At 40.4% G+C, this 124,013-nt stretch overlaps 10 protein-coding genes and 1 long non-coding RNA gene across 15 annotated transcripts; 10 read left to right on the forward strand and 1 right to left on the reverse strand.

The window, feature by feature from the left end:
• Positions 1-2,513: 2,513 nt before the first annotated feature.
• Positions 2,514-4,196, forward strand: LOC147307722 (tripartite motif-containing protein 16-like). The gene has a single exon (XM_086273119.1). It carries the CDS (start codon positions 2,529-2,531, stop codon positions 4,194-4,196), a length of 1,668 nt encoding a protein of 555 aa, XP_086129245.1. The 5' UTR covers positions 2,514-2,528.
• Positions 4,197-6,872: 2,676 nt separating this feature from the next.
• LOC147307723 (zinc finger MYM-type protein 1-like) lies at positions 6,873-11,359 on the forward strand. Of its 2 annotated transcripts, XM_086273104.1 has the most exons (3): positions 6,874-7,230; positions 7,783-7,884; positions 9,461-11,359. In XM_086273104.1, exon 3 carries the CDS (start codon positions 9,548-9,550, stop codon positions 10,526-10,528), a length of 981 nt encoding a protein of 326 aa, XP_086129230.1. In that variant the 5' UTR covers positions 6,874-7,230; positions 7,783-7,884; positions 9,461-9,547; the 3' UTR covers positions 10,529-11,359. The 2 variants fall into 2 exon arrangements, with proteins under 2 accessions (XP_086129229.1, XP_086129230.1); XM_086273103.1 differs by having other exon boundaries at positions 6,873-7,230; positions 7,783-11,359.
• Positions 11,360-14,625: 3,266 nt separating this feature from the next.
• Positions 14,626-16,455, forward strand: LOC147307724 (uncharacterized). Its single transcript, XM_086273172.1, has 2 exons — positions 14,626-14,941; positions 15,428-16,455. Exons 1-2 carry the CDS (start codon positions 14,695-14,697, stop codon positions 15,970-15,972), a joined length of 792 nt encoding a protein of 263 aa, XP_086129298.1. The 5' UTR covers positions 14,626-14,694; the 3' UTR covers positions 15,973-16,455.
• A 6,507-nt stretch (positions 16,456-22,962) lies between these two features.
• Positions 22,963-24,639, forward strand: LOC147307725 (tripartite motif-containing protein 16-like). Of its 2 annotated transcripts, XM_086272986.1 has the most exons (2): positions 22,963-23,303; positions 23,475-24,639. In XM_086272986.1, exons 1-2 carry the CDS (start codon positions 22,963-22,965, stop codon positions 24,637-24,639), a joined length of 1,506 nt encoding a protein of 501 aa, XP_086129112.1. The 2 variants fall into 2 exon arrangements, with proteins under 2 accessions (XP_086129112.1, XP_086129111.1); XM_086272985.1 differs by having other exon boundaries at positions 22,963-24,639.
• Positions 24,640-27,431: 2,792 nt separating this feature from the next.
• LOC147307726 (uncharacterized) lies at positions 27,432-35,399 on the forward strand. The gene is made up of 2 exons (XM_086273158.1): positions 27,432-27,687; positions 34,136-35,399. Exons 1-2 carry the CDS (start codon positions 27,438-27,440, stop codon positions 34,930-34,932), a joined length of 1,047 nt encoding a protein of 348 aa, XP_086129284.1. The 5' UTR covers positions 27,432-27,437; the 3' UTR covers positions 34,933-35,399.
• A 7,944-nt stretch (positions 35,400-43,343) lies between these two features.
• On the forward strand, positions 43,344-44,313 carry LOC147307727 (uncharacterized). Its single transcript, XM_086273133.1, has one exon. The coding sequence runs from the start codon at positions 43,344-43,346 to the stop codon at positions 44,130-44,132; it is 789 nt and encodes a 262-aa protein (XP_086129259.1). The 3' UTR covers positions 44,133-44,313.
• A 13,465-nt stretch (positions 44,314-57,778) lies between these two features.
• LOC147307728 (E3 ubiquitin/ISG15 ligase TRIM25-like) lies at positions 57,779-59,575 on the forward strand. Of its 2 annotated transcripts, XM_086273000.1 has the most exons (2): positions 57,789-58,691; positions 59,393-59,575. In XM_086273000.1, the coding sequence occupies exons 1-2, from the start codon at positions 57,888-57,890 to the stop codon at positions 59,447-59,449; spliced, it is 861 nt and encodes a 286-aa protein (XP_086129126.1). In that variant the 5' UTR covers positions 57,789-57,887; the 3' UTR covers positions 59,450-59,575. The 2 variants fall into 2 exon arrangements, with proteins under 2 accessions (XP_086129125.1, XP_086129126.1); XM_086272999.1 differs by having other exon boundaries at positions 57,779-59,575.
• A 2,611-nt stretch (positions 59,576-62,186) lies between these two features.
• LOC147307729 (zinc finger MYM-type protein 1-like) lies at positions 62,187-66,700 on the forward strand. Of its 2 annotated transcripts, XM_086273126.1 has the most exons (3): positions 62,187-62,599; positions 63,138-63,239; positions 64,815-66,700. In XM_086273126.1, exon 3 carries the CDS (start codon positions 64,902-64,904, stop codon positions 65,880-65,882), a length of 981 nt encoding a protein of 326 aa, XP_086129252.1. In that variant the 5' UTR covers positions 62,187-62,599; positions 63,138-63,239; positions 64,815-64,901; the 3' UTR covers positions 65,883-66,700. The 2 variants fall into 2 exon arrangements, with proteins under 2 accessions (XP_086129252.1, XP_086129251.1); XM_086273125.1 differs by having other exon boundaries at positions 62,187-63,239.
• Positions 66,701-71,116: 4,416 nt separating this feature from the next.
• LOC147307730 (uncharacterized) lies at positions 71,117-77,427 on the forward strand. Its single transcript, XM_086273173.1, has 2 exons — positions 71,117-72,188; positions 72,675-77,427. Exons 1-2 carry the CDS (start codon positions 71,942-71,944, stop codon positions 73,217-73,219), a joined length of 792 nt encoding a protein of 263 aa, XP_086129299.1. The 5' UTR covers positions 71,117-71,941; the 3' UTR covers positions 73,220-77,427.
• Positions 77,428-90,622: 13,195 nt separating this feature from the next.
• Positions 90,623-93,962, reverse strand: LOC147307731 (uncharacterized). Its single transcript, XR_015126215.1, has 3 exons — positions 93,746-93,962; positions 92,016-92,171; positions 90,623-91,591 (listed from the first exon to the last, which is right to left on the reverse strand). It is a non-coding gene; the product is annotated as an uncharacterized LOC147307731 (long non-coding RNA).
• An 8,005-nt stretch (positions 93,963-101,967) lies between these two features.
• On the forward strand, positions 101,968-103,677 carry LOC147307732 (tripartite motif-containing protein 16-like). Its single transcript, XM_086273111.1, has one exon. The coding sequence runs from the start codon at positions 102,007-102,009 to the stop codon at positions 103,675-103,677; it is 1,671 nt and encodes a 556-aa protein (XP_086129237.1). The 5' UTR covers positions 101,968-102,006.
• The last annotated feature ends 20,336 nt before the right edge of the window (positions 103,678-124,013 follow it).

Here is a 124,013-nt window from a genome sequence, read left to right on the forward strand (position 1 = left end):
TAAATGCTGTTACTGTAACCTGTATGTTTGTAGTTATTTTCATAATATAGGATAGATCACAGCCATTTAGAAATATAGCATCATATGATAAATATGAAAAAATAATGAAAATGAAATATTATTACACATTAGAGTGAACTTGGACTAAAAATAACTCTATAAAGTGAAATCATATTACTCTAAACAGTGTGAATAACCCTCAGTGTTAAATATTTTTACACATTTTGTTGTTAATTTTGACACTAAACTGAGTAGAATTAACACTAAAAAGTTAACACTGGCCATAGAGTAAATTTTACCCTAATTTTGAGTGGGACCAAATGTTATCTGAAACAGAGTTAAAATCAACTCTCTAAGTGTAAAATTGACAGTTTTTTACTGTGTGGCCTCATATCAAATGTGAAGGCAGAATGAGTCTACGTTTGACGTTTGTTTATATCTAATCTTCCTTTTCAAACATTTAAACAGCAGCGAGTCTGCAGCTGAGGGAACACAAACTCAAATTGTCGGAACAGGTTTGCTCGTTTCTTGGATTCATTTGGTGATTTATTAAATGTATAACTGTTATTCTAATCTGCTGCTGGGTCTCTTACACTTTTCTTTATGCTGTATATTTTCACGTCTCTGGAATAGTTGGCAGTTAGTCAGCTGGGAAACTCTGCATATCGTGGATATGCTGACCTCGCTCCGTGGTGTACAGGGCCGTTTACCCTCATGATTAATATTCACAATAAAAATATTAGCCGAACATCATGAAGTCTGTATGTGTTTCATAGTGTCGAACAACCTTTGTACAGTTAAAGCCAGCAGTTACTACATGACAGAAACACCAACGTTATCTCTTTTATGCGTTTATACACAGGTCACGCTGATTACTGAACAAAAACCCAAAGATCAGATGTTAAACAGATTTATTTGCTCTCTCTCCTCCTTAAACATGTTTTTAATGTTAGTTATAATTCAGAATTGGCGACTGAAACACGTAGGACACATAAGAACATCAGGAAATAAAACACCGATAAATATAACCTCAGTAAAAGAAGTCAGCGGGGGTTACTACAGCTGTGTACCGGGGCCTGCGCTTTGTCGGTGGGATTGCTTGCGAGGCGAGCGGGTCTATCCCACGCTTTGCCGTGAGACTGGGCAGACGTCTCCGAAATCATCGAAGCACTTTTGCAAAGAGGCTGTATCTTGACAAACCGACCAGACACATGAAGATTAAACCACTACATTCTCGGCTAAAAAAATATTAAAACGGTATTTGGTGACACACAAACAGGGTTTTTCAAAGTTCAGTTCTGTTAGCTTCCACATGCCGGTTGTTGTGTGCTAGAAACAATGGCCACCAGGCCTAAGCAATGGTTTTGACTTGATCAGCGTTAACCCCGCCCCCTGAGTTTGATGGGTGAGGCTGACAGATAAAATTATTTCAAGATGAGAGCCAGGCGCCAGGACTGCCAAAATGAAATAACTACATATATCATTAAATAATTAATTAAATGTGTCAATAATTAATTAATTAAATGTGTGTTGGCCCTGCGACAGACTGGCGACCTGTCCAGGGTGTACCCCGCCTCTCGCCCTATGACAGCTGGGATAGGCTCCAGCGCCCCCCGCGACCCTGAAAAGGATAAGCGGAAGCGAATGGATGGATGGATGGATGGAATAATTAATTAAAATGTGAAATACATAAATAATTAATTAAACGTGTCAATAATTAATTAATTACATGTGTCATAACTATTTATTTAATTAATTAATTCCAATTTTAATTAATTATTGCCACATTTAATTCATTATTTAATGGTGTATTTAATTAATTCATTATGGCAGTCCTGGCGCTCCATAGGCACCGGCGCCAGAGGTGAGGTTGAATACAAAGACCGTCCTCTGGACACCGTATAACATGCCCGATCCCAAGGCCCTATATGTATGTGTTATGAGAGTGTGAGTAATGTGGATGTCTAGGTTGTGGAATAAAATCAGTCTGCTGATAAAACAGTGAGCACAGTGAGAAGATCTTCACTGAGCTGATCCATCTCATCTCATAAAATTGAGGCACAGGTGACCAGGAGGGGACAGAGGGGGAACGACCTTTTATTGCTTTTTTCTACAACAATTTCTTAGTTCAGCTGCAGTATTTGATATCCTGTAATGACTAAAATGATAATTTAAACAAATTTACATAAAAAGATTGTCTTTTAAATGTTAAGGTTATTTAACAACTTTAAAGGCTGAGCAGTGCTATTTTTAAATGAAAAACTCACAGGCTCACATGTTCCAGGATTGAATTAGTGTCTGATAACCCTCCCTCTTCCTGCTCTCTAACTCAGCACCTCCTCTCTGTCCACATGTTCCCTTGTTCCCTCCCCTTCTGATCTGCAGTTTGAAGATGGGTGCAACCAACATGTGGTGACGTATAAGAGCTGACAGATCCCATTCGCTACAGAAACCTATGTTGTTTAGATCAGAGCAGTTTCAGTTCTGAGGAAGTGAAACTCACACAGTCACTGACACTGTTGGGTGAAATGGCGCAGAAAAGTGTTCAGCTGGACCGAGAAACCTTCTCTTGTTCGATCTGTTTGGATCTACTGAAGGATCCGGTGGCTATTCCCTGTGGACACAGCTACTGCATGAAGTGTATTGAAAGCTTCTGGGATGAAGAGGAAAAGAAGAAAATCTACAGCTGCCCTCAGTGCAGACAGACCTTCACAGCGAGGCCTGTCCTGGTGAAAAACACCATGTTAGCAGTTTTAGTGGAGGAGCTGAAGAAGACTGGACTCCAAGCTGCTCCTGCTGATCACTGCTATGCTGGACCTGAAGATGTGGCCTGTGATGTCTGCACTGGAAGAAAAATGAAAGCCTTCAAGTCCTGTTTAGTCTGTCTGGCATCTTACTGTGAGAAACACCTTCAGCCTCATTATGATGTGGCTCCATTAAAGAAACACAAGCTGGTGGAGCCCTCCAAGAAGCTCCAGGAGAACATCTGCTCTCGTCATGATGAGGTGATGAAGATGTTCTGCCGTACTGATCAGCAGAGTATCTGTTATCTCTGCTCTGTGGATGAACATAAAGGCCACGACACAGTCTCAGCTGCAGCAGAAAGGACTGAGAGGCAGAGAGAGCTGGAGGTGAGTCGACAAAACATCCAGCAGAGAATCCAGGACAGAGAGAAAGATGTGAAGCTGCTTCAACAGGAGGTGGAGGCCATCAATCAGTCTGCTGATCAAACAGTGGAGCACAGTGAGAAGATCTTCACTGAGCTGATCCATCTCATCCAGAAAAGAAGCTCTGATGTGAAGCAGCAGATCAGATCCCAGCAGGAAACTGAAGTGAGTCGAGTCAAAGAGCTTGAGGAGAAGCTGGAGCAGGAGATCACTGAGCTGAAGAGGAAAGATGCTGAGCTGAAGCAGCTCTCACACACAGAGGATCACATCCAGTTTCTACACAACTACCCCTCACTGTCAGCACTCAGTGAGTCTACAGACTCATCCAGCATCAATATCCGTCCTCTGAGCTACTTTGAGGATGTGACAGCAGCTGTGTCAGAGGTCAGAGATAAACTACAGGACATTCTGAGAGAGGAACGGACAAACATCTCACTGACAGTCACTGAAGTGGATGTTTCACTGTCACAACCAGAGCCAAAGACCAGAGCTGGATTCTTAAAATATTCATGTGAAATCACACTGGATCCAAACACAGCAAACAAACATCTGTTATTATCAGAGGGGAACAGAAAAGCAACATGTATGAATCAACAACAGTCTTATTCTGATCATCCAGACCGATTCACTGGATGGCAGCAGGTCCTGAGTAGAGAGAGTCTGACTGGACGTTGTTACTGGGAGGTGGAGTGGAGAGGGGGAGTTTATGTAGCAGTCGCATACAAGAATATCAGCAGAAAAGGAAGGGGTAATGAATGTGGATTTGGATATAATGACAAATCTTGGTCATTATATTGTAACAAAAACAGTTTTACATTTTCGTACAACAACATTGAAACTCCTGTCTCAGGTCCTCGTTCCTCCAGAGTAGGAGTGTACCTGGATCACAGAGCAGGTATTTTGTCCTTCTACAGCGTCTCTGAAACCATGACTCTCCTCCACAGAGTCCAGACCACATTCACTCAGCCGCTCTATGCTGGACTGTTGGTTTACTCTTATGGAGCGGCTGAGTTGATTAAAGTGAAATAGACTGAAGTCTTTCATATTGTTGTAAGTTTAAATCTGTATTTTAGTTCCCTTTTAGTTTCTCTCCATCATTATTGTGGTATTTATGTGCTGCACATAAATCAGATGTCAGTCAAACATTATGGGCAGTACCTCGACATCTTCAACATGTTGTCTTGATGTTTTTACGTTTTATAGGTGGAGCTCTTTCCTGTGTCTGTTCAGCCATGGAGACTATCAATGCTTATGGATATTTTTATTTGAAAAATTTCTCCACATGACAACATAAACTTCTCTATCTTCTAAATGTTTACTGAATATTTTTCTTAGGTATTTGTATGTTGTTGTTTCTCTTCACTGATCTTAACAGAGAAGTCTACAGACCTTCCTTTATCACACAGATTTTATTCTCATTTGTACATTTATAAAGAAAACAATTAATTACAGAGCAATAAGAAATTTTAAGAAAGTGCACTATATCATAATTTATAGTAAAGTGTATTAAAGCATCGTTAGTTAGTCACTTATTTAGTTTGGAGCTGTATCATCTGACACTGTAGAAACATTTCCTCCAGCTTCAGCACAGAATGTTAAAAACAGAACTATTAATGAGAACAAACAGTAGGAACACAGTATCAGCAAACATCATGGCTTAAAATGGAGAGTAAAAATCTAAAAAGAAATAAACAAATTAGTAAAAAGGATTTCCTGTTGACATGTTATTGGTCCTATCTTGTCTGCAGCACCTCCAGGATGCTTCTTATATGTTTCTGGTTATTTTTGCACCAATTTTAGTTTTTGTCAGTAGGAAGTTCAAGTTCAACTCAGTGTGTTTGTTTGTTTTTTTCAAACTGATACCTGACCTTGAACACCAAACATCTGTCAATAAAGCAATGATATAAAATGCTTATATTAGTACTGAAAAACTGCATATCCACTTTACAAATATAAATAATGATATAAATCCACAGCTGAACTGGAGGAGCAGCTGATCTAGTTCACTCATGTGTTTCTGGACTAAGAGTTGGAGCAAATACCTTATGATTCAGTGATGTTTGTTTTTGTTCAATATTTTGTAGATCCAAGAGTGAGTTTGACTCATGATGATGATGTTCCGAATTAAACAAAGTTGGTCACAAATTCTTCAAAGCTGTTTATTAAGAATATATTCACTTGGACTCATGAGACAGGCTTGTGATCCAAGGGAGCCATCAACTGGACAATTACTGACATGACAACAAAAAAGCTAAGTACAGAGGGGGGGACAGAGGTGAAAATACTTGCTTTAAAGGATTGTAATGTTTCCTTTTAAAATAAGTCTCTAAGGTCAGACAAAGGGACAGAAACTCATAGCTTTCTACCAGCCCAATGACAAAACTATAAGTTGTTTTTTAACATCTACTTTTTCATCTATTTGGCAGTCACAGTGAAAAGTATAAACATTGGCACGCTTTGTCTTGTGATTCTGCTGTTCGTAAAAAATGACCATGCGCAAAGTACCAGACTTTAAGGCTTTGACTTGATGCCAATGGCCTGAGGAGGACAGTATTACCCTTGGACATGTGTAGTCTGCCGTCTACTCAATAGAAGAAGAAGAAGCGCGGAAATGGCACAACTGTCTTCAGTTTCTGGGAGAGTTTAACAATGAGAGACTGATGATGCAGAAGAAATCTCCGTGGTTAAAAACATTAAAAACAGTCGTCCAGGATGATGAGATCCGCCACTGGCTCAGACTGCTGTATATCAGCCGGAGACCCGAGATGAAGTCACGCAGCAGGTATGTAAAACTGTGATGTTCTCAATGAACTAACACAGGAACGATCTGAGCTCAGTCTGTAAGCTAACAGGCTAAAATCAGAGAGCAGCTAATCAAACAAGTGCGTCCGTTTTTTTTAAAGGTCAACTTTTAACAATAGACTTTCATGAGACACATCAAAACCAAACAGGAAGGGAAAGCTTCGGTTTTCTGCACTGTGCCACAGTTCGCTGTCTGCTTCGGTTCACGACGCCTCACTCCGGGGCTACAGACAGTTCTCTGCCGCCTGTGGTGCTCCTCACCTCCGTCTGCACCCACAGACTTCCCGAGGTGGAGGCAGGCCGGCAGGGACTTTGAGAGATGGGCTTTACTTTTAAAAATAGCCCTTAATCAGGGTCTAACTCACTAAAAGATGGCCACATGTCTCTCTCCAACTTAATCTCTTTCTTTTAAGTAATTGTTTTTCATTGAAATGAAATGAATTGTTCAATAAAATGATTACATTTATAATTGAATTCAAGTTAAATGAATCAAGGTGATTTTGACTTTGCTAGTTAACAGGAAGAGAAACAAACTTACACAGGATAAAATGAAATTTGGACCCAGCAGAAAAAGTCAGATCACAGACAAACAGAAACATTCCTCTTTGGCTAAAATAAAATGCAGATTATTGCTCATCTGCAGTTTTAATCATGGTGAATAATTTATGATTCAGCCAAGTAAGATTCTTCTGTGTGGAGGTTTTTCCCCTGTCAAAAGGCATTGACCATTACCTTCATCTAAACATGGAATTTAAGTCATGTAGTTGCCGTTGTTTGTTTTTAAAGAGGTCATAATATTTTTGTGATGGTAGAAATTTATCTTCAAAGTAATAGTCTGAGCCACTGGCTCAGACTGCTGTATATCAGCCGGAGACCCGAGATGAAGTCACGCAGCAGCAGGGACGTGCAGAGGGGGGAGGGGGCGGAGGGTGCTTGAGCACCCGCCCCTTTCCTCCAGGATGCCTCAAGTGCCCCTTTCTTGTGTTTTTTTTTTTTTTTTTTAAATGTGTATCTGCGTATGGAGTCCTGCCTTTGCCCCTCAACAATAAAATGTAACTATTAATCTCAATTTTGCTAAATAAAAGGATCTGGCTTGCATCAGTCACATGACTACCATTAACCAATGGTTGCCCTTGAGAACAGAGCGCGCTCGTTAAGAGCCAGGTACGAGCTCGCAAAGTGCACGCGCATTTTCTGCAAGCTAGGTGGTGCGGAGCTGGAGGAGGCAAATTAATTGGAAGGTGCTGACTGCAACAAAACAGTAAGTAGGGTGTACAGCTCACATTATAGTCTATAGCAACAAATAAATTGAAATAAATGAGCCTGCTGTTTGTGCAACAGCGCGACAAACATTACATGTCCTTTTATTAACTGCATAAGTAGTGGTGGTCATTAACTGCTAGCTAACTGGGTAAGGGTGTTACAAGGGGGTCTGTAGCTCTGTCCACAGTCTTAGGGAACATGTTTTGTTTTAAAGTAAGTTACAGGACTTTTCCCTTCTTTTCTGGAGGGTTTTTATTTCACTAAAAACGATGTAATATGGATATCCACATAATTATGGATTATTATATTTATGATATTCACCCCCCCCCCCCCCCCCACACACACACACACACACACACTTGTTTTTGAAGAAAATATATTAAGTAACAGATGATATTAGGTTTATATTTCAAATGAGATAAAATGCTGATTTTAGAGTAGTAAAATTATTGTATCTCTACAGTTTGAACATTTAATAAGCACAGCATGTGTGTGTTTTATGTGTATAGATTTTTAAAAATTATTACTAATAATATAACAAATATTCCAGAAATGCCTCGTAAGGAGAGGAGGAAGAAACAGCTACAAAAGGAGCTGTGTGAGGCTGCTAAAGGCAGTGGATCCCTCACCAGCTGGATTAAAAAGAGCACAGGTAACAATAACACATGTACCAGTTGTTGCATTGTAGAGGTATTCAAGGATAAAAACAGTAATTAAAGCAGTTGCAATGTTTTGGTTCTATAACATTTTCTATCATTACTTTATCACGGACTAGGTGCAAAAGTTGTTAAGTGTAGATAATTAAATAATAGATTGTTGTTCTCAGATAAACAGCAAGTGGAGGGTGATAGTTCAGATGAGGAGATGGAAGGAGGAAGTGAGGCAAAGACTGAGTCACAGGCAGAGCCTAGAGATAATGTAGAGGAAAGGACAAGCCAGGAGAAAGAGCCTGGAGTGAGAAAGTCAGAGAGTGAGTCAGAGGCCAGAGAGGAGGAGAGTGAAGCTAGTGAAGCCATAGAGAGGACATTCTCAAACCTACTTGGACTTGCACACCCAACTGATCCTGCCCATGTCCTACAATTCCACATACAGTATGATGAGGCCTTTATTCAAATGTGTGATAATATTGGACCCTGCCAACCAGTACTGTCATCATATCCAAAGAATGAAGAGGGACGATCATTTCAAAAGAAGTGGTATGAGAAAAATCCATGGCTAGAGTATTCTCCAAGTGCTGATGCCATGTTTTGTTTCAGCTGCCGTCTTTTCTTAAATGATGAAAAGTACACAAGTCGCAAAACCTGGAAAACGGAAGGGTTCAGTCGGTGGAGAAGGGCTTTAGAAAGGATTAAAGAGCACAGTGCATCAGAGTCTCACATGTGTGGTATGGTGAGGTGGAACTCATTTAAAAAAAAAACCTTGGAGGCAGCTTTTGAAGTAGCTGACCAAGTGTCACAAGCTGCAAAAGATAAAGAAAGAGAGAGAAACAGAGAAATTTTGTCTCGTTTCATAGACATCACTCTTTACTTGGCAAGACAGGGTATGCCTTTCAGGGGAGATGATGAGACCTTGTCAAGCCAAAATCGAGGAAATTTCTTGGAGTTAGTTGAGTTGTTCAGCAAGTATGACAGTGTAATTAAATTACACATTGATGCCATAAAAGAGCGACAGGGACCTGGAAAAAGACCTCTCGTCTTGCTCCTCTCAAACAGAAGTCAGAACGACATAATTAAAGCTTTGGCCACATCAGTAAGACGTGTCATCCAAGCAGAAATTCAAGAATGTGAAACCTTTTGTGTCATGATGGATGAAACCACAGATGTGTCGCACACAGAGCAGGTTTCCTTTGTTGTCAGATATGTGCACAACATGGAAATCAAGGAGCGCTTCCTTCAGGTGTGTAATGTGGAGTCAACAACTGGAGATGCTCTTGAAAAGCTACTAATCGCTCTACTGAAAGAAAATAATCTGAAGATTGACAACATCCGGGTTCAAGGTTATGATGGGGCTGCAAACATGAGCGGGCGCTTTAAAGGACTTCAGTCAAGAATACAAAAAAAAATCCAAAGGCCTTATATGTCCACTGTCAGGCACACTGCCTTAATCTGGTTTTAGTAGAGAGCGCAAAGTCAAACATGTGTTTTGTCAGCTTTTTCAACCTAATCGAAAAGCTTTACACTTTTGTGGCAAATTCATCTAAACGACACTCTGCATTTATTAAAATGCAGGAGAAGTTGTACCCCGAGCAGTGCCCACTGGAGCTGCAGAAGCTGTCAGACACTAGGTGGGCCTGCAGAGAAGCTGCCCTCAAGACAATGAGGAAGATCCTCCCAGCTGTCATGCAGTTTCTGGAGGAAATACTACAGCAAGATCCTCCAGACTCTTCAGCAGGTGATGCAAAGATCCTTCTCAAAAGCATCAATTTTGAATTCATCCTGTGTCTGGAGATCACCTGTCCCATCTTCCAAGTGACTGCTACTGCATCTGATGCATTGCAGAAGACAGATATTGACCTGGCTGCAGCATACAAGATTGTTGATGGTGTTTTGCAGAGCCTGGACCACATCAGAACAGAGGAAGAGTTTGAGAAAATTTATGAACAGGCTAGAGAGAAGGCTGCATCAGTGGGCCTGGACCCCCCATCTGAGGTCCCTGGACAAGCTCGGAGGAGGAAATTGCCAGCAAAGTTTAAGTTTGCTGCCACAACAGCTACTGCTGATGACCATGCTTTCACAACTCCCCAAGAATACTACCGTGTTAAAGTGTTCTATGTTTTTGTTGACACAATGACACAGGAGCTTCTGAGACGCTTTAAAGGAGGAGATAATTCCACATGGGAAATCTTGAATGCCTTACATACCCTGACAGTCCCAGAGAACTGGAAAATAATCTCAACAGAGGCACACCAAGCTGTGAAGAAACTCTGCCAGTTCTATGACATTGAGGAGGAAGACAAATTACAGACAGAACTTAAGGTCTTTCATGCTTCATACTCGTGCCCCCCACCAGTCAGTGTGGCATCCATTCTTTCAGTGGTCAAAGAAAACAATGCACACCTGATCTTCCCCAACATGACTGAGCTGCTGAAGACATATGGAACACTCCCAGTGTCCACAGCAACTGTTGAGCGTTCTTTCTCAAAACTAAAACTAGTTAAAAACAAACTTCGTAACCTTTGCTCAGAGGAGAGGTTGTCAGACCTTCTTTTATTGGCAGTTGAAAAGGATGTTCCAGTCAGCCACAGTGAGGTCATTGACATTTTTCGGGACATGGCAAACAGAAAGTTATTGTTATAATTTGGGACAGGACATGAAGAGCATCTTATTCCTTCCTGCTCTTTCCAAAACATACCCTGTGTTGTTTTTGTTTTCTGATTAACACAATGTTTGATTCATCCTCCTATTGGTTTATTTTTTTACTGTTGTATTTTAATATTTGAAAGAAAGAAAGAAAGAAAGAAAGAAAGAAGATTTTACAGTTCTACAATCTAATCCCTCCCATGTAAAGTTGATGCTGTGATGTTTAAAAGGTGCTAACAGGACACCAACACTGTATGTATAGATTTTTTTAATACATTCTCACACTACCATGACCCCTGTCTTTTGTACTACTAATATCCTGGTTTCAGTTTATTTCCCAGTTTTTTAAATCTGTTGCCTTATGGTTCCAAGCGCTGTCACCAATCTTTTTACATTTTATTTTTTATCTCAAAGCACTTGTTTAATCAGCTACCTATGGCTTTTTTAATATGTACAGTCTCAAAACAACACAGCCCTGCCCTCCAGCACTATCAGCAGCAGGAACAGCAGTAATCCCTCAACAGCAACATTGTACGCCATCAGGTAAAACAAAGGCCACATTTGCTTTGCATTGTCCACACCTGATGACAGTCATATAGAACGATGCAATTCCATATTAGATTCATCATGAATGTGAGTTGTCGTTATTCAGCCTGTTCTATCTGCCCCTTTTTTAACTTTGAGCACCCGCCCATTTAAACCTCTCTGCACGTCCCTGCGTAGCAGGTATGTAAAACTGTGATGTTCTCAATGAACTAACACAGGAACGATCTGAGCTCAGTCTGTAAGCTAACAGGCTAAAATCAGAGAGCAGCTAATCAAACAAGTGCGTCCGTTTTTTTTAAAGGTCAACTTTTAACAATAGACTTTCATGAGACACATCAAAACCAAACAGGGAGGGAAAGCTTCGGTTTTCTGCACTGTGCCACAGTTCGCTGTCTGCTTCGGTTCACGACGCCTCACTCCGGGGCTACAGACAGTTCTCTGCCGCCTGTGGTGCTCCTCACCTCCGTCTGCACCCACAGACTTCCCGAGGTGGAGGCAGGCCGGCAGGGACTTTGAGAGATGGGCTTTACTTTTAAAAATACCCCTTAATCAGGGTCTAACTCACTAAAAGATGGCCACATGTCTCTCTCCAACTTAATCTCTTTCTTTTAAGTAATTGTTTTTCATTGAAATGAAATTAATTGTTCAATAAAATGATTACATTTATAATTGAATTCAAGTTAAATGAATCAAGGTGATTTTGACTTTGCTAGTTAACAGGAAGAGAAACAAACTTACACAGGATAAAATGAAATTTGGAGCCAGCAGAAAAAGTCAGATCACAGACAAACAGAAACATTCCTCTTTGGCTAAAATAAAATGCAGATTATTGCTCATCTGCAGTTTTAATCATGGTGAATAATTTATGATTCAGCCAAGTAAGATTCTTCTGTGTGGAGGTTTTTCCCCTGTCAAAAGGCATTGACCATTACCTTCATCTAAACATGGAATTTAAGTCATGTAGTTGCCGTTGTTTGTTTTTAAAGAGGTCATAATATTTTTGTGATGGTAGAAATTTATCTTCAAAGTAATAGTTATAAAGTGAATTAATAAGACTTTCCAACAAAGAGAGGGAGTCACATGGTGCTTCTGAAACATTTGTACAAACCTCTCTCACATATGTGAGCAACATGCTCACAGTGTACAGCCCTGCTGACTGAGGCTGCACCTTTACCTGTCTAATCTTTTTCTTTTTACTTTGTTCCTCAAGTCCCACATCAACATGAAGTGTAAGGAGGAGGAAGATCTGGCTGGCCAGCAGGTCTGGAAGCAGGAGAGGAACTTCAATCTGGACCAGGAGGACACAGATCCCCCACAGATCAAAGAGGAACAGGAGGAACTCTGCATCAGTCAAGAGGGAGAACAGCTTGTAGTGAAACACGAGGATGAAGGCATCGTCGTCTGGAGCGGGGAAGAGCGGCTCAGACAGCTGCGTAACATCTGGAAACCTGAGAAAGATTTACAGACCAGCGGTAAAACTGTAATCGCTTTTCTGAAGTGTTAACATTAATATTAAACCTACAGTTTGTATCAGTCAGATCTATTTAATGTGTATTCGTGAAAACATGACAGGGAGTTTTAAATGGACTGGTTCTTATATAGCGCTTTTCTACTCAATCTTGAGCACTCAAAGCGCTTTACAAAACTTGTGCATTCACCCACTCACTCCCATTCGCACAAGCACATTTTTCTTAGTGCTTTCTACCAACATTCAGACACACATTCCACAGATCAAAGAGCAACTTGAGGCAACTTGGAGTTAGTATCTTGCCCAAGGATATTTGAAATGCAGACTAGGTGAAGCCGGGAATCGAACCGATCAGTAGATGATCTGCTCTACCGCCTGAGCTACAGCCACCCCCAATAGTGAAGATTATTTTGAAAAATATCAAGATGTAGATCAGTTTCGAGATCAACTCCAAAATAGATCATCAGTCAGTCAGTAATAAGTGAGTTCTTTTTTGTTTGAAAGGTTTTTTTTACTCTTAATGTTGCTGAAAAATGTCAGAACTCAAGTTCTCATTTGCATCAGAGTGCACAAATAACTTCATTTTTACACACTTTTAATTTCACCTGCAAATGTGAGCAACATGCCCTCATTACAGACTTTAACTAAAACTTTATCTTCTCAGAAGTGTTTTTCTATAATTACATTTTTTTTATTGTTCGTTTAGAAGCAATAGTGGAGAGACCGGCTGACTGCTGCAGAAGAAATCTGCTCTGAGGTTAACAGAACGTCTGATCGTCCAGTATGAGATCAACCTTCAGCAGAGACTGCTGGATATCAGCCGGAAACCCGAGATAAAGTTACGCATAACAGGTAAAACTGCGATGGTCTCAGTGGACTAACACAAGAATACAACTCATGTAGGACCTGATCAGAGCTCAGCTTGTAGGCTAACATACTGAAATCAGGGAGCGGCTAATCACACAAGTGCGTCTCTTTTTTACGGTGAACTTTTAGCATTAAACAAACCTTGAGACCGAGAGAAAGTGCCTTTATAGAAGATTTATTTAGAAGATTAAGATAAAGGAGGCAGGGAGGGAAAGCTTCTGTTTTCTGCACTGTGCCACAGTTCGCTGTCTGCTTCGGCTCTCTGACCCTCACTCCGGGGCTACAGACAGTCCTCTGCCGCCTGTGGTGCTCCTCACGTCCGTCTGCACCCACAGGCTTCCCGAGGTGGAGGCAGGCCGGCAGGGACTTTGAGAGATGGGCTTTACTTTCAAAAATACCCCTTAATCAGGGTCTAACCCTACAAGACCATCGTGCCTCCCCCACCATCCTCACCTCATGTTAAAATGTATATTTTTCAACTGAATTATATTTGGGTTCAAGAAAATGATGAAGTTTTTAAAATAACTTTGTAATGTTCTAATAAACAGTCTTAACTCGAACTAAATCAGCTCAAATCTCACAGATGTCAGTGTTATTCACAAAGCATGGAAACATAGTTGTTAGTTTTGAATGCAGCCACAGCAGGCAAACTATGGCTGCATGCTCCAAAGAACAGGAGCACAGTAACTGAACACACTCTTAGCACACTTACATCTGATTTTGGGAACAGTTAACAGATCTGAACCTGATGACCTGAGAGGTTTAACTGGGTCAAAGGTCGAGAGCCAATTGAGAACTGTCCAGTTAAACCAACTAAATGATGAAACCTTTGATTTAAAATGTCATGATCAACAGTATCAAAGGCAGCAATGAGATCAAATAGAACTAAGACTGAAACTCTGAGTCCCTAATAATCTTCAGATCACTGATGACTTTAGTTGGGTTGATTCTGTGCAATGACTGGCTGTGAAACCTGACTGGTACTTATCTGCTATGGCACTGTGAGATTTTCAGTTTAATCTACAACAATGACAAACATTTACTTGCAGCGTGAAGCTGGCAGCAGCTACCTGAATGATTTGTACTCTGAACTTTCCTAATAAGAGTATCAGAGCTCGAGAGTAACTTACACTTTCATTTTTCACATTTGTACAGTTTAAATTTCACTCACATATGAGGACATGCTCAGAGTGGACTATATTTGCTCAGATGTGTTTTCCTGTCATCACATTATTAACCTTTTTCCTCAGTGACCCTTTGTTCCTCAAGATCTCCCCCTAACATGAAGTGTGAGGAAGAGGAGGGCCTGTATGACCAGCAGGTCTCCAACCAGGAGAGGAACTCCAGTCTGGACCAGGAGGGCCCAGATCCTCCACAGATCAAAGAGGAAGAGGAGGAACTCTGCATCAGCGATGACGTAGAAAAGATTGTACTCAAACAGGAGGATGAAGGCCTCATCTGGACTGAAGAAGAGCAGCTCAGACAGCTGGATAACATCTGGAAACCTGAAATGAACTTACACAGCAGGGGTATGTAAAACCGTAATGGTCTTACCTAAAAATTAATATGACTTTAATTCATTCAATAAAGATATTTTGGAAACACATCAGAGTTCTTCAAGGCCAGTGTTTAAATAAACTCAGCTGATTGTTAGTCGAGGTTTTCTGAGAGCTTCGCTGCTTTTTATCCCCATATTTTAATCCTACTTTTAAATTTCCCCTTCTGTCTGATGTTTGTCTTATCATTTACATAAACATCTTTCCAACAGTAATTGGTGGACAAACTGTGATTGGTGCATAGAAATTTACTAACGTGTTAGAAGTGAGTGCATGAAATCTTATTTTAACAGTTTCCAGGTCTGGGTAAATGATATGATGATATTTCGGATGATATTTTGATTAAACTCTGTTGTAGAGTTGGAAATGGACAGCTGTAGACACCACTGCCGAGTAGTCATTCTTGTTATACTTCTATATTTATCTAAGACAAGTAATTTTGTCCATTTGTCACCTCAGCTTTCCCACAACAGCATGAATGTGAGGAGGAACTGGTTTTTGGGGACCAGGAGAGAAACTTCAGCCTCGACCAGGAGGATCCGGAGCTTCCACACATAAAAGAGGAAGAGGAGGAACCTTGCACCAGTCAGGACGTAGATCAGCTTGTAGTGAAGCAGGAGACTGAAGGCATTATTATCTTCATGGTGGCTCCTACTTATGAGGAAAGTGAGCCAGAGCTGGACAGTGAACATCTCCTTTCTTCCAGCTCTCCTGAACCAGAGAGCAGAGATCAGCAAGACAACTTTCCTGTGTCAGAGAGTCAGCGTAAAACTGACACAAGTAAAAAGTTTGTGAAATGTGAGATTTGTGGAAAAACCTTTGAGTACAGATCCAAACTAACGAGACATATGAGGGTTCACACAGGTGAGAAGCCACATTCTTGCAGCACCTGCGGAAAAAGATTCAGCCTGATGATAAACTTGAAAACTCACATGAGAATCCACACAGGTGAAAAGCTTCATTCAGAGGATACAGTTACAAAGACACATGAGGATTCACACTAGTTAAAAGTGGGAGAACTGTCAGATGAAGCAGTCCACTGAGAAGCCAGATCAGAGCAGATCAGATGACCTCCTTCCTTAAAAAACTCTGTATTGTTTATTGTATGTAGGGGTGGGAGATATAGCCTCAAAATAATATTTCAAGAAACTTACATTTAAAAAAAATAATGTACATTTTATCAGCTCGGCAGGCAGCAGCATTTATATGTGTAAGTAAATGATGGATTTTCCATCTTTCTCTTCCAGTGAGCTGCTGTCACTGATGACAGCTTAGCTAATTCAAAGTGTGAAAATGTGGCCACCTCAAGGTGCTTGATATTGTAAGGTAAAGACCCAACAATAATACAATGAAAACAGAGAAAACCCAAACAGTCATATGACCCCCTATTAGCAAGCGTTTTGGCGACAGTGGGAAGGAAAAACTCCTTTTTAACAGGAAGAAACCTCCAGCAGAACCAGGCTCAGGGAGGGACCCCCATCTGCAACAAGGAGAGTTTTAAGTCTAATCTTAAAAGCTGAAGGCTCTGCCTCCCATTCTACCTTTAAATACTCTATGAACAACATTATAGTGCAATGTTAGTGACACGGCATACATGAAATATGAGCACATAAGTATCCTCAGGGGTGTTTTTCCTGGAAGTTTTAAGAAAAGTGTATTACAAGTGCTTACACGCTTAATATCCAAAATAACCTTGTAATGCGGAGCCTGCACAATTCTGTCATATAAGCAGAGGTGGAAAGTAACGAATTACATTTACTTGCGTTACTGTAATTGAGTAGTTTTTTTGTGTATTTGTACTTTTTAAAGTCATTTTTCAAGTCTGTAATTTTACTTTTACTTAAGTATATTTTTTAAAAAGTATTGTAGTTCGCTACGTTTTCAATCACACCCGTTACTGAGTAAATTAAAAAAAACCATTGCACTTCGGAAATACTGCAGGGAATGATGGGTAGTAGAACAAATTGGCGCTAAGGTCACGTTAAAGATGGAGTCTGACATCGGTGTTATGGATCCAGTGAAAAAAGAAGCCCCGTCGAATTCTGCTGACCCTGAACTCGAAGAAACGGATGTGAACCCCTGGCCGTATTTAAGGGACCATTTCGGCTTCAAGTGCAAGAAAGGCAACAGCTTTATTATGCAGTGTAAGCTGTGTTTGCCCAGAGAGACCGAGTTAGCAGCTTTTAAAAATTCCACATCAAACCTGCGCAAGCATGTGGAGGTAAGTTAAATACAACTCGTACCGTTATGGTAGCAAAAAGGCTGTGTTCAAATTAATCACATTAAGTTAAGACATCTGTGAAGAACACAGATAACGTTGGTTGGTACTAGCAACTTGCTGTAATCGGGCACGTTGTTGTCCACGCAACTTACATTTTTTTTACTGGGTTGGTAAATTGCCAAAAGAAAATGTGTTTACCTACGTTTTTCCTGTTTGTTAATAATAAGAATTTATTTAAAAAAAGAGTTAAATTAAAGACAGAAGCGGCTACTTTCTTACTTAACCCACATATGTTCACACTGCAGGCAAAAGAATAACAGAGCGCTCACTTACCTTAGATTAGTCAAAGACAGCTGACTTCTGTTACTTGTTAATTAGCACTTGCAACCTCCCGTTAACTAGCCTGTTACTGTCCAATAAAAAAAACCCCACGAGGTATATTGGTATAATTTACCAGCGGTAGCTATGTAATGCATTGATGTCTTATTAGGGACATCAAAAAACTTTCTCTCAAACTTAACACTGGCCTGCCTGCCTCAGCTGCCTTCGAGCGTCTCTTTAGCTGTGCTGGACTACTGTTCACTGCAAAGTGAGCAAGGATGAACTCTACTAACTCTGAAAATCAACTGCTCCTCAAAATTAACAGGAAGTTCAGAGAGTAACACTCTAGGATGGATACAAAGGAACTTTAATCTAGAGGTACAGTAGGGCAGGGCCAAGTTTAAAAAATTCAAAAACATTTTTAAAGCAGCTGCCGTTCAGTTCAGTACTTGTTCTCTTATTTGACAGTTTAGAACACATTCTCATGTGAAAGAATGATATGGTTTTGTATTGAAAACACTGTGATACCTGACGGTTTGGTTTGGTTGATTGGTTTGGTGACCATTATCCATTTTCATGTATAGACTTGCAGTTTAACTGCCACTGCACTTTAATTTGTAAAGTTTTTCTTTTCACTAAAAAAGAACTACTTTGAGATTTATATCCCACTGTCCTTTTTTGCACTACTCAGAAGCGGCTGTCCTCCTGCTGACAGAAAAGTAACTATGTAACTTTTACTCTGAGTACATTTTAAATGAGCTACTTTTTACTTTTACTTGAGTACATTTTTAGACAGGTAATTTTACTTGTACTTGAGTAAAATTTCAGCAAAGTAATAGTACTTTTACTTGAGTAAAATATTTTAGTACTCTTTCCACCTCTGCATATAAGGAAAAGAAATTCTACCTGGTTTGTTTCATCTTGGGTCGAGCTTTTTAACCTCCTGCTTTTCCACCGTGTAGCACATCAGTAATTTCCATCCACTGACTGCTCTTGCTGTTATATGAAATGTAACTCGCGAGCAGTGTTGGTCAAGTTACTTGAAAAAAGTAATCAGTAACTAATTACTGATTACTCCCCCAAAAAAGTAATCCCGTTACTTTACTGATTACTTATTTTCAAAAGTAATTAATTACTTAGTTACTTAGTTACTTAGTTACTTTTTAAAAACACGATTTACAACCTGAAGAGGTGATAAAGTGATAGATCTTTCAGCCCAATTCTACTTTTTCTACATAATCCATCATACAAAATGTAATCAAATGGAAAAGTCTTTTTTAACTTGTTTTATCAGTTTTAATCTTTTAACTTTATGCATCAAGCAAAACATTTAATTATATGCAACATTCTCTGACTTGAATAAATTAGTTTAACATTTAAACCTATTTTCTACACATTCCAGCACATAAAATAAAATATTTTTTGTGTTTTCACTCACTCTTTCAAACAGATGCAAGTAAAACACAGCAGAAAATAAATAAAGTCAAAGACTCAGCGGTCCTTTTGCTCTATTTTCACCTGTAAAGCAGGAGCAGGGTAGGCGGAGGGTTACCCTGGTGTAGGTGTGCTGCGGTCAGTTGAAGAATCCGCGCGAGTGTCTCTGTGAGTTTCCCATCACGTCGTAGCTACTCGGTGCTTGCTCGGAAGTTTAGGGGTTTTTTTCGCTGTAAAAAGAAGTTTTCTTCCCACGCACGATGGACGCTAATGTTTTTGTCACTTTTTATGGAATCAAACTCAAAGTAAGGTCAGTACTTCCACACTTTAAACGCTGCACGCTCATACTCTCTCCCGCACTCGATATATTATCCATTGTTGATCTGCACACAGCTGCTGTCACCAACGTCGCACTTGCTTACGTCACTGTCATGAGACATTCTCGCAAAAAAAATCACGGTTTTAGTAACGCAGTAACGCAGCGTTCCTACGGGAAAGTAACGGTAATCTAATTACCGATTTTGCAATAGTAATCCCTTACTTTACTCGTTACTTGAAAAAAGTAATCAGATTACAGTAACGCGTTACAAGTAACGCGTTACTGCCCATCTCTGCTCGCGAGTGCTCCAGTGATGCATGGTTGAATCATTTGTTTACCTTTGGGTCGCACATCACTGCTGCTAGTATCTCCTGCTCACGTGCCTTCACAGCCCGGTTGTACTCAAGTGTGTTTTTGCTTAAAGTGTTGTAACAGGTTTGCTTTTTTCACTTTCAGTGGGAAAAGTTTTCTTGCATATTTTGCGAACATTCAGCTACCAAACTGTGACTGGAGCCCGACATATGGCTCTGGCTGTGAGACATGACTGGGGTTGACTCATTGGGGTGAATGCAAACACATGATGTTCCTCTAAACACACTTTTTTGTAAACATTTATACCAGTATTATTGCAGATCATATGATATGTCACAGCCCTAATTCTGTTTGTTGCATATTCCATTAAAACCTGTAATGAAGATGAAACACGTATTTACATTCATTTGATGTGATATTTGTATCGTGTTGAGCTGTGGAGGTGACAAAAAAGTTGCTGAGATGTTTTATTTTTTTGTTTAGTGGAGAGGTTTTACTCCACAGAGTCAAAGCTGGAAAGAAACACACATGAGACCAAACATTTTGTGATTTAATCTTGATTTTCATGAAGACTGAATTTCAGCATGTGCTCATCCTGTTGATTCGTATGTTGGTGTTGGTTATGTGTCTTAAAAGTGAAATAAAGATTTCTTTAAAACTTCTTGTGGCTATTTTTTTAAGGCACAATCTTTACAACATGAAACAACGTCTGTGAAGCACATTTTGTACAGTGGGCAGGGAGACTTGCCCATCACTGTGGTGGTGGGGTGGATGAGATTTGCCTGCGGTCACTTAAGGCTCTGTATGTTGTGGGTCTGTCCTGGTTGTCCTGCTCAAACATTGTATGGAAGTTGAGGTCAGTGCCTTCAGACCGGCCAACTATGGTGGTAATCATGGTCCCCTGTTTTATGAAGGGAGTGTAGAGGGTATGTTTGCACTTCAGGCCTCCCTAGGAAGGTCTATATCTGTAGTCACTTTCACTGTTTTCTTATTGCTGTTTCAAATTGTTGTTTCTGTTTGTAGCCTTTTTATTGAAGGATTTTGGTTTATATTATTAATATGTGCATTTGTTGTTATTAATAATATTTGCTTCACTCTCCATTTGATGTGTTTTTGGTATGTTATACTTTTAATTGTTCTATGATTATGTTTATGTGTGGTTTATAATTATATTTAAGTTCTGGGTTTTTTTATGAATAAAAGTGACTTAACTTGTCAGAGATATGAGACTTTGGGCATTTCCCCTTCTGTCTTATTCTCAGTGTCTTGTCTCCATGTTTATTTACCTCTGTGTTGCTATCTTTGTGTCTCTGTCTCTTTCTCTTCCCCTGTTCAGTGGGATTTAAGACTTCCAACAAATAATTTCAAAGGGTCAATTAAATTTTAATAAAACCATTTTACTCAACACTGCACTCGAATTTTAGCATTTTTTTTTACTCAGTCATAAAAAGATTCATCTTAAAATATGTTTTAGATACATTTTTATTACTTTTTTCTTTCTTTCTTTTCTTGTTGTTGTCCCGTTTCGTTTTTTAGCCATCAGAATTATTGTCTGAAGGCCAAAAAAGATGCCCAACTAACTTAATTTACCAAATGGACCATCACGGCCTTGCCATATTGGTCCATTTGATCAACCTTTGTTATTATTTATTTATTTTAATTTATTTTCAGTTGTTACAGATAGGACAGACATGACTGGGGGATAGGAAGGAAGGAAGGAAGGAAGGAAGAAAAGGGGAAGAGGGACAGTGAGAAAGGGCACTTAAAAAATATCTCCCAGGTCACCTGTTGAGAGAAGAAAATAAGAGAAAACAAGCAAAAAAGAGAGCAACATAATAACACAACACCATTGCAATAATCTAGCTAAGTGTAAATAACAGTAAATATTAAATACTGAATGTGATTGTGCAGCACGCAAGATTGACATCGCATAATGTGGTTTGAGGTAGCAGCCAAGAAAGGTGTAGCTTGTGTGTGTGAACACCTGTGTGGATGAGTGCTCGTCTATTCAAAAGGCTTCTCCATGTAACGATCTGCTGGTGTGGGGAGCCACAGCCCCGTCCCCCAGGGCATGAAGCAGGCATGGAGGAGATCCAGGCCCCAGACATCCAGAGGCCCCCAGAGTGCGAGCGCCCAAAGAGGACCACCGGAGGGGCAACTGTGCCACCTTCCTGGGAAGAGCTGAGGAGAACCCCAGATGAGGGGTCACCCAACAGCCACAGAGCAGAAGCCAGAGGGGGCGGCAGTGACGTACACGCGGGCTCTGCCGGCAGTCAGCTGTGCCAGAGTGAATCGAGCCCCCGCAAGGGGCCCGACCGAGCCACAGGCACCAGGCCCCACCAAGCAGCCGTACCGGGGAGTGAGCTGGTACAGACCTGAGCGTCCAGCCCTGGACACCAAGAACGCACCGATGTCTGAGGGCATCAGCCACCAGCAGGGAGTGTGGTGAGGGGAAATAAGCCTCCATACCTTGGAGGGCCTGAGATGTTCCAAGGGGGTGGAGTGTAAGACCCGAGCTGACATATAGACACAGACGAATAGGCGCACACAGACCTAAACATGCATTCCCACCCTCATGCACACATATACAAATACTCGGCGCTCATCCAACCTGGATACAGACACAAATGGACACTGTACATGTACTGTACAGCACGGCCCCTCCTGAGAACCCTCAATGTCTACATGCATTTAAAACTGAGAGGTGGGCACCGGCGCCAGAGGTGAGGTTGAATACAAAGACTGTCCTCTGGACACCGTATAACATGCCCGATCCCAAGGCCCTATATGTATGTGTTATGAGAGTGTGAGTAATGTGGATGTCTAGGTTGTGGAATAAAATCAGTCTGCTGATAAAACAGTGAGCACAGTGAGAAGATCTTCACTGAGCTGATCCATCTCATCTCATAAAATTGAGGCACAGGTGACCAGGAGGGGACAGAGGGGGAACGACCTTTTATTGCTTTTTTCTACAACAATTTCTTAGTTCAGCTGCAGTATTTGATATCCTGTAATGACTAAAATGATAATTTAAACTAATTTACATAAAAAGATTGTCTTTTAAATGTTAAGGTTATTTAACAACTTTAAAGGCTGAGCAGTGCTATTTTTAAATGAAAAACTCACAGGCTCACATGTTCCAGGATTGAATTAGTGTCTGATAACCCTCCCTCTTCCTGCTCTCTAACTCAGCACCTCCTCTCTGTCCACATGTTCCCTTGTTCCCTCCCCTTCTGATCTGCAGTTTGAAGATGGGTGCAACCAACATGTGGTGACGTATAAGAGCTGACAGATCCCATTCGCTACAGAAACCTATGTTGTTTAGATCAGAGCAGTTTCAGTTCTGAGGAAGTGAAACTCACACAGTCACTGACACTGTTGGGTGAAATGGCGCAGAAAAGTGTTCAGCTGGACCGAGAAACCTTCTCTTGTTCGATCTGTTTGGATCTACTGAAGAATCCGGTGGCTCTTCCCTGTGGACACAGCTACTGCATGAAGTGTATTGAAAGCTTCTGGGATGAAGAGGAAAAGAAGAAAATCTACAGCTGCCCTCAGTGCAGACAGACTTTCACAGCGAGGCCTGTCCTGGTGAAAAACACCATGTTAGCAGTTTTAGTGGAGGAGCTGAAGAAGACTGGACTCCAAGCTGCTCCTGCTGATCACTGCTATGTTGGACCTGAAGATGTGGCCTGTGATTTCTGCACTGGAAGAAAAATGAAAGCCTTCAAGTCCTGTTTAGTCTGTCTGGCATCTTACTGTGAGAAACACCTTCAGACTCATTATGATTCACCTACATTCAAGAAACACAAGCTGGTGGAGCCCTCCAAGAAGCTCCAGGAGAACATCTGCTCTCGTCATGATGAGGTGATGAAGATGTTCTGCCGTACTAATCAGCAGAGTATCTGTTATCTCTGCCCTGTGGATGAACATAAAGGCCACGACACAGTCTCAGCTGCAGCAGAAAGGACTGAGAGGCAGAGAGAGCTGGAGGTGAGTCGACAAAACATCCAGCAGAGAATCCAGGACAGAGAGAAAGATGTGAAGCTGCTTCAACAGGAGGTGGAGGCCATCAATCAGTCTGCTGATCAAACAGTGGAGCACAGTGAGAAGATCTTCACTGAGCTGATCCATCTCATCCAGAAAAGAAGCTCTGATGTGAAGCAGCAGATCAGATCCCAGCAGGAAACTGAAGTGAGTCGAGTCAAAGAGCTTCAGGAGAAGCTGGAGCAGGAGATCACTGAGCTGAAGAGGAAAGATGCTGAGCTGAAGCAGCTCTCACACACAGAGGATCACATCCAGTTTCTACACAACTACCCCTCACTGTCAGCACTCAGTGAGTCTACAGACTCATCCAGCATCAATATCCGTCCTCTGAGCTACTTTGAGGATGTGACAGCAGCTGTGTCAGAGGTCAGAGATAAACTACAGGACATTCTGAGAGAGGAACGGACAAACATCTCACTGACAGTCACTGAAGTGGATGTTTCACTGTCACAACCAGAGCCAAAGACCAGAGCTGGATTCTTAAAATATTCATGTGAAATCACACTGGATCCAAACACAGCAAACACATGGCTGTTATTATCAGAGGGGAACAGAAAAGCAACATTTATGAATCAACACCAGTCTTATTCTGATCATCCAGACAAATTTGATGGATGGGGGTTTCAGGTCCTGAGTAGAGAGAGTCTGACTGGACGTTGTTACTGGGAGGTGGAGAGGAGAGCGGCAGGAGTTGATGTAGCAGTCGCATACAAGAATATCAGCAGAAAAGGAGGTGATGAATGTTTATTTGGACATAATGACAAATCTTGGTCATTAAATTGTAACAACAAAAGTTTTACATTTTGGTACAACAACATTGAAACTCCTGTCTCAGGTCCTCGTTCCTCCAGAGTAGGAGTGTACCTGGATCACAGAGCAGGTATTTTGTCCTTCTACAGCGTCTCTGAAACCATGACTCTCCTCCACAGAGTCCAGACCACATTCACTCAGCCGCTCTATGCTGGACTGAGGCTTTACTATGATTATGGAGCCACTGCTGAGTTGATTAAAGTGAAATAGACTGAAGTCTTTCATATTGTTGTAAGTTTAAATCTGTATTTTAGTTCCCTTTTAGTTTCTCTCCATCATTATTGTGGTATTTATGTGCTGCACATAAATCAGATGTCAGTCAAACATTATGGGCAGTACCTCGACATCTTCAACATGTTGTCTTGATGTTTTTACGTTTTATAGGTGGAGCTCTTTCCTGTGTCTGTTCAGCCATGGAGACTATCAATGCTTATGGATATTTTTATTTGAAAAATTTCTCCACATGACAACATAAACTTCTCTATCTTCTAAATGTTTACTGAATATTTTTCTTAGGTATTTGTATGTTGTTGTTTCTCTTCACTGATCTTAACAGAGAAGTCTACAGACCTTCCTTTATCACACAGATTTTATTCTCATTTGTACATTTATAAAGAAAACAATTAATTACAGAGCAATAAGAAATTTTAAGAAAGTGCACTATATCATAATTTATAGTAAAGTGTATTAAAGCATCGTTAGTTAGTCACTTATTTAGTTTGGAGCTGTATCATCTGACACTGTAGAAACATTTCCTCCAGCTTCAGCACAGAATGTTAAAAACAGAACTATTAATGAGAACAAACAGTAGGAACACAGTATCAGCAAACATCATGGCTTAAAATGGAGAGTAAAAATCTAAAAAGAAATAAACAAATTAGTAAAAAGGATTTCCTGTTGACATGTTATTGGTCCTATCTTGTCTGCAGCACCTCCAGGATGCTTCTTATATGTTTCTGGTTATTTTTGCACCAATTTTAGTTTTTGTCAGTAGGAAGTTCAAGTTCAACTCAGTGTGTTTGTTTGTTTTTTTTTTCAAACTGATGCCTGACCTTGAACACCAAACATCTGTCAATAAAGCAATGATATAAAATGCTTATATTAGTACTGAAAAACTGCATATCCACTTTACAAATATAAATAATGATATAAATCCACAGCTGAACTGGAGGAGCAGCTGATCTAGTTCACTCATGTGTTTCTGGACTAAGAGTTGGAGCAAATACCTTATGATTCAGTGATGTTTGTTTTTGTTCAATATTTTGTAGATCCAAGAGTGAGTTTGACTCATGATGATGATGTTCCGAATTAAACAAAGTTGGTCACAAATTCTTCAAAGCTGTTTATTAAGAATATATTCACTTGGACTCATGAGACAGGCTTGTGATCCAAGGGAGCCATCAACTGGACAATTACTGACATGACAACAAAAAAGCTAAGTACAGAGGGGGGAACAGAGGTGAAAATACTTGCTTTAAAGGATTGTAATGTTTCCTTTTAAAATAAGTCTCTAAGGTCAGACAAAGGGACAGAAACTCATAGCTTTCTACCAGCCCAATGACAAAACTATAAGTTGTTTTTTAACATCTACTTTTTCATCTATTTGGCAGTCACAGTGAAAAGTATAAACATTGGCACGCTTTGTCTTGTGATTCTGCTGTTCGTAAAAAATGACCATGCGCAAAGTACCAGACTTTAAGGCTTTGACTTGATGCCAATGGCCTGAGGAGGACAGTATTACCCTTGGACATGTGTAGTCTGCCGTCTACTCAATAGAAGAAGAAGAAGCGCGGAAATGGCACAACTGTCTTCAGTTTCTGGGAGAGTTTAACAATGAGAGACTGATGATGCAGAAGAAATCTCCGTGGTTAAAAACATTAAAAACAGTCGTCCAGGATGATGAGATCCGCCACTGGCTCAGACTGCTGTATATCAGCCGGAGACCCGAGATGAAGTCACGCAGCAGGTATGTAAAACTGTGATGTTCTCAATGAACTAACACAGGAACGATCTGAGCTCAGTCTGTAAGCTAACAGGCTAAAATCAGAGAGCAGCTAATCAAACAAGTGCGTCCGTTTTTTTTAAAGGTCAACTTTTAACAATAGACTTTCATGAGACACATCAAAACCAAACAGGGAGGGAAAGCTTCGGTTTTCTGCACTGTGCCACAGTTCGCTGTCTGCTTCGGTTCACGACGCCTCACTCCGGGGCTACAGACAGTTCTCTGCCGCCTGTGGTGCTCCTCACCTCCGTCTGCACCCACAGACTTCCCGAGGTGGAGGCAGGCCGGCAGGGACTTTGAGAGATGGGCTTTACTTTTAAAAATACCCCTTAATCAGGGTCTAACTCACTAAAAGATGGCCACATGTCTCTCTCCAACTTAATCTCTTTCTTTTAAGTAATTGTTTTTCATTGAAATGAAATTAATTGTTCAATAAAATGATTACATTTATAATTGAATTAAAGTTAAATGAATCAAGGTGATTTTGACTTTGCTAGTTAACAGGAAGAGAAACAAACTTACACAGGATAAAATGAAATTTGGAGCCAGCAGAAAAAGTCAGATCACAGACAAACAGAAACATTCCTCTTTGGCTAAAATAAAATGCAGATTATTGCTCATCTGCAGTTTTAATCATGGTGAATAATTTATGATTCAGCCAAGTAAGATTCTTCTGTGTGGAGGTTTTTCCCCTGTCAAAAGGCATTGACCATTACCTTCATCTAAACATGGAATTTAAGTCATGTAGTTGCCGTTGTTTGTTTTTAAAGAGGTCATAATATTTTTGTGATGGTAGAAATTTATCTTCAAAGTAATAGTTATAAAGTGAATTAATAAGACTTTCCAACAAAGAGAGGGAGTCACATGGTGCTTCTGAAACATTTGTACAAACCTCTCTCACATATGTGAGCAACATGCTCACAGTGTACAGCCCTGCTGACTGAGGCTGCACCTTTACCTGTCTAATCTTTTTCTTTTTACTTTGTTCCTCAAGTCCCACATCAACATGAAGTGTAAGGAGGAGGAAGATCTGGCTGGCCAGCAGGTCTGGAAGCAGGAGAGGAACTTCAATCTGGACCAGGAGGACACAGATCCCCCACAGATCAAAGAGGAACAGGAGGAACTCTGCATCAGTCAAGAGGGAGAACAGCTTGTAGTGAAACACGAGGATGAAGGCATCGTCGTCTGGAGCGGGGAAGAGCGGCTCAGACAGCTGCATAACATCTGGAAACCTGAGAAAGATTTACAGACCAGCGGTAAAACTGTAATCGCTTTTCTGAAGTGTTAACATTAATATTAAACCTACAGTTTGTATCAGTCAGATCTATTTAAGGGAGATTGGTTATGGCGTCCACCTGAGTGGCAGTGAGACTTCGAGCTCCGACCTCAACGTCCTTTGCCTACGCCCAACAGCGGTTAAAATCCAATCTTTTAGCGGCTGCCTCACCGACTTAAGCTTCTGTTCTGATCTAAACAACCAAGATGCCGACCAAACATAGGTCCAAGCCTAAAACAGCCGGAAAGGATGGATCAGACGATGACCCTAACAACGAACCTGAAACCGAGAAAATGGAAGGCGCTAGTGCTAGTGCTCAACAGACCGAGGCGAGTGTTTTGGCCGCAATTCAGTCGTTGAAAGTACATTTCACTGCTCAACTGCAAGAAGTTAAAATATCAAACCAAGAAATAAAAGAGGCGATTGGAGTGTTTTCGGAGAGGCTCACCTCCGCAGAAACTCGCATCAGTAAAGTTGAAGACGACGTCTCTTCCCTCGTAAGTAAAGAGACTTCCCTTCATAAGAAAATTCAGGAACTACAGTTAAAGGTGGACGACCTCGAAAATAGAAGCCGGAGATCTAATCTGAGACTCGTCGGATTGACTGAGAATACTGAACAAGGAGAAATTACAATATTCTTGCAAACTTTCTTAATTGATGTTTTGGGACGAGACGCGCTCCCATCCCCACCTATCATTGAACGAGCACACAGACTACAAGGGCGAAATACTCCAAATGGCCCACCCCGTGTGATCATCATGTAATTTTTGAATTATCAAGACAAGATGAGGGTGATGAGAGCGGCACGTCTGAAGGGAAAAATAACGCACAACGGACATCACATTATGTTTTTTCCTGATCTGTCAACGGAAGTCCAGAAACAACGGAAACAATACAACCAGGTAAAACAACAACTCCGTGAAATGCATATAAACTTCGGACTGATCTTTCCAGCAAAAATGAGGATTCTCCACCATGACAACAGGCTCCTCTTCCACACACCAGCGGAGGTGGAAGATTTCATGCGAAAAGTCCGGCAACAAAACGAGGGATAAACTTCACGCCCACTCAGAAACGCTACATCAAATATATGCAACTCTGATGAACAACTCCAAACCGGACATATAACGGCTGCTGGTGTACAGGTATGATATAGATGGCCTTAGGTATGCTATGTCTAAATCTTTTCATTCAGTTACATTTGTATGGCCACTTCTTTAGTTAATACGGTCGGACCTAAGTTTGTAACTTCAATCATGAGGACGCTCTATCAGCTCCTTCACACGGATCTGATGCATAACCAATCCGCTATGACTTTGGGGGGGAAGGTTTTGAGATCTACACCGATGGAAGATCTCTGGGTTGTTTTTTTTCTTTTGTTTTCTGGTTTATAAGAGATTGTTTTTAAAGTGCAGTGCTCTTGAAATAACAACTTGTGAGTCTCGACAGGAGAGACGAGATGTAGTCAAACCCAGATTACTAAAGGTACAAACTGTATGAGTAGTTATTCAAATATTGATCTAATTTCCTGGAATGTAAGAGGCCTTAGAAAATATATTAAACTGAAAAGAGTAATGGATAGAATAAAACAATATCACCCAAAGATAGTCTTCATTCAAGAAACACACTTACTCGTGAATGAAACTGACCGGATAAGGAGGAGATGGCCAGGTCAGGTTTTCTTTAGCCACTTCTCAACACATGCTAGAGGAGTGGCAACACTCATTCATAAATCAGTACCCATGTGTATTAAAAAAAACCATATTGGACCCCGCAGGGAGATTCATTATTCTACAATGCTCCGTGCTGAATCAAGATTTAATATTAGTTAATGTATATGGCCCCAATATTGACGACTCCAACTTTTATAATAATCTATTTCTCTCTATTACAGACCTTCACGGTGAGATAATTGTTGGGGGGGACTTTAATTGTACCCTAGAGCCCAGGCTTGATAGATCATCAGGCTTAGACTCTTCCCATCCAAAATCTAGACAAGTCATACAACACTTTATGTTTGAATTGAATCTTAAAGATATATGGAGATTAAAAAATCCAACAGGGAGAGAATATTCTTGCTACTCAGCCAGTCATAATAGCCGCAGTCGCATAGATTATTTTCTTATCTCAAACTTTCTTATCTCCAGAATTAACAGCTGCTCATATAAAAGTGTGCTTATATCTGACCACTCAATAACCACGCTTAACTTCTCAGTCACAGCAGCTTTTAGACGTAACCCTATTTGGCGTTTAAGACCACACTGGCTGCACAATCAAAATATTTTGGAATATGTAGGCAAAAATATTGATGACTATTTCTACTTCAACAAATCCGAAACTACAGCCTCAGTAAGATGGGAAGCTTTTAAGGTCTTTATTCGTGGACAGATGATAGGCTACACCAAAAACAAAGCAAATAAAAACTATACTGAGATGTTGGACCTCGAAGGTCAAATAAAAGAAGTGGAACTTGAGATAAACCTGAATGACTCTAAAGAAAACCAACAAAAACTTTTAAGATTAAGAGCAAAATACGATAAATTAACTACTGAGAAAGCCTCAGCCGGACTATTTAGACTGAGACAGACCTACTATGACCAAGGGGAAAAGGCAGGAAAACTTTTGGCATGGCGTATAAAAACGCTACTGAACGAACAAACAATAAATGAAATTAGAACTGCAGACGAAAATATCACAGATCCTCATAGAATAAGTGAACTCTTTGAACACTACTATTCACAACTATATACTTCAACAGGAGATACGACTCGAGAATCACTAGAATCCTTCTTTGACTCAATAAGTACCCCTTTACTTTCTGAAGAAGCCCGATGCGAATTAGACTCTCAGTTATCGATGAATGAACTCTCCAATGCAATCGATAAATTAAAAATGGGAAAAACTCCCGGCCCAGATGGAATTCCACTAGACCTTTTCAAAATATTTAAAGATAAATTAATATTCCCTCTGTACGACATGCTGGTGGAAAGCTATGATTCAAAAGAGCTTCCCCCCTCCTTGCGAAATGCACTTATAACGGTATTCCCTAAGCCTGGGAAACCGCCTACAAAATGTGAATCTTATAGACCAATTTCACTAATAAACTCTGATGCCAAGATAATAAGCAAAGTACTGGCAAACAGACTTGAACGGTACCTTCATCTTCTTGTTGATAATGACCAAAATGGGTTTGTAAAAGGCCGACAAACGCAGCATGGGATTCGCAGAGTACTGAATGTACTTTACACAAACTCAGAACAACTAGACATGGCTCTGCTTTCCTTAGACGCAGAAAAAGCTTTCGATAGGGTCGAACATAATTATCTCTATAAGGTACTATCTCAATTCGGCTTTGGCAATTACTTCATGACCTGGGTTAAAATATTATATAATAAACCCATAGCCTCAGTTAGAACCAACAATATTATATCTAGACCATTCTATCTAGGTAGAGGTACACGTCAAGGCTGTCCCCTCTCACCTCTTCTTTTCGTCCTAGCAATAGAACCACTGGCTATTGCGATAAGGAACAACCAAAACATCTCTGGCATTAGAACAAATAATATTGAGTCTAAAATTGGATTATTTGCAGATGATATTATTTTAATGCTGTCTAAATTAAAGAGTTCAATTCCTCAGCTACTTAAAACAATTAACTTCTTTGGCAATATCTCCGGTTATAAAATTAATGAATCCAAATCGGCCATCCTCTTTTTTAATCATTCTGAAAGAACTAAACCACCTATTCAAACAACGTTTCAAATTGCCAGAGACAGTCTCACTTATCTAGGTATAAAAATCACTCCAAAAATTAACGCAAATTATTCTCCTACTATCAACTCTGTTGTTGGCTTAATCAATAGATGGTCTATGCTACCAATCTCGATGATTGGACGTGTAAATATTCTCAAAATGAACATCCTTCCAAAATTTCTATATCTCTTCCGAGTCATTCCTCTCAACCCTCCAGATGACTTCTTCACAAAGACAAAAACAATATTCAGTAAATTCATTTGGAATAACAGACGAGCTAGACTGCGTCTTTCGCTACTATATCTTCCGTATGACAGAGGAGGTCTCTGTGTTCCAAACCTCAAATGGTACTACTGGGCTGCCCAACTCTCTGCGGCCTCATGCTGGTTCTCAACAACTACCCTACCCTGGGTAAATTTAGAAAGGTCAAGTACTACCCCCTTACCACTCAGCACTTATCTGTACTCTGCAAAATATAAAGATCTGATGAAAGATACATCAAACCTCTTTGTTAAAAATACTATTCGTGTGCGGTTCGAGGCACTCGAGTTTAAAAATGAAATGCCAGCACTATCCCAATTCTCACCTATCTGGGGCAATAAGGCCTTTAAACCCGGTTGGAAAGATTTGGGCTTTAAAATATGGGCCGACAGAGGCCTGTGCAAAGTTGCAGATCTATTTGACAAGGACACCTTAATATGTTTCAATGGCTTGACTCAGAAATTTGACATTCCAACCAAACATTTCTTTAAATTTCTTCAAATCAGAAGCTTCATTTCAAAAACTCAAAAATCTCTAACACCGCCCACCCTAAACTCATTAGAGGATATAGCAATAAACCATCAGCTGAAGAAGGGTTTAATTTCTCGCTTCTACAATAACCTTAGAGACGGCTCTCAAATATCCTCAGAAAAAGAAAGACGCGCATGGTGTCAAGACTTAGAGTGTAGTATAACTACAGAGGAATGGCAAAAAGCTTGCTTGAAAGCTCAAACACAATCTATAAACACTCAATTTAAACTAATCCAGTACAAATGGTTAATGAGAACATATATTACCCCAACATTATTAAATAAATTTGACCCCAAAACTCCGGACATATGTGTTAAATGTGGGGAAAAGGGCACACTGATGCACTGCCTATGGGAATGCTCAGAAATTCAAAAGTTTTGGAAGGAAGTTTTAGAAATAATTGCACATATTACAAGTGTCAAATTGGATCCATGTCCTAAATTATGCATCCTAGGAATTTTCCCCGCTGAAATCCAGCTGAGCAAAGCTAACCAAAAAACCACAACCTTCTGCCTGCTACAGGCGAAATACAGTATAGCCAAATCATGGAGATCCACTAGTAGACCACACGTGAGAATTTGGTTATCGACATTGTCAAAAACCCTTGCTCTGGAGAAACTTACGTCTATGATAAAGGGTAAACATGCTTCCTTCAAAAAAATGTGGGGAAATTTTTTGTTATTTTTGGAAGGTGAGGAAATGATCGATAATGTACAGAAATGATTCTATCTATTTAACCTGTATGGAGAAGTAACGTCACAGCTGCTAAAGAAAACCTGGGGAACCTGCGATTGCTGGTCTGCTAAATAGAAGGACAGGAGAAGGGACGTGAAATTAAATGGATTGGAAACGGAAGAGGACGCAGCTTATCATTGCAACCACTAATCTGGATGCCTCTCTAACTAACATGATATCCTTGGATTAAACTTCAGCCCGAAACCCTGGAATGTTATACTTGCTTGATTTTTTTTCTCTCTGGAGCACTATCTGTAAACCTTTGCTTCAGGGTCTTTTTTTTTTTTCTTTTTTTTTTTTTTCTTTTGTTGTTGGGGGGTTATTTTGGGTTGCATATATTTTTCTGAAATAATATATGAATGATTTTCATGGGAGAGTATATATAATATATCTCTGTGTCCTCCTAACATTAATCATTTACGATGTACATAAATCATTATTATATACTCAGTTTTTTGGTTTTTTTTGGTTGATGGAAAAGTAATAAAGAATAAAATTTTAAAAAAAGTCAGATCTATTTAATGTGTATTCGTGAAAACATGACAGGGAGTTTTAAATGGACTGGTTCTTATATAGCGCTTTTCTACTCAATCTTGAGCACTCAAAGCGCTTTACAAAACTTGTGCATTCACCCACTCACTCCCATTCGCACAAGCACATTTTTCTTAGTGCTTTCTACCAACATTCAGACACACATTCCACAGATCAAAGAGCAACTTGAGGCAACTTGGAGTTAGTATCTTGCCCAAGGATATTTGAAATGCAGACTAGGTGAAGCCGGGAATCGAACCGATCAGTAGATGATCTGCTCTACCGCCTGAGCTACAGCCACCCCCAATAGTGAAGATTATTTTGAAAAATATCAAGATGTAGATCAGTTTCGAGATCAACTCCAAAATAGATCATCAGTCAGTCAGTAATAAGTGAGTTCTTTTTTGTTTGAAAGGTTTTTTTTACTCTTAATGTTGCTGAAAAATGTCAGAACTCAAGTTCTCATTTGCATCAGAGTGCACAAATAACTTCATTTTTACACACTTTTAATTTCACCTGCAAATGTGAGCAACATGCCCTCATTACAGACTTTAACTAAAACTTTATCTTCTCAGAAGTGTTTTTCTATAATTACATTTTTTTTATTGTTCGTTTAGACCTCCACCAGCAAACTGCCTGTAAGGAGGAGGAGTTTGTCGCCAATCAGCAGGAGAGGAACTCAAGTCTGGACCAGGAGGACCCAGATCCTCCACAGATTAAAGAGGAACAGGAGGAACTCTGCACCAGTCAGGAGCTGGAGGAGATTGTACTGAAGCAGGAGATCAATAGTTTTATGGTGACTTCTAGTTTTGAGGAAAGTGACCTCAGTGAATCAGAACCAAACGATGACCAGCTCCTTGCTCTTAACTTTCCTGAACCAGAGCTTGAGGAACAGGAAGAAAACCAGCATGTGGACTCGGGATCAACTAGAAATGCGGAGCTGAAGAAAAGGAGACGTCACAAAAACCGAACAGATAAGTCTCGGAGTGAAACTGATACAAGTAAAAAATCTGTAAGCTGTGACACTTGTGGAAAAACTTTTCAGTGTAAATCCAACCTGACGAGACACATGAGAGTTCACACAAGTGAGAAGCCACATTCTTGTAGCACCTGTGGGAAAAGATTCATTTGGAAATCAGGATTGGAAACTCACGTAAGGATCCACACAGGCGAGAAGCCATATTTTTGCATCACCTGTGGGAAAAGATTTAATAAGAAATCCGGATTTGAAAGTCACGTGAGAATCCACACAGGCGAGAAGCCGTATTTCTGTAGCACATGTGGGAAAAGATTTGGTAAGAAATCAGGACTAGAAACTCATTTGAGAATCCACACCGGTGAGAAAGCGTATTCTTGCAACGTCTGTAGGAAAGAGTTTAGAGACTTGTCGACTATGAAAAGTCACAGAAGGTGAGAAACCATATATTTGTAGCTCCTGTGGGGAAAGATTCAGTTGGAAATCAGGACTGAATTTTCATCTAAGGATCCACCTGAGTGACAAACCAAATCACTGCAGCACCCGAGGTAGAAAATGACCTCATGCTCCAAGTCACGGTACATTTCCTGTCCACAGCAGTGAAGGGCACTCTATGTTGTTTGTTCCAGCCCTGACTTTATGTTTCTCTAAGTTTGATATTTTTTTTATTGGTCTTTAAAGGTGACACAAATATTTATTGAACATGGATGCTCTTTTAATATTTACCACAGAAACTTGTATTTCTTCTTCAGTATAGAAGAAAACAAACATGAAAATGAGTTTTTCATCACTTGTTCCTTGTAACAACCATGATGTGATTCCTTTTTATCAGCCAATAAATAAGTTTTGATACACAGGACTAAAGATTTAAAAAAAGTTCAAGACAAGTATACAATTTTTATTTAAATATTTTTTCTTTGTGATTTATGTTAATGAAGGTTATACTTCAGTATGGCTTTGACCTGGTTGTCCTGGTTCTTCTTAGCAACATGTTGCAAGATTTGATTAAAATGTTTGTGACTAATTTTGTGTATTGTGTAATCCCTGCTAAATAAAAGCAGTTAAATGTGCTATATTGGCTCATGATAAGTGTTTATATCATTTTGCCTAAATGCAAGTAAACTCAATGTTTGCCAACTCTGTGTGTGCAGTTTGCTTCATAAGTACAGTAACAGAACTTAAACTACATGGAGCCTATTTTATTTTTTATTTTTTATTTATCTTTATTTATTTCAGACATAATAAAACAAACAATAAAAAAAACAATATATACTCATCTACATGTATTTTCATTTACGGATACGAATATATGTGTAGATATACTCACACACACATTTGTACAGACAAACAAGAAAGAATTATAATAAAATAAAACACATTCATCTAACATGAGATAACAGTCGTTTGGTCTGAAAAGGAGTAGGAAGAAGTATGCACATACTTATTAACCCCTACCCCTGCTCAACATCTTATTAATCCCACATATTTACCTAATTCTTCTCATCGTATACTCCACACAATACACAAGAAACTTATATCAACAAGGCTGGCACGATATTTATAATTTAAATACGAGTTGATATATTTATACATACAATGGGTGATTGTCTTCTTCAATATCATATCCTTCCAAAAGTAATTTTCGAAGTGTCTTTATGAACTTGCCAATTCCTGAGCATTGCTGTAATTCTGCAGTAAAGCTATTCCACAGTTTTACTCCATAAATAGTTACACAAAAGGTTTTAACATTTGACCGTGCTTTAAGTATCTTCAGATTCAACTTACCCCTTAGTTCATAATCTCCTTCTCTGTCATAGAACATCCTCTGTATATTTCCTGGTAACATATTGTATCTAGCTTTATACATAATTTTTGCCGTTTTGTATTCTATAAGATCCATAAACTTCAATATTTTTAATTTCAAAAACATGGTGTTAGTATGGTCTCTATATCCAGCTTTACTAATCATCCTGATTGCTTTTTTTTTAATTTTACATATTGGTTGAAGTGAAGTTTTATATGTGTTTCCCCAAATTTCCGCACAGTATTCCAAATATGGCAATATAAGTGAACAGTAAAGTACCCGGAGTGATTTGGAAGGCAAAAAAATTTAACTTTACTCAGTATGGAGACACTTCTTGACAGTTTAGCTTGTAAATACTTTATATTTACAAGCTCGTCCCAGTGGCCCCCAGGATTACAGGCCCGTGGCACTGACCTCCCACATCATGAAGACCCTGGAAAGGCTCATCCTGGACCAGCTGCGACCCATAGTAAGACCACATCTGGATCCCCTTCAGTTCGCTTATCAGCCTCGTCTCGGAACAGAGGACGCCATCATCTACCTGCTCAATCGTGTCTACACCCATCTGGACCAGCCGGCGAGCACTGTGAGGGTCATGTTTTTTGACTTTTCCAGTGCTTTCAACACCATCAGGCCGACCCTCCTGGGTGATAAGGTAGCAGCGATGCAGGTGGATGCTTCTCTGGTGTCCTGGATTGTTGATTACCTGACAGGAAGACCACAATATGTACGTCTCCCACAGTGTGTGTCTGACAAGGTGATTAGCAACACAGGGGCACCACAGGGGACTGTCCTCTCCCCCTTCCTCTTCACCCTCTACACCACAGACTTCAGCCACTGCACAGAGACCTGCCATCTTCAGAAGTTTTCTGATGACTCTGCGGTGGTTGGATGCATCAGCAGGGATGATGAGACAGAGTACCGGGCTGTGGTCGACTCCTTTGTCACGTGGTGTGAGCAGAATCATCTGCAGCTCAACGTGGCAAAGACCAAGGAACTGATCGTGGACTTCAGGAAGACCAGGAAACACTTGACCCCTGTTTCAATCCAGGGGGTCAGTGTTGACATTGTGGAGGACTATAAATACCTTGGAGTACACATTGACAATAAACTGGACTGGGCTAAAAACACCACAGCACTTTACAGGAAGGGCCAGAGTCGTCTCTATTTTTTGAGGCGACTGAGGTCCTTCAACATCTGCCAGAAAATGCTGAGGATTTTCTATGAGTCTGTGGTGGCCAGTGCGATCCTCTATGCTGTTGCATGCTGGGGGAGCAGGCTGAGGGTCGCAGATGCCAACAGACTTAATAAACTGATCCGTAAGGCCAGCAATGTTGTGGGGATGGAGCTGGACTCCCTCAAAGTGGTGTCGGAGAGGCGGATGCTGTCCAAGATAAAGACAATGTTGGATAACACCTCCCACCCATTCCATGACATGTTGGTCAGTCACAGGAGCTCGTTCAGTGAGAGACTGAGATTACCGAAAAGCACCACTGAACGACACAGGAAATCATTCCTGCCTGTGGCCATCTCCCTGTACAACGCATCCACTTAACACACTGTTTGCTGCTACAACTACACATGTTTCTTTTCCAAATATTTATTTATAAGTGACTTATGTATGTATGTATGTATGTATATATATGTATATATTGTACTATTCTTAGTTAGTGTATTGTCTGTCTTGTCTTAATGTTGGTTTAAAATGGAGCACTGTAACAAAAAATAATTTCCCCCAGGGATCAATAAAGTATTCTGATTCTGATTCTGATTCTGATATGAGGTTTCCAGCAGATTTTGTTATCTATTATCACACCCAGAAATTTTGTATCCGAAACTTGCTCTAATTCGACATTATTTACTAATAACTTTGCTTCGGCATCTTTTTTATAATTTCCGAATAACATAAATGTCGTTTTTTCCAAATTTAATGATAACTTATTTCTATCAAACCATGTTTTCAGTTTAATCATTTCTTGTGTGACAATTTCCAAAAGCTGCTGTAAGTTCTCTCCAGCACAAAAATATTTGTATCATCTGCAAATAAAATAAACTGTAATATATCTGATGTTCTACATATGTCATTGATATAGAGGATAAACAGCTTTGGTCCCAATACTGACCCCTGCGGAACTCCACAAACAATGTCCATACACTCTGATTGATGTTCCCCAATTTTCACAAATTGCTGCCTGTCTCTCAAATAACTCTTTACCCACTCTAACACCACTCCTCTAATGCCATAATACTCCAATTTATCGAGTAATATTTCATGATTAATTGTATCAAAAGCTTTTTTTAGGTCGATGAATATACTAGCTGTACATTGTCTTTTATCTATATTGTTAGTGATATTTTCGATCAATTCTATTAATGCCAATGATGTTGATCTATTTGATCTGAAACCATACTGACTATCCGTTATTATTTTGTGTTTGTCTATGAATTTGTCGAGTCTATTAATAAAATTTTTTTCCAGTATTTTTGAAAATTGAGAAAGTAGAGAGACAGGCCTATAGTTTGTGAATTGGTGTTTATCACCATTTTTGTACAATGGTGTTACTTTAGCTATTTTCATTTGTGTCGGGAATGTACCAGTTTGTATGGACAAATTGCAGATATGTGTTAAGGGTTTGGAAATGCCCTCTATCACCTTCTTGACTATTTCCATATCTATGTCGTCAGAGTCTGTAGAGTTTTTTGTTTGTAATTTCCCAACAATATCAATGATTTCCTTTTCTTCTACTGCCTTTAAGAACATTGAATGAGGATTTCGATCAATGAATCTGGTTTCTTTCTCTACCGAATCTGTCATATCAGGAATTGTTTCAGCCAAGTCTGGCCCAACACTTACAAAGAATTTGTTGAGATCATTTACCACATCGCTCATATTAGTAATGTTTCTATCATTATTTGTGAAATACGAAGGATAGTCTGACTGTCCAGAGCCCTTTTTAATGATAGTATTTAATGTTTTCCAAATCCCTTTAGTATTATTTTTATTCATAATCAATAATTTCTCATAGTATTCCTTTTTACATGACCTCAAAATACTCGTTAATTTATTTTTATATTTCTTATATTTATTTTCAGCTTCTGTACTTCGGTTCATTATAAATTCTCTGTATAAGGTATTTTTCTTCTTACATGCATTTTGCAATCCTTTTGTAATCCATGGGCATTCTGCATATTTTTGTTTTTTACTGTATTTCCTTACTGGGCAATGACTATTATATAACAGTTTAAATTTTCCTAAAAAAATCTCATAAGCTTTATCAACATTTTTTCCCTATACAGCGTCTCCCATTCTTGCTTGAGCAAATCATTTTTAAATACATTTATTGACTCTTCTGTTCTCATTCGTTTGTATTTTACTATATTTTCCTGTGTAACCTTCCTATAATTTTTATTATACACTACAAAAACAGGTAGGTGATCACTGACATCATTTATTAAAAGACCACTTATGGATCTATTTTCTATTTCATTTGTAAATATATTGTCTATTGAGGTTGCCGATTGTGCTGTGATCCTGCTGGGTTTAGTGATCATTGGACAAAGTCTCAAGCTATACATTGTATTAATAAACTCCTCTGCCATTTTCTGTTTGCTTGGATTTAATAGATCTATGTTAAAATCCCCACAAATGAACATGACTTTTTGGTTTGTCCTAGTGAATGTTTTATCTACCCACTCCTTAAAAATTTCAGTATTTGAACCTGGTGTTCTATATATACAGCTTACAATGACATTTTTCTCTTTTCCCATACTAATTTCTATTGTTACACACGCTAATATATTATCTACCGCCATCGACATTTTTTCTACCATCTTGTATTTTAAATTTTTGTCCACAAACAAGGCCACACCACCGCCATTCTTATTCTTTCTATTTATAAGATTTAATTCATATCCATCTATTACAAAGTCCCCACCTTTCTCTTTATTAATCCATGTCTCAGATACTGCAATCACACTGAATGGATGTGCAAATTTGCTTAAATATTCTCTTATTTTATGAAAATTTGCATATAAACTTCTACTGTTAAAGTGAATTATAGATATTTTACCGTCCACCTTGACAGTTTTGTTGAATTGATCATCATTATGATAATAGCAGGTATTTTTGATGTTAAAAAAGTTCAGTTCTGGATCAATGTCCTGCTCTGCTCTGTGTGTTTTGTATTCCTTATTTGCTGGTGTATTTATCTCCTGATTAGCAATCCTTTGTGATAACGATGTATAGATCCCAGATAATGAGTTACTTGATTGTTCCATCCTTAAATGTGTTACGCTTTTAGCTTTCGTTGTTATCTTCTATTACCTGCTTGGATGACTGTAGATTGTTAGCCCAGCTCCTTGTCTTTGTAGTTATATTACTTGTTAATGTTTTCCAGATCCTGCATGCATTTGATGACCAACACTTTAGCTTCTTCCGGTGTGCCGTTAAGCTTAATAAATATTTTACAGTTTGTAGTCCAGGTATTCTGAATTTTGATTTTTTGATTACATATTTTGATTACATCATTACAGTTGTAGATATTATTCATAGTTCATATTTCACAGTGTGCTGCAATCTTCTCCACAGACCTGCATTGCTCTCTGTTCAGACCCGTCATCTTCAAGATGTCCACTAGATGTCGTCAGAGTTCCCCCACTTTCCTCATCTATTGTGTTGCCATTACCTGAGCCTGCTTAAAACCTACAGTCCTTTACATATGGGTTCATTCAGGGTCATGTTTAGTGGGCAGGTTTAGTGCGATGAAGGAAACTCGTTTTCTTTAACTTTACCTCTCAGTAAGTAACTGGAGTAACAGACTCACTGATTCCTCCCCACCTGCTGGACATGAACCAGCTGACTGACACTTGTTTTCATTTTCTCATTCATAAAGTTGCTACCAGTTCAATTCATTTATATTTATATATAGTGCCAAAAAACAACAGTTGCCTCAAGGTGCTTTATATTGTAAGGTAAAGAATGTAAAAACCTCCACAATTGAACAAGCTGAAAAGAGCAAATGCTTGGCAGCAGTGGCAGAAACAGGCTTTCTGTTGTAATCACTGTAAAACACTAATCACTGGTCAGTCATTTGTTCTACAAATTCTACATTTGGATTTCTGATTATTATTTCTGGCTGATTTTCATTAGATCGACCTGAGTAGGGCAGCGACAGATGTGTGCGGTCCAGAAGTAGAAGAAGAAGAAAGAGGAGAGCAGAAATGATGACATTCTAGGCTCGCTTTTCACCTTTGATGTACTCTTAGCAGGAAGACTTTGGTTTGGTGATGTGTTAGAGATAATTTAGTGGTTGAAGCTACTGTGGACTGACCAGATCTGCCATCAGCTCAGAGTGCTGGATATCACCGCAAACCTGAGACAAAGTCATACAGAACAGGTGTGTAAAACTGTGATGGTGTCAGTGAAATAACACTGACTCATGCAGGACTCTGATAAAAACTCAGCTTGTGGGCTAACAAACTAAAATCAAAGAATGCTTTGATTTTAGTTTGTTAATTTGATTTTAGTCTGAAAAAAGGACAAGTGACGGACAAGGTAAGCGACTCATGTTGTAACTGACGTCAGACGCCGGAGATTGTTGGCGGAAAATTAAAGCAAATGGTAGTTTAGATTTGAACAAATTCATTTAAGCTTCAGTAGGGGAGACCGGGGATAGTTGTAACATTTTTGACATTTCTGTCTGTAAATTGGAGCTCTTTTAAGGTAGTGGATTCAAAATGTAATGCAAAGTATTTACATGTCTCTGCTATTAAATAGTGCAGCTATTTTCTCTGCAGCACAATTACTCATTGCATGGTATGGTCTCAAACACGAAGAGTGAAATGTTACAATTAACCCCCTAGTCTGGGTTAGTTGTAACATATCCTGGGGTGAAATGTAACACAATGAAATAAGGGTACTAACAAAACATTAACATGTAATCTTTGTTTATTCAACACATGAATGCACTTAGAGCCATTTATGTAATTATGTGTGTGTGTGACAGAATGCAGAAATCCAGCTTTTGAACATATTCCAACCCCCCAAAAAAGACAAATTATGGAATTTTCTGCAACTGAATATTTCATTAATTTTGGTTGGTCTTCCTTGAGTTTGGCCTCATTGGCTCAGTGGGCATTATAACCGACAACTCTTGCACCAATTTTGAACATAACAATGAAGCTGAAAAAATGTAGTTGTTCACCAGCATCGCAATTCCATTACTTTTTATCATGGCTTACCTTGGTGTGGTTTGCAAAGTGCTTCAGAAAGATGAGGAAATCTGTTTCTTGCACCCATCCTGATTTATTTCCACTACCAGTACTTCCTACTGGTCCATCTCTGACACAGTGGTCTGCATAATGTATGTGTGGGAACACAAACAGTGGAGGAATTGTGTTGCCAATGGCATTAACCGCATATACAAAAGCGACCAGTGAACCTCTCTCTGCTGATGTCGTTGCCCCAACTTGTTTAATATAAGTTAAAGTAAAAGTGTGGTAAGTTGTAACATCTGCATTATTGTTACAACTGACCCAGACTGTTGCTGTTACAACTGACCCAGACTCCTATAGCCATGAACTAGCTAACATTACAGCCAACGGCTAAAACATTAGCACTAAAGACTTACACAGAATATATCCCCATAGACATACAAATAACATAATTTAAGTTTGATGAGTTTAACTGCAAAGCAGATAATGCTATTAGAAACTGAAATAAAGTAGAAAAACTTACTTTTTTTGATGTTAAATTGTCTGTGTTTGACAAAATGTGCTGATTTTTCACATGTGATAGCAGAACTGAATTGGGCATGCACAGGATGAGTCACATCATTTGAAACTTAGCCTTGATTGGAGAAATTGGAAGTGTTACAACTGACCCACGTTACAACTATCCCCGGTCTCCCCCTATTACCAAATACACTTATCAATTGTCTTATAACTAACAATATTTGTCTAAATAATCTCCAACACCCTGGAGAACAACGGGGAGAGTTTAGAGACTCTCCAAGATTATATTGATCAGTGCTTTCAGGATCTCGTGATGAAGAAGGCCCAGTGTGCAGCTTCCCCGGCCAAAGCTGAGACGCCGTCGTCGAAAAGACAACGCCCGGCAGATTCCCCCGGCTCAACATCGCCAGCCGGCAAAGATATTGCCGACATACTGGAGTCAATCGACAAGCGATTGTCCAGTTTCGACGCAAGGCTGTCCTTGGTGGAGATTCTTCACCGAGAATTTAAATGCTTGCGAGAATCCCTGGAGTACAGCCAGCAGCAGGTGGAAACGCTTGCTGCTGAAAATGCCACGCTAAGGGAGTCGGTGAAATGTCTCACAGAAAATGTTACCCAGCTCAATAGAGAAAATAAAAAAATAAAAGAAACAGTTATCGATCTACAAGCTCGTAGCATGCGTGATAATCTGGTATTTTCTGGTATTCCAGAAGCCGCTGGAGAGGACGCGGAGACCACGGTAAAAAGCTTCATCAAAATCCACCTGAAGCTGCCGGAGGACACTGTGAAGAACATCGTCTTCGATCGGGTACATCGCCTCGGCCCCATTCGGGCTACGGCCGGGAGACCACGTCCTATCGTGGCCAAATTCGGCCACTTCAAACAAAAACAACAGGTGAAAAGCCGCGGCAGGGAATTAAAAGGAACGGACTTCAGCGTGAACGACCAGTTCCCCAAAGAGATCTTGGAACGACGCAGGGTCCTCTTTCCAATCCGACGCGGCTTCATCCAGAAGGGCTCCCGCGCTGTCATCGCTGTGGACCGGCTGTACGTGGACGGACAGCTCCACCGCGACCCCAACATCACTCCGTGGCTGTATTAACCTCACACCAGATAAGAATCAGCTACACCATTTCCCTATCCACTCACACTAACTTGCATTAACATCTGTTTAACTTACTAGTATCAAATCGCATCTTAAAGTGTGATTTCATAGCAGAATTAACACCGTCACTCTCCGTCAGTGATTTAATTGGAATGTTTACGTTTTGTTTTTTGTTTTTTTCTTCTCGTTTTTTTCTCTCTCTCTTTTCCCCCTCTTGCTTTTATGCTGCTCACCCCTGTCCTTGGTTTCTTTCTTTATTCCTTTCACTGCCTCGATCACCTGCTTCGACACTCATCCACAAACAACACCCTTTATTTCGACACATACACACCATGCGCTCAACGGCAGCACATTTACTTCAGTCAGACAGCGCACACAGTCGTTTAGGATACACACACTTAAGCCAAGCCTACTTATATTAGTAACTATGCAAACACATAGTCAGACTCAGGGAGCATCTCGCCACACATTTTTTCTCTCTCTCCTTCTTTTTATTTATGAACAAGTGACGTATTCTCTCCACCTGTCTAAGCGACGCACACAGCATACATCCCTATACACAAACATCTATGGGTACACTGAGGTTCATTACATGGAATATAAATGGAGCTGGCTCCAGAGAAAAGAGGTTAAAAATATTTAACCAACTCAAAAAACTACAGGCAGATGTTGTCCTTTTACAAGAGATCCACAGACCTCTTAGAGGTTCGAACGAACTTAAAACACCTGAGTTTCCTAATATGTTCTCAGCTTGTTATAATTCTAGACAAAGGGGAGTAGCAATTTTAATACATAAAAATATTAATTTCACAGTACTCGATACAGTTATAGATCCAGAGGGCAGATTCTTAATCATTAAACTATCTATACTTGATAAAAAGCTATGTATTGCAAGTGTATATGGTCCAAATGTTGATGATCCCTCATTCTTTCACGGTTTTTTCAGTGCACTCTCTTAACACTTAGATGGCACACTTGTTCTTGGAGGCGACCTCAACCTTGGACTAAATGAAGACATGGATAGGCTCAATACAGCGGGAACTCAGCGTAATTGGCAGTCCACAAATATAATCAAACAGTATATGAGCGACTTTGGTCTTTGCGATGCATGGCGCTCCCTTCACCCCACCAGTAAGGAATATACTTTTTTCTCACATGTCCATCACTCCTACTCTCATCTGGATTATTTTTTGGTCAGCAGCTCACTGCTGAGTGACATTTCAGACACTGAGATTCACCCTATAGCTGTCAGCGATCATGCTCCTGTATCTTTAAAACTAATGCACAAGAATAATACTACGCCAAGTAAAAACTGGAGATTTAATACATCACTACTTAAAGATGAAGACTTTATTAAATATTTTAAAAAAGAGTGGACTTCATATTTAGACTATAATGACACTCCCGAAACATCAGCTTCTGTTCTATGGGAAGCAGGGAAAGCTGTGATGAGAGGTAAAATAATTTCTTTCTCATCACATAAAAAGAAAAAAGAAAACAAAAATATTCAGGAATTAGAAAAAAACATCAAATCACTAGAAGAAGCCTACGCGTCCCACCAAGATCAGGAAACATTGAACAAAATACGCAAAACAAAACTAGAATTAAATGAGATAATTGATAAAAAAACAAAATTCTTAGTACAAAGACTACGCTTACAAAATTATGAACATGGTAATAAATCCGGTCAATTTCTAGCAAACCAGCTAAAAATAAATAAAGAAAAAACAACTATATGTGCTGTTCAAGATTCATCTGGGAACACAATATATGAACCGATACAAATAAACAACATTTTCAGGGATTTCTATAACACGTTGTATTCACCACAAATAAACCCATCTAAAAAAGAAATTGATCAGTTTTTGGACAACATAACTCTTCCAAAATTATTAGACACTCAAGCAATGGCACTGGATTCACCACTGACACCAGGTGAACTCCAGGAAGCCCTGATAAGTATGCCCAATAATAAGGCTCCAGGTCCAGACGGCTTTCCTGCAGAATTCTACAAAGAATTCTGGTCGATTCTAGCACCAGTTTTCTACAGAACGTTGTTGGAAATCAAAGAAAAGGGCAGACTTTCATCAAATATGAATTCTGCAAACATTAATCTCCTGCTAAAACCAGGCAAAGACCCTGTATATCCCTCAAGCTATCATCCAATATCCCTTATAAATGTAGACCTTAAAATAATCTGCAAAGCTCTCTCAAAGAGACTGGAGAAAATAACCCCCCTCTTAATTCATCCTGACCAAACTGGTTTCATAAAAGGTAGGCACTCATCAACAAATACACGTAGATTACTTAATTTGATAGACTACTCATACAGTAAAAACCTAGAAACTACAATATTCTCTTTAGACGCAGAAAAAGCATTTGACAGAGTTAACTGGAAATTTCTATTTGCAACTTTACACAAATTTGGTTTTGGATCCTCTTTCATAAACTGGTTAAAAATATTATATAATTCCCCAACAGCTTGTGTCAGAACAAATGACCAGACATCCTCCAGCTTCTGTCTCTTGAGGGGCACCAGGCAGGGATGCCCACTCTCCCCTTCACTGTTTGCAATTTTTATTGAACCACTAGCAGCAGCAATTAGACAGAATTCAGTAATTAAGGGCATAAAATGCAAGAACATGGAACATAAAATCAGCCTTTATGCGGATGATGTGTTACTCTTTCTCCAAAATTCACAAACCAATATCTCTGGGGTGATTGAATTGATAAACTCTTTTGCAAGAATATCAGATTACTCAATTAACTGGTCAAAATCTACAGTCCTACCGATTAATTGCTCCCTCCATAATTCCTCTTCAACACCACTGCAATCGGGAAATATAAAATATTTAGGTATTAATGTTTCTCCCAAGCTTGCAGATCTAACTAAATTAAACCACATCCCACTTTTAAAGAAGGTAGAAGGTGATCTGGCTAGGTGGAAATGTCTACCCATATCACTCATGGGAAGGGTTGCCGCTATAAAAATGATGGTCTTACCAAAAATAAATGATTTATTCTCAATGATCCCAACTAAACCGCCACAAGATTGGTTCAGATCTCTAGATTCATGTATGTCCAAATTGCTTTGGAAAAATAAACCCCCACGTATAAGCTTAAAAACACTACAAAAGACCAAGGATAAAGGAGGATTAGAACTACCTAACTTTCAGCACTACTTCTTAGCCAACAGGCTTCAGTTTATCTCAGGATGGCTAAAACATACTCTCTTAGATGAACCTTGGCTAGATGTAGAACAAGCACTTTGCAATAATCTAGAGATTTCAGATCTACCATTTATCAGCTCAAACATCCAACGACATGAATGCTTTAAAAGCGTCAACATCAGCTCTTCTCTGACAGCATGGTGGGAGTTTCTAAAATTCACGGAGTCTTCATTAATCCCATGCAAACGTACACCTATCTGGAACAACCCTGACATATTACAAAACAATAATATGATAAACTTTTCAGATTGGAGTGGTAAAGGAATCAAATATTTAGAACATATACTAGAAGGAACAGAATTTATTTCATTTGACGGACTAGTTACACAATATGGGATCAACAAGAAAAGATTTTTAGAATATCAACAAATTAAATCCATAGTAAAAAAGAAATTTAAACCGGGTCAAGTTGAACTACAAACACCACCAAATGTGGTTCAATTTCTTACTCTTAAAACCCCCAAATTACTTTCCAAAATATACAGAATGCTTTCTAAAACAGATGAATCAATATCACTTCCTATTGCAAAATGGGAAGCGGATTTATCAGCTAACTTAGACCAAAACTTCTGGTCTCAGACTTGCTTACAAACCTTTCATCTAATCAGAAATCCCAGTCTTCAATTAATTCAATACAAAATATTACATAGAGTGCACTATACAGGTCATCGGATGTTCAAGCAGGGGCGGAGCGTGGGGGAGGCTTACTGGGCTTAAGCCCGGGTTGTTTTGTCAGAAGCCCGGGGTCTTTTGGAGTGTAATTTTTTCATAGTTAGATGCCTGGCTGACAACTGTATAAAACAAAAAGTACACACAATATTCGAAGCACATAGTGCACACTGTGGGAATTTACGACTGTGCGTGAATCCCCCCTGATATTGGTATGATCCGAGCTCAGGCACTAAGCGACTGAGCGAGGGGGCGGGGCAGCTGCTGCCTGTGAGTGCGCTGTTGGAGAAACGGAGCCAGCCATACTAAGGAGAGCTTAAGTTTGAGCAGGTACCAAAGCAAATCCTTCGTACCGTACAAATAATGTAAATATGACGGTGAATCACGAAAGATTGATATTGTAGCCAGATGGGCTACTCGCCTTCCATTGTTTTTCTTCTCTCATTCTCTCGCTCTCTCGCTCGCTCTACCACCCTCGCTCTCTTTCCACTGCACTCGCTCCTTGTATCAGGTGATCGGGTTAATTGGGAACCCACCTGCACATTGATTGCAGGGTGGCGCTAGCCTGTATAAAGCTAAGCCGATGTCTTGTTGGATTAATTCCTCCCGAGCTTCTGGTACGATACAGCAGTAAATGCTGGCGTACTGCGACGGACTGATCAGCAAGAGCCGATTATACGACAGCTACAGCGCAGCAGTCTGTTTAATTCTGCCATTGCGGAGAGAGGTGTTCGTGGTATCTCCACCAATGAGAGTATAGTGCCTCCGGTCCTGGGGGTTCACTGCTGTACTCACCTCTCCATGGTAAATTGTCCAACCTAAATTGGAAGAGTGGACTGCCTTCTCAGTTGCTGTTGTGAACTCCTCCTTGGTGGAGTCTGCTGTCTTGTCTTGTTTTGTCTTATCTTGTTTTTATTAAGTAGGCTTACCTTTTTTTGGGTTCGCCTGGTGTTCTATTTTACCCTGGACTGTTGCTCGTACCCACACTTCTGTGATCGGGCTGAAGTGATTCTCTGCCCGAGTGTCGTGCTGGGACTCTAAATCGCCTGGGTGGCCGGTCTCAGCCGGTGGGGAGCCAGACCAGCCTACGCCTGAGAATAATTATTACCAGCACGAGTGGTAGTTTGACCCGTGGGGAATAAGCCTTTCCCGTGTGTGTGTGTGTGTGTGTGTGTGTGTGTGTGTGTGTGTGATTTCTTTTATTAAAGTTATTAAAGTGTGTTTTAGTCTTTTTATGATTTGTAGCGAGCCTGACGCTCAGTGTCCTTTTATTCTTTTAACATACTTTTCTGTGTTTTATTTCAGTGAAGGAGGACGAGCCAGTGGCCCTGGGACCTCAGGTGGTGGGTCGTTTTCACACTTTCTTTTGTACAGCACTGGGTGGTCTGCAGTGATTCTTTTGGTGTGATTTTCTTTTGGTTCCACGGCTGCTGGTAAGTCCAAGTTCCACGATTGTTTATTTTTACTGTAGGACACTGTCAATAATGATGCTACATCTTGACTTTTAATATTTTATTTATAAAATATTATTTATAATATTTTATTTATTTCTATAAATAAAACTGTTTTAATATTGGAAGCCAACCTGCCTCAGTGTGCATCCTTGAATCTGTGCGGTCTTCTTTTATTCCTTTTATTTATTTTTCTTAAATATATTTCCTGGGGGTGTAATTCCCCTAGGTGGCGTTGTCAAGTTTATTTATTTTGTTCATAACCCCGCCGACCACTTGGTCACAATATCAAACTGATCACTTGACCAATATTACGTTACTTGCTCTTCAAGTGAATCAACAAATGGCGAAATGAAAAGCCGAACAAATGCTATTTTTTTTAGAGAGTCTTAGCTTACGTGTGTTTATTTCATATTTTCAGTTCTTACCCTCCCCGACTAAATCGGTTTCAGTTATGTACTGAAATATAAGAATGGACATTAGAGGCTTCTTTCAAAGAAAAAACTCAGGTAAATGTTATTTTATATATTATGCTTTGTATGTTGTTCAGTATATTTCTATGCAAAACAAGAGGGATTTCAGTACACAGCAGGATATTCACATTTGTAACCAGATATTTACATACACTTTAGGGAGAAAACATAAAACATTTTTACTGTACAACATCAATTTAGAGTAAACTTTTGTTTTAGATAAATATTGAAATATCTTTTGAATTAGTTAAATGTCAGAATAAAGAGAGACAGAGCTGTCTATTTTTTATCACTTTGATCAAATTTAGGAGTACATGTACACTAAGTTTATTGTTAATTAATAAGAAACTGCAGACGATTCCATTCTGAGCTGAAGAAGCTTCTGATAGGTTAGTAGAGTCCATGTGAGTAAATTGGTGGCACAGCTGTGGATGCATATAAGGCAAAACACAGAGCCTGTTTCTGTGACATGGGAACATCAAGAGATGTCAACCAAAACACCAGGAACAGAACTGTGGAGCTCCATAAGTGTGGCTCAAGTTTGAATACAATTTGGTGCCATTTAAAATTAAGAAATACAGATAGTTTCTCACTTTACTCTTAAAGTTAACAAATATGTTTTTTATATTTATCAATCTAAAAAAATAAACATTTAGTCTGATTTGATGTTACAATTTAAAAAGTGTTTGTGTTTTCTGAAGAGTTTGTAAATATCTGTATATTTGATGATTGTCAGCACAAAGAGAGAGAGAGGAACAGAGAGGGAGAGAGAGGAGCAGAGAGGGAGAGAGAGGGAGATGGAGAACGAGGACAGAACAGAGGTGGAACAAGAGCAGGTGAGACACATGTGTTAGTCAAATGGTTGTTTACCAAAAGTATCACCGTATCATAGGTCCTCATGTATCTCGTACCTAGTGTTTCTTTTTAGGTTTGTTATTTTTCAAATTCTATATTTATTAAGTTATGCGGGCTTGTTTGCACAACAAGGCTAAATAATTATATAAACTTTTCTCAATCTAAATATTGTACATTGGTAGAATTAAAAAATAAGTGTAGTGCAGGTCTATGATGATTTTTAGTGCTACTATCATCTAGTTCTGATTCTGGTTCTGTCTTGGTTAAATCCTAAGTAGTCCTGATTTTGAACTGTTGTAGTCCTGTTTTAATTCTGGATCAGTTCTGGGTCTGGTTGAATTGGGGTTTAGTCCTCATGTCTTGATACAGCCCTGATTTTGTTCTGCCTTGCTGCTTAAAAACTAGTTTAAGGTGTCCTGCACATGTGATATTTTCCCTATATGAAGTCATTCTTTTTTGAACAAAACTCAAAACAGAGCCTATTAATCTTTCAGTCATTTTTACCCCCCCCCCCCCCCTCCCAAAAAAAACCAAAATCCCACATGCATACTACCCTTTTGGGCTAAGCCCCGGGTGTTTCAAATGTCTGGCTCCGCCTCTGTGTTCAAGATGGGCTTTACGTCTACCAACAACTGCTCACACTGCCAAACTAATTCACCGGACAATTACATCCACGCTCTTTGGTTCTGTCCACCAGTTCAGAGGTTTTGGCGCGAGATATGTGAGGACTTATCAAAGTGTCTGAAATGTAACATTCCAACTTCCCCCTTAGTGTGTTTGTTGGGCAGCTTAGATAATGTCACTTCAGAAAAGAATATAGCCCATATGGTTTTCACTGCCCTATGCATAGCCAAGAAAACAGTCCTCATGAACTGGAAAAATAAAAATAATCTTAATTCTAACCAATATAGAAATTATCTATTAGATTACATTAGTCTTGATACAGCCTCTGCCACCACATCAGATCAATTGCTCTGGGCTCCTTTGATCAGCTCCATCACCTAGTGGGGGTAGGGGGTCATAGTTTGGTCCCGCCTTCACTGCTGTGATTGGTGTGGGGGTAGGGACAGGCTTAGGGCGTCGGGGGGTTCCCCGGAGGCATCTTCCTTGGGGGGCTCAACCCGGGGTAGCGGTCATGTCCGGTTGGGGGCTCTGTTGGCTCTTAGGTGACGGTTTCCTCGTGGCTGCGTGCAGCGGGGCTAGGGGAGGGTCTGTGCTGACGGACGTGGGTTACTGACCTGGTAGCCTGTCTGCCCCTGGGTGGGTCCGGGATGGGTGTGAGGTTCTGGGGGCGCTCCGTCTCTGGGCTGGGGCCCTGGCCGGGCCTCAGGGGCTTGGGTCCTGGTTGGTCTGTTGCCGGGGTGGTGGGCGGGTGGGTGCATGGGGGCCTGGCCCTGGCGCAGGGTGCCGCCGGTGCGTCGAGCCACCTGGGGGGCTCTTCAACTGGTGGAGGAGATTGTCACACCTTGCAGGAGCTTTCCTCTCCTCAGGAGCTCCCTCTGCAGGAGAGGAGGAAGATCTCAGCCTGGGTGTTTATTGTCTTATGTAGTCTGGAAGATGAGTGGATGGTGGGGTGGGTGCAGTTTTCTCTGTGGTGGGGTTGGGTGGACTGTCCCGGGCTCTGTGGGGCCGGGCGGTGCTGCTGCACTGGGCCCCGGTCTGGATGGGCCTGGGCCCCCTTTCCCTGGCGGGTCGCAGAGTATGGGGGTGCCTACTGGGGTCAGCGGGGGAGCTGGCCCCAGGGAGGGGTCACTTGCCACTCCCTTCCTTCCCTCCCCATCTCCAGCTGCCTCCCTCTTCCCGCTCCACCACAACCACCCACACATGCAGGGCCTTGGAGTAGGGGTGTGTCACCAGGGTGCAGAGGAGGCTCCCCCCCCCCCCCCCCCCCCCCTGTCCCCTTCTGGCTGCCTCTGCCTCAATTTTATCCCACAACTTAGACATTCACATTACTCACACTCTCATTACACATACATATAGGATCTTGGGGGTGGGCACGATACACAGAATCCAAATTACCATCAGGGTGTACAACCTCTAAACCAGACACTCTAAACCAAGGCACAATGTACATTTCAAATTCCTTTAAATTTAAATATGTTTATATTGTCTCCTGTAAAATAGTCAGATGTCTATTCATATTAATGTACAGAATTCACCTGCTTGCTGCTACTACTGCACATTCACCCAGTGTATATACTATATGTATGTGTGTGTGTGTGTATATATATATATGTTCTTCCTCTACACCCCCCCCCCCCCCCCCCCCCCCCCCCCATTTTTGCACATGTCGAGGAGCGTGTCAGGCTACATTTCACTGTGTGTTATACTTGTATAACTATGCATGTGACAAATAAAGAACCTTGAACCTCACCCCTGGCGTCGTTGCCCACCTCTCAATTTTAAATACACGTAGACATTGAGGGCTAGCAGGTGGGACTATGCGCTTACCTGCTGCTCTCTGGCAGGTAGCTCCATGCCCTTCTGGGTTTTAATTGCACCTTAGAACACACATGCATCAACACTACAATGAGCGGGTGGAGGGAGGTTTGGAGTCTTCTCTCACCCCCGTTCTCTGCGGCCTGCGGGAGCGGGGGGGCTAGGAGGAGGAGTTGGCCGTCCGACTGCGGTCTGGAGTGTGGGGCCTCCCTGCTGCTGCGGAGTCGGGGCGGTCTGCCTCCCCCCACCGCAGGGAAAAGGGTAACACCACCTGGGTCTGGGTGCAGTTCCCCCCCCTCCAGGGGCAAGGGTACCTAGACCCGGTTCGTAGAGTACGCTTGGGGAGTGTGATCGTGTGTACAGCGTCTCTTTATGTCTGTCTCCACGTCGGTTGAGTGTGGAGTAAGTGCATATGAGAGCATGAGGGTGGGAATGGATGTTTGTATCTGTGTGTGCCTGTATGTCTGTGTCTATATGTCAGGCTGGGTATCAGACGCCACCTCTCTGGGGACATCTCAGGCCCTCCAAGGTTTGGAGGCCTATCTCCCCCCCCCCCCCCCCCCCCACCCCCCACCACCACTTCCCTTGCCAGTGGCGGACTCCCTCAGACATCGGTGCGTTGGTGGTTCTTTGTGTCTGGGGATGGGCGTCCAGGTGCACGCCGGCTCACTCCTTGGCGGCCGCTTATCGGGACCTGGAGCCTGGGGCTCGCTCGGGCCACTTCGGAGGTGGGGTGCCCCCGACCTCTCGGCCTGGGGCTCGGTCACTCAGGCACGGCTGGCTGCCGGCGGAGCTCACGGGCGCGTCACTGCAACCCCCCCTGGCTTCTGCTCCGCGGCTGCTGAGTGAACCCTCATCTGGGACTCTCCTCAGCTCTTACTGGGACAGTGGCGCGGCTGCCCCTCTGTGGGTCTTCCTTGGTCTCTTGTGTTCTGGGGGCCTCTGGATGTCTGGAGTTTTGATCTCCTCCATACCTGCTTCATGCCCTGGAGGACGGGGCTGTGGCCCCCCCACACCCTCTAGCAGATCATTACATGAAGGAACCTTTTAAAAACAAGCGCGTCCATGCTCACAGGTGTACACACGGGTGATCACACCCACAAACTACACCCTTTTTGGCTCCTACCTCAAAGCACACTGTGTTCTGTTGATCTTATGTGCTGCACAATAATGTTTAATATTTAGTATTTACTGTCATATTCCCATATATCATTGTGATGTTGTTTATTCTATTACTCTTGTTTTCTTCTGCTTGTTCTCTTTTTTCTTTCTCAGCAGGTGATCCAGGTGATTGATATATGCATTTTTTTTCCTGCCCATTCTGTTGGTTTTTGTTTTTTGCCCTTCTCCCCCGTCCCTCTTCTCAGCTGTTTCTCTTTCCCTCTTTCTTTCTCCCCTTCTTTCCCCCAGTCAAGTCTGTCCCGTATTCAGCAAGTGAAAATAAAATAAACAATAAAAGGTGAATCAAATGGACCATTACGGCAAGGCTGGGATGGTCAATTTGGTAAAGTAAATCCATTGGGCATCTTTCTTTGCCTTTAGACAATAATTCTGATGGCAAAGGAGCCAAACAGGACAGGCAAAAAAAAAAAAAAATGATGTGTGCGGTCCAGAAGTAGAAGAAGAAGAAAGAGGAGAGCAGAAATGATGACATTCTAGGCTCGCTTTTCACCTTTGATGTACTCTTAGCAGGAAGACTTTGGTTTGGTGATGTGTTAGAGATAATTTAGTGGTTGAAGCTACTGTGGACTGACCAGATCTGCCATCAGCTCAGAGTGCTGGATATCACCGCAAACCTGAGACAAAGTCATACAGAACAGGTGTGTAAAACTGTGATGGTGTCAGTGAAATAACACTGACTCATGCAGGACTCTGATAAAAACTCAGCTTGTGGGCTAACAGACTAAAATCAAAGAATGCTTCTCTTTTTCTCTTTTGTTAAAAACTTTGAACATCCAGTGAGACACAGAGTAAAGTGACTTTCCGAGATTGTTTCTTCTTCTACAGATTCAGATAAATGATGTCATTTTGAGCCAGAAAGAACATTTCCATCATAAAGTAGAAGACTTTTATATTCTTTATTTATTTATCTGGTAAAAAGTCTCATTGACTTTAAAATGTCTTTTTCAAAAGAGATCTGGCCAAGACCAGAAGCTCCAGTTTTCTCTGCTTCTGTTTGCAGCAGAGCAAAAAGGACAGAGAGCAAGGGACGAGAGAAGACATGAGACAAAGACATGAACGGGACCAAATACTAACCAAGACAACCTAAACAACAAATACTGAATAAATTCAAGAGCGTAAGCCCTTGAATTCTGATTTAATAAAGTAAATCAGAATACTTTATTAATCCTGAAGGATTAATAAAGTATTCTGATTCTGATAACTAGGAAACATAAGATACACAGAGAACAGAATAATGATTAAACAAGACTCAAAAAACCACAAACACAAAACACTGGGTCAACGACCCAGGTACCCTAACAGCCGAGGGAAAAGATGACCTCCTATTCACATCAGTATGGTATATTTTACTCCCATATCACTACTCAAAGATCATATTTTATTGTTGTAGGTTGTGGAGGTGACACACACACAAGCTGTAGTTCAACAATGACTTCATTCCTCTATTGACCTATAAAGAGGTCTTGTTACATAAGATTAAAGCTGGAAACTGACACACATAAGCCCAAACACATTGTGTTATTGTGGACGTTGAAGTCACTGCATGTGTTTTTCATGAAGATTAAACTTTCCTGTGCTGTTGGTTCTTTGTTTAATTCTGTTGATTCTTACTTTTTTGTTCCTAAAGTTTAAACTAAACTCTTGTTGGATACCAGGTGTTCATTTAATAAAGCTGCAGGTTCAAACTTCTAACTGCATGAAAATGTAATGTGTAATGTCATGTGTTTCTAAGTACCATCATTGATTTTGGTCATCAAATCAGCCATTACTCATTTAATTTGATGTAAATTTCCCCTAATTTGCATATTCAGATTCAGTATTCAGTACCACATGTGAAAGTGACCCAGATCAGATTTGAAAATATTGGATTTGTGCCGTTCACACTGTCGTAGCATGATCGGATATAGGGTCGCATAGGGTCAAAAAAATCGGATTTAATGCGCTTTCGCCTGCAGTGTGAATGTAGCCTTAGTTAGTTCTTAGAGTTTGGTTTCTGTGTTCCCCTCTATTTAGTGTCTGTACCGTGTCTCTGTGCATTTCCTGTTTTATTGTGAAGGTCCATGTCTTATGTTAGTGTGTTCTGTTCACATTTCCCCTGTCTCGTGTAGTCAATTAGGATCAGCTGTGTCTTTGCCATTCCATGTCTCCCCCTGTGTGTATTTATACTATGTGTCCTCGTGTGCTCCTCGCCGGTTCATCTGTGTTTTTTCCTGCATCATTCTGTGTCGTCTCCCTGCATCTCCATTTTAGGTTTCAGTTCTGTGTTGTGTTAGTTTTTTCCAGTTTAGGTTTCACCTCCTGCTGGCCTCCGTTGCCCGTTCCTAGATGCCCCTGGTCTCATATCGCACTGGACTTCATCACTGGTCTCCCACCATCCTCAGGTAACAGTTATTCTGACCATCATCGATCGGTTCTCCAAAGCTGTGCATTTCATTGCTCTGCCTAAGGGGATTAGGTGCAAGAGTTGTTAAAATGTATAATTAAATAATAGATGGATTCAATAGCAAACTGTGCCTCGTTCTCAGATGGACAGCAAGTGGAATGTGATAGATGAGATGAGGAGATGGAAGGAAGAAGAGAGGCAAAGAGTGATTCACAGGCAGAGCTTAGTTTATTTCCCAGTTTTGTTGCCTTATGGTTCCAAGCGCCGTGACCAATCTTTGCGTTTTATTATTATCTCATAACACTTGTTTAATCAGCTACCCTCTCTCCTGTGGACTGTTTAATCTCTACAGTCTCAGATCAACACAGCCCTGCCCTCCAGCACTATCAGCAGCAAGAGCAGAAGCAACCCCCCAAACAGCAACATTGTACCCCATCAGGTAAAAAATGGGCTACGTTTGCTTTGCATTGTGCCCACCTGATGACAGTGATGTAGTGTGATGTGATTCCATATTAGATTCTTGATGAATGTGGGTTGTTGTTCTTCAGCCTGCTTCTATGTGCCCTTTTTAACTGTGAGCACCCGCCCCTTTAAACATCTCTGCACTGCCCTGACTAAATGTATATATAAACTGTCTCTATGGTTTACAGTCTGAGTCTGACAAGCTGTCAGCTGTTCATTTCTGCTATTTGAATTGTTAAAAGAAACAAACTATTCATTTAGCAGATTAACAAAAAGAATAGAGAGGCATCCAGTTATTGACATTTATATTATTTAGTTAAAGGTTTGAACAGAAAAACAATTAAACACAGAGCCTCTTCCTGCTTTCTGGAATGAATCACAGCATGAAAACCCTTCCTCTTCTTCCTGCTCTCTAGCTCAGCACCTCCTGTCTGTCCATATCGTTCTGTGTTCCCTCCCCTTTAGATCTACATTATGAAGATGGGTGTAACCAACGTGTGTTAGAGCTGGCAGGCCCCATTCACAGCAGCAACACTTGTTGTTCAGATCAGACCAGTTTCTATATTAAGGAAGTGAAACTCACACAGTCACTGACACTGAGAGGAGAAATGGCGCAGAAAGGAGTTCAGCTGGACCGAGAAACCTTCTCTTGTTCGATCTGTTTGGATCTACTGAAGAATCCGGTGACTATTCCCTGTGGACACAGCTACTGCATGAACTGTATTAAAAGCTTCTGGGATGAAGAGGAAAAGAAGAAAATCTACAGCTGCCCTCAGTGCAGACAGACTTTCACAGCGAGGCCTGTCCTGGAGAAAAACACCATGTTAGCAGTTTTAGTGGAGGAGCTGAAGAAGACTGGACTCCAAGCTGCTCCTGCTGATCACTGCTATGCTGGACCTGAAGATGTGGCCTGTGATGTCTGCACTGGAAGAAAAATAAAAGCCTTCAAGTCCTGTTTATTCTGTCTGGCATCTTACTGTGAGAAACACCTTCAGCCTCATTATGATGTTGCTCCATTAAAGAAACACAAGCTGGTGGAGCCCTCCAAGAAGCTCCAGGAGAACATCTGCTCTCGTCATGATGAGGTGATGAAGATGTTCTGCCGTACTGATCAGCAGAGTATCTGTTATCTCTGCCCTGTGGATGAACATAAAGGCCACGACACAGTCTCAGCTGCAGCAGAAAGGACTGAGAGGCAGAGAGAGCTGGAGGTGAGTCGACAAAACATCCAGCAGAGAATCCAGGACAGAGAGAAAGATGTGAAGCTGCTTCAACAGGAGGTGGAGGCCATCAATCAGTCTGCTGATCAAACAGTGGAGCACAGTGAGAAGATCTTCACTGAGCTGATCCATCTCATCCAGAAAAGAAGCTCTGATGTGAAGCAGCAGATCAGATCCCAGCAGGAAACTGAAGTGAGTCGAGTCAAAGAGCTTCAGGAGAAGCTGGAGCAGGAGATCACTGAGCTGAAGAGGAAAGATGCTGAGCTGAAGCAGCTCTCACACACAGAGGATCACATCCAGTTTCTACACAACTACCCCTCACTGTCAGCACTCAGTGAGTCTACAGACTCATCCAGCATCAATATCCGTCCTCTGAGCTACTTTGAGGATGTGACAGCAGCTGTGTCAGAGGTCAGAGATAAACTACAGGACATTCTGAGAGAGGAATGGACAAACATCTCACTGACAGTCACTGAAGTGGATGTTTTACTGTCAGATCCACCAGAGCCAAAGACCAGAGCTGGATTCTTAAAATATTCATGTGAAATCACACTGGATCCAAACACAGCAAACACACAGCTGTTATTATCAGAGGGGAACAGAAAAGCAACATTTACGTATCAACAACAGTCTTATTCTGATCATCCAGACAGATTCACTAACAGGTGGCAGGTCCTGAGTCGAGAGAGTCTGACTGGACGTTGTTACTGGGAGGTGGAGTGGAGAGGGGAAGGAGTTGATGTAGCAGTCGCATACAAGAATATCAGCAGAGAAGGATATGAATGTTTATTTGGATGGAATGACAAATCTTGGTCATTAAATTGTAACAACAACAGTTTTACATTTCGGTACAACAACATCCAAACTCCTGTCTCAGGTCCTCGTTCCTCCAGAGTAGGAGTGTACCTGGATCACAGAGCAGGTATTTTGTCCTTCTACAGCGTCTCTGAAACCATGACTCTCCTCCACAGAGTCCAGACCACATTCACTCAGCCGCTCTATGCTGGACTGTTGGTTTACTGTAATTATGGAGACACTGCTGAGTTGATTAAAGTGAAATAGACTGAAGTCTTTCATATTGTTGTAAGTTTAAATCTGTATTTTAGTTCCCTTTTAGTTTCTCTCCATCATTATTGTGGTATTTATGTGCTGCACATAAATCAGATGTCAGTCAAACATTATGGGCAGTACCTCGACATCTTCAACATGTTGTCTTGATGTTTTTACGTTTTATAGGTGGAGCTCTTTCCTGTGTCTGTTCAGCCATGGAGACTATCAATGCTTATGGATATTTTTATTTGAAAAATTTCTCCACATGACAACATAAACTTCTCTATCTTCTAAATGTTTACTGAATATTTTTCTTAGGTATTTGTATGTTGTTGTTTCTCTTCACTGATCTTAACAGAGAAGTCTACAGACCTTCCTTTATCACACAGATTTTATTCTCATTTGTACATTTATAAAGAAAACAATTCATTACAGAGCAATAAGAAATTTTAAGAAAGTGCACTATATCATAATTTATAGTAAAGTGTATTAAAGCATCGTTAGTTAGTCACTTATTTAGTTTGGAGCTGTATCATCTGACACTGTAGAAACATTTCCTCCAGCTTCAGCACAGAATGTTAAAAACAGAACTATTAATGAGAACAAACAGTAGGAACACAGTATCAGCAAACATCATGGCTTAAAATGGAGAGTAAAAATCTAAAAAGAAATAAACAAATTAGTAAAAAGGATTTCCTGTTGACATGTTATTGGTCCTATCTTGTCTGCAGCACCTCCAGGATGCTTCTTATATGTTTCTGGTTATTTTTGCACCAATTTTAGTTTTTGTCAGTAGGAAGTTCAAGTTCAACTCAGTGTGTTTGTTTGTTTTTTTCAAACTGATGCCTGACCTTGAACACCAAACATCTGTCAATAAAGCAATGATATAAAATGCTTATATTAGTACTGAAAAACTGCATATCCACTTTACAAATATAAATAATGATATAAATCCACAGCTGAACTGGAGGAGCAGCTGATCTAGTTCACTCATGTGTTTCTGGACTAAGAGTTGGAGCAAATACCTTATGATTCAGTGATGTTTGTTTTTGTTCAATATTTTGTAGATCCAAGAGTGAGTTTGACTCATGATGATGATGTTCCGAATTAAACAAAGTTGGTCACAAATTCTTCAAAGCTGTTTATTAAGAATATATTCACTTGGACTCATGAGACAGGCTTGTGATCCAAGGGAGCCATCAACTGGACAATTACTGACATGACAACAAAAAAGCTAAGTACAGAGGGGGGAACAGAGGTGAAAATACTTGCTTTAAAGGATTGTAATGTTTCCTTTTAAAATAAGTCTCTAAGGTCAGACAAAGGGACAGAAACTCATAGCTTTCTACCAGCCCAATGACAAAACTATAAGTTGTTTTTTAACATCTACTTTTTCATCTATTTGGCAGTCACAGTGAAAAGTATAAACATTGGCACGCTTTGTCTTGTGATTCTGCTGTTCGTAAAAAATGACCATGCGCAAAGTACCAGACTTTAAGGCTTTGACTTGATGCCAATGGCCTGAGGAGGACAGTATTACCCTTGGACATGTGTAGTCTGCCGTCTACTCAATAGAAGAAGAAGAAGCGCGGAAATGGCACAACTGTCTTCAGTTTCTGGGAGAGTTTAACAATGAGAGACTGATGATGCAGAAGAAATCTCCGTGGTTAAAAACATTAAAAACAGTCGTCCAGGATGATGAGATCCGCCACTGGCTCAGACTGCTGTATATCAGCCGGAGACCCGAGATGAAGTCACGCAGCAGGTATGTAAAACTGTGATGTTCTCAATGAACTAACACAGGAACGATCTGAGCTCAGTCTGTAAGCTAACAGGCTAAAATCAGAGAGCAGCTAATCAAACAAGTGCGTCCGTTTTTTTTAAAGGTAAACTTTTAACAATAGACTTTCATGAGACACATCAAAACCAAACAGGGAGGGAAAGCTTCGGTTTTCTGCACTGTGCCACAGTTCGCTGTCTGCTTCGGTTCACGACGCCTCACTCCGGGGCTACAGACAGTTCTCTGCCGCCTGTGGTGCTCCTCACCTCCGTCTGCACCCACAGACTTCCCGAGGTGGAGGCAGGCCGGCAGGGACTTTGAGAGATGGGCTTTACTTTTAAAAATAGCCCTTAATCAGGGTCTAACTCACTAAAAGATGGCCACATGTCTCTCTCCAACTTAATCTCTTTCTTTTAAGTAATTGTTTTTCATTGAAATGAAATTAATTGTTCAATAAAATGATTACATTTATAATTGAATTAAAGTTAAATGAATCAAGGTGATTTTGACTTTGCTAGTTAACAGGAAGAGAAACAAACTTACACAGGATAAAATGAAATTTGGAGCCAGCAGAAAAAGTCAGATCACAGACAAACAGAAACATTCCTCTTTGGCTAAAATAAAATGCAGATTATTGCTCATCTGCAGTTTTAATCATGGTGAATAATTTATGATTCAGCCAAGTAAGATTCTTCTGTGTGGAGGTTTTTCCCCTGTCAAAAGGCATTGACCATTACCTTCATCTAAACATGGAATTTAAGTCATGTAGTTGCCGTTGTTTGTTTTTAAAGAGGTCATAATATTTTTGTGATCGTAGAAATTTATCTTCAAAGTAATAGTCTGAGCCACTGGCTCAGACTGCTGTATATCAGCCGGAGACCCGAGATGAAGTCACGCAGCAGCAGGGACGTGCAGAGGGGGGAGGGGGCGGAGGGTGCTTGAGCACCCGCCCCTTTCCTCCAGGATGCCTCAAGTGCCCCTTTCTTGTGTTTTTTTTTTTTTTTTTTTGTTAAATGTGTATCTGCGTATGGAGTCCTGCCTTTGCCCCTCAACAATAAAATGTAACTATTAATCTCAATTTTGCTAAATAAAAGGATCTGGCTTGCATCAGTCACATGACTACCATTAACCAATGGTTGCCCTTGAGAACAGAGCGCGCTCGTTAAGAGCCAGGTACGAGCTCGCAAAGTGCACGCGCATTTTCTGCAAGCTAGGTGGTGCGGAGCTGGAGGAGGCAAATTAATTGGAAGGTGCTGACTGCAACAAAACAGTAAGTAGGGTGTACAGCTCACATTATAGTCTATAGCAACAAATAAATTGAAATAAATGAGCGTGCTGTTTGTGCAACAGCGCGACAAACATTACATGTCCTTTTATTAACTGCATAAGTAGTGGTGGTCATTAACTGCTAGCTAACTGGGTAAGGGTGTTACAAGGGGGTCTGTAGCTCTGTCCACAGTCTTAGGGAACATGTTTTGTTTTAAAGTAAGTTACAGGACTTTTCTGGAGGGTTTTTATTTCACTAAAAACGATGTAATATGGATATCCACATAATTATGGATTATTATATTTATGATATTCACCCCCCCCCCCCCCCACACACACACACACACACACTTGTTTTTGAAGAAAATATATTAAGTAACAGATGATATTAGGTTTATATTTCAAATGAGATAAAATGCTGATTTTAGAGTAGTAAAATTATTGTATCTCTACAGTTTGAACATTTAATAAGCACAGCATGTGTGTGTTTTATGTGTATAGATTTTTAAAAATTATTACTAATAATATAACAAATATTCCAGAAATGCCTCGTAAGGAGAGGAGGAAGAAACAGCTACAAAAAGAGCTGTGTGAGGCTGCTAAAGGCAGTGGATCCCTCACCAGCTGGATTAAAAAGAGCACAGGTAACAATAACACATGTACCAGTTGTTGCATTGTAGAGGTATTCAAGGATAAAAACAGTAATTAAAGCAGTTGCAATGTTTTGGTTCTATAACATTTTCTATCATTACTTTATCATGGACTACGTGCAAAAGTTGTTAAGTGTAGATAATTAAATAATAGATTGTTGTTCTCAGATAAACAGCAAGTGGAGGGTGATAGTTCAGATGAGGAGATGGAAGGAGGAAGTGAGGCAAAGACTGAGTCACAGGCAGAGCCTAGAGATAATGTAGAGGAAAGGACAAGCCAGGAGAAAGAGCCTGGAGTGAGAAAGTCAGAGAGTGAGTCAGAGGCCAGAGAGGAGGAGAGTGAAGCTAGTGAAGCCATAGAGAGGACATTCTCAAACCTACTTGGACTTGCACACCCAACTGATCCTGCCCATGTCCTACAATTCCACATACAGTATGATGAGGCCTTTATTCAAATGTGTGATAATATTGGACCCTGCCAACCAGTACTGTCATCATATCCAAAGAATGAAGAGGGACGATCATTTCAAAAGAAGTGGTATGAGAAAAATCCATGGCTAGAGTATTCTCCAAGTGCTGATGCCATGTTTTGTTTCAGCTGCCGTCTTTTCTTAAATGATGAAAAGTACACAAGTCGCAAAATCTGGAAAACGGAAGGGTTCAGTCGGTGGAGAAGGGCTTTAGAAAGGATTAAAGAGCACAGTGCATCAGAGTCTCACATGTGTGGTATGGTGAGGTGGAACTCATTTAAAAAAAAACCTTGGAGGCAGCTTTTGAAGTAGCTGACCAAGTGTCACAAGCTGCAAAAGATAAAGAAAGAGAGAGAAACAGAGAAATTTTGTCTCGTTTCATAGACATCACTCTTTACTTGGCAAGACAGGGTATGCCTTTCAGGGGAGATGATGAGACCTTGTCAAGCCAAAATCGAGGAAATTTCTTGGAGTTAGTTGAGTTGTTCAGCAAGTATGACAGTGTAATTAAATTACACATTGATGCCATAAAAGAGCGACAGGGACCTGGAAAAAGACCTCTCGTCTCGCTCCTCTCAAACAGAAGTCAGAACGACATAATTAAAGCTTTGGCCACATCAGTAAGACGTGTCATCCAAGCAGAAATTCAAGAATGTGAAACCTTTTGTGTCATGATGGATGAAACCACAGATGTGTCGCACACAGAGCAGGTTTCCTTTGTTGTCAGATATGTGCACAACATGGAAATCAAGGAGCGCTTCCTTCAGGTGTGTAATGTGGAGTCAACAACTGGAGATGCTCTTGAAAAGCTACTAATCGCTCTACTGAAAGAAAATAATCTGAAGATTGACAACATCCGGGTTCAAGGTTATGATGGGGCTGCAAACATGAGCGGGCGCTTTAAAGGACTTCAGTCAAGAATACAAAAAAAAATCCAAAGGCCTTATATGTCCACTGTCAGGCACACTGCCTTAATCTGGTTTTAGTAGAGAGCGCAAAGTCAAACATGTGTTTTGTCAGCTTTTTCAACCTAATCGAAAAGCTTTACACTTTTGTGGCAAATTCATCTAAACGACACTCTGCATTTATTAAAATGCAGGAGAAGTTGTACCCCGAGCAGTGCCCACTGGAGCTGCAGAAGCTGTCAGACACTAGGTGGGCCTGCAGAGAAGCTGCCCTCAAGACAATGAGGAAGATCCTCCCAGCTGTCATGCAGTTTCTGGAGGAAATACTACAGCAAGATCCTCCAGACTCTTCAGCAGGTGATGCAAAGATCCTTCTCAAAAGCATCAATTTTGAATTCATCCTGTGTCTGGAGATCACCTGTCCCATCTTCCAAGTGACTGCTACTGCATCTGATGCATTGCAGAAGACAGATATTGACCTGGCTGCAGCATACAAGATTGTTGATGGTGTTTTGCAGAGCCTGGACCACATCAGAACAGAGGAAGAGTTTGAGAAAATTTATGAACAGGCTAGAGAGAAGGCTGCATCAGTGGGCCTGGACCCCCCATCTGAGGTCCCTGGACAAGCTCGGAGGAGGAAATTGCCAGCAAAGTTTAAGTTTGCTGCCACAACAGCTACTGCTGATGACCATGCTTTCACAACTCCCCAAGAATACTACCGTGTTAAAGTGTTCTATGTTTTTGTTGACACAATGACACAGGAGCTTCTGAGACGCTTTAAAGGAGGAGATAATTCCACATGGGAAATCTTGAATGCCTTACATACCCTGACAGTCCCAGAGAACTGGAAAATAATCTCAACAGAGGCACACCAAGCTGTGAAGAAACTCTGCCAGTTCTATGACATTGAGGAGGAAGACAAATTACAGACAGAACTTAAGGTCTTTCATGCTTCATACTCGTGCCCCCCACCAGTCAGTGTGGCATCCATTCTTTCAGTGGTCAAAGAAAACAATGCACACCTGATCTTCCCCAACATGACTGAGCTGCTGAAGACATATGGAACACTCCCAGTGTCCACAGCAACTGTTGAGCGTTCTTTCTCAAAACTAAAACTAGTTAAAAACAAACTTCGTAACCTTTGCTCAGAGGAGAGGTTGTCAGACCTTCTTTTATTGGCAGTTGAAAAGGATGTTCCAGTCAGCCACAGTGAGGTCATTGACATTTTTCGGGACATGGCAAACAGAAAGTTATTGTTATAATTTGGGACAGGACATGAAGAGCATCTTATTCCTTCCTGCTCTTTCCAAAACATACCCTGTGTTGTTTTTGTTTTCTGATTAACACAATGTTTGATTCATCCTCCTATTGGTTTATTTTTTACTGTTGTATTTTAATATTTGAAAGAAAGAAAGAAAGAAGATTTTACAGTTCTACAATCTAATCCCTCCCATGTAAAGTTGATGCTGTGATGTTTAAAAGGTGCTAACAGGACACCAACACTGTATGTATAGATTTTTTTAATACATTCTCACACTACCATGACCCCTGTCTTTTGTACTACTAATATCCTGGTTTCAGTTTATTTCCCAGTTTTTTAAATCTGTTGCCTTATGGTTCCAAGCGCTGTCACCAATCTTTTTACATTTTATTTTTTATCTCAAAGCACTTGTTTAATCAGCTACCTATGGCTTTTTTAATATGTACAGTCTCAAAACAACACAGCCCTGCCCTCCAGCACTATCAGCAGCAGGAACAGCAGTAATCCCTCAACAGCAACATTGTACGCCATCAGGTAAAACAAAGGCCACATTTGCTTTGCATTGTCCACACCTGATGACAGTCATATAGAACGATGCAATTCCATATTAGATTCATCATGAATGTGAGTTGTCGTTATTCAGCCTGTTCTATCTGCCCCTTTTTTAACTTTGAGCACCCGCCCATTTAAACCTCTCTGCACGTCCCTGCGTAGCAGGTATGTAAAACTGTGATGTTCTCAATGAACTAACACAGGAACGATCTGAGCTCAGTCTGTAAGCTAACAGGCTAAAATCAGAGAGCAGCTAATCAAACAAGTGCGTCCGTTTTTTTTAAAGGTAAACTTTTAACAATAGACTTTCATGAGACACATCAAAACCAAACAGGGAGGGAAAGCTTCGGTTTTCTGCACTGTGCCACAGTTCGCTGTCTGCTTCGGTTCACGACGCCTCACTCCGGGGCTACAGACAGTTCTCTGCCGCCTGTGGTGCTCCTCACCTCCGTCTGCACCCACAGACTTCCCGAGGTGGAGGCAGGCCGGCAGGGACTTTGAGAGATGGGCTTTACTTTTAAAAATAGCCCTTAATCAGGGTCTAACTCACTAAAAGATGGCCACATGTCTCTCTCCAACTTAATCTCTTTCTTTTAAGTAATTGTTTTTCATTGAAATGAAATTAATTGTTCAATAAAATGATTACATTTATAATTGAATTAAAGTTAAATGAATCAAGGTGATTTTGACTTTGCTAGTTAACAGGAAGAGAAACAAACTTACACAGGATAAAATGAAATTTGGACCCAGCAGAAAAAGTCAGATCACAGACAAACAGAAACATTCCTCTTTGGCTAAAATAAAATGCAGATTATTGCTCATCTGCAGTTTTAATCATGGTGAATAATTTATGATTCAGCCAAGTAAGATTCTTCTGTGTGGAGGTTTTTCCCCTGTCAAAAGGCATTGACCATTACCTTCATCTAAACATGGAATTTAAGTCATGTAGTTGCCGTTGTTTGTTTTTAAAGAGGTCATAATATTTTTGTGATGGTAGAAATTTATCTTCAAAGTAATAGTTATAAAGTGAATTAATAAGACTTTCCAACAAAGAGAGGGAGTCACATGGTGCTTCTGAAACATTTGTACAAACCTCTCTCACATATGTGAGCAACATGCTCACAGTGTACAGCCCTGCTGACTGAGGCTGCACCTTTACCTGTCTAATCTTTTTCTTTTTACTTTGTTCCTCAAGTCCCACATCAACATGAAGTGTAAGGAGGAGGAAGATCTGGCTGGCCAGCAGGTCTGGAAGCAGGAGAGGAACTTCAATCTGGACCAGGAGGACACAGATCCCCCACAGATCAAAGAGGAACAGGAGGAACTCTGCATCAGTCAAGAGGGAGAACAGCTTGTAGTGAAACACGAGGATGAAGGCATCGTCGTCTGGAGCGGGGAAGAGCGGCTCAGACAGCTGCATAACATCTGGAAACCTGAGAAAGATTTACAGACCAGCGGTAAAACTGTAATCGCTTTTCTGAAGTGTTAACATTAATATTAAACCTACAGTTTGTATCAGTCAGATCTATTTAATGTGTATTCGTGAAAACATGACAGGGAGTTTTAAATGGACTGGTTCTTATATAGCGCTTTTCTACTCAATCTTGAGCACTCAAAGCGCTTTACAAAACTTGTGCATTCACCCACTCACTCCCATTCGCACAAGCACATTTTTCTTAGTGCTTTCTACCAACATTCAGACACACATTCCACAGATCAAAGAGCAACTTGAGGCAACTTGGAGTTAGTATCTTGCCCAAGGATATTTGAAATGCAGACTAGGTGAAGCCGGGAATCGAACCGATCAGTAGATGATCTGCTCTACCGCCTGAGCTACAGCCACCCCCAATAGTGAAGATTATTTTGAAAAATATCAAGATGTAGATCAGTTTCGAGATCAACTCCAAAATAGATCATCAGTCAGTCAGTAATAAGTGAGTTCTTTTTTGTTTGAAAGGTTTTTTTTACTCTTAATGTTGCTGAAAAATGTCAGAACTCAAGTTCTCATTTGCATCAGAGTGCACAAATAACTTCATTTTTACACACTTTTAATTTCACCTGCAAATGTGAGCAACATGCCCTCATTACAGACTTTAACTAAAACTTTATCTTCTCAGAAGTGTTTTTCTATAATTACATTTTTTTTATTGTTCGTTTAGAAGCAATAGTGGAGAGACCGGCTGACTGCTGCAGAAGAAATCTGCTCTGAGGTTAACAGAACGTCTGATCGTCCAGTATGAGATCAACCTTCAGCAGAGACTGCTGGATATCAGCCGGAAACCCGAGATAAAGTTACGCATAACAGGTAAAACTGCGATGGTCTCAGTGGACTAACACAAGAATACAACTCATGTAGGACCTGATCAGAGCTCAGCTTGTAGGCTAACATACTGAAATCAGGGAGCGGCTAATCACACAAGTGCGTCTCTTTTTTACGGTGAACTTTTAGCATTAAACAAACCTTGAGACCGAGAGAAAGTGCCTTTATAGAAGATTTATTTAGAAGATTAAGATAAAAGAGGCAGGGAGGGAAAGCTTCTGTTTTCTGCACTGTGCCACAGTTCGCTGTCTGCTTCGGCTCTCTGACCCTCACTCCGGGGCTACAGACAGTCCTCTGCCGCCTGTGGTGCTCCTCACCTCCGTCTGCACCCACAGGCTTCCCGAGGTGGAGGCAGGCCGGCAGGGACTTTGAGAGATGGGCTTTACTTTCAAAAATACCCCTTAATCTATGGCGTTATTTTTGTGCCACTATTCTGAGCGCACGTAAAAAAAATTTGCAGGTGCAAGTGTTGCATTTTGAGGAGAAATTTATTTTGAGCGAAGAAAAGCTGAATTTGAGTGAACAAAATTCATTGCTGCATGCAAAAAATGTATATCCGTGTTTGCTATTATCCATATACACACGCACAATAGCAGCCCCTCTCGCTCAGTTTTTGCACTTGCGCTCGCTCGCAATGTGTCGCTCGCGCTCTCAACATTTCAGCCCGTGCGCGCTCAACTCGTTCTGTACACCGTTATATTTGTGCCACAAAACCAGCCAATCACAGACTTGGATGCAAAAAAAATCTGATTGGCTGTTTTCGTCTCCAACCAGCTCGAAAGGACGAAATGCAATATCCCAGAATCCATTTCGTCCAAAACTCAAACGAGGCAGTGGCGGAGGAACACAGAGTGGCGGAGTTTGAAATATTACTCTTTGTGGGTCACAAAATAAACTTTTAAGATATTTTCATGCGAGAATGGTGCTGTGTAAACTTCTAATATCTGCTCGATTTATCAAGACATCACATATTTGCATAAGTGCTCTAACGTTTTTGGAGATGCCTGTTACCCACCAGCTGACCGAATACCTGGACTGGCCATTGGGCATTTACCCGGCATTTGCCCGGTGGGCCAATGGTGATTTTTCATTTTTATGTTAGTTTGTTTGTTTTTGTAATGGTATAAACAATGAAAGGTGGTGGATTAGCCAACTGGTAATAATCAACTCTGGGCTGGACCAATTACAATACATCCGTATTGAGGGGAAAAGACTTCAGCGAGAATAAAAAAGACACAAAGCTGGAGTTATTCTGTGTCTTAGCTGCCTCTTCTCTCCTCATTCTCCCTCCCTCTCCTGTTGCTACTTCAATCATGAAACTGATCAATGATCAGCTGATCGTCTCTCTTGTTTGTTTATCTCCCACTTTGCGCCAGAAACAGGAAACCAGCGGATGTTGCGCTAAACAACAACAGCAGCAAGTTCAAAATTGATCAGCTGTTGTTAGAATTTATTTAAAATTAATTTCTAGTATCAGCTGATGTTTGCTGGAGCCACAGCTGTAAAGCTGGAAACATGAAGGTGATACAAATCATACATATATACCAACAAAACAGTGTACATCACTGTCACAACAGCGTTTGTTTTCGTTCAAAGGCTTTATGGTTTTTCCAATAATACCTGGTGGTGTAGTCGGTGATTTTTTTGTCAGTTCAGCCTTATATAATATGTTTAACCAGAGTTCCCACCCGGTCAGCTGGTGGGTAACAGGCATCTCCGAAAACGTTGGAGCACTTATGCAAATATGTGATGTCTTGATAAATCGAGCAGATATTTGAAGTTCACACAGCTACATTCTAACATGAAAATATCTTAAAAGTTTATTTTGTGTCCCAGAAAGAGTAATATTTCAAACTCCGCCACTCTGTGTTCCTCCGCCACTGCCTCGTTTGAGCTTTGGACGAAATGGATTCTGGGATATTGCATTTCGTCCTTTCGAGCTGATTGGAGACAAAAACAGCCAATCAGATTTTTTTGCATCCAAGTCTGTGATTGGCTGGTTTTGTGGCACAAATATAACGGTGTACAGAAAGAGTTGAGCGTGCACGGGCAGAAATGTTGAGAGCGTGAGCGACACATTGCGAGCGCAAATACAAAAACTGAGCGAGAGGGGCTGCTATTGTGCGTGTGTATATGGATAATAGCAAACACGGATATACATTTTTTGCATGCAGCAATGAATTTTGTTCACTCAAATTCAGCTTTTCTTCGCTCAAAATAAATTTCTCCTCAAAATGCAACACTTGCACCTGCAAACCTTTTTTACGTGCGCTCAGAATAGTGGCACAAAAATAACGCCATATTAATCAGGGTCTAACCCTACAAGACCATCGTGCCTCCCCCACCATCCTCACCTCATGTTAAAATGTATATTTTTCAACTGAATTATATTTGGGTTCAAGAAAATGATGAAGTTTTTAAAATAACTTTGTAATGTTCTAATAAACAGTCTTAACTCGAACTAAATCAGCTCAAATCTCACAGATGTCAGTGTTATTCACAAAGCATGGAAACATAGTTGTTAGTTTTGAATGCAGCCACAGCAGGCAAACTATGGCTGCATGCTCCAAAGAACAGGAGCACAGTAACTGAACACACTCTTAGCACACTTACATCTGATTTTGGGAACAGTTAACAGATCTGAACCTGATGACCTGAGAGGTTTAACTGGGTCAAAGGTCGAGAGCCAATTGAGAACTGTCCAGTTAAACCAACTAAATGATGAAACCTTTGATTTAAAATGTCATGATCAACAGTATCAAAGGCAGCAATGAGATCAAATAGAACTAAGACTGAAACTCTGAGTCCCTAATAATCTTCAGATCACTGATGACTTTAGTTGGGTTGATTCTGTGCAATGACTGGCTGTGAAACCTGACTGGTACTTATCTGCTATGGCACTGTGAGATTTTCAGTTTAATCTACAACAATGACAAACATTTACTTGCAGCGTGAAGCTGGCAGCAGCTACCTGAATGATTTGTACTCTGAACTTTCCTAATAAGAGTATCAGAGCTCGAGAGTAACTTACACTTTCATTTTTCACATTTGTACAGTTAGTTGTAAATTTCACTCCCATATGAGGACATGCTCAGAGTGGACTATATTTGCTCAGATGTGTTTTCCTGTCATCACATTATTAACCTTTTTCCTCAGTGACCCTTTGTTCCTCAAGATCTCCCCCTAACATGAAGTGTGAGGAAGAGGAGGGCCTGTATGACCAGCAGGTCTCCAACCAGGAGAGGAACTCCAGTCTGGACCAGGAGGGCCCAGATCCTCCACAGATCAAAGAGGAAGAGGAGGAACTCTGCATCAGCGATGACGTAGAAAAGATTGTACTCAAACAGGAGGATGAAGGCCTCATCTGGACTGAAGAAGAGCAGCTCAGACAGCTGGATAACATCTGGAAACCTGAAATGAACTTACACAGCAGGGGTATGTAAAACCGTAATGGTCTTACCTAAAAATTAATATGACTTTAATTCATTCAATAAAGATATTTTGGAAACACATCAGAGTTCTTCAAGGCCAGTGTTTAAATAAACTCAGCTGATTGTTAGTCGAGGTTTTCTGAGAGCTTCGCTGCTTTTTATCCCCATATTTTAATCCTACTTTTAAATTTCCCCTTCTGTCTGATGTTTGTCTTATCATTTACATAAACATCTTTCCAACAGTAATTGGTGGACAAACTGTGATTGGTGCATAGAAATTTACTAACGTGTTAGAAGTGAGTGCATGAAATCTTATTTTAACAGTTTCCAGGTCTGGGTAAATGATATGATGATATTTCGGATGATATTTTGATTAAACTCTGTTGTAGAGTTGGAAATGGACAGCTGTAGACACCACTGCCGAGTAGTCATTCTTGTTATACTTCTATATTTATCTAAGACAAGTAATTTTGTCCATTTGTCACCTCAGCTTTCCCACAACAGCATGAATGTGAGGAGGAACTGGTTTTTGGGGACCAGGAGAGAAACTTCAGCCTCGACCAGGAGGATCCGGAGCTTCCACAGATAAAAGAGGAAGAGGAGGAACCTTGCACCAGTCAGGACGTAGATCAGCTTGTAGTGAAGCAGGAGACTGAAGGCATTATTATCTTCATGGTGGCTCCTACTTATGAGGAAAGTGAGCCAGAGCTGGACAGTGAACATCTCCTTTCTTCCAGCTCTCCTGAACCAGAGAGCAGAGATCAGCAAGACAACTTTCCTGTGTCAGAGAGTCAGCGTAAAACTGACACAAGTAAAAAGTTTGTGAAATGTGAGATTTGTGGAAAAACCTTTGAGTACAGATCCAAACTAACGAGACATATGAGGGTTCACACAGGTGAGAAGCCACATTCTTGCAGCACCTGCGGAAAAAGATTCAGCCTGATGATAAACTTGAAAACTCACATGAGAATCCACACAGGTGAGAAGCTTCATTCAGAGGATACAGTTACAAAGACACATGAGGATTCACACTAGTTAAAAGTGGGAGAACTGTCAGATGAAGCAGTCCACTGAGAAGCCAGATCAGAGCAGATCAGATGACCTCCTTCCTTAAAAAACTCTGTATTGTTTATTGTATGTAGGGGTGGGAGATATAGCCTCAAAATAATATTTCAAGAAACTTACATTTAAAAAAAATAATGTACATTTTATCAGCTCGGCAGGCAGCAGCATTTATATGTGTAAGTAAATGATGGATTTTCCATCTTTCTCTTCCAGTGAGCTGCTGTCACTGATGACAGCTTAGCTAATTCAAAGTGTGAAAATGTGGCCACCTCAAGGTGCTTGATATTGTAAGGTAAAGACCCAACAATAATACAATGAAAACAGAGAAAACCCAAACAGTCATATGACCCCCTATTAGCAAGCGTTTTGGCGACAGTGGGAAGGAAAAACTCCTTTTTAACAGGAAGAAACCTCCAGCAGAACCAGGCTCAGGGAGGGACCCCCATCTGCAACAAGGAAAGTTTTAAGTCTAATCTTAAAAGCTGAAGGCTCTGCCTCCCATTCTACCTTTAAATACTCTATGAACAACATTATAGTGCAATGTTAGTGACACGGCATACATGAAATATGAGCACATAAGTATCCTCAGGGGTGTTTTTCCTGGAAGTTTTAAGAAAAGTGTATTACAAGTGCTTACACTCTAGCTTAATATCCAAAATAACCTTGTAATGCGGAGCCTGCACAATTCTGTCATATAAGCAGAGGTGGAAAGTAACGAATTACATTTACTTGCGTTACTGTAATTGAGTAGTTTTTTTGTGTATTTGTACTTTTTAAAGTCATTTTTCAAGTCTGTAATTTTACTTTTACTTAAGTATATTTTTTAAAAAGTATTGTAGTTCGCTACGTTTTCAATCACACCCGTTACTGAGTAAATTAAAAAAACCATTGCACTTCGGAAATACTGCAGGGAATGATGGGTAGTAGAACAAATTGGCGCTAAGGTCACGTTAAAGATGGAGTCTGACATCGGTGTTATGGATCCAGTGAAAAAAGAAGCCCCGTCGAATTCTGCTGACCCTGAACTCGAAGAAACGGATGTGAACCCCTGGCCGTATTTAAGGGACCATTTCGGCTTCAAGTGCAAGAAAGGCAACAGCTTTATTATGCAGTGTAAGCTGTGTTTGCCCAGAGAGACCGAGTTAGCAGCTTTTAAAAATTCCACATCAAACCTGCGCAAGCATGTGGAGGTAAGTTAAATACAACTCGTACCGTTATGGTAGCAAAAAGGCTGTGTTCAAATTAATCACATTAAGTTAAGACATCTGTGAAGAACACAGATAACGTTGGTTGGTACTAGCAACTTGCTGTAATCGGGCACGTTGTTGTCCACGCAACTTACATTTTTTTTACTGGGTTGGTAAATTGCCAAAAGAAAATGTGTTTACCTACGTTTTTCCTGTTTGTTAATAATAAGAATTTATTTAAAAAAATAGTTAAATTAAAGACAGAAGCGGCTACTTTCTTACTTAACCCACATATGTTCACACTGCAGGCAAAAGAATAACAGAGCGCTCACTTACCTTAGATTAGTCAAAGACAGCTGACTTCTGTTACTTGTTAATTAGCACTTGCAACCTCCCGTTAACTAGCCTGTTACTGTCCAATAAAAAAACCCCACGAGGTATATTGGTATAATTTACCAGCGGTAGCTATGTAATGCATTGATGTCTTATTAGGGACATCAAAAAACTTTCTCTCAAACTTAACACTGGCCTGCCTGCCTCAGCTGCCTTCGAGCGTCTCTTTAGCTGTGCTGGACTACTGTTCACTGCAAAGTGAGCAAGGATGAACTCTACTAACTCTGAAAATCAACTGCTCCTCAAAATTAACAGGAAGTTCAGAGAGTAACACTCTAGGATGGATACAAAGGAACTTTAATCTAGAGGTACAGTAGGGCAGGGCCAAGTTTAAAAAATTCAAAAACATTTTTAAAGCAGCTGCCGTTCAGTTCAGTACTTGTTCTCTTATTTGACAGTTTAGAACACATTCTCATGTGAAAGAATGATATGGTTTTGTATTGAAAACACTGTGATACCTGACGGTTTGGTTTGGTTGATTGGTTTGGTGACCATTATCCATTTTCATGTATAGACTTGCAGTTTAACTGCCACTGCACTTTAATTTGTAAAGTTTTTCTTTTCACTAAAAAAGAACTACTTTGAGATTTATATCCCACTGTCCTTTTTTGCACTACTCAGAAGCGGCTGTCCTCCTGCTGACAGAAAAGTAACTATGTAACTTTTACTCTGAGTACATTTTAAATGAGCTACTTTTTACTTTTACTTGAGTACATTTTTAGACAGGTAATTTTACTTGTACTTGAGTAAAATTTCAGCAAAGTAATAGTACTTTTACTTGAGTAAAATATTTTAGTACTCTTTCCACCTCTGCATATAAGGAAAAGAAATTCTACCTGGTTTGTTTCATCTTGGGTCGAGCTTTTTAACCTCCTGCTTTTCCACCGTGTAGCACATCAGTAATTTCCATCCACTGACTGCTCTTGCTGTTATATGAAATGTAACTCGCGAGTGCTCCAGTGATGCATGGTTGAATCATTTGTTTACCTTTGGGTCGCACATCACTGCTGCTAGTATCTCCTGCTCACGTGCCTTCACAGCCCGGTTGTACTCAAGTGTGTTTTTGCTTAAAGTGTTGTAACAGGTTTGCTTTTTTCACTTTCAGTGGGAAAAGTTTTCTTGCATATTTTGCGAACATTCAGCTACCAAACTGTGACTGGAGCCCGACATATGGCTCTGGCTGTGAGACATGACTGGGGTTGACTCATTGGGGTGAATGCAAATGTGACACACTGTAATGTGTGGTCACATTATGTGATTTAAGCTTTTAGGTGTAGTTTTGTTAAGGAAGGGCCTTAATCTTGTGATTTTTGTTGGAGATCCAACATGTGGTGTGATCCCTAGTTACGCCACAAGGGGGCACTTCCGCCCCAGTGAGATGGTTTAGTGTGACGCTACTGCTCGTCTTCAGATCTGGCAGAAGCGAGAGAGGAAACACACTACCTGTCGTCCATCTCATAATTTATCTGTTTTTTTCAGGTTAGTAAGTAATAAGGCCACACATGTGGTCCACATAATTTACATGCCAAATAAGGGTAAAACCTGACCAGCAGTTTGTTTTGCTGGGATCTGTATTCGTCTGTTTTGCTCATTGAAATGTGTTACGATCGAGAGTAGGAGCTAGCTTAGCTCGCCACATCCTAGAGTAGCTGTTAGCCTTGTTGTTTTCTAAACTTAAGGCACCCTCTTGTAACAAAAGTACACCACGGCTCCTGTATATTTGAGTTAATGTGTTCGCAGAGACAGTTTGATATGTTGTCACTGTTATTGTCTAAAGTTAGTGTAATAACCTATAATAATTCTGATCGCTCTGCAATGTTGATGTGGAGATTTCCACTACACAGATACGCCATTAGTATATGGTACAATACTGGAATGTTTGCTTTATCAAACGATGTGTGAAAAAAAGTGTGATTTATAGCTCTTAGTAACAAACAACAGAGATGACTGTTTAGATTTTTGTTTATACTATTATTATACTATTTTAGTTTATTCTGATTTTGGGCTTTGGGAATGTGAGACAGAGATGTTAAGAAGTTTTTGCAACCTGTTGTGAACACATGAATGTGTTTAAATAAAGATCTGGCAGAAGCGAGAGAGGAAACACACTACCTGTCGTCCATCTCATAATTTATCTGTTTTTTTCAGAACCAGACATAATCTGTCAGCCGCCCTCTTGCTTGGGGTGTGTTACACAAACACATGATGTTCCTCTAAACACACTTTTTTGTAAACATTTATACCAGTATTATTGCAGATCATATGATATGTCACAGCCCTAATTCTGTTTGTTGCATATTCCATTAAAACCTGTAATGAAGATGAAACACGTATTTACATTCATTTGATGTGATATTTGTATCGTGTTGAGCTGTGGAGGTGACAAAAAAGTTGCTGAGATGTTTTATTTTTTTGTTTAGTGGAGAGGTTTTACTCCACAGAGTCAAAGCTGGAAAGAAACACACATGAGACCAAACATTTTGTGATTTAATCTTGATTTTCATGAAGACTGAATTTCAGCATGTGCTCATCCTGTTGATTCGTATGTTGGTGTTGGTTATGTGTCTTAAAAGTGAAATAAAGATTTCTTTAAAACTTCTTGTGGCTATTTTTTTAAGGCACAATCTTTACAACATGAAACAACGTCTGTGAAGCACATTTTGTACAGTGGGCAGGGAGACTTGCCCATCACTGTGGTGGTGGGGTGGATGAGATTTGCCTGCGGTCACTTAAGGCTCTGTATGTTGTGGGTCTGTCCTGGTTGTCCTGCTCAAACATTGTATGGAAGTTGAGGTCAGTGCCTTCAGACCGGCCAACTATGGTGGTAATCATGGTCCCCTGTTTTATGAAGGGAGTGTAGAGGGTATGTTTGCACTTCAGGCCTCCCTAGGAAGGTCTATATCTGTAGTCACTTTCACTGTTTTCTTATTGCTGTTTCAAATTGTTGTTTCTGTTTGTAGCCTTTTTATTGAAGGATTTTGGTTTATATTATTAATAGAGATGGACCGATCCGATATTACGTATCGGTATCGGTCCGATACTGACCTAAATTACTGGATCGGATATCGGAGAAAAATAAAAAATGTAATCCGATCCATTAAATATCACGAAAGCACCTCACAAAACTTGCAACACGCTGTAACTCACCTCAGAACGTTAGCACATCGGAGCAGTGTGCATCACGTGATAGAGCGGCTGTGGCATGCGGGACCTGTCGGTGGTCTGGATAGCATTTGGAGCTTCGCTAGCAACCCGGCATTTCATCTCCGACAAAGTTATCCCGAGAGAAGTAAAGCAAGTGTGTAAGTCCATCTCTGAATGTTTGTAAAGCATTCCTGCGTTAAGCTTAACAAGCGACTGCCTCTCCTGCTGCTACTTCAATCATGAAACTGCTTAACGATCAGCTGATCGGCTTTTCTGTCGCGAGTCCGTCTCTCTGGTTTGTTTTTGGCCCACTTTGCACCAGAAAGAGGAAACCAGCGGCTGAACAACAGAAGCACGTTTAAGCTTGATCAGCTGTTGTTAGAATGTATTTAATATTACTTTCTACTGGAGGATCTTTTTCTACGTAGCTGACGCTGGTAACTGTGCAGGGGCGGATCTAGCAAAGTTTAGCCAGGGGGGCCGATAGGGCATTAACAGGGAAAAGGGGGCACAAAGACATACTTTTCTTTCTTATTCTCATTTAAAATGTCGAGCTTTTAATAAATAATTATCTGACACCCAAAGTTTTAATTTGATGCAAAATGAATAGAAGTCCATTACTGTATATAGTAACTATTAAGTCTAATATATATACCCTAGTAAGCTATAGTACTTTTTCCTTTGGGAAGGTACCATCTGTGCAGTCTGCAATTCTGTTGAAGAAAGATGTTGAATCTATTTAATATTTCTTGAAAAATAATTGATTTCTGTGCATTTTTTTCACACTGCATCAAATTAAGGTTGATTACGTCGATTAAGCATCATGAGGTGGAGCGTGAGGGGTGGTTCCCCATTTTTTATTTATTTATTTTTGTTGTTGCTGGGAGTTGGAACCCTATTAGTTAGGTTGCTTAATATTTATGCTAAGTACTCTTTCAAATACCAGAATAGGGAGGATGGTGTAGGTTTAACTTTATTAGATTGATCAGTATTGCTGAACTATGAAATAATTTTTTTTGCATACAGGTATAACAGAATAGCTTTAGTGTAGTTGTTGTTTTAAACTTGAGTATGAACTTATACAAAATGCGGCAAGATATTTAAAAAACAGTTTTGTTGATTAAAAAACACTATATCGGATTCATATCGGTATCGGCAGATAACCAAATTTATGATATCGGTATCGGTATCGGACATAAAAAAGTGGTATCGTGCCATCTCTAATTATTAATATGTGCATTTGTTGTTATTAATAATATTTGCTTCACTCTCCATTTGATGTGTTTTTGGTATGTTTTACTTTTAATTGTTCTATGATTATGTTTATGTGTGGTTTATAATTATATTTAAGTTCTGGGTTTTTTTATGAATAAAAGTGACTTAACTTGTCAGAGATATGAGACTTTGGGCATTTCCCCTTCTGTCTTATTCTCAGTGTCTTGTCTCCATGTTTATTTACCTCTGTGTTGCTATCTTTGTGTCTCTGTCTCTTTCTCTTCCCCTGTTCAGTGGGATTTAAGACTTCCAACAAATAATTTCAAAGGGTCAATTAAATTTTAATAAAACCATTTTACTCAACACTGCACTCGAATTTTAGCATTTTTTTTTTTACTCAGTCATAAAAAGATTCATCTTAAAATATGTTTTAGATACATTTTTATTACTTTTTTCTTTCTTTCTTTTCTTGTTGTCCCGTTTCGTTTTTTAGCCATCAGAATTATTGTCTGAAGGCCAAAAAAGATGCCCAACTAACTTAATTTACCAAATGGACCATCACGGCCTTGCCATATTGGTCCATTTGATCAACCTTTGTTATTATTTATTTATTTTAATTTATTTTCAGTTGTTACAGATAGGACAGACATGACTGGGGGATAGGAAGGAAGGAAGGAAGGAAGGAAGAAAAGGGGAAGAGGGACAGTGAGAAAGGGCACTTAAAAAATATCTCTCAGGTCACCTGTTGAGAGAAGAAAATAAGAGAAAACAAGCAAAAAAGAGAGCAACATAATAACACAACACCATTGCAATAATCTAGCTAAGTGTAAATAACAGTAAATATTAAATACTGAATGTGATTGTGCAGCACGCAAGATTGACATCGCATAATGTGGTTTGAGGTAGCAGCCAAGAAAGGTGTAGCTTGTGTGTGTGAACACCTGTGTGGATGAGTGCTCGTCTATTCAAAAGGCTTCTCCATGTAACGATCTGCTGGTGTGGGGAGCCATAGCCTCGTCCCCCAGGGCATGAAGCAGGCATGGAGGAGATCCAGGCCCCAGACATCCAGAGGCCCCCAGAGTGCGAGCGCCCAAAGAGGACCACCGGAGGGGCAACCGTGCCACCTTCCTGGGAAGAGCTGAGGAGAACCCCAGATGAGGGGTCACCCAACAGCCACAGAGCAGAAGCCAGAGGGGGCGGCAGTGACGTACACGCGGGCTCTGCCGGCAGTCAGCTGTGCCAGAGTGAATCGAGCCCCCGCAAGGGGCCCGACCGAGCCACAGGCACCAGGCCCCACCAAGCAGCCGTACCGGGGAGTGAGCTGGTACAGACCTGAGCGTCCAGCCCTGGACACCAAGAACGCACCGATGTCTGAGGGCATCAGCCACCAGCAGGGAGTGTGGTGAGGGGAAATAAGCCTCCATACCTTGGAGGGCCTGAGATGTTCCAAGGGGGTGGAGTGTAAGACCCGAGCTGACATATAGACACAGACGAATAGGCGCACACAGACCTAAACATGCATTCCCACCCTCATGCACACATATACAAATACTCGGCGCTCATCCAACCTGGATACAGACACAAAGAGTATTTTAAACTATTCTGTAAATTCTTGGAAAGTGGTCTTTTTTGGGGGGGACCTCTGCTACTACCAGAGGTTGTCTGCACCACACCAGGGCCTGTGCTGCTAGCATAAACCAACTGAGCCTCAACCAGGGCCTGTGCTGTTTTCTGAGGCCATCTCACTGCACCGGGGCCTGTGCTGCCAGCTGGATCCATCGGCACCATCCCAGGACCTGTGCTGCTGGCTGAGGCCATCTGCACCGCACCAGGGCCTAGCTGGACCCATAGGCACCACACCAGGGCCTGTTCTGCTAGCATAAACCAACTGAGCCTCACCAGGGCCTGCACTGCCGGCTGGACCCATAGGCACCACACCAGGGCCTGTTCTGCTAGCATAAACCAACTGAGCCTCACCAGGGCCTGCACTGCCGGCTGGACCCATAGGCACCACATCAGGGCCTGTGCTGCTAGCATAAACCAACTGAGCCTCACCAGGGCCTGTACTGCTGGCTGGGGCCATCTGCAGCACACCAGGGCCTGTTCTGCCGTCTGGACCCATAGGCAACACCCCAGGGCCTGTGCTGCTGGCTGGGGCCGTCTGCAGCACACCAGGGCCTTTGCTGCCGGCTGAACAAACTGCATCTGTGTTGCTAGTGCAAGACATCAGCACCACACCAAGGCCTGTGCTGCTCGAAAAGCTTATCTGCAATACATCGGGCGCTGTGCTGTTGATTGAAGCCTTCTACACCACATTGGTGAATGTGCTAGCAGAAGCCCTCTGCTAGCAAGCCACCAGGACCCGAACTTTTGGCTGGAGCCTTACTTGCCATCCTAGGTTTGTGCAGCCTATTTAATTCAGCATCAACAATCATTGTGTTTTGGATAATGGCTTTTTTAATAACTTTACTTTGCTTATTGGCCGTGGGGGACTTTTGGACTCTCAATTTTTCTAAGATGAGAACATTTAACAGTGACCCCATTCTGCGAGACATGGTTCCCAGATCTACATGCGTCACTGCTGCTATACATCCTGTACAATTTCCAATGTATTTGGAACAGGACATTAATCATTTTGAACTACAGAAAGATTTACCTCATCTTCAAAACCTTCTTGCTTTGTACAATTACAAAATTAGTTACGAAAAATCCTGCTTTGTGTCAACATTTCACACGTCAAAATCAATAAGTACAAAGCAGAGACTTCTGATCGTCTTACTACTGCTCTTATCTGGTAATGTGCAACCTAACCCAGGCCCTGAGCTGCAATGTAGCCAGACACCATCTGAATTTAAATCCTCACCTGGGCTGAAGATAGTTCATCTTAATGTGCGCAGTTTGTTACCCAAGATGGATATGATCAAGATCTGGGTTCAATCAACAGATGCAGATATTGTCCTCATTTCTGAAACTTGGTTGTCTAAATATATATCTGATGAACATGTTAGCATGGCTGGCTACAATATCTATCGCACCGATAGGTTTAAGAAAGGTGGTGGTGTTGCTGCTTATGTTAAGTCAAAATTTGATGCTACAATAGTTCTATCAGAATCAATTTGCAAACAATTGGAATTTTTGGCTCTGAATGTGAATGTTGCAAAGGGTCTTTGCATAACAGTTGCTTGTTGCTATCGACCCCCTTCTGCCTCCACAGAAGCTCTGCGTTCTTTAAACCTTTTGCTGTCCAGACTAAATTATGGGGAGCTTGTTCTAGCTGGTGACTTTAACTGGGATTGGCTCAAAACTGTTTCAGATGATTTTAAATCTTTCTGTGATTCTATCAGTCTTACCCAGCTGGTCAATTTACCCACTCGGCCGAATCTCAAAAGCCCCGAAAAGTCTACCTTGATTGACTTGATTTTGACAAATGTTCCTCATAAATTTTCATCTTTGGGTGTCTTTTGTAACGACTTAAGTGACCACTGTGTTGTTGCTGCTATTAGAAATACTAAAGTGGCCAAGTCACAACATGGTATTATTTTTAAAAGAACTCTTAAACATTTTAATGAGCAAGCATTTTATCATGATTTGTCAAATTATGACTGGAAGAAAATAGGATTGATCCCTGATGTAGAATTAGCGTGGGCATTCTTTAAGGATGGGTTTATGCAAATTGTGAATAAACATGCTCCATTAAGAAGATATAGGATAAAAGGTCGTGAAAACCCCTGGTTCTCCCAAGAGCTGGCAGATATCATTCATGAGCGTAATCTGGCTTGGGCCAAAGCGAGGAAAACAGGCTACCCCAGTGATTGGCTTCTTTTCAGACAACTAAGAAACAGATGTACTTCCTCTATTAAGAAAGCTAAAACAGAATATTATCTGTCTGTCACCACTGAGAACCTAAATAATCCACAGAAGTTCTGGAAAATCATTAAGTCTCTTTCAGTGAGTAAAAGCTCCCACGCTCTACCCACCTATGTTTTTAAGGATTCTGTTCCTGTTTATGATAGGAAGGAGATTATGAATTGTTTTAACAAGCACTTTATATCTTCTGGCTCTTTGTTTGACTCTCTGAACCCAGTCTCTGTAAAATCTGGCACAAACCTTCCGGTGTACACTGGTCAGCCATTTAACTTTGTTCCTTTCTCTGTGCAGGAGGTCTGTAAAGCTCTTAAACTGTTAGATCCTAGAAAATCTCCAGGGCCAGACTTACTAGATCCTTACTTCTTGAAACTGGCAGCTGATTTTGTAGCAGAGCCTCTCACAACACTTTTCAACCTCACACTGGATACGAATAAAATTCCCTCAGTATGGAAATCAGCTTTTGTTGTTCCTCTATTAAAAGGGGGCGACCCAGCAGTGTTAACTAATTACAGACCAATATCTAATCTATCTGTGCTGGCTAAAGTTCTTGAAGCTCTTGTGTGTGAGCAGTTAAAGGAGTTTTTGCACATCAATGCCATTTTATCTGAATATCAATCAGGCTTTAGGAAGAATCACAGTACTATCACAGCTGCAATTAGAGTGGTAAATGATATTACTATTGCACTTGATAAAAAACAACACTGTGCATCCCTTTTTATTGATTTGTCAAAAGCATTTGACACTGTTGATCATTGTATTTTAAAACTTAGACTCTTCCAGTCAGGACTCTCTGAGAGAGCAGTGGCATGGTTCTCAAACTACCTCAGTAACAGGACTCAGTGCATTAAATCTGACGGTCTATGTTCTGACTTTGTTACAGTGCACAACGGAGTGCCACAGGGTTCTGTATTAGGTCCCCTTCTATTTATCATTTACGTAAACAATCTTAGTCTACATGTGCCAGATGCAAACTTGCACTTCTATGCTGATGATACAGTTATTTACAGCTGTGGTTCAACTCTTGTCCAAGCCATCGACTCCTTGCAGAAAGCCTTTTCTGCTGTCCAGCACTCATTACATCAGCTTAAACTTGTTCTCAACGCAGACAAAACAAAGCTCATGTTGTTTTCTAAATCAAGGAGACGAGCCCAAACAATCCCATCAGTAACCACTCTTGAAGGTAATAAAATAGAGTTGGTTCACACCTATAAATATCTGGGAATCTTAATTGATGACTCGCTTACCTTCAAACCACATGTAGAGAATCTTGTGAAAAACCTGAAGTTAAAACTGAGATTTTATTTTCAAAATAAGTTGTGTTTCTCTTTTAATACAAAGAAGCGGCTTGTTGCTGCAACATTCTTGCCTGTGCTGGATTATGGTGATATTCTATATATGAATGCTTCTGCTCAATGTCTTCGAATGGTTGATTCTGTGTATCGTGCTTCTCTGAGGTTCATCACTAACCGTAAATTTCAGACTCACCACTGTGAGTTATACTCTCAGGTAGGATGGCCTGCTTTGGTAAGTCGGAGGAACTCTCATTTATACAGTTTTATATATAAGGCGATACTTGGGTTGCTGCCTTCTTATATATGTTCCCTGCTTGTAATGAAACATGCTGGTTGGTATTCTCTTCGTCCGCATGGTTACTTGTTGCTTTCTGTTCCATTTGCCCGAACTGAACTTGGTAAAAGAGCTTTTGTCCATTTAGCACCCTTGGCCTGGAACAAACTGCAGAAGGAATGGAAAATGACTGAATTCATTTCATTAAGTGATTTTAAATCTAAACTACGAATCCTTGAGGCCAAGTCCATAACATGCAACTGTTTCAATTAGATTGATTGTCATTTTAACTGACTTTTTATTTTATTTGAATTTTATTGAATTTTATTTTTTATTTTATTTGTATTCTTTCACTTATTGTTGCATGTGTGTTGTTGCTGCCTGTGTTTGAGTAATTTCTGTAACTGTGAGACATCTGCTGCTGCCTATCTTGGCCAGGTCTCCCTTGAAAAAGAGGTTTTTAATCTCAATGGGATCTTCCTGGTTAAATAAAGGTTAATAAATAAATAAATAAAAAATGGACACTGTACATGTACTGTACAGCACGGCCCCTCCTGAGAACCCTCAATGTCTACATGCATTTAAAACTGGGTGGTGGGCACTATGGAACGCCAGGACTGCCATAATGAATTAATTAAATACATCATTAAATAATTAATTAAATGTGGCAATAATTAATTAAAATTGGAATTAATTAATTAAATAAATAGTTATGACACATGTAATTAATTAGTTATTGACACATTTAATTAATTATTTATGTATTTCACATTTTAATTAATTATTGACACATTTAATTAATTATTGACACATTTAATTAATTATTTAATGCTATATTTATTTATTTCATTTTGGCAGTCCTGGCGTCTGGCTCTCATCTTGAAATAATTTTATCTGTCAGCCTCACCCATCAAACTCAGGGGGCGGGGTTAACGCTGCCCATGCAGCTTCTCTAACATTTGATTGGTTGCCGTGCAAAGTAAGTCAAAACAGGTCGATCCTAGATAATCGATTGCTTGTGTAGACTTGGGGCAGCCAGGTATCCCAGAATGCATTTCAAATCACAGGCAGCAATGGTGGTGGTGTAGTTTTAAAATATCCCGTTTTTCTGTCACCAACTACACTTTTAACAGTGTTTTAGCTGCGAATGTCGCGCCGTAATCTTCACATGTCTGGTCAGGTTGTCAACATAGAACATGTTTGCAAAAGTGCTCAGATGTTTTCAGAGATTTCACTAGCTCTGCTAACAGTTAGCATGCAGAGTGCACCGAGGGGGTTACGTTAACCGGTTTGTTTACATATTCCACTCTCCGTGTTCCACATGTTGCATTCGCAGATTCTCATTTTCACCGAACGATCGTCTCTTTCCGCCTGGTCTTGTGTCTCTGTGCTTCTGTAACATAAAGAACGAGCTGACATTTTTCTCACGAAACCAGCGATCAGCTCAACAGACCCTCAGTTTACCTGCATGCAGACGGAGGTCAGACAACAATTTTACATGTATGATCTTAAAACAGGACACAGCCACTATACGTGCTGCACAGTAAAAAATGGAGTGTCAATATTTCAGTGTAAACCTATTTTAACCTAGAGAGAGTATATACAACTCTGTGAGGAGTAAACCAGCTCTAACGTCAGAGTTAAAAGTCAGTGTAAAGTTCTGTAGACACGGAGTGAAGACATAACTCCACACAGTGTTGATTAGTACCAGTCCGCAGGCGTGTGCGGTCTGAGAGCTACCACAGTCAGGTAAGTTAAGTTAACATTCCCATACTGGTAACATTGTTTAGTAAGTATTTTTAAACTAAATAGCTCTTTATAGTTACATTGATGTCGAGTTAGCAGCATTTACCCATAGGTTTAATGATATTGTCGAGTAGCTACATGCTAACCATTGCTAAAAGTTCAAATGTTCGTTATATTCTCACTGAGTTAAGATTAACCTAAAACATGTTAACTATGTATTTCTTCTAAGTGCAGCTTAGATAATATTATTGTCACATGTCTAATGGGATAGTTTTAGCAACTAAATTACCGTTTATTAGTAAGCTAATAATCGCTAATTAGCTTCGAAGGAACTATCAGAAAAAGTGGGTAACATTACAATAAAGTTTACTCTACTGATTTATATTCTTTTAAGCAGATGCCAAAGGCTTACACTAATTTAGAATTAATTCAGATTCTTTTATATAAATTAATTGACAGCAATGTTAATGATATGTTAATATACAGTAATTGTTCACAGAAATAAAGCGAATTGCAGTAAGAGCGACCAATACTTGATAAGTAGACTAAAGTTATTAAACAATATTAGATGTTAGTCACACTTGGTCCATTTGCAGTAACACTGGTTGATAAAGGATCTTTATTAGCAGTTAATCTGTTACTTATTTCTTCATGCTGTAGCTGTTAAGTAATATTGACTTTTAACTGCTTCTATTTTGTATAAAAACTAAAGCTCTAAAGTACATCCACAGTTTTAAACTCTTTCCTTTATTATTTTTTTCTCTTTTGTTTTGTGAACACAATATGTTGCTGCGTGTTTTGTTTGGTGGGGAGCAGAAGTATGTTAGGCTGTCTGACCTGGGCCCTATTTCAGAAAGCCGGTTTAGTGCAAACTCTGAGTAAGTATACCCTGAGTTAACGAAAACTCTGGGTTTTCGGTTTCACAAAGCGAGTTCAGATGAATCCTGAGTGAGTCACTATGACGACACACTCCGTGAAGCTAACCTGCCCCCTAGCAGGTTTACCACAACTAACCCTGACTGTCTCCGCCTCTTTGTCGGAAACCTGACAGTAGGAAGTGTCGGACATGGCGTGCCCCTACCTCGAAGAGCCAGTAGATGTTGAAGCCCAAATTCTCCGCCGGGAGAGAGTGATTAGAGCGCGTTTGGACATTTGATCATTTCCTGATGATTTTCTGTGTGAACGTTACCGTTTTTCAGCACAATCTATAATTCATTTGAATAACATCCTCAGGCCTAATATTGCTCATGTGACACATCGCGGACATCCTCTCAGTTCTGTACATATTATTTGTATTGCACTTCGTTTTTTTGCAAACGGGAGCTTTCTGTATAATATTGGTGACGCTGAGCACGTTTCCAAGGCTACCGTCTGTCGGGCAGTCAGGAATGTTACAGTTGCACTGAAACGTCTCCTGTACTCGTCTGTGGTGTTCCCCGGTCATAGACCCACAAGATTTATCAAAGAGGGATTCCACAAAATTGCAGGTATCAGGATGAACAAAACTCAATTCATGATGTGGTGATACTTGAACTACTACTTAAATTTTACATTTATTTTCAGGGTTCCCAGGCGTGATTGGCTGTACAGATGGCACTCACATTCCAATCATTGCTCCTTCAGTAAATGAAGGAGACTATGTGAACAGGAAGTCTTTCCACAGCATTAATGTACAGGTACATAGTTCCCTGTAGCATTTCAAACTAACAAATTATTTCATTATAGTAATGGATGCTAATTTGTGTTCTCTGCACTGTGAAGATCATATGTGATGCTGCCAACATTATGATAAATGTGGAAGCCAAGTGGCCAGGCTCTGTTCATGACTCACGAATTTTTTGTGAATGTACACTGAGCACAAAATTTGGACATGGTGAGTTGAAAATACTTTAAAATATATAAAGACCAATTGCTACAGGGACATTTGAACTGAAGTGTATCCTTCTGTCTTAGGAGAGTTCACTGGCTACTTGCTTGGTGATAGGGTAAACATGGATACCCCCTATTTGCTTACCCCTTACCCTGACCCTGAACCGGGCCCACAGCAGCGATATAATCTGGCTCATTGCAGGACAAGAGCCAGAGTTGAAATGACTATCGGAATGCTTAAGGCCCGGTTCCAGTGCCTTCAAAGACTCAGGGTCACCCCAGAAAGGGCATGTGACATTATTGTGGCATGTGTGATTCTTCACAACATTGCCACAATTAGAGGAGAACACTGTCCTTCTGAACCAAACATCAGCAGTGATCCAAACCATGAACATCCTGACCCTCCCACGGACATACAAGATGGAAGAGCAGTCAGAGACACCATATGTCACAATCATTTCCTTTGACCCATCATCTCAACATGTTGAAAGAAGAATAAACAGATTTTTTGTTCAACTGGCTTTATTGGTCGCCTGTATTTCCTGTACACAAAGTATTAATAAGTATATTATTATGTATAAGTATATAACACTGAAATAATTCGTCCATCTCTGACCACTTCACCCACCCTTAACTGATGTTCTAGCAGTAAAATCTCAATCTTGGTCTTTTGGATCTGCTGCTTGAAGTGTTCCATTTCCAAGTCACATTTTTTTATTTTCTTGATCAAATGGGTCTTGTACAGCTGCTTTACAGGGAGCTATTGAAACACAGAAAATAGCATTGACATTCATAGTACATGCCTACTTAGGTTGGTTGTAAATCAGTGCTGAACATCTTACTGAGGAAAGGTTTGTTGGAGACGTGGCTGGACCCTCTTCCTCTTCATTTCCATCATCACTCTGTTAGAGACATAGAAAGTCCATGGTTTTATTATAGTACCACATTTTATTCAATTGTTATATTTTCCATTGTAAGATGTAAACCTCATAAAGTGTCTCTGTTGCTTCCTCCTCTGTAACAGCTGTCAATGTTTCTTCATTATTTTCCTGTAGTAAAGAAATTAACAACATTGCTGTTCTACTGTAAACTCATATAATCTGTGGAGTATTAAGAGTACTCATAACTGCATGTTGGTCTGGCTCAACAGGAGGCTGCACCAGATGCAGTACACCATCACCATCAACTGATAGAATATGAGGTTTATACAGGTCACTTATAACTTACAAGGGACCAAATGGCAATTAACAAACATATACCAATCACCTTACACTTCATTGTCATTATGCTCTCAAAGACAACCAAGACTGAGGGAAGGCAAAATCAGTAGGAAAATAACTTCACTACAAAATAATTCATTATGGTAAAGAGTTTATCAAATGAATGAGTAGCACTGCAAAGGTGACTGTGAAGAAAGGATGTATGCACATCATGTATTATTTTGAATTTACCTCTTATGTAGGCACTTGTGTCTTGCGGGGTTATTGACTCAGAGGATGTCCCCGCAGAGATGCCTTCGGCCACAGGGCGCCCACTGTTTTGGCTGAGGGCCAACTGCTCAGCCTCTGTGAGTGGTGGTGGTGGAGGACCCCCACCTGTTTTTCAGGCCTCTGCTTTTTTTCTGTTGGCTATAACGGGGTCACATTTGAGCATACAGAGTAAGCAAATATGTACTTGTAATGTGCTCAGATAATTTCAATAAGTGCTTACAGAAGGAAAATTAATGTAGCCTCTAACTGCAATTGATTTACATGGGACAAACAGACCAAGCACTATGGCTCATAATACAATTACACCTTACCTGTTTGGACTATATTTTTATATTTCATTTTTACTTGCTGCCAGGAACGTTTGGGGCCTGTTGGGTTGCACCTGCGCTCACATCACGTCACAAAATAAAATGTATAAAATAACAAATAAAATAAAATAACGTGTTAAATGGGTGGAAATCCCTAGATCAATGTTTAAAGTACACTGAAAAAAAATAATCAGTGGGATAAACATAAAAAAATCATTGTAATCGGTTGCACGAAATTAAGTTATGTTTGGTTAACCTTAGTTTTTTATGTTATACCTGCACACATTTTTCTGGTAACACGAACATGACTTTGTTATGTTGTTGTTATGTTTTTCATTCCGGTCAAATATTTATAGAAACCACTTGTTTATCAGACATGAACTTTTTGTGTTAATTGTATTGGACTACTATGTGTTATATTGACAAGATTATTTTATGGTAAGCTTATTTTATAACAAATTTCTAATATATAATATATAATCTAATATATAATTGAGTGTTCAATAAATAAAACTAAATTAAGGCTGATCCTATTGTATGTACTGTACACTTTCTCTTCAATCAAAGAAATAAGCAAAACATTTTTGAACAATGACCTGTATTTTTGAAAATACTACACAGTTGTAACAATGGACTTTCAATTCAGGCTTCCAAAATATACATGAGTCATATTTGTACAATGCATCTCTTGAAAAACATTCCACAACATTCCTCAAAGTTATCTGCTGTAACCTGAATTCAACACTGTGGGGCCTTATGACATTGCGCTTATGTAAAAAATAGTTTTTTTAATGTAAGAGCCATGAGGTAATATGGCAACAGGGGTGTAATTATTAAAATGACACAAAGAAGAGACTTAAAATAACATTATAACCCACAGGCACACAACCAAGAGACCTAAACTGACTAGTATTGGCTTGCTTCTATCACTAAACATCACAATCACTAATACTAGACGATGCAATCTGTTTGTAGTGGTGCACCTTGGGAAAAAAAATTGTAAACTGGTGAAATTGGTGCAAGGCACCATTTCCATTGAGAAAAATGGACATTCAAAGTTTGAATTTTTTTTAAAAGAGCCATGGCTTGAAAAGTGAAAACTGCAGTAATAAAGGCCCCAAGTTGAAAAGTGCCAGAAAAATAAGTTTCACTATGTACTGCAACTTTACCAGTGCTGGCTTAAAGGAAAGGATGGTACATATTCGAAGAGGTAAACATGTTGTTCCCACATCATAACTGGAAAACTGTTCAATCGTACAGTCTGGTCCTGAAAACCTGGGCCTTCTTTGAAAGGCTGTTCCTTTTGAGCTCCATAACCAGTTTCTATAATACCTCGAAGGTATACTTTTCCAGTGGGTAGGTGAGGTTCAAAGTGTACATTAGTCCAAACAGCATTGCAGCTGCTAGGGTATAGTTATCCAAATCCTGCCAGACTCTCTGGCCTTCAAGGACTATCCCGATGTCCTCAAGGCTGCCATTGGCATCTCTTGACTTTATGATGTAAATTCCCATGGTTGTTTCCTTATTAGATCGTTGGATAATGGCTTCATCTGTGGCCTAGAAAATGCAGAATTCCAAAATTTAATTAAACAGAACACTGGTCAAAGAACATTATACCAAATCTTATTTTAATCCGTGTCACTATTCCAAAAAATGTTAACATTAACACATTAGGTGAACAAAAATGGATTCATTACAGCATGTGATTTGAGTCCTCAGAATGCTTAAAAAGGTAATGCATGAAGTGAAATCTCCATGCAAAGAAGCAGAATACTGTCAGAGCATAGAAAGGTGTTCAACTATGAACTCCACACATAGTTCTAATGCAGGTAAAGGAAAAAAAAAAAAAAAAACGCACCCATGGTAAATTGTGAAAATCCCAGGTGATTTTCAACATACTCCTGGCATAGAGTGACAAGCAGCATTTTGTTAAAATTATTATTTTCCCTAAAGTGTATACACAAATTATTTTTTTTCTTACCTGGGCCGTGGGCTCCAGAATGTTCTGCAGTCTTCTTCCTATTTGGCCTCATCGCCTTTTGAAGACCTTTATTAGTTTGTCAGATAGCACATCTATCTGCGAGAGTAATCTGGACTGCAGTGGCATGGTGGTAATGCGCTTAAACTCTGCATTTATCTAAAAAGAAGTGGTCACATAAAAATGCTGTCAAAATCTCAAATCTCACAAGGTTACATCCACACAAAGTTGTTATTTTTTGTCATGTTACTATTTATTAGCTATGGGTCCCATGTTGCTGAGCAGTTCCATAGTTGCCCTTACTTCCATACCACCCAAAGCCTGTTTGCAACCACAGCAGTTGCCTCCTTCTGGCCATTTTGCAGTTCTGCCAAATGACCCAGAAACTACATCTAATATTGTCATATACACATCAAGGTCTTTCATTAATACTTAAATTAGTTAATTTGACCTTTCCAGAAAATTTACCTTACAGAATGTGAGATAACATATGCAAATCTTCACTAGTAAATAAAATAATGTTATTAAAACCTTAACTGTAACACCTCTACATAACAGCGCTAGAGAATATTTAACTGTTTAACTAAAACATTTTAGGTACAACCAGTTAACTAAATGGACACAAGTTTGTTAGTCTGTATTCACTGAGAAAAAACAAGCGAATGTGACTGGGCACACACTGAAAAAAAGCTAATGCACATAATATTGTCCCGCAGCTTAAGCTAGCATTATCGTTAGTTAACTTAAGGAATGACTTGTTTTTTCCATTATGTTGCTCAACAGCAATTCATGAGAAAAACTTCCCCATCTAATGGATGTTCTCTTCGTTTCCTCTCAAACATGTGGTTTTCAGTTTACCTCGACAAAGTAAAGCTCAGCACCAAACGTAAACGAAGCAAAGACAAAAAATGGCGGACCGCCACAGTGAATTTTCCCTCGCAGAACACACCCGGGGGAGGGGGGGGTTTCAACAGAAAACATAACTATTTTCTGTTATTTTGATATGACTGGTTTTAAAAGACTGAACATCCTTCTAAAACAAGTGAAAGGCGTGAGACTTAATTATGTTTAGACCAAAAATATAAATGATTCATGTTGGATATATTTACTGTATTTTTACTAATTTAACAACCTCATCATTGCATTAGTCGCTTTATGCTATAGCATTACGCTTACATTAGCTTGAAGCTCAAGGTCGTCATTTTATTTAATTTCTTTTTCTGGGCTTACAAACAGGACACACACCATTTAGATAACCGTTACACTGAATCTTGGGTCTGTGTTGAGTCTTCCAACTGCTGACTACAGAAGCTAGATTGACCTTTCAGCATGTTTATAGCGGCTGTGGCTATGTGCTGGTAATGTTACCGTGTGTGAGCAGTCACATTGGCAGCAGACATGTTTCAACAAACTAGTCATATCCCGGCCCTACATTAGCTTGTTTAATGGTTAAGACACTGCAGGTACCACCACTTACTACAGACACCTCTGTTAATTTAGACTGAAAGAATATACAAACAATATTAACTCACATTATATATGTTAATTACTAATTTGCTTATCGCATAATTTCGGTTACCATTAGCTAACTGGAGCTAGCTAACATTGGCCTTTCATGGTTTTCGATAAACAGCCCACATACCTGTAAAATAACAACACCCCAGTAAAAGTCCACATATATAAACGGTCTACACTCTTTCTCACTGGTGTGTTAGCTTTAAAATCTTATTTACCTTCAAGTGTAAAACTCCAGATGGTAGTAGATTTTCCAAAGCGAGAGACAAAAATGGCGGACAGAGCAGCCGATTTTTCCTTTCCAGGGGGCGGAGCTTGAGGATAAAACACGACTAACTTGTTTCTTTTCAACATGATTTGTTCTAAAAGAATGAATATTCTTAAAGAATATGTGAAAATTAAAAGACAAAAATATGTTTAGATGTGAAATTTAAATTAGTCATGCTGGATACATGAAGTAATTCTATGCAAATTCAACAACCACCCTATTGCATTTTTTTCAGTGTAACACTCACGCATTGACTCTGTCGGCTATGTTTTGCCATGCATGCTCCCTTTGTTTTGCAGCTGAGGCTGTGTTACTTTTTTTCCGCAAAATTTGCATGTTATCGGCATATGCTGCCATCAGAATTTCGGCCTCAAGCGCTGTAAAATACATTGACCGCGCCTTCTTTCCCTCCGTCTCCATGGTGACTCGCTTAATCTGTGCTCCACTAATCAGGGCTTTATGTATCCTCGTGCGCGCGCTTGACTTGGGGTTAAAGCAACTCCGCGTTGATTGAACTAATTGTTATCAGCCTTTCTGAAACCGAATATTCCGAGTTGGACAGTTCGGGGTTACTCAACCCTGAGTATCGTTTTTCACTCTGAGTTTTCTAAACCGGCTTCCTGAAATAGGGCCCTGACATTTGATGCTTTCATGAAAGAAGGTTAGAATATCAGGATAAAACAAGATAACAACGTTTACCTGGTCAATAAACAAGCTTAATTATATTCTAAGTCAACTACCTAAGTTGATAATTGTTTCTACTTCAACAATGAATGAGAATTACCTATATTCTTAAGCTTCATCTCATCAATATTTTGTGAAGACATAGCCTTACTCTACCATTTGATAAGAAAATGCATGGCCTTTTTTTTTTTTAACAATTTCTGTAACATTTCTTTTCTCTTACCTTACTTCAGTGTGCCTAAAATTTAACATACCAGAAGGCAGACAGCTAGATATGAAGGTGTTTGACCAGTCTGACACAGAAGTAGATGCAGAGGTGTTTGAAGAAATAGTGAAGGGGTCACCTGTAACCTTCCGAGTCATGCTGAGCAATGAAGAACTTGGTAATCACTCACATACGTATATGTTTATATGAAATTTAAAGGTTGAGATTGAAGCATTAACAGTTAAATTTAATGCTTCTGCTTTGGTCATGTTCCTTAATGCACAGGTGTATCTCTGTCATCATCATCTTCTCCATCGGATGATACAATCATTCTAAACTTCACAATGTGTGAACCTCCTGAAGAAGCAGCAACCACTGAAGGAAGACAACCTAAAAGGCCATGCCATATAAACTATGAGGCAAAAGCTGTGGGTAGTGAACATTGTTAGTCTAATTTGCATGTTTGATGTGAAGTGTTTTTATGTAATCGTTTTCCAGTTTTTCTCAAGGTTTAAAAAATTTCTGACTTCATATTTTATGTCTATTTAAGTTGATTGAAAAAATCCTAACAACAAAGCCTGGTGGTGAACACATCATACAAGAGTATGCAAAAACCAAATCTCTGACAGATGCAACTAGAAGACAGATGATAAACATACTTGCTGCTGAGATGACAGAAGCACATGGGTAAGAATCATAAATGTAGTCTATAAAGAAACATTTTTAGTATTGTATTATTTTTAATTGTGATGTTCAATGCCAATTGAGTGACGGTCATCACTGAATTTATACATTAGGACATCTCCCCCTAAAAGTGTAAGAGTGATGTATGCGCAGGGGATTGTTGCTCTGTTTCCATATCTGGAAGACCCATATTCACAACATGGATATGTAAGTAAAGGGGACTTTGCAACATTAAACACATAGTTGCCCTCAGAAATGTTGATAACATTCTGCTTGTATTTAATTACATAAGAACATTACTATGATCCAGAGAGCGGTTCAGGATACCTTGCGTGGCGGTTGAAGACAATTCAAAGAAAAGCTGCAGAGGAAAGAAGTGTCTCACTTTCCAAATCTCCTAAAAGTAAGTTCACTTGTGATTTAAATGATTCTGATCTAATTTGTAGGCAGGAGTCAATCAAATTGTTTTTTCTTAAGTTGGCGGGCCAGGCCGTGGTCGATCCAGACCACTCACCACTGAGACAGTGTTATCAGATGAGGATGTAAAAGCAGCTATTGCTCTTTTGAGACACTCTGCTGATGAAGACACTATCCGTGAAAAGATGAAAGCTACCTTCATTTATCGGCATTCAATGGTCAGCGATGATAAGAATGCAGCAGATGTCTTCATAGTCTTCCCGCGGTTTCTGGACACACCAGGACTGGTAAGACATCTTCATTTGTTGAATCACTGAAATATTCCATGCAGCTTGCAATTTCACTCATTACACCTCTTATCTTCTATTTTTGCATTATAGATAGAACAAGATTTCAGACTCCTGTTTGATGAGGTCACTGCCAACAAATTCTTGGAGAGGTGGCCCATCGATCTCAAATCAAAGATTGTAAAGGAAAGTCATGGACTTGTACCCACCTCGGAGCTCTTGGAGTTGATGTGCAATGCTGAGTCAGCTACTGAAGTTGAGAATGGTATGACTGACTGTTTTTATTTGCCATTGTTGGTTATATAGGCAATTCTGTCTATCGAATGTATTTTTGGAGTAATTCTTTGTTTATTCGTCTGTAGGCTGGGACAGTGACATGTCTGCTATCTTGCTGCTGCTACATCTGCTACCGCCATCTGCACAAGGGTGAAAGAGACCAGGAAAGATGTCTGCATCTCAAGCTGTCGATAACCTCATCAAATTCCTAAAGGTATGTTATTTAAAATATATATTCCATCACCGCCATTGTAATGTACAGTAAGGTGATCTAATCTAATGGGATAGTCACTAAATACTGCTGTTTAATGTGTTGTTGTAGGCTGGAACCAGTGTACAGCAGCATCTAGACAACATCACCCGAAGCAGTCAGCCCTACCTTCTTGCTCAGGGACCCACAAGAAGCAGCATCCACACCTTCTTCATTGTGATTGACAAGCATGCACTTCCATGTAAAGCGACAGGTTCAGTAGGAGCCCTTGATGAACTCTTTAAGGCCCATTATGTCTTTGATACGTCATACAGTTCGTCCCTGACCAACTTTTTCACTTTTCTGCAAACAACCATTTACAACATTGATGTTGGGGAAACAAAGGAAACTCCCAGAGTTGCGAGCAAGAATGGTGCGTTAGTATCCATTGAGATCAAAATAATGAAGTGCTTTCTTTGCAAAAGTGATCATGGTAGACCAAACAGCCTTGTAAAACACCTTAAGGTAATTCATGGTCTCTGTACTGGGAGGACACTATATCTCAAATGTGGCCAAGTGGGATGCTCACGTTCTTTTAGTAGTTTTTCTGGCTTTAGAAAGCACCTGAACAAATGCCACGTAAGCAGTTCATTTGATTCTGCAGAACTAGATTTTTCACCAGTTCAAAGTGTTACGGACACAAGTACTACTGCTAATGTTGATGTGGTGCCTGAACATTTAGAGCATAGGTGTCAAACTCTGGCCCGCGGGCCAGATTTGGCCCGCAGCCTGATTACATTTGGCCCGCGAAGCCATACCAAATTACTATTAGAGCTGGCCTACTGGTATTATACAGTTAATATATATATTGTTTAGTATTAAGCTTTGCTTGTTCCATATTCAGGTTTTCAGCAAAACTTGTTTGAGTCCATAAAAAAAGATTCATTCTTATATCTAGAGGAAGATTTTTTTTTTTCAATAAATATTAATGTTAGCCCGCGACTTTGTTCCAGTTTTGAATTTTGGCCCACTGTGTATTTGAGTTTGACACCCCTGATTTAGAGGCTGAGTCGGAATTATCTTCAGCAGACCTTGTAAATAGTTGTGCAGCTGTTATTTCTGATCTAAAGGCAGCAGGTGTAGGCCAAAGTGTAGTGAATTCTGTAGTGAATTCCATGGAAGAGATTGTTCAAGATATCCAACAACATGCTAAAGAAACAGTCATTAAGCATGTATTTAGTAATGAAAGAGAAACAGAAATGTGCAAGAAAGTTGAAGCATGTTTTGATGAGTTAGAGAATCCTTTCTCAGTTCTTAATTCTGAGTACAAGAGGTCAAAATATTTATCAGACAAGTGGGAAACTGTAGAACCAGTTGAATGTGTAATTGGCTCAAGATTTGACACAAGGCGAAATAAAAAGACTGGAACATATGATCAGGCAGTTGTTCAAGATAAATTCATGTATGTTCCAGTTTTATCAACATTGGAATCAATATTTAAGAGTCAGCATGTTGGAGAAATGTTGAAAAAATCAGACACTTGTGATTCAAGACACAGAGATATTTGTGATGGATCTCTATTGAAGACACGCCCTCTTTTTTTCAACAGAAAAGCACACAGTTCAGATCCAAATGTTCTATGATGACTTTGAGGTTGCAAATCCTCTTGGTTCCAAGCGAGGTATTCACAAGTTGGGTGCAGTATATTTTACCTTAAGAAACTTCTCTCCCAAATGGAATTCTTTTTTGGCCAACATACACCTTTGTGCCTTATTTCATGCACAAGATCTGAAACGTTATGGTTTTAGTGAAATTCTTGTTCCTATTGTTTGAGACATTAAAGTGTTAGAGAGCGATGGTATTGAGATTCCACTATTCGGTGGTTATGTTCGTGGTAGTGTGGTACAGGTCACTGGTGATAATTTAGGCTTACATAGCTTGTTTGGTCTGGTGGAGTCTTTCAGTGCAAGGTACTGTTGCAGGTTTTGTTTAGCTGATAAAGATGACTTTCAAACAGAATTCTCTGAAGATTTCCCCCAAAATAGTGTTGCGCACCAAAGACAACCACACTGCTCACTGTCAGGAAATGTCTAATAATCCATTGCTTCCTTATGTTTTTGGTGTAAAGAGTTCATGCTTATTGAATTCACTGACATATTTTCACACAACTGAGAACTTCTCAGTTGATGTGATGCATGATGTTTTGGAAGGAGTGGCCCAGTACAAACTGAAGTTATTGTTTTTGTATTTAAAAGAACAACATCTTACATTGGGAGAAGTGAATTTGAGAATACAAAGTTTTGATTATGGATTCATGGAGAAAAACAATAGGCCAGTAGCTGTGAATTTAGGTGGAGAGTCTAATGATCTGGGACTGAATGCTATTCAGACATGGTGCTTACTGAGGAATGTTCCCCTCATGTTTGGAGATTTGGTAACCTCTACTGACCAACATCGGGGCCTACTACTTTTATTACTACAGATAGTTAACATTGTATTTTCTCCTATGTTATCTCAAGGTATGTGTGTATATTTAAAACATTTGATTGTGGAACACCACAAACTGTTCAAGATGTTGTATCCCCAGAAAAAACTTTTACCAAAGCACCATTTTCTTATCCATTATCCTCGCTGCATCCAAAAAATAGGGCCTGTACTTCATAGTTGGTGCATGCGCTATGAAGGTAAGCACAATTTTTTCAAGAAACTGCTCAAATCATTCAAAAATATCACCAAAACGCTGGCCAAAAAAACACCAGAATTATATGGCATACATTTGGCAATCTTCAACAACCTTTAGTCGGTTAGACATTGGTCCAGGAAAAATGGTGTCTTTAGATATGGTAAAAGGAGGTTCTGGAATTGCAATAGCAATGCAACTGCCCAATAGAGTTCAAGTTATGAAAGTGAACTGGGCTATTGTTTACCGCCCGCATTTGGTTATTTGTGGCAAAGTAGTGTCTGAAATGCCTGTGTTTTACCAGATTGAGTCAGTTCTGATAATACATGAGAAACTGGTACTTCTCATTTTGCCATTATGTACAGTAGCCTTTCAAGAACATTTCCATGCTTATGAGTTGACCAGGACAAAGCAAGATTTAGTTGTCTTTCATGTTGACAGCCTGCATTATCCCAGGCCTTTTGACATACAATTGTCGTATGGAGTGAATGACAACTGTCATTACTTACTGTCATTTGTAAGAGTTTGTTATGCTAATAAATGCTGTTACTGTAACCTGTATGTTTGTAGTTATTTTCATAATATAGGATAGATCACAGCCATTTAGAAATATAGCATCATATGATAAATATGAAAAAATAATGAAAATGAAATATTATTACACATTAGAGTGAACTTGGACTAAAAATAACTCTATAAAGTGAAATCATATTACTCTAAACAGTGTGAATAACCCTCAGTGTTAAATATTTTTACACATTTTGTTGTTAATTTTGACACTAAACTGAGTAGAATTAACACTAAAAAGTTAACACTGGCCATAGAGTAAATTTTACCCTAATTTTGAGTGGGACCAAATGTTATCTGAAACAGAGTTAAAATCAACTCTCTAAGTGTAAAATTGACAGTTTTTTACTGTGTGGCCTCATATCAAATGTGAAGGCAGAATGAGTCTACGTTTGACGTTTGTTTATATCTAATCTTCCTTTTCAAACATTTAAACAGCAGCGAGTCTGCAGCTGAGGGAACACAAACTCAAATTGTCGGAACAGGTTTGCTCGTTTCTTGGATTCATTTGGTGATTTACTAAATGTATAACTGTTATTCTAATCTGCTGCTGGGTCTCTTACACTTTTCTTTATGCTGTATATTTTCACGTCTCTGGAATAGTTGGCAGTTAGTCAGCTGGGAAACTCTGCATATCGTGGATATGCTGACCTCGCTCCGTGGTGTACAGGGCCGTTTACCCTCATGATTAATATTCACAATAAAAATATTAGCCGAACATCATGAAGTCTGTATGTGTTTCATAGTGTCGAACAACCTTTGTACAGTTAAAGCCAGCAGTTACTACATGACAGAAACACCAACGTTATCTCTTTTATGCGTTTATACACAGGTCACGCTGATTACTGAACAAAAACCCAAAGATCAGATGTTAAACAGATTTATTTGCTCTCTCTCCTCCTTAAACATGTTTTTAATGTTAGTTATAATTCAGAATTGGCGACTGAAACACGTAGGACACATAAGAACATCAGGAAATAAAACACCGATAAATATAACCTCAGTAAAAGAAGTCAGCGGGGGTTACTACAGCTGTGTACCGGGGCCTGCGCTTTGTCGGTGGGATTGCTTGCGAGGCGAGCGGGTCTATCCCACGCTTTGCCGTGAGACTGGGCAGACGTCTCCGAAATCATCGAAGCACTTTTGCAAAGAGGCTGTATCTTGACAAACCGACCAGACACATGAAGATTAAACCACTACATTCTCGGCTAAAAAAATATTAAAACGGTATTTGGTGACACACAAACAGGGTTTTTCAAAGTTCAGTTCTGTTAGCTTCCACATGCCGGTTGTTGTGTGCTAGAAACAATGGCCACCAGGCCTAAGCAATGGTTTTGACTTGATCAGCGTTAACCCCGCCCCCTGAGTTTGATGGGTGAGGCTGACAGATAAAATTATTTCAAGATGAGAGCCAGACGCCAGGACTGCCAAAATGAAATAACTAAATATACCATTAAATAATTAATTAAATGTGTCAATAATTAATTCATTATTTAATGGTGTATTTAATTAATTCATTATGGCAGTCCTGGCGCTCCATAGGCACCAGCGCCAGAGGTGAGGTTGAATACAAAGACTGTCCTCTGGACACCGTATAACATGCCCGATCCCAAGGCCCTATATGTATGTGTTATGAGAGTGTGAGTAATGTGGATGTCTAGGTTGTGGAATAAAATCAGTCTGCTGATAAAACAGTGAGCACAGTGAGAAGATCTTCACTGAGCTGATCCATCTCATCTCATAAAATTGAGGCACAGGTGACCAGGAGGGGACAGAGGGGGAACGACCTTTTATTGCTTTTTTCTACAACAATTTCTTAGTTCAGCTGCAGTATTTGATATCCTGTAATGACTAAAATGATAATTTAAACTAATTTACATAAAAAGATTGTCTTTTAAATGTTACGTTTATTTAACAACTTTAAAGGCTGAGCAGTGCTATTTTTAAATGAAAAACTCACAGGCTCACATGTTCCAGGATTGAATTAGTGTCTGATAACCCTCCCTCTTCCTGCTCTCTAACTCAGCACCTCCTCTCTGTCCACATGTTCCCTTGTTCCCTCCCCTTCTGATCTGCAGTTTGAAGATGGGTGCAACCAACATGTGGTGACGTATAAGAGCTGACAGATCCCATTCGCTACAGAAACCTATGTTGTTTAGATCAGAGCAGTTTCAGTTCTGAGGAAGTGAAACTCACACAGTCACTGACACTGTTGGGTGAAATGGCGCAGAAAAGTGTTCAGCTAGACCGAGAAACCTTCTCTTGTTCGATCTGTTTGGATCTACTGAAGAATCCAGTGACTATTCCCTGTGGACACAGCTACTGCATGAAGTGTATTAAAAGCTTCTGGGATGAAGAGGAAAAGAAGAAAGTCTACAGCTGCCCTCAGTGCCGGAGGACTTTCACACCGAGGCCTGTCCTGGAGAAAAACACCATGTTAGCAGTTTTAGTGGAGCAGCTGAAGAAGACTGGACTCCAAGCTGCTCCTGCTGATCACTGCTATGCTGGACCTGAAGATGTGGCCTGTGATGTCTGCACTGGAAGAAAAATGAAAGCCTTCAAGTCCTGTTTAGTCTGTCTGGCATCTTACTGTGAGAAACACCTTCAGACTCATTATGATTCACCTACATTCAAGAAACACAAGCTGGTGGAGCCCTCCAAGAAGCTCCAGGAGAACATCTGCTCTCGTCATGATGAGGTGATGAAGATGTTCTGCCGTACTGATCAGCAGAGTATCTGTTATCTCTGCTCTGTGGATGAACATAAAGGCCACGACACAGTCTCAGCTGCAGCAGAAAGGACTGAGAGGCAGAGAGAGCTGGAGGTGAGTCGACAAAACATCCAGCAGAGAATCCAGGACAGAGAGAAAGATGTGAAGCTGCTTCAACAGGAGGTGGAGGCCATCAATCAGTCTGCTGATCAAACAGTGGAGCACAGTGAGAAGATCTTCACTGAGCTGATCCATCTCATCCAGAAAAGAAGCTCTGATGTGAAGCAGCAGATCAGATCCCAGCAGGAAACTGAAGTGAGTCGAGTCAAAGAGCTTCAGGAGAAGCTGGAGCAGGAGATCACTGAGCTGAAGAGGAAAGATGCTGAGCTGAAGCAGCTCTCACACACAGAGGATCACATCCAGTTTCTACACAACTACCCCTCACTGTCAGCACTCAGTGAGTCTACAGACTCATCCAGCATCAATATCCGTCCTCTGAGCTACTTTGAGGATGTGACAGCAGCTGTGTCAGAGGTCAGAGATAAACTACAGGACATTCTGAGAGAGGAATGGACAAACATCTCACTGACAGTCACTGAAGTGGATGTTTTACTATCACAACCAGAGCCAAAGACCAGAGCTGGATTCTTAAAATATTCATGTGAAATCACACTGGATCCAAACACAGCATACAAACTGCTGTTATTATCAGAGGGGAACAGAAAAGCAACATTTATGGAACAACAACAGTCTTATTCTGATCATCCAGACAGATTCATTTGGTTGTCTCAGGTCCTGAGTCGAGAGAGTCTGACTGGACGTTATTACTGGGAGGTGGAGTGGAGAGGGGGAGGAGGTTATGTAGCAGTCGCATACAAGAATATCAGCAGAAAAGGAGGTGAATGTTTATTTGGATGTAATGACAAATCTTGGGCATTAGATTGTAACAACAACAGTTTTACATTTCGGTACAACAACATTGAAACTCCTGTCTCAGGTCCTCGTTCCTCCAGAGTAGGAGTGTACCTGGATCACAGAGCAGGTATTTTGTCCTTCTACAGCGTCTCTGAAACCATGACTCTCCTCCACAGAGTCCAGACCACATTCACTCAGCCGCTCTATGCTGGACTGTTTGTTTACTGTGATTATGGAACCACTGCTGAGTTGATTAAAGTGAAATAGACTGAAGTCTTTCATATTGTTGTAAGTTTAAATCTGTATTTTAGTTCCCTTTTAGTTTCTCTCCATCATTATTGTGGTATTTATGTGCTGCACATAAATCAGATGTCAGTCAAACATTATGGGCAGTACCTCGACATCTTCAACATGTTGTCTTGATGTTTTTACGTTTTATAGGTGGAGCTCTTTCCTGTGTCTGTTCAGCCATGGAGACTATCAATGCTTATGGATATTTTTATTTGAAAAATTTCTCCACATGACAACATAAACTTCTCTATCTTCTAAATGTTTACTGAATATTTTTCTTAGGTATTTGTATGTTGTTGTTTCTCTTCACTGATCTTAACAGAGAAGTCTACAGACCTTCCTTTATCACACAGATTTTATTCTCATTTGTACATTTATAAAGAAAACAATTAATTACAGAGCAATAAGAAATTTTAAGAAAGTGCACTATATCATAATTTATAGTAAAGTGTATTAAAGCATCGTTAGTTAGTCACTTATTTAGTTTGGAGCTGTATCATCTGACACTGTAGAAACATTTCCTCCAGCTTCAGCACAGAATGTTAAAAACAGAACTATTAATGAGAACAAACAGTAGGAACACAGTATCAGCAAACATCATGGCTTAAAATGGAGAGTAAAAATCTAAAAAGAAATAAACAAATTAGTAAAAAGGATTTCCTGTTGACATGTTATTGGTCCTATCTTGTCTGCAGCACCTCCAGGATGCTTCTTATATGTTTCTGGTTATTTTTGCACCAATTTTAGTTTTTGTCAGTAGGAAGTTCAAGTTCAACTCAGTGTGTTTGTTTGTTTTTTTTCAAACTGATGCCTGACCTTGAACACCAAACATCTGTCAATAAAGCAATGATATAAAATGCTTATATTAGTACTGAAAAACTGCATATCCACTTTACAAATATAAATAATGATATAAATCCACAGCTGAACTGGAGGAGCAGCTGATCTAGTTCACTCATGTGTTTCTGGACTAAGAGTTGGAGCAAATACCTTATGATTCAGTGATGTTTGTTTTTGTTAAATATTTTGTAGATCCAAGAGTGAGTTTGACTCATGATGATGATGTTCCGAATTAAACAAAGTTGGTCACAAATTCTTCAAAGCTGTTTATTAAGAATATATTCACTTGGACTCATGAGACAGGCTTGTGATCCAAGGGAGCCATCAACTGGACAATTACTGACATGACAACAAAAAAGCTAAGTACAGAGGGGGGAACAGAGGTGAAAATACTTGCTTTAAAGGATTGTAATGTTTCCTTTTAAAATAAGTCTCTAAGGTCAGACAAAGGGACAGAAACTCATAGCTTTCTACCAGCCCAATGACAAAACTATAAGTTGTTTTTTAACATCTACTTTTTCATCTATTTGGCAGTCACAGTGAAAAGTATAAACATTGGCACGCTTTGTCTTGTGATTCTGCTGTTCGTAAAAAATGACCATGCGCAAAGTACCAGACTTTAAGGCTTTGACTTGATGCCAATGGCCTGAGGAGGACAGTATTACCCTTGGACATGTGTAGTCTGCCGTCTACTCAATAGAAGAACAAGAAGCGCGGAAATGGCACAACTGTCTTCAGTTTCTGGGAGAGTTTAACAATGAGAGACTGATGATGCAGAAGAAATCTCCGTGGTTAAAAACATTAAAAACAGTCGTCCAGGATGATGAGATCCGCCACTGGCTCAGACTGCTGTATATCAGCCGGAGACCCGAGATGAAGTCACGCAGCAGGTATGTAAAACTGTGATGTTCTCAATGAACTAACACAGGAACGATCTGAGCTCAGTCTGTAAGCTAACAGGCTAAAATCAGAGAGCAGCTAATCAAACAAGTGCGTCCGTTTTTTTTAAAGGTCAACTTTTAACAATAGACTTTCATGAGACACATCAAAACCAAACAGGGAGGGAAAGCTTCGGTTTTCTGCACTGTGCCACAGTTCGCTGTCTGCTTCGGTTCACGACGCCTCACTCCGGGGCTACAGACAGTTCTCTGCCGCCTGTGGTGCTCCTCACCTCCGTCTGCACCCACAGACTTCCCGAGGTGGAGGCAGGCCGGCAGGGACTTTGAGAGATGGGCTTTACTTTTAAAAATAGCCCTTAATCAGGGTCTAACTCACTAAAAGATGGCCACATGTCTCTCTCCAACTTAATCTCTTTCTTTTAAGTAATTGTTTTTCATTGAAATGAAATTAATTGTTCAATAAAATGATTACATTTATAATTGAATTAAAGTTAAATGAATCAAGGTGATTTTGACTTTGCTAGTTAACAGGAAGAGAAACAAACTTACACAGGATAAAATGAAATTTGGACCCAGCAGAAAAAGTCAGATCACAGACAAACAGAAACATTCCTCTTTGGCTAAAATAAAATGCAGATTATTGCTCATCTGCAGTTTTAATCATGGTGAATAATTTATGATTCAGCCAAGTAAGATTCTTCTGTGTGGAGGTTTTTCCCCTGTCAAAAGGCATTGACCATTACCTTCATCTAAACATGGAATTTAAGTCATGTAGTTGCCGTTGTTTGTTTTTAAAGAGGTCATAATATTTTTGTGATGGTAGAAATTTATCTTCAAAGTAATAGTTATAAAGTGAATTAATAAGACTTTCCAACAAAGAGAGGGAGTCACATGGTGCTTCTGAAACATTTGTACAAACCTCTCTCACATATGTGAGCAACATGCTCACAGTGTACAGCCCTGCTGACTGAGGCTGCACCTTTACCTGTCTAATCTTTTTCTTTTTACTTTGTTCCTCAAGTCCCACATCAACATGAAGTGTAAGGAGGAGGAAGATCTGGCTGGCCAGCAGGTCTGGAAGCAGGAGAGGAACTTCAATCTGGACCAGGAGGACACAGATCCCCCACAGATCAAAGAGGAACAGGAGGAACTCTGCATCAGTCAAGAGGGAGAACAGCTTGTAGTGAAACACGAGGATGAAGGCATCGTCGTCTGGAGCGGGGAAGAGCGGCTCAGACAGCTGCGTAACATCTGGAAACCTGAGAAAGGTTTACAGACCAGCGGTAAAACTGTAATCGCTTTTCTGAAGTGTTAACATTAATATTAAACCTACAGTTTGTATCAGTCAGATCTATTTAATGTGTATTCGTGAAAACATGACAGGGAGTTTTAAATGGACTGGTTCTTATATAGCGCTTTTCTACTCAATCTTGAGCACTCAAAGCGCTTTACAAAACTTGTGCATTCACCCACTCACTCCCATTCGCACAAGCACATTTTTCTTAGTGCTTTCTACCAACATTCAGACACACATTCCACAGATCAAAGAGCAACTTGAGGCAACTTGGAGTTAGTATCTTGCCCAAGGATATTTGAAATGCAGACTAGGTGAAGCCGGGAATCGAACCGATCAGTAGATGATCTGCTCTACCGCCTGAGCTACAGCCACCCCCAATAGTGAAGATTATTTTGAAAAATATCAAGATGTAGATCAGTTTCGAGATCAACTCCAAAATAGATCATCAGTCAGTCAGTAATAAGTGAGTTCTTTTTTGTTTGAAAGGTTTTTTTTACTCTTAATGTTGCTGAAAAATGTCAGAACTCAAGTTCTCATTTGCATCAGAGTGCACAAATAACTTCATTTTTACACACTTTTAATTTCACCTGCAAATGTGAGCAACATGCCCTCATTACAGACTTTAACTAAAACTTTATCTTCTCAGAAGTGTTTTTCTATAATTACATTTTTTTTTATTGTTCGTTTAGAAGCAATAGTGGAGAGACCGGCTGACTGCTGCAGAAGAAATCTGCTCTGAGGTTAACAGAACGTCTGATCGTCCAGTATGAGATCAACCTTCAGCAGAGACTGCTGGATATCAGCCGGAAACCCGAGATAAAGTTACGCATAACAGGTAAAACTGCGATGGTCTCAGTGGACTAACACAAGAATACAACTCATGTAGGACCTGATCAGAGCTCAGCTTGTAGGCTAACATACTGAAATCAGGGAGCGGCTAATCACACAAGTGCGTCTCTTTTTTACGGTAAACTTTTAGCATTAAACAAACCTTGAGACCGAGAGAAAGTGCCTTTATAGAAGATTTATTTAGAAGATTAAGATAAAGGAGGCAGGGAGGGAAAGCTTCTGTTTTCTGCACTGTGCCACAGTTCGCTGTCTGCTTCGGCTCTCTGACCCTCACTCCGGGGCTACAGACAGTCCTCTGCCGCCTGTGGTGCTCCTCACCTCCGTCTGCACCCACAGACTTCCCGAGGTGGAGGCAGGCCGGCAGGGACTTTGAGAGATGGGCTTTACTTTCAAAAATACCCCTTAATCAGGGTCTAACCCTACAAGACCATCGTGCCTCCCCCACCATCCTCACCTCATTTTAAAATGTATATTTTTCAACTGAATTATATTTGGGTTCAAGAAAATGATGAAGTTTTTAAAATAACTTTGTAATGTTCTAATAAACAGTCTTAACTCGAACTAAATCAGCTCAAATCTCACAGATGTCAGTGTTATTCACAAAGCATGGAAACATAGTTGTTAGTTTTGAATGCAGCCACAGCAGGCAAACTATGGCTGCATGCTCCAAAGAACAGGAGCACAGTAACTGAACACACTCTTAGCACACTTACATCTGATTTTGGGAACAGTTAACAGATCTGAACCTGATGACCTGAGAGGTTTAACTGGGTCAAAGGTCGAGAGCCAATTGAGAACTGTCCAGTTAAACCAACTAAATGATGAAACCTTTGATTTAAAATGTCATGATCAACAGTATCAAAGGCAGCAATGAGATCAAATAGAACTAAGACTGAAACTCTGAGTCCCTAATAATCTTCAGATCACTGATGACTTTAGTTGGGTTGATTCTGTGCAATGACTGGCTGTGAAACCTGACTGGTACTTATCTGCTATGGCACTGTGAGATTTTCAGTTTAATCTACAACAATGACAAACATTTACTTGCAGCGTGAAGCTGGCAGCAGCTACCTGAATGATTTGTACTCTGAACTTTCCTAATAAGAGTATCAGAGCTCGAGAGTAACTTACACTTTCATTTTTCACATTTGTACAGTTTAAATTTCACTCACATATGAGGACATGCTCAGAGTGGACTATATTTGCTCAGATGTGTTTTCCTGTCATCACATTATTAACCTTTTTCCTCAGTGACCCTTTGTTCCTCAAGATCTCCCCCTAACATGAAGTGTGAGGAAGAGGAGGGCCTGTATGACCAGCAGGTCTCCAACCAGGAGAGGAACTCCAGTCTGGACCAGGAGGGCCCAGATCCTCCACAGATCAAAGAGGAAGAGGAGGAACTCTGCATCAGCGATGACGTAGAAAAGATTGTACTCAAACAGGAGGATGAAGGCCTCATCTGGACTGAAGAAGAGCAGCTCAGACAGCTGGATAACATCTGGAAACCTGAAATGAACTTACACAGCAGGGGTATGTAAAACCGTAATGGTCTTACCTAAAAATTAATATGACTTTAATTCATTCAATAAAGATATTTTGGAAACACATCAGAGTTCTTCAAGGCCAGTGTTTAAATAAACTCAGCTGATTGTTAGTCGAGGTTTTCTGAGAGCTTCGCTGCTTTTTATCCCCATATTTTAATCCTACTTTTAAATTTCCCCTTCTGTCTGATGTTTGTCTTATCATTTACATAAACATCTTTCCAACAGTAATTGGTGGACAAACTGTGATTGGTGCATAGAAATTTACTAACGTGTTAGAAGTGAGTGCATGAAATCTTATTTTAACAGTTTCCAGGTCTGGGTAAATGATATGATGATATTTCGGATGATATTTTGATTAAACATCTGCACCACATCAGGGCCTGTGCTGCTAGCATAAACCAACTGAGCCTCACCAGGGCCTGCACTGCCGGCTGGACCCATAGGCACCACATCAGGGCCTGTGCTGCTAGCATAAACCAACTGAGCCTCACCAGGGCCTGTACTGCCGGCTGGACCCATCTGCACCACCCCAGGGCCTGTACTGCTGGCTGGGGCCATCTGCAGCACACCAGGGCCTGTTCTGCCGTCTGGACCCATAGGCAACACCCCAGGGCCTGTGCTGCTGGCTGGGGCCGTCTGCAGCACACCAGGGCCTTTGCTGCCGGCTGAACAAACTGCATCTGTGTTGCTAGTGCAAGACATCAGCACCACACCAAGGCCTGTGCTGCTCGAAAAGCTTATCTGCAATACATCGGGCGCTGTGCTGTTGATTGAAGCCTTCTACACCACATTGGTGAATGTGCTAGCAGAAGCCCTCTGCTAGCAAGCCACCAGGACCCGAACTTTTGGCTGGAGCCTTACTTGCCATCCTAGGTTTGTGCAGCCTATTTAATTCAGCATCAACAATCATTGTGTTTTGGATAATGGCTTTTTAAATATCTTTACTTTGCTTATTGGCCGTGGGGGACTTTTGGACTCTCAATTTTTCTAAGATGAGAACATTTAACAGTGACCCCATTCTGCGAGACATGGTTCCCAGATCTACATGCGTCACTGCTGCTATACATCCTGTACAATTTCCAATGTATTTGGAACAGGACATTAATCATTTTGAACTACAGAAAGATTTACCTCATCTTCAAAACCTTCTTGCTTTGTACAATTACAAAATTAGTTACGAAAAATCCTGCTTTGTGTCAACATTTCACACGTCAAAATCAATAAGTACAAAGCAGAGACTTCTGATCGTCTTACTACTGCTCTTATCTGGTAATGTGCAACCTAACCCAGGCCCTGAGCTGCAATGTAGCCAGACACCATCTGAATTTAAATCCTCACCTGGGCTGAAGATAGTTCATCTTAATGTGCGCAGTTTGTTACCCAAGATGGATATGATCAAGATCTGGGTTCAATCAACAGATGCAGATATTGTCCTCATTTCTGAAACTTGGTTGTCTAAATATATATCTGATGAACATGTTAGCATGGCTGGCTACAATATCTATCGCACCGATAGGTTTAAGAAAGGTGGTGGTGTTGCTGCTTATGTTAAGTCAAAATTTGATGCTACAATAGTTCTATCAGAATCAATTTGCAAACAATTGGAATTTTTGGCTCTGAATGTGAATGTTGCAAAGGGTCTTTGCATAACAGTTGCTTGTTGCTATCGACCCCCTTCTGCCTCCACAGAAGCTCTGCGTTCTTTAAACCTTTTGCTGTCCAGACTAAATTATGGGGAGCTTGTTCTAGCTGGTGACTTTAACTGGGATTGGCTCAAAACTGTTTCAGATGATTTTAAATCTTTCTGTGATTCTATCAGTCTTACCCAGCTGGTCAATTTACCCACTCGGCCGAATCTCAAAAGCCCCGAAAAGTCTACCTTGATTGACTTGATTTTGACAAATGTTCCTCATAAATTTTCATCTTTGGGTGTCTTTTGTAACGACTTAAGTGACCACTGTGTTGTTGCTGCTATTAGAAATACTAAAGTGGCCAAGTCACAACATGGTATTATTTTTAAAAGAACTCTTAAACATTTTAATGAGCAAGCATTTTATCATGATTTGTCAAATTATGACTGGAAGAAAATAGGATTGATCCCTGATGTAGAATTAGCGTGGGCATTCTTTAAGGATGGGTTTATGCAAATTGTGAATAAACATGCTCCATTAAGAAGATATAGGATAAAAGGTCATGAAAACCCCTGGTTCTCCCAAGAGCTGGCAGATATCATTCATGAGCGTAATCTGGCTTGGGCCAAAGCGAGGAAAACAGGCTACCCCAGTGATTGGCTTCTTTTCAGACAACTAAGAAACAGATGTACTTCCTCTATTAAGAAAGCTAAAACAGAATATTATCTGTCTGTCACCACTGAGAACCTAAATAATCCACAGAAGTTCTGGAAAATCATTAAGTCTCTTTCAGTGAGTAAAAGCTCCCACGCTCTACCCACCTATGTTTTTAAGGATTCTGTTCCTGTTTATGATAGGAAGGAGATTATGAATTGTTTTAACAAGCACTTTATATCTTCTGGCTCTTTGTTTGACTCTCTGAACCCAGTCTCTGTAAAATCTGGCACAAACCTTCCGGTGTACACTGGTCAGCCATTTAACTTTGTTCCTTTCTCTGTGCAGGAGGTCTGTAAAGCTCTTAAACTGTTAGATCCTAGAAAATCTCCAGGGCCAGACTTACTAGATCCTTACTTCTTGAAACTGGCAGCTGATTTTGTAGCAGAGCCTCTCACAACACTTTTCAACCTCACACTGGATACGAATAAAATTCCCTCAGTATGGAAATCAGCTTTTGTTGTTCCTCTATTAAAAGGGGGCGACCCAGCAGTGTTAACTAATTACAGACCAATATCTAATCTATCTGTGCTGGCTAAAGTTCTTGAAGCTCTTGTGTGTGAGCAGTTAAAGGAGTTTTTGCACATCAATGCCATTTTATCTGAATATCAATCAGGCTTTAGGAAGAATCACAGTACTATCACAGCTGCAATTAGAGTGGTAAATGATATTACTATTGCACTTGATAAAAAACAACACTGTGCATCCCTTTTTATTGATTTGTCAAAAGCATTTGACACTGTTGATCATTGTATTTTAAAACTTAGACTCTTCCAGTCAGGACTCTCTGAGAGAGCAGTGGCATGGTTCTCAAACTACCTCAGTAACAGGACTCAGTGCATTAAATCTGACGGTCTATGTTCTGACTTTGTTACAGTGCACAACGGAGTGCCACAGGGTTCTGTATTAGGTCCCCTTCTATTTATCATTTACGTAAACAATCTTAGTCTACATGTGCCAGATGCAAACTTGCACTTCTATGCTGATGATACAGTTATTTACAGCTGTGGTTCAACTCTTGTCCAAGCCATCGACTCCTTGCAGAAAGCCTTTTCTGCTGTCCAGCACTCATTACATCAGCTTAAACTTGTTCTCAACGCAGACAAAACAAAGCTCATGTTGTTTTCTAAATCAAGGAGACGAGCCCAAACAATCCCATCAGTAACCACTCTTGAAGGTAATAAAATAGAGTTGGTTCACACCTATAAATATCTGGGAATCTTAATTGATGACTCGCTTACCTTCAAACCACATGTAGAGAATCTTGTGAAAAACCTGAAGTTAAAACTGAGATTTTATTTTCAAAATAAGTTGTGTTTCTCTTTTAATACAAAGAAGCGGCTTGTTGCTGCAACATTCTTGCCTGTGCTGGATTATGGTGATATTCTATATATGAATGCTTCTGCTCAATGTCTTCGAATGGTTGATTCTGTGTATCGTGCTTCTCTGAGGTTCATCACTAACCGTAAATTTCAGACTCACCACTGTGAGTTATACTCTCAGGTAGGATGGCCTGCTTTGGTAAGTCGGAGGAACTCTCATTTATACAGTTTTATATATAAGGCGATACTTGGGTTGCTGCCTTCTTATATATGTTCCCTGCTTGTAATGAAACATGCTGGTTGGTATTCTCTTCGTCCGCATGGTTACTTGTTGCTTTCTGTTCCATTTGCCCGAACTGAACTTGGTAAAAGAGCTTTTGTCCATTTAGCACCCTTGGCCTGGAACAAACTGCAGAAGGAATGGAAAATGACTGAATTCATTTCATTAAGTGATTTTAAATCTAAACTACGAATCCTTGAGGCCAAGTCCATAACATGCAACTGTTTCAATTAGATTGATTGTCATTTTAACTGACTTTTTATTTTATTTGAATTTTATTGAATTTTATTTTTTATTTTATTTGTATTCTTTCACTTATTGTTGCATGTGTGTTGTTGCTGCCTGTGTTTGAGTAATTTCTGTAACTGTGAGACATCTGCTGCTGCCTATCTTGGCCAGGTCTCCCTTGAAAAAGAGGTTTTTAATCTCAATGGGATCTTCCTGGTTAAATAAAGGTTAATAAATAAATAAATAAATAAAAAATGGACACTGTACATGTACTGTACAGCACGGCCCCTCCTGAGAACCCTCAATGTCTACATGCATTTAAAACTGGGTGGTGGGCACTATGGAACGCCAGGACTGCCATAATGAATTAATTAAATACATCATTAAATAATTAATTAAATGTGGCAATAATTAATTAAAATTGGAATTAATTAATTAAATAAATAGTTATGACACATGTAATTAATTAGTTATTGACACATTTAATTAATTATTTATGTATTTCACATTTTAATTAATTATTGACACATTTAATTAATTATTGACACATTTAATTAATTATTTAATGCTATATTTATTTATTTCATTTTGGCAGTCCTGGCGTCTGGCTCTCATCTTGAAATAATTTTATCTGTCAGCCTCACCCATCAAACTCAGGGGGCGGGGTTAACGCTGCCCATGCAGCTTCTCTAACATTTGATTGGTTGCCGTGCAAAGTAAGTCAAAACAGGTCGATCCTAGATAATCGATTGCTTGTGTAGACTTGGGGCAGCCAGGTATCCCAGAATGCATTTCAAATCACAGGCAGCAATGGTGGTGGTGTAGTTTTAAAATATCCCGTTTTTCTGTCACCAACTACACTTTTAACAGTGTTTTAGCTGCGAATGTCGCGCCGTAATCTTCACATGTCTGGTCAGGTTGTCAACATAGAACATGTTTGCAAAAGTGCTCAGATGTTTTCAGAGATTTCACTAGCTCTGCTAACAGTTAGCATGCAGAGTGCACCGAGGGGGTTACGTTAACCGGTTTGTTTACATATTCCACTCTCCGTGTTCCACATGTTGCATTCGCAGATTCTCATTTTCACCGAACGATCGTCTCTTTCCGCCTGGTCTTGTGTCTCTGTGCTTCTGTAACATAAAGAACGAGCTGACATTTTTCTCACGAAACCAGCGATCAGCTCAACAGACCCTCAGTTTACCTGCATGCAGACGGAGGTCAGACAACAATTTTACATGTATGATCTTAAAACAGGACACAGCCACTATACGTGCTGCACAGTAAAAAATGGAGTGTCAATATTTCAGTGTAAACCTATTTTAACCTAGAGAGAGTATATACAACTCTGTGAGGAGTAAACCAGCTCTAACGTCAGAGTTAAAAGTCAGTGTAAAGTTCTGTAGACACGGAGTGAAGACATAACTCCACACAGTGTTGATTAGTACCAGTCCGCAGGCGTGTGCGGTCTGAGAGCTACCACAGTCAGGTAAGTTAAGTTAACATTCCCATACTGGTAACATTGTTTAGTAAGTATTTTTAAACTAAATAGCTCTTTATAGTTACACTGATGTCGAGTTAGCAGCATTTACCCATAGGTTTAATGATATTGTAGAGTAGCTACATGCTAACCATTGCTAAAAGTTTCCCCTCCCCCACCTCGGCGCCTCAGACCACATCACTGTCATGCTAATGCCTGCTTACAGACCGCTCGTTAAAGCCACCAAACCGGTTCGTAAGCAGATACAAGTGTGGCCAGAAGGGTCTTCAGAGGCTTTACAGGACTGCTTTAACACCACAGACTGGAACATGTTTAAGCAGGCTGCCACCTACAACAACACCACTGACCTCCAGGAGTACGCAGAGACTGTTACAGCCTACATCAACAAGTGCATTGAGGATGTAACAGTCACGAAAACCATAACTGTCCGGGCCAATCAAAAACCATGGATGACAGGAGAGGTCTACAGGCTGCTGAAAGCTCGGAATGTTGCCTTCAGAGATGGAGACGAGGCGAGCCTGAGGACAGCTAGGGCCAACCTTTCCCGTGGCATCAGAGAGGCTAAGAGACAGTACTCCAGGAAAATATCCCATCACTTCAAAGACAGCAGAGACTCACGGAGCCTGTGGCGAGGCATTCAGACCATCACAGATTACAAGCCCCCACCACAGACTTGTGACAGTACTATCCCCCTGCTGAACGAGCTGAACACTTTCTTTGCTCGCTTTGAAGTCCGAAACAACACCACTGCACAGAAGACCCCACCCCCTCCTGGTGACCAGGTGATGACTCTGTCCCCGGACAGCGTGAGGAGATCCCTCAGCAGGATCAATGCACGTAAAGCTCCGGGTCCTGACAACATTCCTGGTCGTGCACTGAGAGATTGTGCAGTGGAACTCACTGATGTCTTCACAGACATCTTCAACATATCACTCATCCAGGCTGTCGTCCCCACATGTTTTAAAGCCACCACAATCATTCCGGTTCCAAAAAAGTCATCTCCCTCCTGCTTTAATGACTACCGTCCTGTTGCACTTACTCCCATCCTGATGAAGTGCTTCGAACGACTAGTCATGCAACACATCAAGTCTGTCCTGCCCCCCTCCCTGGACCCCTTCCAGTTTGCGTATCGGCCCAATCGCTCAACCAATGATGCCATCTCCACTGCACTCCACTCGGCACTCACACACCTGGACAAAAAAGACTCATATGTTCGAATGCTGTTCATAGATTTCAGTTCAGCATTCAACACTATAATCCCCCAACAGCTCATTCAAAAACTGGTCCAGCTGGGGCTCAACACCTCACTGTGCAACTGGCTGTTGGATTTCCTCACCGGAAGACCTCAAGCAGTACGGGTCGGCAGTAATACATCCAGCACCATCATTTTAAACACGGGGGCCCCGCAGGGATGTGTGCTGAGCCCCCTCCTCTTCACTCTGCTGACCCATGACTGCACTCCATCACACAACTCCAACCTCTTCATCAAGTTTGCGGACGACACAACGGTGGTGGGTCTCATTAGCAACAGGGATGAGACCGACTACAGAAGTGAGGTGAGACGCCTGGCCACGTGGTGTGCTGACAACAATCTCTCTCTGAATGTGGAGAAGACGAAGGAGATTGTTGTGGACTTCAGGAGAATGCACACCCAACATGCTCCTCTGACCATTGACGGAGCGTCTGTGGAGAGAGTGAGCAGCACCAAGTTCTTGGGTGTGCACATCACAGAGGATCTCTCCTGGACGTACAACACCACAGCACTGGCCAAGAAATCACAGCAGCGTCTCTTCTTTCTCCGCAAACTAAGAAGAGCAGGAGCTCCAGCCCCCATCATGTACACTTTCTACAGAGGCACCATCGAGAGCATCCTGTCGAGCTGCATCACTGTGTGGTTTGGAGCCTGCAATGCGTCCTGTCATAGAACCCTCCAACGCATAGTGAGAGCTGCAGAGAGGATCATTGGTGTCTCTCTCCCCTCCCTCCAGGACATTTACAGCACCCGTCTCACTAAAAAAGCCCTTTGCATAGCGGCTGATCCCACGCACCCAATGCAAAGCTTCTTCAAGCTGCTGCCGTCAGGGAGGAGACTGCGGAGTCTCCAGGCCAGGACCAGCAGGCTGAAGGACAGCTTCATCCATCAGGCTGTCAGGAAGCTAAACTCCCTCCCGATTCTGCCCCCCTCTCCCCTCTTCTCCACCACGGTCTCACTGAACTCTGTCACACACACACACACACACACTCTCTGACTCACTCACTGGCCTGCACCAGTTACCAGTCACTTTGTGGAGCATTGGACTGCCATTACCTCATAAGACTTTGTTGTTACACTATCTCTTACCGTACACTACTAAATCCCCCATTTGCACTATTTGCCTATTTTGCACCACTATGCCTTCTTACTTGAATATTGTATATTGTATATTGCATAGCTTTTTTTTTTGTTATACGTAAAATTGTATTGTATTTATTTAAATTTTTACTTTTTAATTATTTTATTTGCATTTTTCTAATCACTAGGGTTTGAGAGTAACGCAATTTCTATTCTGTGTATGTCCTGTACATGTGGCAGAATTGACAAATAAAGTTGACTTGACTTGACTTGACTTGAAATGTTCGTTATATTCTCACTGAGTTAAGATTAACCTAAAACATGTTAACTATGTATTTCTTCTAAGTGCAGCTTAGATAATATTATTGTCACATGTCTAATGGGATAGTTTTAGCAACTAAATTACCGTTTATTAGTAAGCTAATAATCGCTAATTAGCTTCGAAGGAACTATCAGAAAAAGTGGGTAACATTACAATAAAGTTTACTCTACTGATTTATATTCTTTTAAGCAAATGCCAAAGGCTTACACTAATTTAGAATTAATTCAGATTCTTTTATATAAATTAATTGACAGCAATGTTAATGATATGTTAATATACAGTAATTGTTCACAGAAATAAAGCGAATTGCAGTAAGAGCGACCAATACTTGATAAGTAGACTAAAGTTATTAAACAATATTAGATGTTAGTCACACTTGGTCCATTTGCAGTAACACTGGTTGATAAAGGATCTTTATTAGCAGTTAATCTGTTACTTATTTCTTCATGCTGTAGCTGTTAAGTAATATTGACTTTTAACTGCTTCTATTTTGTATAAAAACTAAAGCTCTAAAGTACATCCACAGTTTTAAACTCTTTCCTTTATTATTTTTTTCTCTTTTGTTTTGTGAACAGAATATGTTGCTGCGTGTTTTGTTTGGTGGGGAGCAGAAGTATGTTAGGCTGTCTGACCAGGGGCCTGTTCTTCGTACCTCGCTAAGTAGGTTAGCCGGATTAGATTGTTGACGATTTCGCGTGATCCTGGATCAGTCGGTTCCCCGAAGCTCATCCGGGACTTGCTGTCATAGCAACAGAGCCGTAAGCGTAAACCTGCTCGGGAGCAGGTTTACTTTATGTAAACAGGATTAGATCGCGGCCACGCAGGTATGTCCGCTTCATTTATACGAAAGCAACAGCGATATTTTTCCACTGTTTCACCATAAATAAATATTATCAATGTAACTAAAGATAATGCAGCACTTGATCCTTTTATTGATGTCACACAGATACATACAGGTCATTTCCTAAAAAAGGGAAATGTACTATTAACATTCTATTACATGTATGTGATTATTACAGATGTAATTCATATTTCAGAGTAGTAATTGTAAATTACTTCGTGTAATCAAGATGAGAGACCACGGCTATAAAAGCGAAGGTGGATTTGGGAAGCCTGTCGCAGCCATGTCCTGTCCGTATACGCGAGCCACCCATTGCGGAAGGTGCAAGATTGATAAGGAGAGTCCTCAGAATTCAGCGTATATTGCGGGACAGACAGGATCCTTTAGCTCAGCGCGACAGTGTGCTCATAGAGAGATATCGATTTTCCCGTGAGGGTATTATTCACTTAACCAACTTGTTGACGAGGGGGTGCAGGACCACCACCTGTCTTTTTTTTTTGCTCTGCCCTTTTCTTGGTTGCTGTTATGAACAAACAAACAGATTATTCCAGGGTCTCTTTCCTAGAGACGAAAAGCAATATAAGTGATAAATATTACCATTCTGTAGCATATTCTTATATTCCACTTTTACTTGTTCCCATGTTCTAGTGGGTCCTGTTGTGGCTCTAATGTGTAAGGGGATATAATATAACATAATATAATGTAATATAATATTGGATAATATAGTGTAATACAGTAAATCTACCCTACCGCCTACTGGTGTTGGCCAGAGGGGCCGATGGCGCGATATGGCAGCCTGGCTTCTGTCAGTCTGCCCCAGGGCAGCTGTGGCTACAACTGTAGCTGCCTCCACCAGTGTGTGAATGTGAGAGTGATTGAATAGTGGCATTGTAAAGCGCTTTGGGTGCCTTGAAAAGCGCTATATCAATCCACTCCATTATTATTGTTATTATTAAATTACTTACGAGTTTGATTTGTCAGTAACTTTCTGCCAGCCCTCTCTCCTTGCTTTTGCAGCCTTTGCAGTATTCCCTTGCGTTCTGATTAAACTCTGAAACTCCTGAAATCCCTCAATCAAGAGTTCTTGCTCTGCTGCCGAAAAATACCGAGCACGCCCCTTGGACATTTTCGCCGACCAATCAGCGGGTTGCCGATCAATGTTTCTACTATCGATGCGTAGCCCCTTTTACGACACCCAGTGATCTCACATTACTTCATCCAGCTGTAGTAATCGTCAACAGCAGGTGTGTTCGGGGAACCGGATTAGCGAGCTCACGGTTAGCGCGATGATTTGATCTTGGATGTGTCATTTGATCTTGGATGTAGTAAGCGACGTACGAAGAACGGGCCCCTGGGCCCTATTTCAGAAAGCCGGTTTAGTGCAAACTCTGAGTAAGTATACCCTGAGTTAACGAAAACTCTGGGTTTTCGGTTTCACAAAGCGAGTTCAGATGAATCCTGAGTGAGTCACTATGACGACACACTCCGTGAAGCTAACCTGCCCCCTAGCAGGTTTACCACAACTAACCCTGACTGTCTCCGCCTCTTTGTCGGAAACCTGACAGTAGGAAGTGTCGGACATGGCGTGCCCCTACCTCGAAGAGCCAGTAGATGTTGAAGCCCAAATTCTCCGCAGAGCTCTCCGCCGGGAGAGAGTGATTAGAGCGCGTTTGGACATTTTATCATTTCCTGATGATTTTCTGTGTGAACGTTACCGTTTTTCAGCACAATCTATAATTCATTTGAATAACATTCTCAGGCCTAATATTGCTCATGTGACACATCGCGGACATCCTCTCAGTTCTGTACATATTATTTGTATTGCACTTCGTTTTTTTGCAAACGGGAGCTTTCTGTATAATATTGGTGACGCTGAGCACGTTTCCAAGGCTACCGTCTGTCGGGCAGTCAGGAATGTTACAGTTGCACTGAAACGTCTCCTGTACTCGTCTGTGGTGTTCCCCGGTCATAGACCCACAAGATTTATCAAAGAGGGATTCCACAAAATTGCAGGTATCAGGATGAACAAAACTCAATTCATGATGTGGTGATACTTGAACTACTACTTAAATTTTACATTTATTTTCAGGGTTCCCAGGCGTGATTGGCTGTATAGATGGCACTCACATTCCAATCATTGCTCCTTCAGTAAATGAAGGAGACTATGTGAACAGGAAGTCTTTCCACAGCATTAATGTACAGGTACATAGTTCCCTGTAGCATTTCAAACTAACAAATTATTTCATTATAGTAATGGATGCTAATTTGTGTTCTCTGCACTGTGAAGATCATATGTGATGCTGCCAACATTATGACAAATGTGGAAGCCAAGTGGCCAGGCTCTGTTCATGACTCACGAATCTTTCGTGAATGTACACTGAGCACAAAATTTGGACATGGTGAGTTGAAAATACTTTAAAATATATAAAGACCAATTGCTACAGGGACATTTGAACTGAAGTGTATCCTTCTGTCTTAGGAGAGTTCACTGGCTACTTGCTTGGTGATAGGGGGTATCCATGTTTACCCTATTTGCTTACCCCTTACCCTGACCCTGAACCGGGCCCACAGCAGCGATATAATCTGGCTCATTGCAGGACAAGAGCCAGAGTTGAAATGACTATCGGAATGCTTAAGGCCCGGTTCCAGTGCCTTCAAAGACTCAGGGTCACCCCAGAAAGGGCATGTGACATTATTGTGGCATGTGTGATTCTTCACAACATTGCCACAATTAGAGGAGAACACTGTCCTTCTGAACCAAACATCAGCAGTGATCCAAACCATGAACATCCTGACCCTCCCACGGACATACAAGATGGAAGAGCAGTCAGAGACACCATATGTCACAATCATTTCCTTTGACCCATCATCTCAACATGTTGAAAGAAGAATAAACAGATTTTTTGTTCAACTGGCTTTATTGGTCGCCTGTATTTCCTGTACACAAAGTATTAATAAGTATATTATTATGTATAAGTATATAACACTGAAATAATTCGTCCATCTCTGACCACTTCACCCACCCTTAACTGATGTTCTAGCAGTAAAATCTCAATCTTGGTCTTTTGGATCTGCTGCTTGAAGTGTTCCATTTCCAAGTCACATTTTTTTATTTTCTTGATCAAATGGGTCTTGTACAGCTGCTTTACAGGGAGCTATTGAAACAGAAAATAGCATTGACATTCATAGTACATGCCTACTTAGGTTGGTTGTAAATCAGTGCTGAACATCTTACTGAGGAAAGGTTTGTTGGAGACGTGGCTGGACCCTCTTCCTCTTCATTTCCATCATCACTCTGTTAGAGACATAGAAAGTCCATGGTTTTATTATAGTACCACATTTTATTCAATTGTTATATTTTCCATTGTAAGATGTAAACCTCATAAAGTGTCTCTGTTGCTTCCTCCTCTGTAACAGCTGTCAATGTTTCTTCATTATTTTCCTGTAGTAAAGAAATTAACAACATTGCTGTTCTACTGTAAACTCATATAATCTGTGGAGTATTAAGAGTACTCATAACTGCATGTTGGTCTGGCTCAACAGGAGGCTGCACCAGATGCAGTACACCATCACCATCAACTGATAGAATATGAGGTTTATACAGGTCACTTATAACTTACAAGGGACCAAATGGCAATTAACAAACATATACCAATCACCTTACACTTCATTGTCATTATGCTCTCAAAGACAACCAAGACTGAGGGAAGGCAAAATCAGTAGGAAAATAACTTCACTACAAAATAATTCATTATGGTAAAGAGTTTATCAAATGAATGAGTAGCACTGCAAAGGTGACTGTGAAGAAAGGATGTATGCACATCATGTATTATTTTGAATTTACCCCTTATGTAGGCACTTGTGTCTTGCGGGGTTATTGACTCAGAGGATGTCCCCGCAGAGATGCCTTCAGCCACAGGGCGCCCACTGTTTTGGCTGAGGGCCAACTGCTCAGCCTCTGTGAGTGGTGGTGGTGGAGGACCCCCACCTGTTTTTCAGGCCTCTGCTTTTTTTCTGTTGGCTATAACGGGTCACATTTGAGCATACAGAGTAAGCAAATATGTACTTGTAATGTGCTCAGATAATTTCAATAAGTGCTTACAGAAGGAAAATTAATGTAGCCTCTAACTGCAATTGATTTACATGGGACAAACAGACCAAGCACTATGGCTCATAATACAATTACACCTTACCTGTTTGGACTATATTTTTATATTTCATTTTTACTTGCTGCCAGGAACGTTTGGGGCCTGTTGGGTTGCACCTGCGCTCACATCACGTCACAAAATAAAATGTATAAAATAACAAATAAAATAAAATAACGTGTTAAATGGGTGGAAATCCCTAGATCAATGTTTAAAGTAACACTCACGCATTGACTCTGTCGGCTATGTTTTGCCATGCATGCTCCCTTTGTTTTGCAGCTGAGGCTGTGTTACTTTTTTTCCGCAAAATTTGCATGTTATCGGCATATGCTGCCATCAGAATTTCGGCCTCAAGCGCTGTAAAATACATTGACCGCGCCTTCTTTCCCTCCGTCTCCATGGTGACTCGCTTAATCTGTGCTCCACTAATCAGGGCTTTATGTATCCTCGTGCGCGCGCTTGACTTGGGGTTAAAGCAACTCCGCGTTGACTGAACTAATTGTTATCAGCCTTTCTGAAACCGAATATTCCGAGTTGGACAGTTCGGGGTTACTCAACCCTGAGTATTGTTTTTCACTCTGAGTTTTCTAAACCGGCTTCCTGAAATAGGGCCCTGGCATTTGATGCTTTCATGAAAGAAGGTTAGAATATCAGGATAAAACAAGATAACAACGTTTACCTGGTCAATAAACAAGCTTAATTATATTCTAAGTCAACTACCTAAGTTGATAATTGTTTCTACTTCAACAATGAATGAGAATTACCTATATTCTTAAGCTTCATCTCATCAATATTTTGTGAAGACATAGCCTTACTCTACCATTTGATAAGAAAATGCATGGCCTTTTTTTTTTTTTAACAATTTCTGTAACATTTCTTTTCTCTTACCTTACTTCAGTGTGCCTAAAATTTAACATACCAGAAGGGAGACAGCTAGATATGAAGGTGTTTGACCAGTCTGACACAGAAGTAGACGCAGAGGTGTTTGAAGAAATAGTGAAGGGGTCACCTGTAACCTTCCGAGTCATGCTGAGCAATGAAGAACTTGGTAATCACTCACATACGTATATGTTTATATGAAATTCCAGTTTTTCTCAAGGTTTAAAAAATTTCTGACTTCATATTTTATGTCTATTTAAGTTGATTGAAAAAATCCTAACAACAAAGCCTGGTGGTGAACACATCATACAAGAGTATGCAAAAACCAAATCTCTGACAGATGCAACTAGAAGACAGATGATAAACATACTTGCTGCTGAGATGACAGAAGCACATGGGTAAGAATCATAAATGTAGTCTATAAAGAAACATTTTTAGTATTGTATTATTTTTAATTGTGATGTTCAATGCCAATTGAGTGACGGTCATCACTGAATTTATACATTAGGACATCTCCCCCTAAAAGTGTAAGAGTGATGTATGCGCAGGGGATTGTTGCTCTGTTTCCATATCTGGAAGACCCATATTCACAACATGGATATGTAAGTAAAGGGGACTTTGCAACATTAAACACATAGTTGCCCTCAGAAATGTTGATAACATTCTGCTTGTATTTAATTACATAAGAACA

Source organism: Aulonocara sp. 'chitande type north' Nkhata Bay, linkage group LG18, assembly GCF_057382095.1.
Source record: "Aulonocara sp. 'chitande type north' Nkhata Bay isolate Kocher_YH1m ecotype deep benthic linkage group LG18, A_spYH_male_GT1.1, whole genome shotgun sequence".
NCBI lineage: Eukaryota > Metazoa > Chordata > Actinopteri > Cichliformes > Cichlidae > Aulonocara > Aulonocara sp. 'chitande type north' Nkhata Bay.

Coding starts and splice junctions, on each gene's coding strand:
- LOC147307726 (XM_086273158.1), top strand. CDS start 27,438: ATGAAGTGTAAGGAGGAGGAAGATCTGGCTGGCCAGCAGGTCTGGAAG. Junction 27,688..34,135: donor GAAAGATTTACAGACCAGCG/GTAAAACTGTAA, acceptor TTGTTCGTTTAG/ACCTCCACCAGCAAACTGCC.
- LOC147307722 (XM_086273119.1), top strand. CDS start 2,529: ATGGCGCAGAAAAGTGTTCAGCTGGACCGAGAAACCTTCTCTTGTTCG.
- LOC147307725 (XM_086272985.1), top strand. CDS start 22,963: ATGGCGCAGAAAAGTGTTCAGCTGGACCGAGAAACCTTCTCTTGTTCG.
- LOC147307728 (XM_086272999.1), top strand. CDS start 57,888: ATGGCGCAGAAAGGAGTTCAGCTGGACCGAGAAACCTTCTCTTGTTCG.
- LOC147307729 (XM_086273125.1), top strand. CDS start 64,902: ATGAGGAAGATCCTCCCAGCTGTCATGCAGTTTCTGGAGGAAATACTA.
- LOC147307723 (XM_086273103.1), top strand. CDS start 9,368: ATGTGTTTTGTCAGCTTTTTCAACCTAATCGAAAAGCTTTACACTTTT.
- LOC147307730 (XM_086273173.1), top strand. CDS start 71,942: ATGAAGTGTGAGGAAGAGGAGGGCCTGTATGACCAGCAGGTCTCCAAC. Junction 72,189..72,674: donor AATGAACTTACACAGCAGGG/GTATGTAAAACC, acceptor TTGTCACCTCAG/CTTTCCCACAACAGCATGAA.
- LOC147307727 (XM_086273133.1), top strand. CDS start 43,344: ATGAAGAAGGCCCAGTGTGCAGCTTCCCCGGCCAAAGCTGAGACGCCG.
- LOC147307724 (XM_086273172.1), top strand. CDS start 14,695: ATGAAGTGTGAGGAAGAGGAGGGCCTGTATGACCAGCAGGTCTCCAAC. Junction 14,942..15,427: donor AATGAACTTACACAGCAGGG/GTATGTAAAACC, acceptor TTGTCACCTCAG/CTTTCCCACAACAGCATGAA.
- LOC147307732 (XM_086273111.1), top strand. CDS start 102,007: ATGGCGCAGAAAAGTGTTCAGCTAGACCGAGAAACCTTCTCTTGTTCG.